Genomic DNA, 144179 nt, shown 5'->3' with positions numbered 1-144179 from the left:
TCCCAAAAAGGAGTGGTAAGTAGTGGCTAGTATTATGAAAGATGCTATAGGAACCTAGGAGGAATACCCCATGGTCAGGGTCCTGGGTGTGTGTGTGTAGGTGATGGGGAGAGGGAGACTGAGGGAAAGCTTCTTGAGCTGAAACCTGAAGCATAAAAGTTAGGCCAGTGGTTCCCTAACTTTGCGGGACATTAGAATCACCCCAGGAGCTTTTAAAAATCCTGGTGACCCAGGTCACACTCCAATTAAATCAGAATGCCTGAGAGTGAAAGCCTGGCAGCTGTATTTGTAAAAAAAGATCTGGCCCTGGCCGGTTGGCTCAGCGGTAGAGCGTCAGCCTGGCGTGCAGGAGTCCCAGGTTCGATTCCCAGCCAGGGCACACAGGAGAAGCGCCCATCTGCTTCTCCACCCCTCCCCCTCTCCTTCTTCTCTGTCTCTTTCTTCCCCTCCCGCAGCCGAGGCTCCATTGGGGCAAAGATGGCCCAGGCACTGAGGATGGCTCTGTGGCCTCTGCCTCAGGTGCTAGAATGACTCTGGTTGCAACAGAGCAACGCCCCAGATGGGCAGAGCATCGCCCCCTGGTGGGCGTGCCGGGTGGATCCTGGTCGGGCGCATGCGGGAGTCTGTCTGACTGCCTCCCCCTTTCCAGCTTCGGAAAAATAAAGAAAAAAAAAAGATCTGAGGTAATTCCAAAGTACAGCAACATTTGGGGAATTACTTAGATAAAGGGAGGGAGGCTGCAATATTTATTAGATTTCCACAGGAAAACATTTGCTGAGTAGGCATGTAGTAAGTGCTCGCAATTGTTCTTTTCTTCTTCCTTCTCCCACATGCTGCCTTGACTCTAGTCAGCATCCAGGACATGCTTATTGAAGCTGGAGCAAAAGGTAATCAAAATCTAGGTGTGTAAGAACACGAGGCCTTCCGAAAGAATGCCCTTGAACACTATCAACTAATTGGGTCTAAAACTTACAATGGCAGGTCCTCACCTAAAGAGAAGGTAAATTGCAGCATTTTGACAACTGAGGGAATAATTTCTCCTCTCTTAATTCACCTGCTCCATCTTCATATTGTGCAATAATTGTCGCAGCAGAGGCAACAGTTAAAGGACTATTGTTTCTATCGTCAAATGGCTTCCCCTTCTTTATTGAAAAAGTCCAAAGCCTGACAAAATTATGAGTAAATGAATCATGAGAGGTCAAGAACAGCCAATGCAATAAAGGAGTCTGTGCCTTGGAAACCAACCAATCAGCGCAAAGCCCTGAAAAAGAGAAGCTGACCTAAAATGAAGCCAGTCACTGGCAAAGCCTGTTGACCAGAAGGAGAGTGTTTAGTAAGAAAATAAATGAGGGCCTGACCTGTGGTGGCGCAGTGGGATAAAGCGTCGACCTGGAACACTGAGGTCGCCGGTTCGAAACCTTGGACTTGCCTGGTCAAGGCACATATGGGAGTTGATGTTTCCTGCTCCTCCCTCTTCTCTCTCTCTCTCTCTGTCTCTCTCTCTCACTCCTTTCTCTCTAAAAAATCAATAAATAAAATATTTAAAAAAAAAAGAAAATAAATGAGGATTTTGAAGTAGGCTTTTGAAAGTAGCTGAGAGCTGTTGCTGAGCCCAGAAAATAAAACAGGCTCTCTCAAATATCTTTTCTACTTGGGTACAATGAGGTAATGCCTCCTCACGTTTATATGCAGCTTAAAAATTGCCAAGTATTTTCACAGACATTACCTCATCTGAGCCTCATGGCCACCCCGTCGGGTCAGCAGGGTATGCATGATCTTTCCCCTCATATAACAGTGTGAGAAACTGAGGCTCAGAGCGAGTGAGAAAGAACTGCCCCCTGAACGCATATCTGACTACAAAGTGCTCTTCCCACTCACTGGTATTCCTTTAGATCCGGGCCAAGCACTGGCTCTATCGGAACCACCCTGGGTGCTGGTGAAAAATAGATTTCTGATCTTCCAAACATGACTCTCTGGGACAGCACAGGGGATATTATTATTATTATTAGTAGTATTTTTAGTGAGAGAGAGAGAAAGAGAGAGAGAGACAGGAAGGGAGAGAGATGAGAAGCATCAATTCTTCACTGTGGCACCTTAGTTGTTCATTGATTGCTTTCTCATATGTGCTTTGACAGGGGTGGGGTTGGGGGGGGTTGGGGGGTGGGACTCTAGAAGAGCTAGTGACCTCTTGCTCATACCAGTGACCTTGGACTCAAGCCAGCAACCGTTAGGCTTAAGTTGGTGACCTCGGGATTTCAAACCTGGGTCCTCAGCATCCCAGGCTAGCACTCTATCCACTGCGCCACTGCCTGGTCAGGTGGGACATTATTTTTAAGCTGCAGTTTGCTTTGGTGATTCTGACAAGAATCATGTTTAGTAACTAGCAGCAATTCATCTAGACAAGACCCAGTGGTGTTTTATTTTGCTATATGGTTCTTGTGAGCTCTTGAATCTAGCATGTTCTCAGTGTTGTACTGATTAGACCTGTGCGCTGCTAGTGAGATCAGATGTCTATCTACTGTCTTCTTCCTGAACATCTTCCACGCGGTTCCACAGGGACGGCTGCAATGTTCACTCTATAGGCAGTTCTTCATGTTCAAGTAGTGTGGTGGGCACATACACAGATGTCATCTGGAGGAACTAGTTAAATGAATGCTTTGCTAACTATCGACCTAGGATACCAGCTGTCCTGGGAAGGTAAATGAGGATCCTGGCATGAGAAGAGAAGCAGGTAGGCACTGCTTGGGAGACCCTTGTTCTAGTCCTGGTTATATTAGTTGGGTGGTCATGAATAAGTTGGTGAACCTCTCTTGGCCTCACTAGCCTCTTCCACAATCCAAGGGGGTATATCCAACCCAAATCCTTCTTTCTTTCTTTCTTTCTTTCTTTCTTTCTTTCTTTCTTTCTTTCTTTCTTTCTTTCTTCTTTCTGGCAGAGACAGAGAGAGTCAGAGAGAGGAACAGATAGACAGGAAGGGAGAGAGATGAGAAACATCAATTCCTCATTGCAGTTCCTTAGCTTGTTCATTGATTGATTTCTCATATGTGCCTTGACCGGGGTGGCTACAGCAGACCAAATGACCCCTTGCTCGAGCCAGCGACCTTGGGCTCAAGCTGGTGAGCCTTGCTCAAACCAGATGAACCCGCGTTCAATCTGGCAACCTCGGGGTCTCGAACCTGGGTCCTCCACATTCCAGTCCAATGCTCTATCCACTGCGCCACCACCTGGTCAGGCCCAAATCCTTATTTCTAACAAAATTTTATGCTGAATACTGCTGTGTAAAACAGGTGAAGGCTGAATGGGGGAGGAGACCTGCAAAACCTGATCTGACAGCTTTCTGGAGCCCATCAGGATTTAGCAAGTCAGAGAGTGCAGAGTACACGTGAGCCTTCTGAAATAGTTTATCTTCTTGAATTGTCTTTCTTCCCCCACATCATGGCTCACTGAGATGGAAATGCAAATAAAACAAAACCCCAAATCAGACATATCTTAAAAACTGATGTAACCTCTAAGATTGTTCCAACTCTATGAGAATCTCAAACTTGAGCTAAATTGCTTTTTAGCTAGATGAAAAAAAGAAATTTAAAAGAATTATTGCAACGGTACTACACTGGAGTATAAATTAGGAAATCCCCCATTAGATTGAGGCGACACACATTACCATGGAGGTATCTTGTAGGTAAACTGGATAGGTTGTGGAGAGGGAAAAAAAGCGAGGTGTCAGGTTGCTACTATTTGTGGTTAAAAAAAGAAAGAAGGGAAAGAGGAAACCCATATATGTATTTGATTATGCACAGAATCTCTGGGGAAATACACAGGAAACTGATGATGCTGGTGAAATCTGTGAAGGGAAATGAGTGGCAGTGGATCGTGTGGGAAAGTGATACTTTCCACTTTATACCCTTTAATAACTTTTGATTTTTCACTATGCGCATTTTACATTTTTAAACTGCACTTTGGGTTTTGCTATCACTCCCTTTGACATTTTGACCAGCTTCCCACTTCTGGGAATTAACCCAACAGATATACTCACACATTCAAAACATGTCATAACCATATAGCGGTTCACTGATGCATTTTTCTTTTTAATGATGAATGTTTGAAACATCGTCCACATTCATCAATAGGAGACTGTTAAAATAGATTGTGGCACATCCACAAAGAGGGAGTGCCATGCATCTGTAAAGAAGCTGAGGATGCTCTCGATATGCTAATGAATAGACAGTTCCACAAGCTACAATGTTGAATGAAAATAGGAAGATGCAGAACAGTGTATAACATATGAATTTAAAAGGGGAGGGGTCAAAGATATCATAAATATATACATTCCAAACTTGGCTCAAACCAGTTCTAAGAGCTTCCAGGCCCCCCACCCACCCCCACAAGTCGGTGGTGGGTCAATAAAAAAAACAGGCTGCCACTCAAGCCTAAACCAATGAACTCCAAGGGCACCACTGTATTCACTTAATACAAGTGTCCTGTCCCTGGTCATTTGGCTGGATGCTGGGAAGACAATCATGAACAAGATTGTTATGGTCACCATCTGCCTGGATCCAGCTACCCAGATAGCAAGACATTTAACAAAGGATCAAATGCTGAGAGCTTTAACAAAGCTGTCAACTCTTGGTCTGCACATTAGAATTTTCTGGCATCTTTTTTTTAAAATAATTTTTATTGATTGATTTTAGAGAGTGAGAGAAACCTCAATTCATTGTTCCACTTATTTATGCATTCATTGGTTGATTTTTGTTACTTTTTTTTTTTTTTTACAGTGACAGAGAGAGAGTCAGAGAGAGGGACAGATAGGGACAGACAGACAGGAATGGAGAGAGATGAGAAGCATCAATCATTAGTTTTTTGTTGTGACACCTTAGTTGTTCATTGATTGCTTTCTCATATGTTCCTTGACCATGGGGCTGCAGCAGACTGAGTAACCCCTTGTTTGAGCCAGTGATCTTGGGTCCAAGCTGGTGAGCTTTAGCTCAAATCAGATGAGCCCACGCTCAAACTGGCGACCTCGGGGTCTTGAACCTGGGTCCTCTGCATCCCAGTCTGACTCTCCATCCACTGCACCACCACCTGGCCAGGCTCATTGGTTGATCTTGTAAGTGCCTTGACCAAGGATTGAACCCACAACCTTGGTGTACTGGGATGACGCTAAGCAACTGAACAACCTGGTCAAGGGCTGGGATCTTTTAAGAAATACTGATATTCTAAGTTCACTCTGACCAACTGAATCAGAATTTCTGGGGTGAGGCCCAAACAGCAGTGTTTTAAAATTCTCTAGGTGATGCTAATGACAGCCAGCACTGAAACCCCTTTCTACACAATGGATTTACAGGCAACCTCTTAATAATACAATCTAAATGATTCCTGTGTGATAGTTCTTTATTGAATCATAAAATTATTTTCTATTAAGATTAAGAAGTAGGATATTGTTCTGAAAACCCACTTCATACTACAAACAATTTAATCCTGAAAATAAAAGATAAGAAGCTCAGGCTTACTCATTGACTCACCGAGAGCAACTACCTGTCCTGCAAGCTCCATTCCCGGGTAAGGACTTTGAATCATCACCATAAGTCCACCTGGAGTGGAGTGAAGAGAAAGAGATAGAGAATTAGAGGGAAGAAAGATGGTGACAGAGTAGGCGGACCTTCCAACTGCCACCTCCCAGGACCAAATTGGATTACAACTTAATTTAAGAACAATCATCTTAGCCCTGGCCGGTTGGCTCAGCGGTAGAGCGTCGGCCTAGCGTGCGGAGGACCCGGGTTCGATCCCGGCCAGGGCACATAGGAGAAGCGCCCATTTGCTTCTCCACCCCTCCGCCGCGCTTTCCTCTCTGTCTCTCTCTTCCCCTCCCGCAGCCAAGGCTCCATTGGAGCAAAGATGGCCCGGGTGCTGGGCATGGCTCTGTGGCCTCTGCCTCAGGCGCTAGAGTGGCTCTGGTCGCAATATGGCGACGCCCAGGATGGGCAGAGCATCGCCCCCTGGGGGGCAGAGCACCGCCCCTGGTGGGCGTGCCGGGTGGATCCCGGTCGGGCGCATGCGGGAGTCTGTCTGACTGTCTCTCCCTGTTTCCAGCTTAAAAAAAAAAACATTAAAAAAAAAAAAATAAAAAAAAAAATAAAAAAAATAAAAAAAAAAAAAGAACAATCATCTTGAACAATCAACTTTGGACTAAATGAAGAGGAGTTTATAACCAAAGGTCACTGAAGAAGCCACACCAAGACTGGTAGGAAGGGTGGAGATGCAGAAAGGGCTGCCCCATTCCCAGTAACAAGCAGCGGCTGAGGGTCTAGAGGGACTCTTATGGCAGGGTGGGTTGCCCTGAGAGGTGTGGGACCTCAGCCCCAGGCCCGGAGCCCCAGCCTAGAGCCCAAGCCTAGAAGAGATGCACACACAGTATTTAGCTGTGAAGAGAGCTGGTTTCTGTCCACAAGAAAGAGACACACACACAAACACACACACACACACACACACACAAAAAAAAAGAAAGAAAGAGACACACCTCTCGGATGCAGACTCTGTTTTAAAGGGCCCATGCAGAAAACCTTCCTCTCAGCCACTTACCCGGGACTCTGGCAGGAGAGAGCTGAGAGGACTGGAGTTGCAGGAGGAGAGTGTAAAGTTGGAGGCCCAAGGAGAGACACTGTGGGGGATGGTCACCAGAACCCCTGTGCTGAATCATTCTCCAGTACTGCAGTCGCCATCTTTCTTGGGCACAGCCTCCCCTTTGTGTGGCATCAGCCTGGGGAAAAGCAGCTGCTTCACCCCCAGGAAGCTCTCCTACCCCAGGGATGGGGATGGGTTATTCTGAGAGGCCAGGAAGCAGGGGGCGCCTCAGTAACTCAGTTTTCTGGTGTTGAGACCAGAGGCCCCCCACCCCCACTCTCCTGAGTCTATGACTGGTGCTTCCACCTCACAAGAGACTCAGCTGAAACTGTCTGGAAAGGGGGGCAGACCACATCTCTGCATCTCAGAGGCCACACCCACCAGACTCCTGGGGCCACACCCTACTGAGGTCTGTGAAAAAAGTCTGGACAGACTGACACCTGGGGCCAAGGGGCAGAGCCACTCCCACCACCCTTCCTAATCACAGAATTGTCGCAGGCTCTAGACTCTAGCAGAGGTTTTTTCAGCAGCTGAGCCCAACAAGCAGCCAGCAGACAGGCTGCAGGAGGCGAGACTCTGGGGTTCTGCTTGGGAGGCCCAGGGCTGGCACATCCAGGGGCCATGCTGTGCCCAAGAAAGATGGCGACTGCAGTACTGGAGAATGATTCAGCACAGGGGTTCTGGTGACCATCCCCCACAGTGTCTCTCCTTGGGCCTCCAACTTTACACTCTCCTCCTGCAACTCCAGTTCCTCTCAGCTCTCTCCTGCCAGAGTCCTGGGTAAGTGGCTGAGAAGAAGGTTTTCTGCATGGGCCCTTTAAAACAGAGTCTGTTGGCCCTGGCCGGTTGGCTCAGCGGTAGAGCGTCGGCCTGGCATGCAGGAGTCCCGGGTTCGATTCCCGACCAGGGCACACAGGAGAAGTGCCCATCTGCTTCTCCACCCCTCCCCCTCTCCTTCCTCTCTGTCTCTCTCTTCCCCTCCTGCAGCCAAGGCTCCATTGGAGCAAAGATGGCCCGGGCGCTGGGGATGGCTCCTTGGCCTCTGCCTCAGGCGCTAGAGTGGTTCTGGTCGCGACATAGCAATGCCCCGGATGGGCATAGCGTCGCCCCCTGGTGGGTGTGCCGGGTGGATCCCAGTCGGGCGCATGCGGGAGTCTGTCTGTCTCTCCCCATTTCCAGCTTCAGAAAAATGCAAAAAAAAAAAAATTATCTGTTGGAGGTATATACCGAAGTATAGATATTTACCAGTAAAACAGAGTCTGCATCCGAGAGGTGTGTCTCTTTCTTGAGCAGACTTTCCCCCAGGACCAGAGTGGGTAAAAGCCATCCTAGGAGTGCAGCTTGATATTTCCATGTACATGTGGGCCCAGCAGAGGCAGCCACAAACTCTGAATTTCTTGTAACTCCAAGAAGGTTGCTGAGGGCCAGTCATGGGCAGTGTCTGCCATTGGTCTGCTCTGGGGTCCTGCTTGGGAGGTCCAGGGCTGGCACATCCAGGGGCCAGCTGTGGAGAGCATTGGTTCAGGACCTAACAACCCTTGCTAGAGTGGTATCCTAAGGAAAAGCACCTCACACCTGACCCAGCTGAGGCGAGTTCCATTCTCTGTGATCAGCACCGGCACAGTGGCTCATGTGCATTGGATAGGGTGGAGCTTCACAGACAGCTGGCCTGGGAACTGGATATTCTGTCCTGCTAGGCTATATTCCACAGGGGGAGGGAGAGAGGCTTGGAGCATGGACATTTAAAGTGTGGGTCCCTGTGAGTCTATTGTTGGATCTGGTCAAGGGGCTTAGCCACCTTTGGGAGGGGCACAGTCAGTACCAGGAGAGGACTCTCTCAGTCTTCTTCCCTGAGACTGGGGTCTCAACATCTGAAAGAACTTCTGCAGAGAGGACTGTCAGTCACACTCAGTCTGAACCTGCTGCTCTGCTCACCATGTTGGGGAGAAATAAAATTTAAATATCCAGCAGTGGCTGAGGGATCTAACTCTGCAGTAGGGGCCACATTCCCTGTACTGAGCTCCTGACCAAGAGACCCCTGAAGTAGAGGGTCCTATAAAAGTTGTATTCACAACCTCAGCTGCCCTACCAAGCATGCAACCTGTAGAAGGGTTAGTTGGGTGAGGCCAATCTGAGCCTGTACCACAGTCTTACTACAGAAAGCTCAAGGGAAGACCAGACAGCTGCAAGAGGAGGAGGAGAAGCTGAAAAGTATAGGCAAATCTTACAGAGTTTGGGGCTTTTATGGAGCTCTTGTCATCTCTAAGCAGGAGGAAGCTAATCCTTTTTTCTTTTTCAGAGAGACAGAGAGAAAGTCAGAGAGAGGGCTAGATAGGGATAGACAGACGGGAACAAAGAGAGAAGAGAAGCATCAATCATTAGTTTTTCATTGTGACATCTTAGTTGTTCATTGATTGCTTTCTCATATGTGCCTTGACCACGTGCCTTCAGCAGACTGAGTGACCCCTTGCTTGAGCCAGCAACCTTGGGTCCAAGCTGGTGAGCCTTGCTCAATCCAGATGAGCCCGCGCTCAAGCTGGTGACCTCAGGGTCTCGAACCTGGGTCCTCTGCATCCCAGTCTGATGCTCTATCTACTGCGCCACCACCTGGCCAGGCAGGAAGCTGATCCTTATACTAAGGTTGGCCCCTCTGAGAGTACCTGGACATAGAAAACACAGACACAAATAGCAAAAGGTGCAGTAGCTACAGACTGGTAGCCCACAGCAGATTAAAAACAACAGCTGACGCCAACCCAAGAAGAACTAGAGCCAACACTACTGGTAGTGGGTGGCAGACAGCACTAACCCTAGACTCAACTACCTACACCAGCAGCACACCCAAAAGTGGAGTCTAGCAGGCACCAGACACTGTGGAGAATAAATACACCCAACAAGACAGACATTGCACAGTGTGTAATACACATAATCAAGGTTGACCATTAGAGCCAGCCAGCCTAAAGGGATAAATGTAACCCCAAAAAGATGAACTGCATCTAATACTCACATACAACAAGAGGAAAAATAGTATCCTAAAGAAGCATTCCTAGAACAAGAAGAACAAGTGGTCTGGCAGACAGTACCACTGAGCCCATCTTTTTCATAAAGACTACCAACAATTTCAAAGTCAGACAGCACTATCTAATACACAGACACAATGGGAAGACATAGAAATGTGACCCAAATGAATCAACAAGAGAAATCCCCAGAAAAAGAATTGAATGAGATGGAAGTAACCAAAATACCAGATGCAGAGTTTAAAACAATGATTGTTAGGATGCTCAAGGATCTTAGAGCAACAATGGATGGACATAATGGGCACCTAAATAAGAGAGATAGCAAGCATCAAAAAGGACATTGAAATCATAAAAAAGAATCAGTCAGAAATGACAAATACAATATCCGAAATGAAGACTGAACTAGAAGGAATTAATAGCAGGCTGGAAGAAGCAAAGGATTGAATTGGCAATTTAGAGGACAAGATAAACAAAAGCATGGATGCAGAACAGCAAAAAGAGAAGTGGCTCAAAAAGTCTGAGAAAACTCTAAGAGAGCTCTGTGACAACATGAAGAGAAACAACATCCACATCATAGGAGTTCCTGAAGGAGAAGAGAACAAACCAGGAATAGAGAACCTGTTTGAAGAAATCATAACTGAAAGTTTTCTTAAATTGATGAAGAAAAAGTCACACAAGTTCAAGAAGCACAGAGAGTTCCATTAAAGAGGAACCCAAGGTCCTGGCCATTTGGCTCAGCGGTAGAGCGTCGGCCTGTCATGAGGGGAACCCGGGTTCGATTCCCGGCCAGGGCACATAAGAGAAGCGCCCATTTGCTTCTCCATCCCCCCTCCTTCCTCTCTGTCTCTCTCTTCCCCTCCCGCAGCCAAGGCTCCATTGGAGCAAAGATGGCCCGGGTGCTGGGGATGGCTCCTTGGCCTCTGCCTCAGGCACTAGAGTGGCTCTGGTCGCGGCAGAGCGACGCCCCGGAGGGGCAGAGCATCACCCCCTGGTGGGCAGAGCTTCGCCCCTGGTGGGCGTGCCGGGTGGATCCCGGTCGGGCGCATGCAGGAGTCTGTCTGACTGTCTCTCCCGTTTCCAGCTTTAGAAAAATACAAAAAAAAAAAAAAAAAAGAGGAACCCAAGAAGGCCTACAGCAACACACATCATAATTGAAGTGTCAAAATTGCCTGACTGGGCTGTGGTGCAGTGGATAGAGCGTCGGACTGGTATTCAGAGGACCCAGGTTTGAGACCCCAGGGTCGCCAGCTTGAGTGCGGGCTCATCTGGTTTAAGCAAAGCTCACCAGTTTGGACTCAAGGTTGCTGACTTTAGCAAGGGGTTGCTCAGTGTGCTGAAGGCCTGCGGTCAGGGAATGTATGAGAAAGCAATCAATGAACAGCTAAGGTGTTGCAACGAGGAACTGATGATTGATGCCTCTCATCTCTCTCCATTCCTGTTTGTCCCTATCTATACCTCTCTCTGACTCTCTCTCTGTCTCTGGAAAAATAAATAAATAAAAATAAAGTGCCAAAATTAAGATACAAAGAAAGAATACTAAAAGCTACAAGAGAAAAGCAGTTAATTACCTATAGAGGAGCCCCCATAAGGATGACATATGATTTCTCAAGAGAAACACTTGAGGCCAGAAGGGAATGGCAAGAAATATTCAAAGTGATGCAAAGCAAGAACCTACAACCAAGATTTCTTTATCCAGCAAGGCTATTGTTTAAAATTGAAGGAGAAATAAAAAACTTTCCAGACAAAAAAAAAAAAAAAAAAAAAGAATTCATTACAACCAAACCAGTACTGCAAGAAATGTTAAGAGGCCTGCTGTAAAAAGAGCAAAAGAACAAAAATCAAGAAAAAGAGGATTGTAGATTTAAAATATAAAATGGCAATAAACAACTACATATCAATAATAATCTTAAATGTAAATAGATTAAATGCTCTAATCAAAAGACATAGGGTAGCTGCGTACATAAAAAAACAGAACCTGGGCCCTGGCCCGTTGGCTCAGCAGTAGAGCGTCGGCCTGGCGTGCGGAAATCCCGGGTTCGATTCCCGGCCAGGGCACATAGGAGAAGCGCCCATTTGCTTCTCCACCCCCCTCTCCTTCTTCTCTGTTTCTCTCTTCCCCTCCCGCAGCCAAGGCTCCATTGGAGCAAAGATGGCCCGGGCACCGGGGATGGCTCCTTGGCCTCTGCCCCAGGCACTAGAGTGGCTCTGGTTGCGGCAGAGCGACGCCCCGGAGGGGCAGCGCATCGCCCCCTGGTGGGCAGAGCGTTGCCCCTGGTGGGCGTGCCGGGTGGATCCCGGTCAGGCGCATGCGGGAGTCTGTCTGACTGTCTCTCCCCGTTTCCAGCTTCAGAAAAATACAAAAAAAAAGGACTGGAAAAAAAAAAGGCTAAAAAAATAATACAGAAGATCAATGAAATCAAGAGCTGGTTTTTTGAAAAGGTAAACAAGATTGATGAACTTTTAACCAGACTCATCAAGAAAAAACGAGAGGACTCAAATAAATAAAATTAGAAATGAAAATGGAGAAGTACCAACTGACACTACAGAAATACAGAGGATTGTAACAAAATACTATGAAGATCTGTATGCCAAAAAAATTGGACAACCTAGGTAAAATGGATAAATTCCTAGAAACATATACAGTGGTACCTTGAGACACAAACAGACCACCATACATTTTTTTTTTTTTTTTTAAGATATGAGCTGCAACTTGGTCCATATTTTTGTTCAAGATCCAAGCGAAATTCCAAGATACAAGTCGTGATTTGGGAAGCTGCCGCTAGATGGTACCAATGTTATCTTCCAACACTCAATTTGGAAGAATCAGAAAACAAACAGACTGATTACAACAAATGAAATTGAAACAGTTATCAAAAAATTCCCAGCAAACAAAAGTCCAGGACCAGATGGCTACACAGGCAAATTTTACCAAATATTCAAAGAAGGACTAACACCTATCCTTCTCAAGCTATTTGAAAAATTCAAGAGGAGGGAGGATTTCCAAGCCCCTTTTATGAGGCAAGCATAATCCTCATTCCAAAACCAGGTAAAGACACTACAAAGAAAGAAAATCATAGGCCAATATCCCTGATGAATTTAGATGCTAAAATTCTCAACAAAATACTAGCCAACTGGATCCAGCAATACATGAAAAAAATCATACATCATGATCAAGTAGGATTTATTCTGGGGAGGCAAGGCTGGTACAATATTTGCAAATCAATCAATGTGATTCATCACATAAACAAAAGGAAGGATAAAAATCACATGATAATGTCAATAGATGCAGAAAAAGCATTTGATAAAATCCAGCACCCACTTATGATCAAAACTTTTGGCAAAGTGGGAATACAGGGAACATATCTCAACATGATAAAGGCCATCTATGACAAACCCACAGCCAACATCATACTCAATGGGCAAAATTAAAACAATCCCCTTAAGATCAGGAACAAGGCAGGGGTGCCCCCTTTCACTACTTTTTTTTTTTCTGAAGCTGGAAACGGGGAGGCAGTCAGACAGACTCCCGCATGCACCCCACCGGGATCCACCCGGCACGCCCACCAGGGGGCGATGCTCTGCCCATCCGGGGCGTCGCTCTGTCGCTACCAGAGCCACTCTAGTGCCTGAAGCAGAGGCCACGGAGCCATCCCCAGCACCCGGGCCAACTTTGCTCCAATGGAGCCCTGGCTGCAGGAGGGGAAGAGAGAGACAGAGAGGAAGGAGAGGGGGAGGGGTGGAGAAGCAGATGGGCACCTCTCCTATGTGCCCTGGCCGGGAATTGAACCTGGGATTTCCGCACGCCAGGCCGACGCTCTACCACTGAGCCAACTGGCAAGGGCCATCACCACTCTTATTCAACACAGTTCTGGAAGTCCTAGCCCCACAGTAATCAGACAAGAAAAAATAAATAAAAGGCATCCAAATTGGAAAAGAAGAAGTAAAACTATCATTATTTGCTGATGACATGATACTGTACATAGAAAACCCTAAAGTGTCAGTAAAAAAACTACTGGGCCTGATAAATAAATTCGGCAAGGTGGCAGGATATAAAATTAACAAACAGAAATTAATGCCACAGAAATCTGTGGCATTTTTATACACCAACGATAGATAAACTGTCTGAAAGAGAAATTAAGGAAACAATCCCCTTCACTATTACAACCAAAAATATAAAGTACCTAGGAGTAAATTTAGCCAAGGAAGTAAGGGACTTGTACTCAGAAAATTATAAAACATTGATAAAAGAAATCAAGGAAGATACAAACGAGTGGAAGCATATACTGTGTTCATGGATAGGAAGAATAAACATCATTAAAATGTCTATATTACCCAAAGCAATCTATAAATTCAATGCAATTTCTATTGAAATATCAATGCATACTTCAAAGATATAGAATATTCCAAAAATTTATATGAAACCAAAAAAGAACAAGAATAGCCTCAGCAATCTTGAAAATGAAGAATAAAGGATAACTTTATTCTTTATTGTAGTGTAACTTCCTGATATCAAGTTATACTACAAGGCCATTGTACTCAGAACAGCTTGGTACTGGCATAAGAACAGTCATACAGCCTGACCTGTGGTGGCGCAATGGATAAAGCATCGACCTGGAAATGCTGAGGTCGCCGGTTCGAAACCCTGGGCTTGCCTGGTCAAGGCACATATGGGAGTTGATGCTTCCAGCTCCTCCCCCCTGTCTCTCTCTACTCTCTCTCTCTCTCTCTCTCTCTCTCTCTCTCTCCCCCTCTCTCTCCTCTCTAAAATGAATAAATAAAATATAAAATAAAAAATCATCAGAACAGGCATATAGATCAAGGAACAGAACAGAGAACCCAGAAATAAACCCATGCCTTTATGGTCAATTGATATTTGACAAAGAAGGCAAGAGCATACAATGGAGTAAAGACAGTTTTTTTAATATTATAAATGGTGTTGGGAAAATTGGACAGCTACCTGCAAAAAAATGAAACTATACCACCAACTTACACCATTCACAAAAATAAACTAAAAATGGATAAAAGACTTAAATGTAAATCGAGAAACCATAAACATCTTGGAAGAAAAATAGGCAGTAAACTCTCTGACATCTCTCGTAGCAATATCTTTGCTGATTTATCTCCATGGGCAGGTGAAATAAAGGACAGGATGAACACAGGGGATTATATCAAACAGAAAAGCTTTTGCACATCAAAAGACACCATGAACAAAATAAAAAGACAACCCATACAATGGGAGAACATAGTCGCCAATACGTCTTATAAGGGATTAATAACCAAAATTTATAAAGAACTTGTAAACCTCAACACCAGGAAGGTAAATAATCCAATTTAAAAATGGACAAAAGAACTGAATAGACATTTCTCCAAAGAGGCCAAATGGCCAATAGGCATATGAAACAATGTTCAACATTACTAATCATCAGAGAAATGCAAATTAAAACCACAATGAGATATTACCTCACACCAGTCAGAATGGCGCTCGTCAACAAAACAACACAGAATAAGTGCTGGCAAGGATGTGGAGAAAAGGGAACCCTCCTGCACTGCTGGTGGGAATGCAGACTGGTGCAGCCACTGTGGAAAACAGTATGGAGATTCCTCAAAAAATTAAATATGGAACTGCCTTTTGACCCAGCTATCCCACTTTTAGGAATATATCCTAAGAATATCAAATCACTGGTTCAAAAGAAGACATGCACCCCTATGTTTATGGCAGCATTGTTTATAATAGCCAAGATCTGGAAACAGCTCAAGTGTCCATTAGTGGATGAGTGGATTAAAAAGCAGTGGTACATATACACAATGGAATACTATGTGGCTGTGAAAAAGAAGGAAACCTTACCTATTGTAACAGTGTAGATGTACCTGGAGATTATTATGCTAAGTGAAATAAGCCAGGCAGAGGAAGAAAAATATCATATGATCTCACTTATATGTGGAAACTAATAAACAAAGTGAACTGAGGAACAAAATAGAGGCAGAGATGGGTTCACAGGGACAACAGTAAGAGGGAAGGCTGGTGAAGGGATGGAATCAGAGAAGGTAAAGGGATTAGTGAAACTATATATACATAACACAGAGATACAGATAACAGGACAGCAAATCTTCGAGGGAAGGGGGAGGGAATTAGGGGGAGGGGGTCAAAGGGGGTATAAAAAAGGACACAGGGGTGGGGGATGAGGGACTTATATTCAGCAGGACACTTGAATCCATGTAAACACAATAAATTAAAAATTAATAAAAATTTTAAAAAAGAGAGAAGAAGCCCGAATACATGCTTTACAAAATATGCAAGATGGGATGTGTTGCCTCATTGGTAACAGTTGTGGAGAATCACAAATGTATTTTCCAACCTTCTCGAATTATAGGGTTTGGACATCTTGGCTCTACTCCATTCCTTAGAGGGTTCCAACGGAATTTCAAACACATAAACAATGTTCTACCACTCCAGTCATCCGTTGCCTTTACACTAGGGACCCAGGTACGTGGTGATGAGATGATGCGACTCTTCAGTTCATGGGACTTAAGCACGGAGGACCACTGCTTCCTCACCCTGGTGGGCACCTCTGAAGATTTCAGAAGGCAGCTGAAAACCTGTGAACGAGGCTTTTCCTCTAAACTTTATTTGAGGGTGGGATTAATGCTTTTAAATTTTTATATGTATTGAGTCTAATCAGGCCAAATGAAAAAAAAATACACAGGAAATAGTGTCAGAACAATGAAATATATACAGCTTACAAATATCTAACCTCCCGTTTCCTCATCTATAAAATGAGCATCATTACAGATGAAACCACATAGTTTTGCTATGAAAATTAATGGTGATCATTTTGGTCAAGTCTGGTATATAACACCAAACATTAGATAATATTTGCAATTATTTCTCTTAATATAAATATCTAAAAGGGCTGAGAAATGATGTTTTATGAATTACAAGTTTACAAATTGCCCTCCAGAGAGCACCAGTTTATAGTCCTACCTGTATATAAGAGCACCCATATTTAGCACCTCTACCAGAGTATTACTTTTAAAAAACATTTTTTCCAAATTGATAGATAAAATTGGTATTAATTTTTTTTTTTTGTATTTTTCTGAAGTTGGAAACGGGGAGGCAGTCAGACAGACTCCCGCATGCGCCTGACCGGGATCCACCCGGCACGCCCACCAGGGGGCGATGCTCTGCCCATCTGGGGCATTGCTCTGTTGCAACCAGAGTCATTCTAGTGCCTGAGGCAGAGGTCATGGAGCCATCCTCAGTGCCTGGGCCAACTTTGCTCCAATGGAGCCTTGGCTGCGGGAGGGCAAGAGAGAGACAGAGAGGAAGGAGAGGGGGAGGGGTGGAGAAGCAGATGGGCGCCTCTCCTGTGTGCCCTGGCCAGGAATCGAACCCGGGACTCCTGCACACCAGGCCGACACTCTACCACTGAGCCATCCGGCCAGGGCAGTATTAAATTGTTTAAACTTTCATTTTATTAATTCTAAGGTTGAACTTCTTTTCTTGCATATCTCTATTTTATATATTTTTTGTAGTTATATATTTTTATATTGTCAAATTAAAATTTTTAAGGTATCACTATCTCAATCTTTTGATTTACAACTTCTTTTGCTTTCATGTTTCCTCATCTTGAGATCATATAAATATTGACATTTATTATCTTCTAGTTCTATTTATAAAAATAAACAATTTAATACTGCTAGTTCTATTTATAAAAATATGTGACTTCTTAATCCATTTGGTATTTTAGAATATGATGTGAAGTAAAGATTTAACTTAATTTTTCCCTAGGTAGTTAATCCCGTATATCAGTGTTGCCAGTGTTAGTGGTGTGTTGGGCAGATAAAATATATTATGCTCATTTTGTTAAAGATGGCACTGCCCACATGGAAGCTTGTCGCCCAAGTGATTGCTTGGGATGAGCGTGATTGTATTAATGTGTGTCTCTGTGGGCTGTGGGCAGGCAGGGTCCTTGTAGCCTGGGGCTTGGTTTTAGGACTAAGCCTTTCCCACCCTTTTAGATGTGGGGTGGTGCAATCCCATCATGCCTCAGATAAGTGACTTTGTATTAGAGACTTCCCTATTTTGTATATTGGGTTAAAGGTTTTGATTTTTACCCTATAAAATTGGGGCAGAATGGGAGCTTGCTCTCTTGGTTACTGAGATTAGCATTAGAGAGGAGCGCAGAGTAAGGCCACGTGGAGGAGACCAGGAGAAGCAGTCAAGATGGTGGAGTGCTGAGAGAGAGGCCAGTTTGTGCAGAGTTTGTGCAGGGAGAAGGAAGGAGATGGGGAACAGAGGTGAATAAGTCTGGTGAGCTAGGAACCTTTAATTCTAGGTGATAGATATGTGAATTCCAAACTGCCCTCTTGATGTTTCGCTTATCTGTCAGGCCTCACCCTTACTGGACTATCGCCCCTGAAGCAGAGGAATTTCAAGAAGCTGGCAAGCGCCCCAAGGAGGAGCATTCCGGACATACTAGGAGCTTTGCCTCAGTATCCCCTCAGACTCTCTCAAACACTATATAATTCGCCCCTAGTCTGTAACAGGTGCTCTTCTCTCCTGGAGAAGTGCCCGTCAGGGTTCCTTTCTTCCTTTCAATAAAGCCTGTTACTCTGGTCTTTTGGACTCCCATGGATTCCAACATTTGGTGCTGAAACCCGGGACAGGGTCCTAACTGCCTGGACAATCCCTCTTTGCCGTTCAAACTTACAACCAGGGAAGCAATGGGCAGCAGCAGCTTGTCCTGGGCTTACTCCCTGATTCTGTTTGGATGTGTAATTGTAGGTCGATTGGCCGGCAGTCTAACCCTGTCCTGAACCCCTGCTGGACCAGAGAAAGGTAAGGAGTTTCTCCCTTCTCCTTCCCCGGTTGGCCTCTAAATTTCTCTTTAAAAACACCCCTTCCTGGTCGGACGGTTTTCTCTGACACGCCTCACGTTTTGAGAGGTTTGACTTTCAGTCTCAGTGGACTGCATGGAAGACTAGGCGCCTAGCCAGACCTCTCCACTCTCTTGGCCTTCTCATCCTCGGAGCTCCCTGACAGGTGGTGACGACCTCTATCAGGGACGATTCCCCCACACGGAGATTCTCTCCTCTTGGGACAGTGACAAAAGGCGGGGATGCCCCCTCTTGCTCACCTGTCTCCACTATGGGCTCCTCAGAGTCTAAGCTTTCTGACCAGACCCCTCTAGGATGTATCATTAAAAACCTCACTAAGCCCTGGCCGGTTGGCTCAGTGGTAGAGCATCGGCCTAGCGTGCGGAGGACCCGGGTTTGATTCCCGGCCAGGGCACACAGGAGAAGCGCCCATTTGCTTCTCCACCCCTCCACCGTGCCTTCCTCTCTGTCTCTCTCTTCCCCTCCTGCAGCCAAGGCTCCATTGGAGCAAAGATGGCCCGGGCGCTGAGGATGGCTCTGTGGCCTCTGCCTCAGGCGCTAGAGTGGCTCTGGTCGCAACATGGCGACACCCAGGATGGGCAGAGCATCGCCCCCTGGTGGGCAGAGCGTTGCCCCATGGTGGGCGTGCCGGGTGGATCCCGGTCGGGCGCATGCGGGAGTCTGTCTGACTGTCTCTCCCTGTTTCCAGCTTCAGAAAAATGAAAAAAAAAAAAAAAACCAAAAACAAAAAACCCCAAAAACCTCACTAAGTTAGGCCTCTCTGACCTTAAGCCAGAAAAACTCATTTTCTTCTGTAACACGGCATGGCCTCAGTACAAATTAGACAATGTCTCCCATTGGCCTGAAAATGGGACATTCGATTACAATATACTAAGAGATCTTGACAATTTCTGCCACCAGATGGGGAGGGCATCAGAGATGCCTTATGTGCAGGCAGGCTTCCTTTTACTTTCGCTTCTGATCTATACGCAGGTCGTTTTGGCCAAAGTAACCTCACCTAAAACCTCCTCTCCTAATCTTTCCTTCTCCACAGACTCCCAACTCTCTCCTTCTCCTGCCTGACCCCCAGGACACCCCTCTCTCAGGACCCCTCTTTGGTCCCTCTGCAAATCTCTATCGCTTGAGTCTCTTCCCTCCAAGAGCCCCCTCCCTTGGCAGAAACCTGTTTCTTATTCACCTGCAAATCCAGTCTCTCTTTTTCCTCCCCTGCTGGCCAGGGGCCCCTCCCTTCTCCACTGTGTTCTTCATCCCCTCCCCTCTCCTTACAAACTGTGACTGTGCCTCTTTCCTCCTCGCCCCCTCCCCTCTCCTCAAAGCTCTAAATCTTTTTTGACTCCTCTGACCATGTGGCGCCACACCAATACTTTAACCTCTTCCTCCTGCAGATTCTGACCCTCCTTCTTTCCATCCAGCTGTTCACACTGTCCATCCGTCTGCTTTCTCTCTTCCTCCCCACTATGCTGGCAACTCCCTGCCATCTCAAAAAAACTTATAAAAGCAGAGTTGTCTATTGAGCTGTGTGAATAAGTAATCGTCTTGTCTCTTTGTTTGTCAGAAAATATCTCTAGTATAATTTGAATTGAAACAAGTAAAGCACACTCATTTAAATTCCTTAATTCATAATTTGTAAAATCTTTGTTTAATGTGTAACTGTGTCTGTTTCTAAGGCCTTAAACCAGTAATTACCCACCTCATAAACCGAGGCTTACTCATCCCCACGGACTCTCCCTGCAATACCCCCATCTTCCTGTTTGAAAAACTTCAGGGGCTTAGCACCTCATACAAGCCTTTCACTTAATCAATGAGGCAGTAATTCCCCTCCATCCAGTAGTCCCTAATCTCTACAGGTCCTAGACCTCAAGAATGCCCTCTTTACCATTCTTCTACATCCTGACTCTTACTTTCTGTTTGCCTTTACCCGGACACTAATGCAGCTCAGCAATTTACGTGAACTGTCTACCCTAGGGGATCAGAAACAGCCCACACCTGTTTGGGCAGGCACTAGCTCAGGATTTAGCAGCATGCAATCTCAAAACTAGTACTCTTTTACAATATGTAGATAACCTACTCCTTTGCAGCCCCTCAAGGAGACACACCACCACCCTTCTTAACTTCCTTGCTGTAAAGGGATATCACGTCTTCTCTGCTAAGGCTCAATTTCATTCTCAGTCTGTAGTCTATCTGGGCATCACCTTAACCCCCACCACCTGAGGTCTCACCCTAAATCAAACTCAGACCTTCCACAGTCTTCAACCACCTACCACCGCAAATCAAATCCTTTCTTTCCTTGGTTTAATAGGCTTCTTTAGACACTGGATTCCCAATTTAGTCAAGCCCCTCAGTGAGATCTTCTGAGCATGGCTTTTAAAGTCTATAATGGCCAAAGAAATAACAGAAAAGGCAAATAAGGCCCAAAAGAGGTCAGAAAATACCAGCTTTTGGCTCCAGTGCCCTAAAGGGTTTCATAGAATACCATCAGAGCCCTAGACCAGAGTGGAAAGAAAGGTCATTGAACTGGTGGGAAAACCTCTCATCCAGCAAACATTAGCAAAACAATGGCTCCTCCCAAGCAGAAAGGAAATTTGCAATTTCACAGAACACATATACCTGGTGCTGCCCAGTTTCCAATGCAAACTGTAAGCAAGCAAACATAAAAATCATATTTTACAAACTTATTTTACCAACTTATTCTACCCCTTTTGTTTGCTTTGCAATCCACACCACAGGCATTCCTGTGCAAGGAATGAGGCACATCACACAAACAAATGAGAGCAACAGCACAAGTCATACAGTTTCAACAATTACAGAGGTGCCCTTCGCAATGTCTCCCTGAGCACTTTTCCCAAAGCGCAAAATGTCCTTGGAGCTTCTCTCGAACTGGATGAAAAGCTTCCCGGGCGCAGGAGGGCCTACACCAGACCTGTCCCCCACCATCGGGGACTCTCATACTATCCAAAAGCCACATGTCCATCCAATAAGGGAGATGGTGCCCCCTCTGGATGAAGTCTAAGAGTCAGTCCATGCACATGGGGCCTCAAGCCTCCCTCCTCATCCCTGCCATCCTGGCAGCTCTTAAGACGCTGCCTCAAGGGAGAGCACGTGGCAATGGTGGCCAACACTTCCACCTTTGTTCCAGAGCCATCACCCCTTTGTCCCACAATCGCAGCAAACCTACCAGGGGCTTAGTAGGTACTCTTTGCTGCTGGTCTTCTATCTTCTGATGTAAGTGGATAGCAGTTTTAGCCCGAGTCTCCTCATCCTCCGAAGAGGCATTGGAAACACTTGCTTCTGCCAACTCAGAACCACTCTGCTGGCATGGCTCCATCTTAGGCTCCAGTGGCTGCTGGCTTTCGTGAAGCTGAACCCACGGTTGTTCCCCCAACAACTGCTTCTTCCAACGTTCAACTTCCAGGGCAAACTGCAACTCACAAACCTATGCAGCCTCCTTCTCCAGTGCTCGCTCCAGTTCAGGGATCTGCATCTCTTCTCTCGTGGCCATTCCAACTCCTTCCGTTGCTGCTGCTCGGTTTGCAGGCCTTGGGCAGCTTTTTTCATAGTGCTCTGGGTTTCCTCTCTCAGGGCTGTGAAAAACAGCCAGCCCACGGTCCCCAAAAGGATAGTAATGGGGAACCATAACAACAACCAGTCCTCTACCCCACCCCTCAAGGGTGGTGGTGGCTTCATATCAATCTTATCTGAATCCGGCTGCAAACTATGCCAGATGTCTGGCTAGTAGTTGCGGCCATCGCAGCCACGCAGGTGCAGGTTCACATTGGATTTGGGCAGACAGTGGAGCCAAAAAATGGTGGGCCATTCCTTTATTAAAGTCTCACACCTTCGGACGAGCAACACACAAGGAGAACACTTCCCTTTCACTCAGAGTTCCCAAAGCCACTGACACATTATCTGGTTCCACAACCAGGAGAATCTTCTTTGATTCCTCTTAGAATCAAAGGCCCCCCAAACTTCAGTAGGGCTCACAAAGGCCCTCTCCTCTGGTTCCCCATCTGCACACCTTCTCTTTTCTCGCCAACATGGCTTCCTCCACAGCACCCTGCATTCTCTCTGCTCTCACTCTGCAAACACGGCTTCTTTCTCCTCCTCCTTCTCTCTCCTTTTCAAAACTTTCTGGTGGGAAAACCTCTCGTCCAGCAAACATTAGCAAAACAATGGCTCTTCCCAAGCAGGAAGATAATTTGCAATTTCACAGAACACATATACCTGGTGCTGTCCAGTCACCAGTGCAAACTGTAAGCGAGCAAACATAAAAATCATATTTTACATGCTTATTTGACCAACAGGTGGCAAGGAGCGGGAAGCATCAACTCACAGTAATTGCTTCTTATGTGCCTTGACAGGGCAAGCTCACGGTTTCAAACCAGGGACCACAGCATTCCAGGTGGATGCTTTATCCACTGCGCCACCACAGGTCAGGCAGAACTAGCTTTGCTTTAAACCAGCCAATCAACTTCTTAATCTTTCATGGCTTGCATTGGTTCCTACCACTAACCAATCAGATTCTTCTTCTGACAGGTCTCTATGCCCACCCACTATCTTGGCTTTTACTGTGCATGCCTTAAAGTGAAAACACAGAAGCACCTCTCCCATAGTATGAGGATGGACCAGTTGTATCCTGGGGTGATAGTGTTAATCCCCTTACCTGGGGCAAGGCTGTCATCCCTTGGGGTGTCTGGAACTGTAAATGCTGTAGTTTTCTAGTAAATAGAATGCTGTAACTTCCTACTGAAGCAAGCTTCCCAGTTTTATTAACTTTAATATTTGATTACCTCTTCCTAGTTTATTATGCTTAATGTCTGATTACCTCTGCTTGCTTTCCTTATTAATATCCAGTTGCCTATGCTAATTTGTTCTCCATTGATTTGAAATACCATCCCGTTTTTATTTTCAATAATTTTTAGTTTCCTCTTGTAATAACAGCATATATTTGATTGAATTATTATAGTCTCATAAGTTTTAGTATCAAGCAGCACAAATTCAGGGGGATGGTCTTAATCCTGCATCTTGTTTGTATGGCCCACACTTGTTATTTTTGTCTAATGCAACTGTGAGTGCTAAAAAAAACCCCAAACCCCCAAATAATAATACCTTTCTTCCCACCTTCTAAGTTTTTCTAGCTAAGCTAATAATCAAAATAACAGACAGAGTAACAAGAAGAAAATAAAATTTTAGTTACGTATGGCCAATAGTCGCTGCCGGCACCATTCACATGCAGGTTCTCATTGGATTCGAGCAGACGGTAAAGAAACAGCGGAGCCAAAAACTGGTGGGCCATTCCTTTATTCAAGTCTGGTACCGGCCAAAAAGCAAATACACACGGGGCTCCAAAACCCTGACACAGTCTCTGATTCCACAACCAGGAGAATCTTCTCTGGTTTTTTCTAGAATGAAAGCCCCCCTGCCACACACAGCCTCAGTCACCTCTGGTTTCCCATCTGCACACCTTCTCCCTTCTCTCCGCACAAACTGGCTTCTCTTTCAGCACCCTGGTATCTTGGCTGTCTTCTTCCTTCTCTTTTCTTTTTAAAACTTTTTGGCACGAAACCCCTCCTCCAGAAAACATTAGCATAACAATGGTCCCTCCCAAGCAGGAAGGTAATCCCCAATTTGCAATCAACTGCCCTGCTCTGAGGGCAAGCACACATGTGGCTGCCCAGCGCCATTTTTAACAATAAAAGTGAGCAAACTAAAAAAATACAAATTTTTGCCTGACCTGTAGTGGCGCAGTGGATAAAGTGTCAACCTGGAAATGCTGAGGTTGCTGGTTCAAAGCCCTGGGCTCACCTGGTCTAGGCACATATGGGAGTTGATGCTTCCTGCTCCTCCTCCCTTCTCTCTCTCTCTCTCTCTCTCAAATGAATAAATAAAATCTTTAAAAAACTACAAATTTTACAAACTCATTTGTCCAACAAGTTACATGACTATGGGGAATTCACATAAACATGAAAATTCCAAAGAGAATGAGGCAACATTGGGTATATATGATATTTTGGATAAATGAAAGAAAGGGGGGTGAGTAAGGGGTATTAGATTTCAGAAGTGAGAATGAGTGATTTACAGGTAGTTGAGGAAGAGGGGAGTATACAAGGCAAATTCTTGCTAGGTGACTCAGAAACAATGGGACACAGTGGGTAATCTAGTAAACATGCTTGGACTCTTCCTAAAGGGGAAAAATGCTTAAGGTGAATTTGCCAGGGTTCCTTTCTGAAAGCAGGTTTTTCTATCTGAATCTCTTTAAGAAAAAGGGGAAGTAAAAAACCTCTTCTTGAGTTTGCTGAGCTTTAAGTGATTTCAGTTAGAAATAATCTGCATGCCAGGGGGCACAATCTAAAGACACTTGCTCCTCCTGACCTCCATACAACCTAAGTTGAGATACTTTATTTTATATGATGGAACATAATGCAGTCATTAAAAAGAACCTTTTCCAAAACAGGTATTTAGTGATGGGAAAATTCTTTGGATATATTATAATATTAAAAGATTCAGCTTACACAATATGATCTGGCTTTCTTAAAACAAAAACTATTAATTACCTGTCTGTGTGCATAGAAAACAGCTCACAAATAATTAACACCAAAACGTTAATGGTAATCTATTTCTATAATGGGTGATTTTTACGTTGCTGTACTTTTTAGCCTTTTCCAAATTTTCTATAATGCATACGCTGTGCTGTTACAATCAGTAATTAGTGTTTATTACTTAAATGAATGTTTTAGGTCCATCTCTCGCACTTGTCAGGGTGCTTGGAGTTCATCCCACCCCAGAAAAAAAGATGATCTTTCTCTCCTTGAGGGGTTGGGGACAGGTATCCAGTCCTGAAAGGAAATGCCGTTACCACTTCAGTTCAGTCCTTTTGATGGGGAGATGCTGCCATTAGATGTTAAATGCCAAATAACATCATCTGGAATCCCAGCGAGCCTTTGTGTTGTCAGCTGCGAGAAGGGTGTGTGCTGTCACCTCCTACTTGCCTGTCTCCAAACTCCGCCAGGAAGGGCTGGGAAGACACACAGCTAATGTGCTACATCAGGGCGGTATGCAAATGCCAGTTGTCTCTGACCCTCTAATCCTATCAGGAATGCTTAGGGTGTTAACTTGACCATCTTTCACAGCTCATAAATCTACTTGAGGGCAAAGCAGAACTGCCAGATGCCATCAAGCGAAACTCCTTCTGAGGCTGGCAGTTTGAGTGAAGCAGCAGGGATCATGCATCAATAGAGTCCAATAAAGAGCTTTGTATGTGGGGGACTGGAAGGCAGCTTCTCACATTTGGATACAATAGAACAAAACAGTGGGAAACGTGAATGTCTGATGAGCCAGACTGGTGGTCTCCCTGATACCCCTCCTGCCCACTGAGCCATGGATCCTCATCCATTCATAGTTCTTTGCAGGCAGATGGATCCATCTTGCTCCCAAACAATTGCCTGCATAGACTCTTGTCAGATTAGTTTATTTAATCCTTGTCTATAAATACAAATTGACTATATTCACTTCCACTGGAATCTGCTAGGTTTTGGCATTAAACTTTTTTTGGGGACAGAGAGAGAGAGACAGTCAGAGAGAGGGACAGAAAGGGACAGACAGGAAGGGAGAGATGAGATGCATCAGTTCTTTGTTGTGGCACTTTAGTTGTTTGTTGATTGCTTTCTCATATGTGCCTTGATGGGGGTCACAGCAGAGCGGGTGACCCCTTGCTCAAGCCAGCGACCTTCAGGCTCAAGCTAGTTACCATGGGGTCATGTTTATGATCCCATGCTCAAGCCTGTAACTCCATGCTCAAGCCAAAGCCAGAGGAGCCCGTGCTCAAGCCAGAGACCTTGGGGTTTCAAATCTGGGTCCTTCGCATCCCAGTCCGCTGCTCTACCCACTGCACCACTGCCTGGTCAGGCTGCATTCATTTCAACTTTTTAAAACGTCAGCCAAGTCATTTCTGCATAGATTCATCCTTCCTTTATTCATTTAGCAGTCAGAATAGAAACAGTCTCCTCTTTCTAGGACAGAACACTCCCCTAGAAGAGTTCCCACTATTCCTTCTTGACAAATATTAAAGTGACCAAATTTTTTACAATGAAAAGGGCAAAAATAAATTAAAGAAAACAATATCGTAAATAAAAGAAACATTTTTATTCATTGCAACAATACACTAATATAATAAATGCAGAATAAAAACATTTCTAATATTTTATATTGTAATTATGCTTACATGCCTATTAATTTTTAATAATAATTGTAAGAAAAAAGTACTCATTTAGATACAAATATGTCACATCACACACGATGGATTGACTCTGCACTGATCGAATACGGACATTTACAGATTAGTCTTCCAATATCAAAAAGGAGGACATGTAGGAGGACACTTTTTAAGGGAGGATGGAACTTACAAAAGAAGGACTGTCCTCCCTAAAGGAGGATGATTGGTCACCTTATAAATATGTATGATTGAAACTGTCAAGTGAAATCAATTTCAATCTCTGGATTACAACTTCATCTAGAATCCTTCTCTTCTTCCATTGGTCAGTTTTAAATCCAGCTGTTTAGAAATTCTAAGTAAAAAACATTCTTTCCAGTATCTGTTTCAAGAAGGAAGGCACTGAGTTAGGCAGTTTGATTTTCAACTTCCTCCTCAGTCCAAGCATCTTCGAAGGCAGGTTGGAGCAGTTTTCTGCCTTTAGGGACATAAAGCTCCTCTGTCCAAATCTATAGGCTGACTGAGGTGGGGAGTGCTGCTTTCAGGGCAGATACACGGTTGTCAAAACCCATGATCTGAAGCCCTGGCCGGTTGGCTCAGCGGTAGAGCGTCGGCCTGGCTTGCGGGGGACCCAGGTTCGATTCCCGGCCAGGGCACATGGGAGAAGCACCCATTTGCTTCTCCACCCCCCCCTCCTTCCTCTCTGTCTCTCTCTTCCCCTCCCGCAGCCAAGGCTCCATTGGAGCAAAGATGGCCCGGGCGCTGGGGATGGCTCCTTGGCCTCTGCCCCAGGCGCTAGAGTGGCTCTGGTCGTGGCAGAGCGACACCCCAGAGGGGCAGAGCATCGCCCCCTGGTGGGCAGAGCGTCGCCCCTGGTGGGCATGCTGGGTGGATCCCGGTCGGGCGCATGCGGGAGTCTGTCTGTCCCCGTTTCCAGCTTCAGAAAAAAAACCAAAAAACAAACAAAAAAACCCTCCATGATCTGAGACTGTAAGTACCAGAAAATTCAGAGACCTACTCATCCTGGATCTCTGTGTGATACAGGTAACAAATCAACATTCCCACAGAGCCTGGAGGATAGACTCATGGTCTCCTCAGGGTTGATGTTCCCAGAATGCAGCAGATTTAGGAGGATGGAGGAACAGAAGGGAAAGGGAATCTGAAAAGACTTATGAACCTTGGTTTTGGGAAAGTTGAACTCTTGGGCTCTAGTTGAGCTTATTATATGTAAAAAAGAGAATCATCTGTTTCTTACATCTGTTGCAAATAGTATTCATAATTTGCCATTTAACATTTTGTTTGCAGACAATTTTTTAAAATTATTTTATTTTTTATTTGTTCATTTCAGAGAGGAGAGAGAGAGAGAGAGAGTGAGAGAGAGAGAGAGAGGCAGAAGGTGAGAAGGAGCAGGAAGCATCAACTCCCATATGTGCCCTGACCAGGGAAGCCCAGGGTTTCAAACCAGCAACCTCAGCATTCCAGGTCGAGGCTTCAATCCACTATGCTACCACAGGTCAGGCCCTGCAGACAATTTTTAAAGTTGGATTTATCAGTCTTCTCATTCATAGCTTCCGGGCTTTCCTTTATAATTAAAAAGGTTGTTAGTAACATCATTCTTTTCCTTCTTGTAATTTTGTAGTTCCATTTTCTATCATTTTATATTTGACTCATCTGAAATATTTTGATGTACGGAATAAGGATTAGGTCAAACTTTATTTTTTCCAGGTGGCTCCTCAGCTGTTGGAAGACCATTATATTTCCCACAAATTCATAATAAACTGCCTTTATCACATACTGTCGGTTTGAGACCATTTCTGGACTATCTTCTACTCCATTGATTAGCTTATGTACCAATATTATTGTTTTACTAATAGTAGTTTCAAACTATTATTAATGTGATTTGGCTAACATCCCTTTGGTACTTTTCTTTCCCCGATGTTATATATAATGTTTATTGTATTGATTTTAGAGAGAGGAAGAGAGAGAGACAGGAACATCAATCTGTTCCTGTATGTGCCCTGACTGGGGATCGAACCAGCAACCTCTGCACTTTGGGACAATGCTCTAACCAACTGAACTTTCTTGCTAGGGCAGATACATGTATATACATTTTTAAATAAGAATCCTTGCATATTTATTTTTTCATAGTTTTAGAATCAGTTTGTAGGTAGAGCGCAGAGCGCATTGCTAGCAGCTGTGGCTGATGCAATGCTGTGAGAACACTCCAGAACCTGAAACCCTCCTAGGCACACCCAGGAGGGAGCTTGCCCGCTGTGGGGAGGTGGCTCAGCGCCACCCAGGCAGCTCCCTGACCTTCTCAGCCATTGGCTTTGAAGAACACGCTGTAATACCCCGTATAGGCTGAACCTGTGTATATAAGCTGGCTTGCTTCCTGAATAAAGCGGATCTGCGTCGCTGAACCTGGTCCCCGGAGTTGGGTCTCTGCGTCTCCGTCATCCTCACCCCCGGTGGGCCTTGTCCACATCAGGTTGTACAATTTTTCACTTTTGTTTGTTTGTTTTTTTAAAGATTTTATTTATTCATTTTAGAGAAGGGGGGAGGGAGGAGAGGAGCAGGAAGCATCAACTCCCATATGTGCCTTGACTGGCCAAGCCCAGGGTTTTGAACCGGTGACCTCAGCGTTCCAGGTCAACGCTATATCCACTGCGCCACCACAGGTCAGGCAATTTTCCACTTTTTCCCTCAAAAGGGTTTATATATCATTACGTTACGATAAGTTTATATGTTAAATTAGGGAGAACTGAAATCATAATACTGATTTTTTTTTGTGAAAGAATAGCATAGTCTCATTTGTCTTTAATATTATTTTATTCTTATGTATTATATATTTGTTATAATAAATGAGGTCTCTCTGATTATATCTCACAACTGCTTTTTTATGTGCAAATAGTAAGTCCATTATTTTGTTTATTAATTTTGTACTTACTCAGCTTACTGAGTTTTCTTACTGTTTGGAACAGTTTTCCAGTAGATTTTCTTAGGTTTTTCAGATAATAGCAATTACAAGTAAAAGTAACCTTCCTTTCTCCTTTAACATTTTAAACTTTCTCCCCCCTTGATTAACACCAGCTGGGCATGGGGAAAGCTAACCCAGTGGTTCTTATCCAGGGTGCTTTTGCCTCCAAAGGGACATCTGGCTGCCACAACTGGGGGGAGAGGTTCTATTTGCATTTCATGGTTACAAGTCAGAGATGCTGCTAAACATCCTACATTGCATAGGACAGTGCCCACAGCAAACAATTATCCTTCCAAAATGTCAACAATGCTAAGGTTGTCCTAAGACAGCTGGGCAGGATGGGAGCTGGAAAAATGAATGCTCAAATCTCACTCTCTTCTCACCCTTCCTCTTCCCATATCCTGCTAGGATCCCCCTTTGGCCATACCCAACAGGAATCCAGATGACAAGTGAATCTGTCTGTGTAGTCTTTTTTTTTTTTTTTTCATTTTTCTGAAGCTGGAAACAGGGAGACAGTCAGACAGACTCCCGCATGCGCCCGACCGGGATCCACCCGGCACGCCCACCAGGGGCGATGCTCTGCCCACCAGGGGGCGATGCTCTGCCCATCCTGGGCATCGCCATGTTGCGACCAGAGCCACTCTAGCTCCTGAGGCAGAGGCCACAGAGCCATCCCCAGCGCCCGGGCCATCTTTGCTCCAATGGAGCCTTGGCTGCGGGAGGAGAAGAGAGAGACAGAGAGGAAGGTGCGGCAGAGGGGTGGAGAAGCAAATGGGCGCTTCTCCTGTGTGCCCTGGCCGGGAATCGAACCCAGGTCCTCCGCACGCTAGGCCGACGCTCTACCGCTGAGCCAACCGGCCAGGGCCTGTCTGTGTAGTCTTGAAAGTATTCTAGGGCAGAAAGATGTACAGAGAAGTCATTATGTAAACATTATTGGTATCAAAGCTTTGCAGTTTTTCACATGCCTCCTGGAGTGCCTGGGCAAGGATTTCCTCTTTGCATATCCAGAAATAAGTTTTCATCTTACCACTAGTGTCAAATTGTTTTCCAAAGCACTAGGCTCCACAGCAATGTGTAAAAGATCCATACCTTCTTTTTTAAAATTTTTTGTATTTTTCTGAAGTTGGAAACAGGGAGGCAGTCAGAGTCCCGCAAGCGCCTGACCGGGATCCACCCGGCACGCCCACCAAGGGGCGATACTCTGCCCATCTGGGGCATCGCTCTGTTGCAACCAGAGCCATTCCAGCGCCTGAGGCAGAGGCCACAGAGCCATCCTCGGTGCCTGGGCCATCTTTGCTCCAATGGAGCCCTGGCTGCGGGAGGGGAAGAGAGAGACAGAGAGGAAGGAGAGGGGGAAGGGTGGAGAAGCAGATAGGCGCTTCTCCTGTGTGCCCTGGCCGGGGATCGAACCCGGGACTCCCGCACGCCAGGCCGACACTCTACCACTGAGCCAACCGGCCAGGGCCCATACCTTCTAATACTGTATTACAAAATTTTTAAATTTTGTCAATTCTAGCAGGTGTAAAATGGTATTTTTTGGTACCTAATTTGAATCCCCAATTACTAATGAGGTTGAGTGTTTTTTGGAATGCTTAGTGGTCATAGAAGTTTCCCATTTTGAGAAATACCTGCTTCTCTTTTACTTTTTTGGTTGTCTTTTTCTTATTATAGTTTTCAGTATATCCCAGATATGAATCCTTTGTCCTTTAGATGTAGTGCAAATACTTTCTCCCACTTTGTGACTTGCCACTTATTTACGGAGGTCACTAGATGAACATTCTTAATCTTAATATAGTCAAATTTATCAGTCTTCTTTTAGGGTTAGCATTCTTTGAAGCTTAGTTACAAATTCTTTCTTACCCCCAAATAATTTGTCTTCTGTATTTTCTTGTAAATGTTAGAAATATTTCACTTTTCTTATATAAGTCCTATATAAACTCAATCTGGAATTTTAATTTTGTGCATGCATCCACATATATCTTTTTTTCCAGATACATAATCAGTTGTTCCATAACAATCTATTGAATAGTTCTTCCTTTCCTCATGACCTGTAATGCTACCTCTGGTCTATATAAAAACCTCATATAGCCTGACCTGTGGTGGCGCAGTGGATAAAGCGTCGACCTGGAAATGCTGAGGTCGCCGGTTCGAAACCCTGGGCTTGCCTGGTCAAGGCACATATGGGAGTTGATGCTTCCAGCTCCTCCCCCTGTCTCTCTCTCTTCTCTCTAAAATGAATAAATAAAATAAAATAAAAAAAAATTAAAAATAAATAAAAATTAAAAAAAAAAAAACAAAAACAAAAAAACCCCTCATATATACTCTGGTTTGATTGGTCAAATGAGTCTATCCCTGCACCAGTATTACTCTTAGTTACTACAGCATTAATGCTATGTTGGTCTCTGGTCCTCCTGCCTTATTATTTCTCTTCAAAAGTTTCTAGTCTATTCTTAGCCCATTACAGATGTTTCCTATTCACTCGATTCTTTTATACCCTTTGAGGAAAAAAACTGCTTGAGTCATCTGATATTCCCAGTTCCACTGGACTGTTCATTTTGTTGCCTTTACAGTTCTATTTCTACTCTTTTAGTGATTATTCTTAAAAATTTAATATGCATAAATTCTCAAGTTCATCAATATTTTAAAGTTTCTATCTTCCAAATTACTGTAAAGTAGTACTTTACAATCCACCTTGTAATCTCTTTATTATGTCTACAGTATTTTTATAGGGAATGCTTATTTTAATTAGTGTTTAATTTAAATAGAGAAAAGTCCTGTTACAAAATTCAAGAAACAAAATATAGTGAAGTCTCTTTAGCACCTCTGTCCCCCTGACACCCATGTGTCTTCCCAATAGTTTATATGTAACCTAGAGTTATTATACACATTTAAAAAGTACACATTGTTGCGCTTGACCAGGCGGTGGCGCAGTGGATAGAGCGTCGGACTGGGATGCGGAAGACCAAGGTTTGAGACCCCGAGGTCACCAGCTTGAGCGCGGGCTCATCTGGTTTGAGCAAAAGCCCACCAGCTTGAACCCAAGGTCGCTGGCTCCAGCAAGGGGTTATTTGGTCTGCTGAAGGCCCGCGGTCAAGGCACATGAGAAAGTAATCAATGAACAACTAAGGTGTTGCAACGCGCAATGAAAAACTAATGATTGATGCTTCTCATCTCTCTCTGTTCCTGTCTATCCCTCTCTCTGACTCACTCTCTGTCTCTGTAAAAAAAAAAAAAAAAGTACACATTATATTTTTTCCTATTTTATACAAACGGTTGCAAATCATACATATAGGCCAACCTCTTATTACTTCATATCAGTTAATAAAGCATTTAGTATTTCTACACGAGTATGTTTCAAGCCTGTTTACAATTTCTGTTCACCATTGTTCTGGTATCCCACACCTTCTTCCTAAATTCAATTCTCTTCTTTCCTGAAAAATAATTCTCTTTGAGCTCTTTCAGCTAAATCTGAAAATGTTTTAAATCCTCTTTTTTGAATACCAATTTACCTATGTAGAGAATTTTTAAAAATTTTTAAATTTTTTTTTTATTTTTCCGAAGCTGGAAACGGGGAGGCAGTCAGACAGACTCCCGCATGCGCCCGACCGGGATCCACCCGGCACGCCCACCAGGGGCGACGCTCTGCCCACCAGGGGGCGATGCTCTGCCCACCAGGGAGCGATGCTCTGCCCATCCGGGGCGTCACTCTGTCGCGACCAGAGCCACTCTAGCGCCTGGGGCAGAGGCCAAGGAGCCATCCCCAGCGCCTGGGTCATCTTGCTCCAATGGAGCCTTGGCTGCGGGGAGGGGAAGAGAGAGACAGAGAAAGGAGAGGGGGAGGGGTGGAGAAGCAGATGGGCGCTTCTCCTGTGTGCCCTGGCTGGGAATCGAACCCGGGACTTCCGCACGCCAGGCCGATGCTCTACCACTGAGCCAACCAGCCAGGGCCGAGAATTTTTTTTTTTTTTTAGTGAGAGAAGGGGAGGCAGGCAGACAGACTTCTGCATGCACCTCGACCAAGATCCACCCAGCAGCCCTAGATGCTCTGCCCATCTGGGGCTGTTGCTCAGCAACCAGAGCCATTTTTTTAGGGCCTAATGTGAGGCCATGAAGTCATCCTCAATGCCTGAGGCCAACTTGCTCAAACCAATCGAGCCATGGCTGCAGCAGGCAAACAGTGTAGGGGGGAGGGATAGAGAAAGCAGATGGTTAGTTGCTTCTCCTGTGTGCTGTGACTGGGAATTGAACCCGGGACATCCACATGCCCAGCTGATGCTCTACTACTGACCTATGTAGAGAATTCAAGGCTAACATTACTTTTTTCGAAGCACTCAGAAGGTATTTTATTATCGTCTAGCCTTTACTGCTGCCAGGGAAAGGCTGCTGTGTCATTATTCCTTGTAAAGGTCTTTTCTCTTTGGTTGCTTTTAGATTTTTGTCTTTTGCAGTTCTACTACATGTCTAGAAGTAGATTAGTTATTGTTATGCTTCAACTTGAGGATTCTTACATCCTTTATAAATTGTAGAAAAATCTTCAAATCTATTCCATCCTGTTTACATTGGACCTTTTCATTCTGTTCTCCAGGTTTCTTAGCCCTTTCCTATTTCCCATCTCTTCCTCTATTACAACCCGGGAATTTTCCTCCTTTATCTCCTACTTCACCAATTCTCTCTTCTGATATGCCCAATCCATGGCCTAGTCCACCGAGTTCTCAATTTCATTAATTATGTGTGTTTTTCAAATCTACTTTGCTTTTTTCATAGTCATCTTTTCTAATGGTTTTTTGCTTTCTTCCCCCTCACAATCATTTTAAACATTATGACAGTTATTCTTGTATTAAGTTCGTGGAGGACATTAATCTTTCAAGATTGTATGAAGTGACTTGTGCTCCAAACAGATTGTTTTGGCTTTCTGATTGGGGCTTGTTTTTCCTATACTGTAACAGCATGAGACAACTTGGGATTTGGGTACACCTTCCTTCTCCAACCAGGCTGCCCTGTCAGGTGTGGAGCTTTTACCGGCAATTTCAAACTGGGATTCTCAGGCACCCACGGATTCGATTTGTCTACTTGACATTTTGAGCTTAACACATTGCGGACCAGTAGTTTTATTGCTAGCTTTACCCAGTGGCCAGATAAGTTTCTATTGAACAAGTACAAAAACATTTTAAATAAATGTTAAAGGCACGTTTTAAAATTAAATACCCATTGCATTTTGAAGTTATTTATTACATGTTCTTACAAGCTAATATCTTTTTAAAGTATGATACTTTGTTAAACACTGTGTAATATGAAGTGGAACTAAACAAAGCTGGCAAATGTAACATATTTCTCTTCTCTTCCCATTACTTTTGCATGCTTTGCAAACTTTAGTAGGATATTGGTCAGGCAAGATCAACACCTTGCACATACTTATTATACTGCACAATGGAAACTGGCTTCTTTATTTCCTCTCCAGTATGCCAATTTGTCTTTTCTGCTTCACAAGAGGAAGCATCATGGATAGTTGAAAGAATTTGAACTTCTGTTTTATCTTTCCACATCAATAATAAAACATCACCTTTCTTCGGAAGGCTCTTTCACCTCTTTTAAGCCAAGATGCTTTATCTTTCAAACATTTGGCAAGCCTCTATTTGTTCAAATTGTTCCACAAACTCTTATTTTATGTACTAATAAAGTTTCTGCAATTGAAACGCTATTGTAATAGTTACCTTGGTACATGTGATGCCCCAATTTTAGATATGGCCAAGTAGTGACACAGCAGTCATTCAACATTTTCCTTCACCTGTGTAAATTTCCATATTGCAAATATACCCAGTCTTGCTCTCACATACCATTCTTACAAGTAAACCATATTTAATCACTTTAGCTGGGTTATAAGTTCGAAATAGAAGACGTCCTCTTCAGGGAATCATGCCTTCATCTAATGATAATTCTCGTATAAGTTTATATATCGTTTGAAATTTACTAATAAAGTGGTCAAGTACAGATTGAATTTTAAATAGCCTGGATGAAGATTTAATCATGCTTGTATTGTCATTGAAATGCCAGTAAGTCCAGATTTGTTCAAAAACGATTTCGACTCATTGTCTGAGGAAATAGAGGAACAGCTAGAATTGGATTTGTAGACCAATATTCTTTCCAAGTATTCTCTGAGTATGCCCTATTAGCACTATTAAATCCTAAAAATTTGTTCATGTCTGTTAGAGTAACAGAAGATCACTTTATTGCTTTCCAAATTTTGTGCTTTCCCAAATTTTGGTTATGATATATGTTCAATTGATGACAAAATAGTTCAAACAGATCACTGTCAAAAATCAAGTTGGTGACTTCAATGATATTATTAGAATCAGATGGTATAACTGTAACCCCAGAATTACCTTCAAATTTTTCCAAGTGAGGTTGAAAGCCCTCTTTTGATCAATCATTATTTCGGCAACCAAGACACAAATTACACTCAAAATCATGTGTGGAATTTTCAAATTCTCAGGTTTGGAATCACTTGAAATTACTATTTTTTGCCTTTTTTGAAGGAATAACTATGTCACTGCCACTATCAAAGTTTTCATCAGTTTCACTTGGAATATCTGATAAATCATCAGGAAATATATCCAGAATTTTGTTTTTCATCACTATCCATGACGAAAACACTATCCATGTTTTTCGTCACTGAGCACTTCAAAAATACCAAATTAAGATAAAAGTTATTATTAACGACAACAGACCAATTACTTTTAATTCCTTTTATAATGTTTAACTTCAGCGAATGTTTTCTGTTACACTGTTTCTCTCTGAATGACAATGAAAAGCTGGTAATTGTTGTGATTGGCCACAAGCCTTAGAACAGAAAACATGAGAATTCTCATGATCTATCTACAATGTGTTAAGTTTCATTTAAATGAAGGGCTTTAAATGTGCCGCTAACCTTGCTGCTTTAAAATTCTATGTTCTATGTCTCCATGACAAGTGAGAAAACTCAACTACTAGTCCTGGAGCATTCAGGAAAATAACAATATTAATTATAATAACCACTTACCACTTACAGTCGTCCCTCACCATATTGCGGTTCACTTTCGCGTCTCACTGTATCGCGGATTTTTAAATTGTATATATATATAATTTGTATTGAGGATTTTTTGCTATATTGTGGGATTTTGCGGTATATAAGTATTTTTTATTAAAAAAATTTTTTTTTTGTATTTTTCTGAAGTGAAAAGCAGGGAGGCAGAGAGACAGACTCCCGCGTGTGCCCGACTGGGATCCACCAGCATGCCTACTAGGGATGATGCTCTGCCCATCTGGGGTGTCGCTTTGTTGCAACTGGAGCCATTGTAGTGCCTGAGGCGGAAGCCATGGAGCCATCCTCAGTGCCCAGGCCAACCTTGATCCAATAGAGCCTTGGCTGTGAGAGGGGAAGAGAAAGACAAGAGAGAAAGGAGAAGGGGAAGGGTGGAGAAGCAGATGGGTGCTTCTCCTGTGTGCCCTGGCTGGAATCAAATCCAGGACTTCTACACGCTGGGCCGATGCTCTACCACTGAGCCAACCAGCCAGGGCTATATAGGTTTTTTTTTTTAAATTTTTATTTATTTATTTTACAGGTACAGAGAGAGTCAGAGAGAAGGATAGACAGGAACGGAGAGAGATGAGAAGCATCAATCATCAGGGTTTTTTTCGTTGCAACACCTTAGTTGTTCATTGATTGCCTTCTCATATGTGCCTTGACCGTGGGCCTTCAGCAGACCAAGTAACCCCTTGCTTGAGCCAGTGACCTTGGGTCCAAGCTGGTGAGCTTTGCTCAAACCAGATGAGCCCGTGCTCAAGATGGCAACCTCAGGGTCTTGAACCTGAGTCCTCTGCATCCCAGTCCAATGCTCTATCCACTGCGCCACCACCTGGTCAGGCTATATAGGTATTTTTTATATATTTATTATTTTTGTGGTAAAAAAAAAAAAGCATTTTCTAGCATAAAAAATTGAAAATATAAAAATTTAATTAAAACATATTAAAAGAATATTAAATCATCATCTTCATTCAAGTTGTAGTATACTCACTGGTGAGTACCCATATAGAATTTTATGTCATTATAATTATGTAGGTTTAAGAGTGTATAAAGTGTTTAAAGAGCATAGGAAGTGTTTATAAGTGTGGGAAAGGTTAATAACAGTGTGGGGAAGGTTTATGAGAGTGTGGGGGCTTGACCTGTGGTGGTGCAGTGGGATAAAGCGTCGACCTGAAACACTGAGGTCGCCGGTTCGAAACCTTGGGCTTGCCCAGTCAAGGCACGTATGGGAATAGAAGCTTCCTGCTCCTCCCCCTTCTCTCTCTGTCTCTCTCTCTCACTCCCCTCTCTCTAAAAAATCAATAATAAAAAAAAAAGAGTGTGGGGAAGGTTTATAAAGCCTTAAAATATATATAAATAATAAAATATAGTCGCTACTTCACAGATTTTTTAGTGGCACATACAGAATATCATTTAGTTTTCTCCACAATCCTCTAAGTACTATAAAGCTTATCAAGGTTATGTAATTTGTTCAAGCCTGCACAGGTGAGAAGGGATAAAGTAAAATTCAAATCCAGATCCATATGATCATAGAGCCCAGTCATTTAATAACTATTTATTAGCACAACAAAAGTTTCCTGAGGAATTATTATGTGCCAGGTTGTGCTAAGTGATTGGTCTATTGGTAAACAAAACAGATGTATTTCTTATATCTTTCAAATTATCGGAGAGAAACCAGTTTTTTCCTCTTTTAATTTCTAATTTGTTGCAGAATAATATTTTCGTTAAAAACACTGCAGCAATGTATAACTGCTTTAAGTTTCCTCTACATTTTTTCCTCTCTCCATGGGTTGGTAACGTGTGCAAACCAACCCAACCGACAGGCCACTTTTGTACCACACTGCTCTTTAGTACACTGGCAGACCATCTGGCGGGGACTCTGTATCTCGTTATGTGATGGGAATGACAACTGTGGGTATGAATAATGAATTGGAGAAGACACTTCTGATAATGGTGGCTTGGATGTGGAAAACCTTCTAGGAGGGTATAACTAAGATTTTAGGTCACAGCCTGTCTAAGCTAGTAAGCATGAAAAGGGAGGTCGGGTGGTAGGATTTAGGAGATAGCAGAAAGGCCACAGTATAGTCTAAATTTACAAAAATATGACAGTTCTCCTGGTCAAGAAAGGGCAGGACAACTCGCTTCCTCTGTCACTCTAGCCTCTAACAGGACAGGACAGTAGCTATAGGGCAAGTCAGAAACACTAATGACAAAGGCTTAGGGAAATTTATTTGCATGTTTTCAGTCTTCAACTCCCTGCAAACAACTGGATCACATCATACACTGGAATGCAGGCTTAGGAACTAGCAAACACTTTAATATTATCCTAACTAAATCAGGAAGATAAAGCTGCTAAAAAATATTTAAAAGCAATGTCTTATGAGTTACTTGTACGATTATTCTCTTACTATGAAAAGCAGAGAATTGATCCCATACATGAACACTTAGCATACTGAAATCTAAAATACATTTACCATACTTTCTTTTAAGAGTAATAAATACCATTAACTTTTAAGATTTGAAAACTTATAATTTTTTATATAATATGTAAAACAAAATTATATTTCCTCTTCATGAGTTAAGAAGATAAGATTTCCCAGGAATGAGCTTTAAGGTTTGCCAAAAATTGTAATGGGAGCACTAAATGTCTAAAACATCTTATAGCTTCTTTCAGTCTTACAGCATCTGAGCAGATATGGGCACAACATTTTACATTTCAACGTTTAAAATGCATTCTTTATCACTACTCAACTCAGAAATACAATGTTTTCCTGCAATTGTGGTTTATTGTAATCTTAATCCATTTTCTCACAGTCCATTCAACACATTTATACTACTCCAAAAATTACCATGCTACCCAGGAAAAAAGTGAACAGTTTATTATGAATTAAATGAGGGTATGGAATGTGATACAGTACAAGACACTCAAGATGGATATAATAGTACTACTCACACAAAAAGTTAAATCTCACTTCAAAATAATTCACAAAATTAAAAAAAGCAATTTCATCATTATAAAGTAAGATATTTCATGCAAAAACTCCAAAAAAATCCCCTAACCCTTCCACCCCTCCAAGCTTCCAACAAACAAAAACCTATCTGAAAATATTGCCATGCTAACATATTAACTATAATATAATCATCCATAGAAAAACACACTAATTAAGCAATGGGTTAGATGAAACAACACAGGCTGCAATATTGTAAACTCATAGACCACGCTAAATTTACATGATAAGCAATTCCAGATTCACTCATAGGGTGAAGATTATGGGCTAAATGTTGAGAGATAAGGTATGTAAATATAAACTCCATTAACTCATCTCATTATCTTCTAATTATAAAACCTGGAAGCTTCTAGACCCTGAAAAATTACATAAAATTTGGCATATTCTTTTTGAGTTTCAAGAAATGACTTTAGGATCACATTTGTAATTATTAGAGAGCTGTATAAAATGACTTAAAGGTCAGGAATTGACCTTTTAAATAATAATCACAATTTACATTATAGAAACTCCAGATATTCATTACTCTAACTCTTACTCAAGATAAGAAACATGATCGTCTAGCATTTTATGTACATGTTATTATAAAGGGCCATTTAGTTAGACACTGAGTAAAATGTAAAACAAGGTCCTCAGTTACAAAAACTTAAGTGGGTAAAAATATTGTCTTGACTTATAAGGAAGCGAGAGTCAACACACTGACAAGCTGTAACTCTTCAGCATTTTTCTGGAAAACATAGTTTACATTAGAAAATAGGAATGGCATTTTAAGGGACAGCATTCTCTCCACAGTTGTCAAATAACCCTGGTCACCAGGGAGGGCACAAAGGCTTTTCCAACTGGGTTTAACATCAGGATGAAGCAACCCAGAGCAGAGAGCACCCTTCTCACTGTAGCTACCCATTCAAGAGGCCAGGAGAGAACTAGGTGGAGCTTGCCTATGGTGTATAGATTGGCTATAAATATAACAGTAAGGCCAAGAAAAGAATAGGAAAAATAATATGACAAAGACCACCCACTCTAATTTGCTATTTCTTCAAATTTACATTTAATGTGATTAGAATATATTGGAAAATTATTCAAGATTACCCTCCCACCTCTGAAATTTACCTTCCTATTTATATTCCATGAAAAGAACACCATAATTATTCATTGGCAGGACTTCACTTCTCTAAAAAAATAAAAGCACTTGCTCTAATTTTCATAAAATAACATGAAAAATGTTTCCAATGTGAAACACAGAGTTTGATGCTAGTAGAGAAGCATCTTTAATAATCAAGACTATCTTGTAGAATTGGGCACCTGAAACCTGTACAATTATGTTAACCAGTGTCACCCCAAAAAGTTCAATAAAAAAAAAGTAATCAGGACTATCATAGTTAGAGCTCTTTGGAATGTATCTCAATTGTAAAAACATAGCACAAATTAAATCCCTAGAGAAGTCATGAAACAGGCTCTTAAATGGGAAAGATTTCTAATGAGTGATTAATGCTTCCATCAGCAAATTAAATGTGATAATAAATCTTTCCCAACTGACAAAGTCTCTGAAATCAAATGTAAAGATCACTCAATCGTTATGATGCAGGATGAAGTGCAGATGAACGGCACATATGACAAAAATCTGTAAACCGCTGCAGTTCTAAAACAGTAGATTTATATTACAAAGCAATGTAAATAAATATTGGGCGAGTACAAAAGCTCTTATTTACAGTTTTACAAATGAAACTGTATTCAGTGTAAATGCTGTGTTTTAAAGAACACAGTACTGTATTAGTAAAATGAGTTCTGTTGAGGGGATTACAGTTTTTGTTTGAATCATTGTGTCACGTATAAAAGATTCAAGTTAACTCTGTTTATAATTTAGTATAGACAGACCCAGTTTTAACCTGGAATGGCATCTGTTAAAGTGCTGAAAAACAGAAAATATTTAGAAAACACTGTACATTATTAAAGCTTTATCAAGTCACAATGTTAAACTTCTTTCACATTTTTTATCCTTTTGCCACAGGCTTGTGAACAAGATGATTTTTCCCAGCAAAGGAGTAAAAACTAAGAGGCCACCAGTTGCTTAAATGATTTTCTGTTCAGTGGAGTTAGTTTCCTAAAATAATTATCCATCAACCATACCTTCAGGCCTCACAATCTGGTAAGTAATTAAATACTCAGGATAAGCCTGAAAAAGAAAGATAAATTAAAATAGTGTAAACAGATTTTTGAAAGGAGACTTACCATAAGGATCTCTAACCTTTAGGGAGAGGTTCTAACTTACTGCTGTGAATCAGAACCATGTAAGGGCATTTTTTCAACATCCTTACTTTGATTCCAATCTCTTAGATCTTGAAATAGCAGGTCTAGAAGAGTACTAAGTATGTGTTTTTTAATAACTTAGGTGATTCCAATTCAACACAATTAAACAAATGCTTTTGACTGAATCTGTGTCACTAAGAGGGAATTGCATACTTCCTTGCTACAGACAGGTTAACTATTAAATATAGGATTTTGATTAATTATATTTTAGAAAAGCTGACAAAATCCAGAATAATTTGGAAAAATCTCACTAAAGACTGTGGGTTAGATATATCAACGGTATTTTCCTGATTTTGATAATTTTAAGAGAATCTCCTTTTTATGAAATACACTTAAGTACATATTTAAGGGTAAAGAAGCATGCCTTTGTCCTAACAGTAAAGGAACTGCATTCTCAAGCAGTTCAGGGGAAGGGGAAAAAAAATTTTATATATATATATATTATACACACACAGAACTTGGGAGGGATTGATGGATAAAGAAGAGAGTATTAAAATGTTAACATTTTAAAGGAAATTCTCTTTACTGTCTCAGTAACTTTTCTGTTAGTTTGAAATTATTTCCAAAAAAATTAAAAAGAAACCCATTTCTTAAGGCAACATATGTTAAGAGATTAGCAAGAAGAGGTTAAAGTAGGGTTCTAAAGCATTGCTGAAGATGAACAAATAAAACTGAATTACCTGTTCTCCTCTGTAAATAACATATTCAGCTAAGGCGAGGCCATTTACACTGGGTCTACCAGTGACTGAATGATGTCCTGGAGGAGAATGTGCCATTTTCATTGCACTGAACTGCAGGAACGATTTCCCCAAGGTTACCCGGCAAAAGAGCAGCTGCCTGTAAAGGGAAACGGAAAGATGTCTTGAAGGCAAGATAGCATATGAGAATTTTATTTGTGCACACTGAATAAGCTTTTTAATACATTTATACATAAACACTTAAGATTATTTTTTATTTCACCCTTAAAAGAACTTGATAAGAATGCCTTCTGGTCTCATTAATGAAATAAGTTGTTACTTTAATTATATAAAACCTGAATATGTAATAATCTTATAGATATGCAGACTCAGCCATCCTGTTTGTATCCCAGCAAAAGCACAAATTAGAGCCCAAGTGGGGAGGAGGAGGTTTAAGAAGCTTCCAAGAAGTTGCTTGCAAAGAGCACATTTTTCCAATTAAGTTCACTGGATTCTACCTATAAAATATATGTATTTAAAATCCATTCTTTTCTCTTAAATTTTCACCTGGACTATAACAATGGCTGCTAAACTAGCCTTCCTGTTTCTACTGTAATTCATGTTTAAACTATTTTCCTTCTAAACAACCAGTAAGTTAGGAAACAAAAAACAGAAAAGATCAGATCACATCAATTTTCTGCTTAACCCCTTTTAGAGGCTGCTCATTGTACTTAGAAGAAAATCCAAACCCCTTAACGATGGCTCCAGACTCTCTAATCTTATCTTGTGTTAATGTTCCAGACATTTTCTTTCTTCATATAGGTCACACTTTCTTATCCCCTGGCTGTCAGACATATAATGCTATACTGTAGTGGTCCCCAACCTTTTTTGGGCCACGGACCGGTTTAATGTCAGAAAATATTTTCACTGACCGGCCTTTAGGGTGGGACGGTCACCCTATTTTGTACATATTTTTATTATGCACAAAATAAAATTATGCGACCAGCGTAAAAACTGTGGTATTTTTAAATATAATTGTCGAACTTACGATATTTATTGGGCTAAGTTAAAGGAGGAACGAGCATGTCTCATTATTCAGGCTGTATTTAAATTTGTTATTCTGACAACATTTCATGTCTGACATCAATATGTAATATGATAGGTTCAGGCTCGCTACCAATCATGAACCTATGACAATAAAAATAAACATGAATCTATTGTGTACTCATATGCAACTTTATTAGAAGCGTCCTCTTAACATCGCACCAACATAACATGAGTAACATCCTCTCTGCCATCCTCTCTGCTTTCCAGTCGCTATGGTAACGTTTAAACATGCCTTAAAAATAAGATACAACACAAAAACAAATATAAAGTGCATGAAAAATACAACTCACCATTGTTATGAATATTGTAAGTTAAGGGTTATTTATTATAATGTTTATATAGAATGAGAGATAGTAGCCTATCTCTCAACAACCATAACGCTAAATCAGTGGGAGCCCTGAGCTTGTTTCTCTGCAACGAGACGGTCCCATCTAGGGGTAATGGGAGACAATGACACCCGAAGTGTGTTGTTTATGTCCAGTCTATTCTGTAATTTTGTTTTGGTTGTTGTCACTGCAGAAAATCCTGCTTCATACAAACAGGATGTCGGAAATGGCAACAGGGTTTTTAGTGCTTTTGTGGTGATCTCGGGGTATTCTGCTATGACTTTAATCCAGAACACCGGCAGAGTTGTAGTCTCAAACATACTTTTAAGGCTGCCGTCATTTGCGATCTCCAGTAGTTGATCCTCTTCTTGCATAGACAGGCTGGATTTACCTGGTTTGTTGACAAATGGATCGCGGATCCATTCCTTGGCAATTAGTGGGTCTTTTGTGGTTGGGAAGTAGTGTTCAAACTCTTTTAAAAGCAAATACAGGTGATCATGCACCAGTTGGGACAATGAAGGCTTGAGCTCAGTCTCTTCCAAAATTCTCACGAATGTTTGAAACATGTCAAATATACTCCTGTTCATGTGTCGTCCCCACAAATCCAGTTTGGCTTTAAATGCAGCTACTTTATCTGTCAACTTGAAGACAATTGTCATTTTCCCCTGAAGTGACTGATTGAGTTCACTGAGGTTGTTAAATATGTTGCACAAGTAAGTGAGTTTTACGACCCATTCCTCATCACTGAAATGTGCTGCTAGCGGTGACTTTTTTCCTGAGAGAAATCTCTGCAGCAACTCTCGTAATTCAAACACTCTGGCCAGGGACCTCCCTTGGGATAACCATCTTATTTCTGTGTATAAGAGAAGGTGTCTGTGCTCCGCATTCATTTCCTCACAAAGCTGCTCGAACAGGCACGAGTGAAGGGTGTGTGCTTTGATGTGGTTAATAACTTTAACGACATCATTCAATATGCTGCTAATTTCCGGTGGTATATTTCGGCTAGCCAGCATTTCCCTGTGAATGACACAATGCGTAGACTCGCATTCAGGTGCAACCTCCTTAATCCAATTAGTTAAACCAGACATCCTTCCGGTCATGGCAGCAGCTCCATCTGTGCATATGCCGACACAAAAAGACCATTTCAGTTTTCCTGATATATAGTCATCCAGCGTTTTAAATAGTTCTGCGGCTGTGGTTTTGGTTGGCAATGATAGTGCATATAACATATCCTCATGCACATCCTCTTGGTAAAGATAACGCACGTAAACAAGTAGCATTGCCTTGTTGTCAATATCTGTAGATTCGTCAACCTGGAGAGCATACCACGGTGATTTATTAATCCTTTCCAGCAATTGTGATTCAGTGTCCTCTGCTATTTCCTCAATGCGCCGTGTGACAGTGGTAGCCTAAAGAGGCATCTGTGCTATCTTTTTAACCGCAGCCTCTCCTAGAAGTTCACGACAAATGTCTTTAGTGGCTGGAAGGATCAATTCTTCACCAATGGTGAATGGCTTCTTAGCCTTAGCAATAGAATTAGCCACCAGTATGATGTCTCAGTACACTCGTATTTATTGATGTAGTGGCCACCAGTAATTGTTTCTGTCCTTCTTGTTCATGCTTTTTTCTTTCAAAATACTCTGAAGGCTTGTCTTTTAAAGTAGGGTGCCTGGTCTCCAAGTGGCGAAGCAGTTTTGAAGGCTTCATTGCCTCATTACTTAGCCGGTCGCCACATATTATGCAGAGCGGCCTTGGTGTGCGAGAATCACCAGTTGTGATAAATCCATACTTCAAGTAGGACTCCTGGTATTGTCTGTTAAATGAAGCCTTCTTTTTCTTCGAGGTCATAGGTTCTTCTTCTGTCTCAATGACCCTTTCCACTTTGCAAAAAAACTCGACAGAATTTTGTTTTTCACTCATTTTGCTAGTTTATGGGTTTAATTTTAGCGGCAATGTATCACGTGACCGAGACAAGCGTCAAGAGTGAGTCTTAGATGGATGTAACAGAGAGAATCTGGTCATTTTTAAAAAATAAAACATCGTTCAGACTTGTATATAAATAAAACGTAAATAATATAAGTTATTTATTCTTTCTCTAGGACCGGTACCGGTCCGCGGCCCGGGGGTTGGGGACCACTGCTATACTGTTTCCTCTACCATCGAGAAGGGTGTATCTATTCTACCACTCTTCAGCTGGCTAACACTCATTTTGCAGGTTTCAGCTGAAATGTTACTTCCCTTACCAGAAGTTTAAGTAGGTTGCTCTCCCACTCCCCTCTGGCATATGACTGGCCTTCCTTAATTCCAATAAGCTGTCCCTCCACCCTCTTTAGTTACTTGTTTCTCTTTTCTGTTTAGAGGAGATAACAAGAGCTTTTGTGGACCAGCTGATGATTCTATTCTCCAAAGAGATGCTATCTATACTTTTTATTCTAAACATGCCCTTTGAATCCCTGGCCAGAGAGCTCAGTTAGTTGGAGCATCATCCCGATATGCCAAGGTTGCAGGTTCAATTCCCAGTCAGGGCACATATAAGAATCAACCAATGAATGCATAAGTAAGTGGAACAACATATTGATGTTCCTTCTCTTAAAAAAAAAAAAAAATCTTGGCTGAAAAAACAAAACAACCCACAAAAAATTATGACCTTTGGAACCTTGGTATTTCTAATAGATTTTCTATTATCGTCACAATCAGTCCCATGATAATCCAGAATATATGTCTTAAGTTTCCAAACAACCAAACACTCCACTTCAAAGAGTTTAGAAGAGGTACTAGAACACTGCTTATTACTAATAACCAGTACTATTTGGTTTCCAGATCAAGGAAAAACAATAGCGTTCAATTTATAGAAGCTCAAGAAATTATAAGCCTCCTAATCATCCAATTTATGATCTAAAATGTAAGTGGATGGGAGGCCCTGGCCAGTTAACTCAGCTAGTTAGAGAGTTAGAGCATCATCCTGTAACACCAAGGTTGTGGCTTGATCCCTGGTCAGGGAACATATGGGAAGCAACCAATAAATGCACAATTAAGAGGAACAATAAATAAATACTTCTCTCTCTTTCCCTCTCTGTCCTATTGTCTGTCTTTCTAAAAATCAATCGATTTTTTAAAAAGTGAATAGGAAGTCATACCCAGGAGGGGTGATTTCAGATACCTATACAAGTCTAAATCTAGGGGAAGAACAAGAACAAATCAAAAACAGACCTCTCTCTCCAGGACTGTAATTCTTGACCTTGGCAACCTTTCAAAATCAGCTGGGACACCTTTAAAAATCTTAATGCCCAACACTATACTCCAGACCAATTAAAGAGAACCTCCAAGGGTGGGACAAAGTTTTTAAAGCTTCCTGGGCGATTCCAATGTGATACCAAGACTGAGAAATACTGCTCTGGGTGTTTTTCTAGAACAGTGATCAGAAGCATCAGTATCACCTGGGAACCTGGTAGGAATTCCAGTTCTAGGGACCCACCCCAAGCATACTAAATCAGCAACTCAGAAGGCAGGGCTCAGGAACCTGCATTTTAGCCTTTAGGTGATTCTGAATCTTGCTAATATTTGGTAACTACTGCTCTAGATATATATATTTTTACATTTTGCAATTCTAGTCTAAACATTTTTATTTATTTCCAATGTTTATTGATTTTAGAGAGGATGGGGTGGGGAGAGACAGGAACATTGATCTGTTCCTGTATGTGTCCTGACTAAGGATTGAACCAGCAACTTCTGCGCTTTGGGATGAGGCTCTAACCAATCAAGCTATCTGGCCAGGTCTACTGCTATAGATGATTATAAGCAGTGCCCTAACTGTAGAATAAGTCTCAATAATTACTTACTCAGTTTTTCAAATGGCAAAAGATATTTACCTATGAGAAGTTTATCAATTAGAGCCAAGTTATTTGACTGATTTTAACAACTGAGTTAGATCAGGATAACTGAAAGTGGAGGGAAAAAGTACAAAGTAGTTATTTCCCCCTTTTTCTTTTTAATTTACTCTTCACGAACTTGGGTGTCATCCTTGCGCAGGGTGTATCATTCCAATTTTAGTACGTGCTGCTGAAATGAGTACAGTAGTTATTTGATAATAACAAGCTTTCTAAGAGCCTGAAAAAAGTTATAATAAAACACATTATAACTTTTATTATAACTTTTATTATTACTTTTTAAGTAATATCACAAATTGAGAATTAGGATATCATAATGGAAGAGATAGATACTCATGCATCACCATGAAATAATCGGGCTTGACAAGTAATACCATTTTAGCATGTGAATACTAGAACCTAATTTATTTATTTAGTATTTTTCTGAAGCTGGAAACGGGGAGGCAATCAGACAGGCTCCCACATGTGCCCGACCGGGATCCACCCAGCACGCCCACCAGGGGGCGATGCTCTGCCCATCCGGGGCATCGCTCTGTTGCGACCAGAGCCACTCTAGCACCTGAGGCAGAGGCCATGGAGCCATCCCCAGCACCCGGGCCATCTTTGCTCCAATGGAGCCTCGGCTGCAGGAGGGGAAGAGACAGAGAGGAAGGAGAGGGGGAGGGGTGGAGAAGCAGATGGCCGCTTCTCCTGTGTGCCCTGGCTGGGAATCGAACCCGGGACTTCTGCAAGCCAGGCCAACACTCTACCACTGAGCCAACCGGCCAGGGCTAGAATCTAATTTAAAGAGTCCACAGTCCTACAACATTCAAGAGCCACAAAAAAAATCTCTTTCATGCCCAATGATGTGCTCTATTCCACATTCTTTAAAGCACCAAATGTACTAATGATTAGATGGGGGTAACAGATCAAGTGCTTAGAACTGTGCCTGGCCCATAAAGGTCATTAAACAAATACTAGCTATCATAATTAGTGAGAAGGCCAAAAACAACCTGAAACACACCTACCTTGGGTTCCTAAAATTGTCCAAATAATGCCTTGCACCCCCCCATTTTCAAATATAAAACCAGTTCTTATCTGATACTCACAAAAATACATAAGAACAAGTGATCTCTTACCTGTGACAAATGTAACAAGATCTGTCTTTGTGAACTGGACACCCAGTACCTCCTCCAATTCCATATACATACTGATTGCTTTTGGAAGAGTTTTCAGCAAAATAAATCCCAGCTCCAAACATGCCACCTATGTAGGCATGCCTTTCATCAAAGCCTTTATGGATAATTGCATTGACAAAGGGAGACCCTAGAATATATACAGACGAGTAAAAATTTGAAATTATCTTAGAAGAACAAAAACTAAAGCTTCTTAGAAGTTAAATTCTTAAACATACATATAATAAAGCATACAATAAAGCAAAATAAAAAACAAGGATAACAACTGTCAGCTGGTTCACTTTAGAATAACTATTTTAGAGGAATAGTGAAAGTCAATTAATGTTCTAATAAAGTGGTGGGGTTCAGCTGCCAAAATGAAGACACATACAGATTCAACTAGAATAACAGATCACTTGAAATAACAATGCTAGAGGTATCAAATGCCAGACCCTAAATGCATACAAATCAGAACCAAGAGTCTTATAAATCACCTCATACATCAAGGCTGAATTAATTAGGTCTTACAATGATAAAAATGCCTTTGTATTTTTTTGAGATATCAAGAGTGTCCAAATGGCCCTGGCCAGTTGGCTCAGTGGATGGAGCATCGGCCCAGCATGCAGATATCCTGGGTTTGATCCCTGGTCAGAGTACACAAGAGAAGTGATCATCTGTTTCTCTCTCCCTTCCTCTCCCCCTTTTCTTTCTCTTTCTCTCTTGCTGCCAGTGGCTCAATTGGTTTTAGCATTGCCCTAGGCACTGAGGATAGATCTGTTGGTCTGAGCATTGGCCTCAGGCACTGAGAATAGCTTGGCTGATTTGAGCACTGGCCCTAGGAGGGGGCTGCAGGGTAGATCTCGGTAGTGATGCATGCAGGAGTCTATCTCCCCTCCTTTCACTTTAAAAAAAAGGAAAAGAAAAAGTGGCCAAAGTGATCTTTTCATGTTCATTCTTTTCTTTATACCTTGTCTCTCCTTCCCTTCCAATGCTCTCTTTCTGTCATCACTGGCTTTAACAGATTCCATTTGCAAATGTGGTGTGCCCTTATATCCTGCATATCGACTTCTTTCTCCTTCTTCCTTGCATTTGTGTAAAGGGGAGCTTAGCTAAAGGGAGGTACTGAGCATGGGAACCAGGCAAGAGTGGAAGCTGGGAAAAGCTGATATAACATATCTAATTGACTCATCAAAAAGTGTCCCTATTCATAAAGAAACAGGAAAATATAATGAATTCCACTTTACAGAAATATTGAAGAACAGAATCACTTATTTGACTTGGAAAAACCAAAATCATTTTTATTATCAAATAGAAAAACCACTCATTATAATCATTAAGTCAATACATAAATATTTTGCTCTGTGCCAAGAAATTATCATAATTTTTGCAGTTTTAGAATGAGGAATACCATTTAGATATTATACACCATTTCAGACTGCTATAGCCATTCTTGCAGGAAATGTGAAATTTAAATGCTGTTTTATAAAACTTTACTGGTTTCTACAATTTTTCTGCAATCAAGGCTAAATGAAGGAATAGACTGAAGCTATTATGAGTAATGTGCCTGAAGACTTGATAAAATACTACATTAATATCTGCATTGATACTTACTTGAAAGACCAATCAATACCTGCCAACTACAACATTAAAAAAAAAAGGAAATCTCAACTATGATAAGTATAAGTAATGGCGCTCTCAATTCAACAAAAGTTCTTAGAAAACAGAAGCTCTAGACAATGGCTCTTGACAATCAAGTTAATAGGATGTATACATTCTTCTAGGGTGATTTTCAGATCTTATCTTAATTTTAATTCAATGAACTAGTTAAAAAAAAACTCAGAATGATCATAACAAGCAAAATCTACTATAAAAAGAAGGAAAATATGAACAGTTAATGCTTCCAATTCTATATTTTTCCCATTATGGTTAAGTGTAAAATTTACAGAAATTTTATTTATTTTTTTAATGACATGAGGACTATACAGATATTAATCACTCAGACCTGACAAAACACTGCCCTACTGCAGAGAATGGTGGCAGGAGAGGAATCTTACCATGAAACAGCATTCTTTCATTTGCATGGTTGTGGTTTTCTTCTGAAACTTCTTTTCTCCTGTGAGTATACCTTTCCCATAGTTTCTTGTTGCAAACTTTCTGAATCTTTAAAAAGGAAACCAGAAAAATAACATCTTTAGCTCACAATAATTACTTATCTTGTTTGTCTTAACCAAAAATGGGATCTTGTTTGTCTTAACAAAAAATGGGCCAGAGAGCCAGAAGAGGCAAAACTTTTCTCTAAAATGTAAATTATGTGTTATTTTAGTCAACTAAAAATACTTTGATCCAACCATAAAGATGGAAATACAGCTACATTTTGAAAACTGAAAACTTCAAAGGGAAAAAAACTATATATGGTCATATGCCAATAATACCATTAACTGATTAAAATATATCCATTCTCATTAACTTACAATTATTACTAAGTATCTTCAAATCAGATTTGTTCCATTCTATACATATTAAAAAGAGAATATTATATTTCTCCCCCTGATTTATCTGGCTCAAAGTACTATCTTTATATGTTTTTAATTAAAAGTATTTGAAACAGCCAAACAAAAATCTTTAAAATTTTTAAAAAAAGATTTTTATTGATTTTCCAGAGGAGAGAGGAGGGTAGAGCAAGAAGTATCAACTCGTGCCTGGTTCACTTCAGTTGTTCATTGACTGCTTGTCCTATGTGCCTTGACTGGGCAAGCCCAGGGTTTCAAACCAGCGACCTCAGTGTTCCAGTCGACATTTCATCCCACTGAGTCACCACAGGTCAGGCAAAAAATATTCTTAAAATACATACATGCACACCCCCTATTTCTCTCTTTCCCTTTCCATCCAATGCCTATAATTTTTGTCTGGAGAAGAGTTAAAGTTAGATGTTGATCTCAATTAATGGGGTCAAATTTCACAATCCTTGAGTTGTTTCTTATCTGTGTTTAAAGGTGCTACAGCCCCCTGCTGGTCCGAGGGCACATGTGGGAGCTAGAGTGCTGGCTCAAAATAATTCAAAATACTGCCACAGACAAAATCAAGGAACAACTGGCACAAAGAGATCTCATTTAGGTTGAAAAGTAACAAAAATAAGTCTTATCATTGAAAACATTTTCATTAAATATACTAAGTTAAAATAACTATTATAGAGGAAGAAAAACATGGTTCTCAAATTCAACTACAGGCATACCTCAGAGATACTGTGGATTCAATTGCAGACCACCACAATAAAGCACATATTACAAAAAAGTTGTAATCTTTTTGTTGGGGGAGGGTCTTGCCTTCAATTTGTAAATAAAGGCAAAATCTGTGAAGCTCACTGACGTGAAGTGCAATAAAGCGAGGTGTGTCTGTGCTCTGTAATCAAATGTCTATTCTCTCTGCTTTCATCCTTAACAAACTGCTCGTTACTGTTTGCAGACACAAAGCAGACTTGATGGAAAATCTGCCTGAAATAGGCATAATCACCTTATTAAAAATTACTATATGTCTTCAATGAATGGAAATATTAAGATGCGATTCTTCTGTGATACTATGATATAAACTAAAAAAACCCCCACATAGACATATGATCCTTTACCCAAATGTTTAATTTTATATATTTTTTAAAGTAGACCTTTTTTTAAAAGATTTTATTTATTCATTTTTAGAGGGGGGGTAGAGAGAGAGAGAGAGAGAGAGAAGGGGGAGGAGTAGGAAGCATCAACTCTCATACGTGCCTTGAGCAGGCAAGCCTGGGGCTCTGAACCAGTGACTTCAACCTTCTAGGTCAACGCTTTATCTGAGCCACCACAGGTCAGGCCAAATGTTTGTTTTAAATCATTGTTTCTAATAGTATGAACACAGCAATCTCAATGTACAGTTTTAGTATTCACTAACTCTAAAATATGACATCTAATATTATACTCATAGTAATGTATTATTGTGAAACAGTAATACAATAGCTGAAAGATAATGCTATTCACTTTTGAGTTTAATATTTAGCTATTAGATATTTGCCACATTTTAATTCTAACCATCTTATTTTTATAATGATTAAGACTGTATCAATAGGTATTACAAAATCATCATGCATCTCAAATAGAGTATACAGTTTTGTTTGCTATAGTTTAAGAAAAATAGCAAAGTTGCAAAAGGTCCCTAGAAAAGTAACATATCAATAAGGAGACAGGACTTTCATTAGAATGATTTAAAACATTTTAAAAAGACTGTTTTTGGAAAGGATAATGGTATTAAGGGAGTACTACCAAAATTATAAAAAAGTGATTATGTATGTCAATTCACAGAAACCTGAAATAATCAGTTAGGACAAATAAGAGTTACAGAACTATAAAGATAATATCCTTTCGAGCCCACTAAAATATTCAGCTTTGTTACCATAGAGCACCTTAATAGTAGTTTACATGAAGTCCTAAACCTAAAGGACTTACCATTACCCCAACATAAAGCATAAGCCTTAAACTTGAATTATGTTCACCAAACACTGAATTACTGGTTATAAAAATAGCACAAGATTTTCAGAATCTCATCTTTCCAAGGGTATATTCTTTCCCCAAATGTCCCCTGATGCCAATGTCAAAGACGTACTGGATGGACCAATCTGCTTTCAGGCTTTGAAATCTATGGTCTCAGCAAACCTTATTTTTACTAACTTATTACCTTGAGAATATTGTATCTGTTGAAGATTCCACCTGCGTGACCTCCATCTCTGTGCTCTCGGACTGTACTCTGCATCTGATGGAAAAATATTTCAAATATTTAGCTTTTATGTCTCTTCTGATTTGAGGAACATGGTTTTTGATTTTTATGATTCTATTTTTGAGAAGATAAAATGGGTTTTTAATATCTTTTGTTATTTAAGGAGTATGAGCTCTATAAATTAATAAGTACTATTTTTTAGTGATGGCTGTTAGCTAGTATAATCAATCTGAAAAGAGTTATTTGTAGGTGAAAACTATATAATGCAAACTAAAGGAAGAATCATCCAACTGGATACATAGGTGAGCTAAACACATAAAACTACTTGACATACCAAGAAACAAAGATTTATTTGTTCCCAGTTGTTTTGACCTAATAAAACACAATTTGTATTTCATCAAGAACTGGAGTTTCTTGGCTTTTAGAATTAAATGTCATTCAATTTTGTATCTTTGTGCTCAACTCACACATATAGAGTATGTGTTCTTCAAAGTATAAAGCACTATCAAAAGATCTCAGTGAATCCACCAGTTCTGTAGAAAGAAAGCTGGAAGAAACACTTTCTGGATACATGTCATCTACTATTTTGGGTCTTGTCTGAGATACTGGGCTTTGCAATTGCCTTCACGAAGGGAGGTGACATTAGCAATTTCTTTCAAATGACAGCAATCTCTTCTCTAAAGGAATTCTATGTTAGGATTAATTGTAGTGTTGAACCAAGTTACTGGAATTAAGGTTCATTGAAGGAGTGTATTATAAATGCTGATTTTGAAAGCTTTTTTAGGTTGTAAAAAGAGTTAGGGATAATTCAAATACACTAATACATTTTCAAGTAGATCTGGAAATGTCCAGAAGACTTACCTACTGAACCAACATTTATTTAAGGTATATGAACATACCTCTTCCTCCACTGACTGAAATTCTTTATCATCAGGAGACAGATCTATGAGAATTGTTCCACTTCCAGAAGTGTTCAGAGTTAAGTATGGGTTAAGACCTAGCAAATGAAATTTAAAGAAAAAAATTCATTCCTCCCCTCAAATAACATGAAACAAAAATAATCCGACTTACTTGATGCTTACTACCAATTTTTAAAAACTTTCTAAGTTACCAATTTTTCCCACTAATGTCCTTTTTCTCTTCCAGGATCCAAACCAGAACATTATACTGCATTTAAACTAATTTTTGACCTGGTAAGTCATAAGGGTTTTGTAGAAATAGTTCAGAAAAATATTTCTATTCTTTATCTTCTATTCTTAGTAAGTTTTTCTTCTTCAAATTATCTCCTTTACTAAATGTACAGCATTTGGTCCCTTTATCTTTTACAACTATGAAGAAGAATTATGACAGAAACTTGCATGACTCAACCTTTTAAATCATCCTAGAATGAGAAATCCATAAAGTTTACTAACTACTGAATGCTTTTTCTAACCTTTAATAGATTCTTTAATTAAATGCAATAAATTTGTCATATTTCCTGAGTATCAATGGTCAAGATAACCACATATATCTTTCTTTTACTCTCATAAAGCTCAACCCCCCCCCATCCGAGAGAGAGAGAGAGAGAGAGAGAAGCATCAACTCATTGTTACACCCAGTTGCTCCATTTAAGTTGTGCTCTCACTGGTTGCTTCTTGTAAGTGCCCTGACCAGGGATTGAACCTGCAACCTCAGCGTGCCAGGGCAATGCTCCATTCACTGAGCCACCTAGCCAGGCCCTCTCACAAATTTTTTTTTTTTTTCTTCTTCTTTTCTTTTTTTATTATTATTTTTTTATTCATTTTTAGAGAGGAGAGAGAGAGAGAGACAGAGAGAGAAGGGGGGGGAGGAGCAGGAAGCATCAACTCCCATATGTGCCTTGACCAGGCAAGCCCAGGGTTTTGAACCGGCGACCTCAGCATTTCCAGGTCGACCCTTTATCCACTGCGCCACCACAGGTCAGGCCTCACAAAGTTTTTTAAATGGAATCTTAAACAGAATCTTCCCATTTTTTTTGTTATATCTGTAACAGTTCTTTAGTTCTCTACAACAATATCTCCAAAACTCTGCTGTTTTCTCAGGTAGGGATCAAATCCTTTACTGTTGGGTCAGTGCACGGCAGCTGGCCTCTAGAGGTTAAGAGCAATATTCTAATTCTGAGTTCTGGTCTGAGTAACCTGACTGTCCTCAGCATCCGAACTCTGATAAAGACTTATAGGGAGTACAATGTCTATGAGGAAATATGGAGACTATATAGAAGTGAGTATTCTACAGGATAAAGACTGTGACAAATGTTTGACTAAGGCCTCTTGGACCGCCCTGAAGAAAGACATTTATCAGTGTTGAAATAATAAGGACAAGTAAACTACTGACCTGATGCACCAAATGGCTAAGGCTTTTAAGTCAGAAACACAGGTGGCATGGAAGTACACATACGTGTACATATACACCTGCTGCTTGGAGGCAACGTCTGTTTCCATCACTGTTTTCCGAGCTTTTCAATGCAGTCTTAATAACAGTGTGCCAGATACGATGATGTGTTTAGTGTACAAACACGGCCTGCTCTCTTTTTTTTCTTGAGAGAGGCAGGGAGGCAGAGACAGACTCCTACATGCGCCCTGACCGGGATCCACCCGGCAAGCCCCCTACTAGGTAATGCTCTGTCCATGTGAGGCCGCTTCTCTGTTGCTCGGCAACCGAGCCACTTCAGCACCTGAGCCAAGACTACTAAGCCATCCTCAGTGCCTGGGGTCAACTTGCTCAAACAGTGTGAGCCATTGCTGCAGGAGGGGGAGAGAGGGAAGGGGAAAGAGGGAGAGGGAGAGAGACATGGGAGAGGTAGGGAAGCAGACAGTCGCTTCTCCTGTGTGCCTTGACTGGGATTGGGACCTGGGACCTCCACGTGCCGAGCCAACCAGCCCGGGCTGCCTGCTCTCCTTTTTAACCTGCCTCTTTCCTAAATGACCCTTGTTCCAAGGATTCCATCACACCTGCTATCCTGCCAGATGATGTTACTGTAGTAAAAGTCATGGTGGCACTCCATAACTGAGGGTTCGAGTTCCTCTTCATTTTTGATGTTATTTATATTGTATACTAACATTCTAGGGAGCCTTGGGCTTTCCCCTCTTAATATTATAGAAAGTTTTGTTAACTATACTATAACTATCCAAGACTATCTCACATTTTAAACATTCTGCCCTAGAGCCTACCAGACAAGGAGAATGCACCTACTTTTAACTGATCCTACTCCAGACTCCCAGGTTACAGCATTTCTTAGCTTGAATCACCTACTTTTTAGAGGTACTCTTTTTTCATTCTTCAAGAGGTAAACCCTATCCTGGAAGGTATTCATTTTTTCCTGAAAACTCCTCTAATTTTGCTAGTGGAGGTTTGTCTTCAATTCTGGTTATACAGCCAGGACTTCAATTATAGGGTGCTTCAGACCCCAGGGTAAATTATTTCCTCAGTTTAACAATGAAGTTAAATGTAATTTTTGACACTTAGAATTTAGCTATTTACAACAAAAGAGAGATTATAAAGTATTTTATAGACAGGCCTAAATAACCTAGCCATTACCTATTTCCCTAAGATACAAGATATCCAAGTTTAAAACCTTTTAAAGTAAGAATTTTAGAGCTAGAGTAACTTCCAATAACAGACATATCTCTGGGGCTAAAGCAGTTCCCAAATTTCTGAATGGCCCAGAAATTTTACTTAGGTTCACACAGTAAACAGCAGTAGCTCAGAAAGCGTAACAGTAGCAGAGTAAAGACTTGATTTCAGATTTCCTGAAGTTCCTCCTATTAAATGTACTCTTATAGATTTTAAAATGATCAATCAGTTAGTTGAGGACTATCTTTATGGAAATTGTTAAGCTGACAATAGCAATGGTTTAAAATGAAATACCTTGTTGTCCAGAGATAAGTCTCTCAACTCCTTTAATTAATTTGTGTCTATGTCCATAAGCATTGATTCCAATCTCCTTCAGCTCCTTGTGCCCCATCTCAATTAATACATCCAAAGTGATCTTACAAAAAAGGACAACTGTTTAGAAGACTTATTCATTTGGTGGACATTCATATATTGTCACAATGTATTTGATTCATATATTTACTTAATTAATTTTTAAACAGCTTAGGAATGAAAGTAGTAAACCAGTTATTAAACAAACTGAAAAGTTTTAGCTAATTAGCTAATTTAATTAAAATTGGGTCATGAACTACTACAAGTATCATTTATCATAAACTGCAAAACAAAAATGTACTATACTTTCAAATTAAGCACATTCAGGTAATTCCATCTTTTCTACCATAGCCTCTCCATCCACCCCGATGTCTTCAGGGGTTCCTCCGGGTTCTAGACTATGCTAACTGGTAGTTCTGTACCACTGCTCAAACTAGTACTTTATCTCGGATACACTATTTCTACTTTGTAAAACTAAGGACATTTAAAAAAATTCCTCTTCTATTTACATATGTTCCATGAAGCTCTCCCGGAGGAGTCCAGCTCACAGTAACCTTTTCTTTGAATTTCTAAATTCAATGCCAGAAATCTAACACTTTACATGTTCTTGGTACAGGTCCCCATAACTAGATTGAAAATTCCTTAGGGTTCAAGTCTACAGTAACTATATATTCTGAACAACAACAACAACAAATCTGTAATTGTATTCTGACAGAGTACTACAACCAGGTACCATTCTAGAAAAGCCCAGATATATAAATGGCATATTTACATAGTGGTTAGTGAAGTGTCAGGTTTAGAGTGGGTAGTGACTGACCCAACAGAACTAAACAAACAGGGCTCAAGGTTAATTTCCTTTCAGGGTTGAATAAGCTAAACTTTGCATTAAAGAAAGTTATTCTATTACTACATGAGAGTCCATTTTTATGTGCTAATAAACTGAACAGAAATTCCAAGATCAAGCCAAATCAAAAGAGTAACTGATTTTCAGTTTCTTAAAATCAGCCCCCAAACAAGTTGAACATTTCAAGTTCTGTCCTACTTTTTCCTTGAGGTTCCATAAAACACCAAACCAAGCGAAACAATTCATTACTCACCTGTTCTCTCTCAAATATATCCATTAGGTGCTCAAGTCCAAGATTTCTTACAAATTGAGTTATGCTAAAATCTACCCCTGGAACTGAGGGAAAAAATTTCACATCAGAATAATAGATATCAACATTATAACAGTTTTGTAACACTGCTATATACATAAAGAAAGTAAAAGTGAAGTAAAATATTAATAGCCATTGAACAAAACATCAAATAATACAAAGAGAACACTGTAAGAGTTCATCATTAGAACAAACAGTTAACCAATAGGATATTCTCAGGTTCAAAAGAAAATCTTTTCATTAACTATGTTTAAAATTAAGTCTCTATAGAGTTGAAACTACTAGTGTGTCTATTTTGTCTCCATTAAGAAAGTTCCCTATCTTTGAGGATGTAAGTTACTTCACACACAAAAAAATTTATGAAAAACATTTCACAGTGTCACATAGGGTGAGATAAATCCTGACAGGTAAAGGATAAAGAGAACAGCTTAGAGACTGCAGGTCTCTTTTAAAACAGGATCTTCAATATTTGGTTTTTGACATGGGATAAAAAAGTATTTCATAACTCTAGTAACACACTGGAAGAGGTAGATAAAAGGCATAACAACTCAACCAAAAGAATTTCTAAACCTTTCAAAAAGCGTATTTACATTTAAAGAGTAAGTTAGCAGCATCAAGTCTCAACTCGGAAGGAAAAGGTCTTATCAGAAATTATAATAACGTAAGGAAAACAATAAAAGATTAAAACTTTTAATTAGATTACTGTTAACCTGACACTAATGTTTATATTTAAAGTTTAAAAAATGACTTTTTAGCATTCCAACTGCCCAATATGTGACTCCAATATAAGTCAGAAAGTTATTTTTGTAGCATCTCACCCTCTTTCCTCTCCAAACTGGAAGCACCCTCTGTTCCACTTGAAGTAACCACAGTTAGTTCTGAAAAACTCCCAGATAAGTTATCAAGACTGCTGGCCGCGGAAAGACTCGATGGGCTGGAAGGACCTGAAGACAGAGCATCTGAAGTGGCTCCCGGGCTTCTTATGCCATTGAGCACTTGAGGTTTATAACACGAGGGCAGAGCAGAAGGGGGCATGGCCGCTGTCAGCAGAGCACTGACGTCATCTGCCTAGGGTACATGTCAGAGAGATGACATTTTTAATAAGCAAGTTTTAAAATTCTGCTATCCCCAACAAAATAAATTTTAAAATATGACAAACCCCAGCAGATTTGCACTAGAATTGCTTTTAACAAATCATTATTTTAGAAAGTGAAGCAAATACGTGATATTCAACTATATTAACTATAAAACATTAATTCAGAACATCTCTTCAAAGACATAGTATAAAAACTGTTAAATGTGGCAAGTATAAAATAATTACTTTTGATACAATTGAAAATATCAACCTAAAAAGGTAAGAACTTTTAACATATGCATTTATTCTGAAAGAAGTAATTCAACTTACATGAAACTTTAGCAAACATTATGACTGCTTCTTTGAATATATTCAATAATATATTTGTTCCTCAAAACTGAACATTTTTGGAAGATAACAAAGGTAATCATTTTAATGAAATTTGATAGAATTGAAAAAATCCCCAAATTTACTGGTACATTAATTTGTTTAGTTAGTGACAGATACCATTCTTTCACAATGCTCAATTAAGACACTAAATAGTTAACATTCAGCAAGAAGTAAATCAGTACTTGTTTTCTTTTTTAAAATTTATTGATTTTAGAGAGAAGGGGAGAGAAAGGGAGAGAAAGGGAGAGAGAGAGAGAGGGAGAGTCAGAAAGAAGGACAGAGTGAGAGAGGGGGATGGGGGAGAGAAGGACAGGGGGAGAGATGGAGGAGAAGGAGAGGGGAGGAAGGGAGAGGGGAGTGGGAGAGAGAGAGAGATCTTTTTCTGTATGTGCTCTGACTGGGGATCGAACAGGACCCTCTGTGCTTCAGGACGATGCCCTGATCAACTGAGCTGTCTGGTCAGGGCAGTACTTGTTTTCATGGTCAGTCATTTATAATGCCTATTCTGACCCTCATCTTTTTGTTCCCTTGAGTCTGAGGACTCTCATGAAACTCAGTTTGTAAATAACATTTAAAAATAATATTAGCACCATTTATTGGGTGCTTTTTATGTATCTGGTACATGCCAATAACTTTAAGTGTATTACCTTGTTCAATTCTTGTACTACCCAGATACGTTTTATCCCCATTTATTGATGAGGTACCTGAGGCTTAGAGGTTAGGCAACTTGCAAGACTGTACAAGTCTAAGTGGTACAGCTGGAATTCCAAGGCAGTTTGTTTGACTCTAAAGCCCACACATGTTCTCTATAGCACTTTGCTTCATTATCAATGATATCTGGTGGACCAATAAATGGGTGGTTTGAAGGAGAAAAGTTCATTTTGAAGTTAGTTTGGAATGAGAAAGGTATTTCCCTGAAAAAAAAAATGTTGCTAATACGGTCTGTCAACCTGAGAAAAGTCTATTTAACCACCAATGCAGCTGAACTAAATAGCTTCTCAATGTAACTTGGAACAATGAAATCTCTCTCAGTAAAAAGCAGTCTGCAGAAGAGACTTCTGTTCCTACCTCAAGAATTCTCCTCCCTTTTCCTCCACTGCTTTGGTCAATTTCTTCAAGGGTAAAGGCAAGAGAGGCACCCGTGTTACAGTGGCCAAAGCAGAGTATAAGCCAGAATGGAGACTTCTACATGAGTTCCCTTAGGAGAGGAAGGCAAAACGACTTCCATAGAAAACTGGAATAAAACTGTTTTGTGAACAGTTGTGGTGGGGTAAGAAACAGGAACTTTGGGATGAAGTGGTGTGGGAGGTAATCTAGCAGAAGCAGGCTTTGTGGCCGCACCTTGAGGGCAATATTCCTAGCTGGGGAGATTCGTCAGGGTCCTGTCCTATACTATCTTACACCATATGCACTGGAACAGCATTGAATGGGGCCTGGGCCTGTTTTGTTTCCCAACGAATGTAAGTAGCTATACCTTATGCTTCCATTTTTCCAAGTATTTAAAACACAGGAACTGATAATCCTATTATTTAGTTATTATATTTTGATACTAAAAAATTCGTGCATTTAAATTGGGCTAAAAACCAGATTTTACACATTCACCATGAAGACATTTTATATATACCAAGTGAATTTTAAAAAGTGAGAAAAGCACTGAGATTTTCCAAAGAGCCCATCACTTACTGAAACTAAATCTAAAGGTGTTTGTCCTTCCTGATTTTTAAGAGTAGGATCAGCTCCGTGGGCCAATAACAAAGCACAAAGCTGTGTTCGTCCCTTTTGGGCGGCTTCATGCAAAGGTGTGAACGCCCATTTGTCCGTGGCATTGACACATGCATTATACTTTATTAGTAAAGCTGCTACATCTACATGCTGTAAAAGAAAATATTCCTGTTACAGTCTGAAATTTTATCACACTTTAGTTTCTAAAAAAACCTAGCCATATACCTAGTTTTCCATGTTTTCATACTTAGTCTGGAAATGAAAAACTGCTTCTCCTCAACATCATAATTTCTGGGTAGTTAATAAAAAATTATCGTAGACATTTAAATTACTTGAGAAACTATCTAGAAAATATGAAAGATTCTGCAAAGGAGGGAACTAAACTAAACTAATATAATTAAACAATTTATCATTTATTTAAGGTGTTAACTGCTGAACATCAATTTATAAATCAGCAGCCTTCCTCAATGATTCAAATTATACTATTGAGGATAGTCAATACTGTTTGTGACATTTAGGGCTTTTAGTCAGGAACAATGCATCTGAACCTACAGATTCCTATGAATCCTAATGAGCTTCCTGGGCACCAAATACACAACACTTGACAGCTCAATGAAAATAAGAGATAGGTGGTAAGGTATGAAATGAATGACAAGTGTGCTGCACATCATGCACAAGCTTACAACACATTCAGAATTGAAACTTGGAAGTTATTTAACCTCTTTAGCTCTCATATTCACTTCTCTTTAAAAGGAAATCAAATTAAATTCTCATTGAACTGCAATACTGATTTTCACTTTGAAAATTTCAGAGACTTTTAAAGGTGACATGAAGAACTTACCCCATAAGATGCTGCATTATGTAAAGGAATAAGTCCTCCTTTGTCTTGGGCATTTACATCAGCTCCATGTTGTAACAAATACTCTGCAACTTCTAAATTATTATAACCAGCTGATTTAGAAAAGAAGTAAAATTGTTTTAATTGTTAATATAGAAATAGTTAAACATATTTATAGAAATCTGAAATTCCCCATTGGAGTCTATTAACAATTTATCTTATGAAAAAAATCTGCCCACTGGCCTTAAGTTGTAAAGCTCTGAGTGACAATATTCATTTATTTCTGAGAATCTGAATGACTCGCTTATATCTTTTAAAACCTTCTTATCGAAGTCCCTGCCTTCATGATTGTTATATACAACTTCCAGAACTCAGATACATGGTCTCAAGGGCTGCAAGTAAAAGGTACTCAAACATATGAAAGTTAATTTAAGAACACAAGTGGCTGGCAAAGCAGGAGACAACACCCTGCAGGGGCCTCAGGATACCAATTCCCCGGAAGGCCACAAGGACATGCTTTTTGCTAGAGAGAACTTAGGGGTACACATCTCTATAAGTCTGGCAGCAGAACCTATGTGTTGACAAACGTGTGAAGTAAAAATTAGTATTTTATAAATATGCATAATCTCTCAGCTGTCATCTTGGGAACTGTCAGCTATCTCACTACATATTCTTATGGTGAAGTACATTTTGACACACATTTATAGAAAGCAAATCTGGAAATTAACTTTGCCAAAATAAAACTATATATGACCCAAAACTTTAAAACCCTTTAAAATATTTTATTCACATTTATTTATTTGTGACAGAGGGGGAGAGAGGGGGAGGGGGAGGGGGAGAGGAAGAGACAAACAGGGACAGACAGGAAGGGAGAGAGATGAGAAGCATCAATTCTTCACTGTGGCACCGTAGTTGTTCATTGATTGCTTTCTCACATGTGCCTTGACCAGGGGGCTACAGCAGATCGAGTGACCCCTTGCTTGAGCCAGTGACCTTGGGCTCAAGCTGTTGAGCCTTGCTCAAACCAGATGAACCTGCGCTCAAGCTGGTGACCTTGGGGTTTCGAACCTGGGTCCTCTGCATCCCAATTTGATGCTCTATCTACTGTACCACCGCCTGACCAGAACACATTTATTTTTTATTGTAGTTTTTATCCTTTTTATGGAGGATCTAACGCAAAAAAAAAAAAATTAGTAAAATGAAGAAAACAAAAAACTACAAAACTGTCATAAGCTAAGTTACACTAAATCCAAAAGTCCCTCTAGATCTCAAGGGATAACACTGCCCAGGTGGGCAGAAATATTTTGTGTATATAACATATTTGCCACTTACAAAGACAACATAGACTCAAATGACAATATTAAATGTTCTAGATAAGGTACCATAAAAATATTAAAAGCTAACACAAGTAAATATACACAGCACAGTTCAAATCAGAGGTCAGATCACATCCTGTTTTGCACGAACTAGAAACTCTTGATTGGCAGTGAAAGTAGAAAAACTTTTTCTCACCATGTTAGCATTTGTGGCTTATCACTTCCAAAATTCTCTAAAAGACCTATAAATAGAGTAATTCTTTTCCTTGGGTAGTGGGGACCCAACTTACATGGGGTGAGAATTGGAAGGTAAAAATCACATATAACCAAAATTATCCCTTAAATACTCGGAACAGTTACTATACTGAGATTGAAATGAACTGGGAGAAGAGATTTTCATCTCCCGTATTACAAAGGATGGCAGAAACACCAGCATTACTTTTTTCTCCTTTTAAAACATGTGTGTTTAGATAAAGCTGTATGAGTCAAACATACTTATGACACAAATCCACGGAAATATTAGCTATATAGCTCAATGGTTTTAATGACCCATTATCTAGCACAGGCATGGCCAACATACAGCCTGCGGGCCGAATTCGACCTGCGTAATGAGTTTATGCGGCTCGCGATTAAATTTTTAATATTCTCCACTACTTTAAAATCTCAGCTACTCAGAAGCGGAAGCGTCTTTGATTATTGGAAATCGAGATATTTAAGAAGATTGTGATATGTGGAAAAGAATTCCGCATGTGACTAATCTAGGGTTAACTTCCAATAATTGGTCGAATGGATTCATAATACTTCATTTTTTAAAAAAATTCCATTATAAAGATTTACAACTTTTGTACTTGTCTGTACTCGATATGAACTGTTTGACGTTTAGCGGCTATGTGAAACCCACATTTTGTTAGGCGGAGTTTGCCAGTGCGCACCCAAGGTCAAACAATTCGTTATTTTTGTGGTCAAGTGTGCTGAATCAAGTGGCATTGTAGCATAGAAAATGGCTGCAGTTGATAACTGAAAACGTGTCCAGGCTGTTTGTAAAAGGAAATAATTGTTTTATTTGCGATATAACGCCTTCAAGCTCATTCTATTATTTAAATATTGATTGTGATACAGTTTGGATATTTATACGGTATGTAATTATATTTTTATTAAAATATTGTATATTAAATTTTTTTCACTCACATTTATTCATAAACAAATTACATAATAAAATTTTGTTTATTTAAACAAATCGTTTTTGTATTTAACATTTTCTAATTTTAATATTTCGTCCAGCCCGTGAAAAAAGTTTTCTTTCTAATCTGACCCGGGGGCAAAAACTGTTGGCCACGCCTGATCTAGCATCTTCAATGCAGCTGAAAATGCTGTACTGAAATTATAAGATTGTATATTTGCACTAAAAACAAAGGTGCAGTGAAAACTTATAACAAATATTATGTCCTCAAGTGTGTCCTCCAAAATTCCTATGTTGAAGCTCAAACCACCCAGTACCTTAGAATTTGTCAAGTAGATAGGGCCTCTAAAGAGGTAATTAAGTTAAAATGAAGCCATTCAGGATAGGTCCTCATCCAATCTGACTGGGTTTTTAATGAGAAATTAGGAAAGAGAGGGAGGGGGAGGCAGAGGGAGAGGAAAAGGGTGAAGGGGAGGGAGAGGGAAAGGGGAGGGAGAGGGAAGGGAAAGGGGAAAGGGGGAGGGGCAGGGAAAAAAGAAGGGTAAAGGGGGGGAAAGGGGAGATGGAAGGGGGAAAAGGAGAGGTGGAGGGGGAAAAGGGGAAGGGGAGGGAGAGGGAGGGAGAGGGCAAAGGGGGAATGTGTGTACAACAGAGAAAAGGCCATCTGAGATTGCAAGGTGGCTATATGCCAGCCAAGGAGAGGGGCCTCGGCAGAAACCAATCCTTAACATATTTATCTTCAGAACTGTGAGAAAATAAATTTCCGTTGTTTAAGCCACTAGTCTGTGGCATTTTGTAACTAATACAAACAACTTGGCAAGAGGTTTATGTAACTTCTGAAAGTCTTTTAAGATTCTTTTCCTGCTTGTGCTTAACAGCTATATCATCAGGAGAATGGAAGGCTGGCTCATGCAGGGATATTTTTCAAGTTTCTACACCCAAAACTCACCAAAGATGATTCAAATAATGTGACCTGAAATAAAAGTTCCAAGTTACATGGTGACTGGCAGAGCCTTTCAATTGTTCTTACAGAATGTAACACACTAGACTAAAGTGAGCACGAAGTACAGCTGCCCCGTACAGACATACTTGAGCACAAGAGTGGTATCAGAAAATGTTTGATTTGAATCCTTTACGTTTACTTGTAGAAAATACTTTACTCTGGTAAAATGAATCTTAGCTGTCATCAGCCTAAATCTGCAAAACATCCTTCCCTTACCTGCCAAATGTAAAGGAGTTGAATGTCGGCCTTGGGTATCACGGCAATTTACATTATCAGGAGAAGACAATTTCTTAACTCTGGCTAAACAACCTTTCTTGGCAGCATCTAACAAAGCTGAATCTCCCCTAAGCAGATCTTGGATATCAGTATCTCCATCTTTAACAAGATCCAAAGGAGTATTGCCATCCCTGTTTTTCTTTGTAGGATCTGCACCATGCTGGGCATGCAAAAAAGATAGAAAGAGGAATTAAGTTTGCCCTTGGTCAATGAGAAAACAGTCAATATAACTCTACTAAAAGAAACTTTTTCTACTGAGACTCTACCTTAAAGATTAACATAATTGTTATTAATGTTTAATACACATAAAAATTATAATAAAAAGAATATAGAGGCAGTTAATTATTGGGTTTTTATAATGCAATACATGTCAAAAGTTTAAACTACATTTAAAAAAAGTATTCCACTATAAATTAACTTTCATGTGTGCCATTTTTAGTTTTCAAAAATATTGAAATAAAGTATAAATTTAACTTTATTCTTGTTTTTACTGTAAAATAGCTACACTAGTAACTATATTGAACCTCTACTATCAATTTTATTAGTGTTGAATAAATCTGGCTTATAAATTACATAACCCATCAACTATTTAGTAAAGTACTAAATAAGAAAACTTACCACAGAGAAATATTATGATCATAGTTGACTTTATACAATAATAAATCAATGTGTGGCAAACATACTCACAGATTAAATACGGTTCCTGATATTTTTTCTGAAATCCAGGTAGAGAATTAGGTAACTGTTTCCTACCCCCTTACTAGTTTAAGTTTATATTAGTTATTAGAAACATCAAACATAGTCTATGTGATACACCATGTCAATAGTAAGTGCTTAAATATACCTGCAGCAGGAGTTTGCATATTTCATATTTTCCCTTAGCTGCAGCTTCATGTAAAGGTGTAAATTTCCATAAATCAGCTACATTAACCACTGCTCCATGCTTAACAAGAAGTTCTGCAACTTCATAATGTCCGTAAGAACACGCATTGTGCAAAGGCACAAGTCCTCTGAAAAGAAATGCAACACAAAGATACGTTTTAAGTAATTACATATAGCTAATAAATTTCTTGAACTGTACAAAGGATTATACTGATTCTATTTTACAGACCCTAATATTTATTGAAAGTATAAATGGAATTATTTTGGGAAGGGCAGGAAGGAAATACTTAAAATTGAAGAGAATGTAACAAAATACATACTCATCTAGAATCAAAACTATATATTTAAAAAAAATAATTTTAAGATGAACTGGAAGAATTTAAATATCCTCAAAGCAAAACGAAGACATTTAAATCAAAATCACACTAAAACTGTAATATCATTGGCCATTATAAAATCATAGGCATTATGCAAATAAGTCTGTATATGACTGCTATCCATCATAAAATCTTCACTAAAATGAAGCTATGTTTAAGCTAATGTTATGAGACAGACTTTCCTGAAAATAAAAGAGCTACCAACCGTCATAAAAATATTTTCAGATTTTCCTCAAAAGGTCTGGTAGAGGAAGGAGAGGCCACGGTAATTGTTGATACTTGCCCTTTGTCTTTGGCATGCACATCAGCTCCGTGTTGCAGCAGATACTCCACCACAGACACCCTGTTATAGCCAGCTGCAAAATGCAGTGGTGTGGACTGACGCCCTTCGATGTCTCTGCAGTTCACACTCTGAACAGTACACAATTTCTATAGGAGGGAACACAGCATACATATAGTGCTGTTATATATTCTGGTTTCTTATTTTCATTCATTTAGTAGAAATTTCAAATCTGAGTTATTTTCTGGTCTCATCAAATCATCCTCAGAAACTATTTGCTATCTATTCCTTTTTCTTTTCTTTTTTTTAGAGAGATGGAGAAAGAGGGACAGACAAGAAGGGAGCTCCAGCTGAGCCGGTGACTCCTTGCTCAAGCCAGTGACCTTGGGCTTCAAGTTGGCAACCATGGGGTCGTGTCTATGATCCCACGCTTAAGCTGGCGACCTTGTGGTTTCAGACCTGGGTCCTCAGCGTCCCAGGTCGATGCTCTATCCATGCGCCACCACCCGGTCAGGCGCATTCGTATTTCATCTCGTTACTTAGTGGGAATCCCCCTATCCCTCTGGTCCTCTCATCTATGCCTATACAATCTTTTGCCAAAACCAGTAGGGAAATTTTATCATCACCAGTACTACTATTTACATAAACGTAATCTAAGTATCAATTATCAGCAATTGTTAAATTGCATTTTTGGCAAATATATAAAGGCATCACCATTATATGGGGCTTGTTAAAAACTCAGAATCTAAGACCCTCATCTACTGAGTCAGAGTCAGCACTTTCTCAAGATTCCCAGCTGACTGTAAGCACATCAAAGTTTAGAAGTACTGCTCCAGACCAGTGCTTCTCAGGTTTTCATGGGCACCAGGTCCCACATCCAGATTTTCTAACTCAGTATGACTGGGCTGGGGTCTGAGAATTTGCATATCTAACAAGTTACTTAGATAGTGTTGATGCTGATAGTCAAAGAACTACATTTAGAGAATTAAATTGCATTATAGGGAATAAATTAACAGAATGTTATTGTTTATATACCGTCCTTGGGAGAATTAAAAAAATAGTCAAGCAATTTTTTGTGCTATTTGGTTTAGATAAGAAAAACCTACCTGAGAAAGATTTAAGAGTAACATTTAAAATACTTAAGAGTATTCTGCATGAAAAGCATAAACATCTGAGGAATAAAAGCAACACTGGTAATAAATCATGGTGCTCAAAAAAAGTCAAAAGAATATCAGTATTAGTAAAAACCCTTACTCTCTTTTTTGGTTTTTTTTTTTTTTCATTTTTCTGAAGCTGGAAACAGGGAGAGACAGTCAGACAGACTCCCGCACGCGCCCGACCGGGATCCACCCGGCACGCCCACCAGGGGCGATGCTCTGCCCATCCTGGGTGTCGTCATGTTGCGACCAGAGCCACTCTAGCGCCTGAGGCAGAGGCCAAGGAGCCATCCCCAGCGCCCGGGCCATCTTTGCTCCAATGGAGCCTTGGCTGCGGGAGGGGAAGAGAGAGACAGAGAGGAAAGCGCGGCGGAGGGGTGGAGAAGCAAATGGGCGCTTCTCCTGTGTGCCCTGGCCGAGAATCGAACCCGGGTCCTCCGCACGCTAGGCCGACGCTCTACCGCTGAGCCAACCGGCCAGGGCTATTCTTTTTTGTTTAAATTCTCATCGAAGTTACTGGAGTGACACTGGTTTATACAATTATATGGCTTCAGGCGTCCAACTCTACAACACATCTCTGTACACTGTATTGTGTGTTTACTCCACTAAGTCTTTGTGCATCACCATTTATCCCCCCATATCCTCCTTTAATTTCCCCTCTGCTCTTTACTATCCTACCCTAAAAGCCTAGAGCTGAATAAACCAAAAAATCAACTATCAGGAGTTTCATCTCAGGACTGAAAAAACTCTTCAATGCTACCCAAACAAGAGGTCGTCATCAGATATATAGTTTCAGGGTCCCATTTGAAAGATGACATTCCATGGGTCTGAAGTTAGGCTCTAGGAATGAGTATTTTTTTATTTTATTTTTTTTTTGTATTTTTCCGAAGCTGGAAACGGGGAGGCAGTCAAACAAACTCCCACATGAGCCGGACCGGGATCCACCCGGCATGCCCACGAGGGGGCGATGCTCTGCCCATCTTGGGGTGTCGCTCTGTCGCAATCAGAACCATTCTAGTGCCTGAGGCAGAGGCCATGGAGCCATCCTCAGCGCCCGGGCAAACTTTGCTCCAGTGGAGCCTTGGCTGCGGGAGGGGAAGAGAGAGACAGAGAGGAAGGAGAAGGGGAGGGCTGGAGAAGCAGATGGGCGCTTCTCCTGTGTGCCCTGGCCGGGAATCGAACCTGGGACTACCACACGCCAGGCTGATACTCTACCACTGAGCCAACCGTCCAGGGCCGGAATGAGTCTTTTTAACACGTGCCAGCGCTAGGTTTGGTAGTTATCATCAGCCACTCTACTGCCTACTTGTCAGTTTAGTTTTGTCTGCACTGACAGGTTTTCTAACAGGAAGTATCTAGTCTACAGATCACCACTAAACAAACACAATTGAGCACTTAAGTTTAAGTATTCATTGGGTAATATACATGTTACTGTCCCCGTGATTCACCTGCCTAGAGCTAGATAAAGAATAGAAAAGTGGATGAAAATAAAATTCTACCAAGTGATTTTAAAAGGACAGGCAAGGGAAGACAACCCGATGCCCATTCACAGAGAGTAAGGGAGAAGAAAGTCTTTCTCAATCCAATCACATTATTTTGTTCTCTAAGACCAATTCCTGCTCCCAATTTCATCTCTTTATCTATTTCTTCCTGTAGACCAGTGGTTTTCAACCGCCAGACTGCAGACAGGTGGCTAGTCTGTGAATATTAATCACCCTTATGTCTAAAGATATTGCAGTCTTGTCTTTACTATTATGTGCAATGAATATTGTTTTATGATCATTTAACCAGACAAGCATTTAAAAATTTTTGATCACCCCTCACAAAAAAAATCAACTAGTTTCCCTTTAATTTATTTAGGGGGAAACAACAACTCAGCTCACTACCTTTAACAGAAGTGATTTGTTTTTCCACAAGCCAACACAGTCAGTAAGAGAAACAAAATCCCCCTTTCAATATCCTATAAGCTACCTACTTAAGGAAACGAGAATGTAAATATAAAACACATCAAACAATAAGACCGCATTATAATACAATTTTTTCTTTGCAAAATAAAATTTAAAAAACAAACAAAAAAGGCCCTGGCCGGTTGGCTCAGCGGTAGAGCGTCGGCCTAGCGTGCGGAGGACCCGGGTTCGATTCCTGGCCAGGGCACACAGGAGAAGCGCCCATTTGCTTCTCCACCCCTCCGCCGCGCCTTCCTCTCTGTCTCTCTCTTCCCCTCCCGCAGCCAAGGCTCCATTGGAGCAAAGATGGCCCGGGCGCTGGGGATGGCTCCTTGGCCTCTGCCTCAGGCGCTAGAGTGGCTCTGGTCGCAATATGGCAACGCCCAGGATGGGCAGAGCGTCGCCCCCTGGTGGGCGTGCCGGGTGGATCCCGGTCCGGCGCATGCGGGAGTCTGTCTCTCCCCGTTTCCAGCTTCAGAAAAATGCAAAAAAAAAAAATTTTAAAAAAACCAAAAACAAAAAAACCCTCTGCAGTATTTGGGGATAGCTGTACTACTTACACAGATAAAGCAGTAGGAAAGAATCCCATGGACTTTTAAATCAACTTTTATAGACCTCTTATTTAAAAAGACAGCGAATAAATTTTCTCAGCGTTCAAGTTCAGATGAGACCAACAAGTTCAGATGAGACCAACATTCATATTCTATTCTCAGAAAATCTAATATTGACTTTTATGGGGTGGGTCTGTTTAGGACTGAGAACACCATATAGAAATATAGTAATAATGCTTTAAATAGCTACCTCTGTCATAAATCAAATCAATACAGTTAAGATTTTTATAAAACTTATTACCTATTAATAACCCCTAAAATAGGACATTCACTGTTTTGGAAAAGACTGGGGCAGAGACAAGGGCAAAACAAAACTCCCTACTATTCGCTTAATTGCCAAAAAAAGGAAATTATTACATTATTGAAACTCATAAAATATGCTGAATTAACTTTAATTTATACTAGCTGAATTAAAAAGTAGTCTTATTCTTTCAAAATATTAGCCTTTTGAGTTACATATTTACCTGGATAATCAGTTTCTGTAGGTAACAGAAGTATTTGGTATAGGCATTAAAATATGCTTCTATAGTAAAAAGTCAAGCAAAATCTAAGGAAGTACACAGTTACTCGGGGGAAGACTATTATAGTAGATGGGCCATGTAAGAGCTGACGTTTGCTCCTCCGAGAGAGGAAAAAAATTCAGTGTAGATGAACTGAAGATTATAAGGAGACAATGGCTCTGAAAAGTAACAACACAGTATCATCACTATATTTAAACACTGGGTCCTCACCATGGTATGGGGGAGCTGGCGGCAAAGAAATGAAACCAGAAGAAATATAGACAGAATGAAACACTGTTTAGTTTTTTCCCTCCTCCTGGGTTTTATATATTAAATGTAAACAATAATAGACAGTCATTTGATATATGCTCTTTTAAAGTGACAAATGCCTAGGTTCTTTAAACAAAACTCATTTCCATAAACATACAGTTTATTTAAATTTATGACCATGATGCATGTGAAACTAAAAAGTTTCTTCTATTACTTAATGATTATTTTCAGAGGACTAGATTAGTATTATTTACCTTTTAAAACAAGGCACATATAAACAACTAGGTTCTTCATTGTAACAGTACAGATTCATTAAACATTGTCAAAATAAAAACCCAAAGTTAAAAACATAAGATCATCTTACTTTTACAGTTTCTACATCTCCGGCCTTTGCAGCTTCCAGTAATTGTCTGTCTGCTTCTGAATTACCTAGTGGAATACCCTCTAAAGAGAGAGAAGGAAAGAGTAATTAACTCCTACTCAGAATGTGGGACCACGCTTTAAGGGAGGCATCTTATCTCAAAGAAATTTTTTATAGTTTGGCAGATTATATAGCAAATACCAATGATAGTAGAGAAAAAATAGTAAGACTTTTAAAACTTTTATTTGGAAACACATATAAGCGAAATTGTAAATGTGAATGATAATAATAAAATCTGATTTAAGCAATGTAAAGAAACATAAAACAGATGATGAAAGATGGCCAGCTCTGTGAGCAAGCCTGCTGAATGGTGGAAAAACACAGAAGAGCAATGGCCAGAGCTCTATCTAACCATGGTTCTGACGTTAGCTATCTGACTGGGGCAAGTCACTTGAACTTTCTGGGCCTCAGATTTTCTCAGTTCTAAAATTCTGTTTTACAGTTTATATAAATCCTGTTGGAAAAGAAGAAAACATGCACCTTGTATCTCAGAACAAATAAACTCCAAATGAATTAAAGTATAAAAAGTAAACCTTAAATATAACAGAAGATACTATAAGTGATTATTTTTTATATTATAGCAGTAAAAAGCATCTTAGAGTAGATTAAAAGCAGAATCAAAATTGATTTGGAAAAATATCTGCCAGGCTTTAAAGTATTAAAGTTATGTACAAACAAAGGCAAGTATAAAAATGGAAAAATACTGCAAAATGTATCTTAAGACTGAAATAATGATACTTTTTTTCCATGTATTAGTGGGCTAAGAGGGAAAAGGGGAGCTACATGGCAGTATTTCTATAATTTGCATTAAAAAAGCATCTATTTCTTCTGAATAATTTTTGTGTAACTTTTGTTATTCTTCTGTATTACTTTTGTATAATTTTCCATACAAAAACTCACACAAGCAGATTAAGAATCATAATATCTACTGCTGAAAAGAAAAACAGGTCCCGTCATACATTGTTAGTAGAGTGTAAAATGGTACATAACAACCTTTCTGGAAGATGACTTAACAATTACGTTATCCCTTGACCCAGGAATTTGGATCGTGGTCATTTAGTCTAAGAAACCAGCTGGAAAAGTAAGTAATAGCATTTTGCATAAAACTACTAAGACTATAAGTATCCATCACTAGGCAACTGAATAGGACTAGTGTTATATCCGCAGAACTGACACCGAAACGAACATGTAGTACATGGGAAAGTACAGCAGTCTTACGGTTAGTTCACAGTTTGGCAGCTTCCGGGAGGTTTTATCAACTTGCCTTCATTTAACACTTCTATTCAAGCAGTGTTTTTCTCAAAATGTGGTTTCTAGACCACACATAGAAGGATCCTCAAGGGCAACTACTGAAGATACAAAAGGCTTGATCTGTTACATTTCTTCTCATTAGAGCTTTGAGATGTCAGAGATTCTATTAAAATTCTAGTAAAATGTGGAGATGTAGGCAAAGACACTTGAAAATTATGGGACCAGATTTCTAGGCTAAAAATTTTAACCTATGTGTAGATATTTATAGATTGTGTGTAAATATTTAAATATTTTTAAATGCAATAAATGAGGGAATTCAATAGTTAAATACTATATATTCTTGTAAGTCAAATAGTTGGCTACCTTGTACAAAATCTACACGCCTTCCTTGTATTATAAAAAATTAAAAAAAAAAGAATGAATAGGGCCAATCTTAAAGTATTATTTATCACTACAGTTGCTCTACTATGAGATACCTACCTTTCCAAGTTTTCCCTTCTTTTATTAATTTTTTAGAGAGGAGAGAGAGTGAGAGAGAGAAGGGGGAGGGAGGAGCAGGAAGCATCAACTCCCATATGTGCCTTGACCAGGTAAGCCCAGGTTTTGAACCAGCGACCTCAGCATTCCAGGTCGACGCTTTATCCACTGCGCCACCACAGGTCAGGTTTTCCCTTCTTTAAAAGGAAATAGCTACTATTGTATCATACTTTTAAGATGTTTCTAGACAAAAACTTAAGAGTCAGCTATTTATTCAGAGAAATTGGGTAGAAAAATGCTACTGGAACAAAGTCATAATTAAGATTTAATGACACTTGGGCACTAAGTAGAATGAGTTAGGAAGAAATAACAGCCAAAAATTCTTTAAAATTTTTCCTTTAACCACCAACCATTACATGATAGATTTTAAAGGTTAATTAAAAAAAATAATTTAATGGAAGTATTTAATACCTTGAAGAAGCTGCTGCACGTTTTCATTTCCCATCTGTAAAGCAGTAAAGCCCTGAAGAGAGATGATGTTAGGATCACACCCGTAGCTCAGGAGTAGGCGGCAGGTCTGTAGATGACCACAGTGTGCAGCTCTGTGCAGAGAAGTCTGACCAAGATTATCCAGAGCATTAACCTTAATGCAGAAAAAGCTGAAATTAGCTTTCAATGCAAAATTTAAATTATCCAATCATGTATTTTACATCTGCTACTAATTTTAAATTCTCAATTATTCTCTTAAGAAGGCTACTCAAAGCAATTATTTATGTTCAAATCTAGAACAATTCATGAAAGTTGACATCAGAATGAAGACTCAATTTTGGGATAAAAGTATGAGATGTTGAGTAACAGTTATTTTTTATGGATCTCTGAGGTTCAGAAATGTGGAGAATAACCAGAAGAGAGACAATAGTCAGTAACAAAGCCAGAGATTAGATTAGTTTTAAAATACTTATTTCTGGCCCTGGTCGGTTGGCTCGGTGGTAGAGCATCAGGCCGGTGTATGGACATTCTGGGTTCGATTCCCAGTCAGGGCACATAGGAGAAGAGACCATCTGCTTCTCTGCCCCTCCCCCTCTCCCTTTTTTTTTTTCTCTCTCTCTCTCTTTTCTACTCCTGTAGCCCTGGCTCGGTTGAAGCAAATTGGCCCTGGGCACTGAGGATAGCTCCATGGCCTTGCCTCTGGTGCTAAAATTGATCGGTTGCCAAGCAACGAAGCAACAGCCCCAGATGGGCAGAGCATCACTGGCTTGTCAAGTGGATCTTGGTCAGGGCACATGCAGGAGTCTGACTCTCTGCCTCCCTGCTTCCCACTTACAAAAACAAACAGACAGACAAAAAGACACATTTCTATTTGCTTAATCTTTTACCATTTTTATCATGTAAAATAGCCTAAACAAATAAATACACTATGGTATATTCACAGAATAGGGAACTTCTGAGCAATAAAAAGGAACATACTGTTAAGTGGATGAATCTCCAAAACAGTATATTGAGGAAAAAGCCTTTCACAAGAGCACAAGTTGTATGATTGCATAAACATGAAGGCCTTGAATAGGTACATCTAATCTACGTAGGCAAAAATGAAGTTATTGTCTCTAGGGAAGGAAACTGCTTTGGACGGATCCCTGTCTCCTCCATGAGGTAATGTTCTATATCTTGGTGAGTTCTGATAAGGTGTATGTATCAGTCAAAATTCAGTAAATGTATATTTAATATCTGTGCATTTCAAGGCATGTAAATTTACATAAAAAACACACCACAACCAAAAACAAAAAAAATCTTAAATGAATATAGACCTCTAAATAATGCCTATTTGGAAATATTTAAGAAGTGCACAGTAATTTGCATACTACTTTGAAATGTATAAAAAGGTAAGATAAATTGAAAGAGAAGATGATACATAATAAAATATAGTAAAATGTTATAACAGAATCTAGGTGGTGGATAGGTTCATAGTTATTCTCTACAAAGTTCTTTCAACTTGGTTGTAATTTTTAAAATGCTGATTAAAACAATCACCTATAACACCTCCCCTATCACATCCCCACTTCACCCCTCCCGGCAAGGAAAATAACTCTTCAAAATATAACTGAGAAATTAAATTGCTCAGGAATCAATCCTGTAACCACTGTGTGTTTTGAGACACTGTCCAATTCACATTTATGGAATTGGGGAATATTTAAACAGAACTATAGTAAGAGTTTCTCAATGAATCCAATTTCAGACTATACAGCATAAATGGCTAATCTCTAGGTTTACGGAACTTAAAAAGCAATTTAAAATGCTGAAGGCAATTAACCTATTTATTCATACAACCAAAACTCACTGAAATATCAAATACATCCACTTAAAAATTTATATGGGGGCCTGGCCGGTTAGCTCAGTGGTAGAGCGTTGGCCTGGAGTGTGGACGTCCTGGGTTTGATCCCTGGTCAGGGCACACAGGAGAGGTGACCATAAGCTTCTCCATACCCCCCTTCCCCAGCACTGAGAATGGCTCCATGGAGCCTCTACCTCAGGTGCCAAAAATAGATCCATTGAGAGCATGGCCCCAAATGGGAAGAGCACTGGCCCCAGATGGGGGTTGCTGGGTAGATCCCAGTCGGGGCGCATGGTGGAGTCTATCCCCCCTCTTCTCACTTGGAAAAGAAAAAAAAAAAGAAAACTATATGGGTACCCCTCTATTTTAAGATTAGGGTGACCAACATATCCTGGTTTACTTGAGACTTCTCGAGTTTTAGCACTGAAAGTCCTCTGTTTCTGGAAATCCCTCAGGTCTCGACAAACCTGGATGGCTGGCCGCCCCAGCCAAGACTATTTTACTGAATTTTACAACTCAAATTTAATGTGAATAATTTCTTTTAGTAATGTATCACATGCACAAAAAACCAATCAGTGAAAGTTATAGAACAGATAGACAAATGAGATATGCCAAACAGTCAAGCAGAAATAACTTTATTTCATTCAATAATTTACAGTAGAAAGATGGAGAGTATACATTATCAAGAATTTCCCCAAATCAAAGGGAAATTAAGACACTTGAGAGGCAACAGAAAAAGAAATTGTAGAATTCTAAGTAGTTCCTTGACTGGGAAACTCAAAGAAGGACAGATCAGAAAACTCTCCTGCAATGCACATTTAGAGAAGAGCCTCAGGGCCACGTAAGGGGAAAGGGATCTCTTTTCATTCTTCTCCCTTCATTAAGAGCAGCTCATTCTTTCTGTTACATAATGAATTTCTACCAAAGATTTTGTTTAAAGGCAAGGATCTGTGGCTAAATACGGTAAAAACTGCTGAATTAGGTGACTGTCATCCCAATCTGGGATTCTTTGTATATCTTTTACTGAGTATTATTTTTTAAAGTTCTTGGGTAGGAAATGATGATTTATAGCCTGGATGAAAACAGTTATTCCATGAATAAAATGCTTTGTGTACAAATGCAAACTAAAAACCAGTAACTTCCCAATATGGGAAGGAGTAGTATTCACTTCCCAATATGGGGAGCTATGTTTTGAGTCAAGCCATTTAAATAACTTATTTCTTTTTGTTCCAAGTTCCTTGGCTTAGTCACAGAGAAAACAGAGAGTAAGAAAGACTCTGGTTGGGGTAAATAACAGGAGCTATTGTGGTAACCAAGGAACAGAAGATATGAGAAAAGAATACTGGAAAAGATGACAGGTCAGAATCAATATTTTCACTAGCTGGGGATATTTTCTTCAAGAAAAAATGTGAGAAAAACACCTTAAGGGTAATTTGACCAGTGGGGTATGGTTAAAGGGGATAGAGAATGAAAGATATAAATGCATAATGTACTTCTGAATAAATCCACAGGATTTCTAGAAAAACTTTTGATAAAGAAAAAGTATCTGCAGGACTATTTTTAAGTAAGATTAAGAGGAAAAAGGTAATACATAAGAGAAAGTAAATAGTTTAGGAAGTCGGACATTTCATTTGCTAAATAGAAAATAACTCACTGGATCATCACCAAAGATTACCAAAAAGGTAATACCTTTGCTTCATGTTTCACCACAACTTCAACAACATCGTTATGAGCTTTCTCAGATGCCACGTGTAGAGGAGTCAAGAATCTTAAAAGAGAAAAAGACAGCCAGACAATAAGCATATTTTTCAAAAATAAAATGTCAATAATTTTTAATTATTAAAAATATACTTACTCTTTAGTCTTTTCATTGATGTTTGCTCCTTTTCTTAGCAACAGTTCACATATTTGCTTTCTTTTGGGGTATGGAGATGCGGCAGCACAATGCTAGATAATTTAAATTGCAGCATTAATCAAGGACTATACAGGACTGATTTTTATCTAAGAATATTTGTGTTTCCAATCAAGAAGTTATTTCACTTTTTTTCCATAATTTTTTACCTTAACTTGTTATTAACTTTGCCACTCAAAGACTTTCTATTGGATAGAATGTACAATGATTAGCAAATTCTGGCAGGACCTGAAAATCTTATCAGATAACTTATTACTTACCAGATAACTTATTTATTACTAAATATTCTGATCAAGCTTTATAGTTGTCCTACATCTTTCAAAAGCCACTAGTGATGTGATGAAAAATAGAATTTAATGTGATCAATACTCTTTTCAAAACTGTTCCCGTTTAGAATGGTGTTTGTTATTTTTTAAAGGTTAATAAAACACCCCAAAAGTTAGGGTTTCTTCACATGGAGAAATAACAGCAGTCATCAGCTCTGGATTCTGTTTGGTAATAGCACTGATGGAATAGCTGACCAGATGAGAAGTATATGTTTCTCTTTCAACCAAGCAGAATAAGGAGCTTGGATAACATGTTTGGCAAAAATCAGTGGTGGAAAATGATACACTTCAGGGTGGATGTGGCAGACTTTATGTATATGATATATCAAGGAGGAAGGGAGACAGGAGATAGGGGTTTGCTAGTTATAATCCTAATAAGTATCTCATGGTCATGTCCCAAATCTTTGCATCCCCAACATACATGATGATACTCATACACAACAGGTGTTCAATAAATGACTAAACGAGCGAATGACTAAATAAATGTATGTATATACATTATAAAATTAAAACTTGAAAATTCATGGAATAAAAAGTTCTAGATCATTGTTAAGCTAAGTTGTTTTATACACTTAAATACATAGTACACATGAAATTTGTTTGACCTGTTGTCAATTATAAAGCTTATCTGATCCTCACGACTTTTGTTTCAGATTCATTCTTTGATGTTGTTGCCATCACAAAAATCATCTTTGCTCTCAAGAAAACCATTTTTTTTTTTTTTCCATTTTTCTGAAGCTGGAAACAGGGAGAGACAGTCAGACAGACTCCCGCATGCGCCCGACCGGGATCCACCCGGCACGCCCACCAGGGGCGATGCTCTGCCCACCAGGGGGTGATGCTCTGCCCATCCTGGGCGTCGCCATATTGCGACCAGAGCCACTCTAGCGCCTGAGGCAGAGGCCACAGAGCCATCCCCAGCGCCCGGGCCATCTTTGCTCCAATGGAGCCTTGGCTGCGGGAGGGGAAGAGAGAGACAGAGAGGAAAGCGCGGTGGAGGGGTGGAGAAGCAAATGGGCGCTTCTCCTGTGTGCCCTGGCCGGGAATCGAACCCGGGTCCTCCGCACGCTAGGCTGATGCTCTACCGCTGAGCCAACCGGCCAGGGCTCAAGAAAACCATTTTTAATTGGTGAATATATCTCCTTTGATATGAGTAATCATCCCAAACCATCTATCAGGATAGCACACAGAATGAAACTAATTTATTTCCAAGAATTTTGATCACATCCATTTCAAATTGCCCCCCTACTTGTCTGCCCCATCCTGGGAGAGGGCCAGTAAACTCTGGAAGCCTGGAAGACACTGCCCCTGGACCACAACCATCCAATATTTAGCTCTAGTATGTTTTACAATTAGTAACAAAACAAGGTGTTTTATAGAATATTTAGGGAAAACAACATGTAGTATTAGCTCTTTAGACCAGAAAATATTCCATTAGTCTTTCCAAATTTCTTTGTACCATCTCAATACTGCTATGATTTTAATTTTACACTACATTTATTAACCTAAAGCTTTGCTACTGTTTTTATGTGGATATATTTTTTTAAGTAGCCAAAAGGTCTACAATGTTTTGTAGGTAGGTTTCTACATTAGCTACGTACAACAGTTTACATCACAGCATAAGGAAGAAAATCAACCATGGAAGATATTAAGTAAGTAAGGCTATTTACTATGAATTACATTTGCCCCTAAATACATCAATTTCTTTAGGGCCGTCTTCCCCCACCCAAAGTATATTCTGCAGTTCATATAGCAGGACTTGGTTCCTTTTACATTTCTACTTCTAAGGCAGCCTCTGATATACAATTTCTTTTCCTGTCCTTCTATTTTCCTTACTAGCTCCCATCTTTTCCTAAGGCTCTTTTTCCCACACACTGCCTGGTTCTCATTTACTCTGTTACAGAGTGGTTGTTACCTCTATTAGAGAAGTAGCCTCTATTCATACACTTCATTCACACAGTATAGACGAAAGATATACAGACTTTAGATCTAATTTTGAAAAATATTACAAGACTAGAGGAGAGAACAAGTGTTTTTTTTTAATTATTTACTTATTTATTCATTTTAGAGAGGAGGTGGGGGGAGGAGCAGGAAGCATCAACTCCCATATGTGTCTTGACCAGGCAAGCCCAGGGTTTCGAACTGGCAACCTCAGTGTATCCAGGTCGATGCTTTATCCACTGCGCCACCACAGGTCAGGCCAAGTGGTTTTTATCTTGGTAGTAAAATGATTTTTTCATTTTCAGTGGGTTCCAAATTTTCAATTATAAACAAAATTTTTATAATAAAAAGCAAATTATATGTACCATCCACGATAAAAAAAAATTACACATAACATATTCCAGTATAAAAATAAAACGTTTTTCTGGAAGGATACTCATATGAATAGTAGCACTACCTTTGGGGGTGTGAGGTAGTCTATTTTTCTGTATTGTTTGAAGTTTTTTCTTTAAAATTTTTTTTATTTGAGAGAGAGGATGAGAGAGAGAAGAGGGGAAGATCAGGAAGCATCAACTCCCATATGTGCCTTGACCAGCAAGCCCAGGGTTTCGAACCAGTGACATCAGCGTTCCAGGTCAACATTTTATCTACTATACCACCACAGGTCAGGCTGAAATTATTTCTTTATTATTTATTTATTTACTTATTTATTTATGACAGAGATAGATAGAGTCAGAGAGAGGGACAGACAGGAAGGGAGAGAGATGAGAAGCATCAATTCTTTGCTGCGGCTCCTTTAGTTATTCACTGACTGCTTTCTCATATGTGCCTTGATGGGGGAGGGCTACAGCAGAGCGAGAGACCCCTTGCTCAAGCCAGTGATCTTTGGGCTCAAGCCAGTTACCGTGGGTCATGTCTATGATCCCATGCTCAAGCCAGCAACCCCGCACTCAAGCTGGTGAGCCCACACTAAAAAATGGCGACCTCAGGGTTTCAAACCTCGGTCCTCCAAGTCCCAGTATGATGCTCTATCTACTTTGCCACCACCTGGTCAGGCTGAAATTTTTTCTTTATGTATATACAAGTATAAAGTTTTAAAAAGCATGGATTTTAAAACGATGATCCTTCTAAGAGCAGGAGGACATTATGGTATTTTCCCTACCCCTACATCATCATCATAAGACACAGGACATTATAATTAGTTTTGCATGTTTTTGGTTATTGTATTATAAAAATTTAAATCTCAAACATTACCAATGCTGTTTCATGTGTTTGAGGATGCTTAAAATTCACCATTTCCAGAGAGAGATGTTTTTTGATTCGTGTAACATCAGCTTCCCTTGCAGCCTGCAGCAAAGAGTGGCCTTTAAATTCATCTAGATGAAGAAAAAGATAAATAAATCTGCATGAGAATTATCAAATTGATAGGACTTCCCTAGCAAAAGACACTGTATTTTTCTTGAAATTATTTTCAAAATATCTACCAAAATAGCCAAATGGAGAGTCTAAAGATAATCTCCAAATATAACCCCTTTATTCCAGTTCCCCTCAGTTATGATCCAATTCATTCCCAACTGCATACACGAATTTAGTACACGGCCAACTCAAGGTCTATTTTGGTCTGGAGGTATCTGGAGTTCTGCAATATATTCCCATGCCAGGGAGCTGAGAATTTTCCAAAGCACAGTACTAAAGAAAATAGAGGGTGACCACAGTCCTTACACTGAAATTATAGCAGTAATATATGGCTTTGCTCGCATATCAGCAAACAAGGTACTAGACAAGTTGGATATTCCTAAGAGGCACCTACTGATAAACAAATAAAAGATAGTATTTTTTCAAGATTCCTCTCTTTTATTCCATCTATTATCTTTTATTATTCCAAAATAGTTTTCTATTTATGTATTACAAACTGTATCTGTACTGCAAACCAGGTGGCTACTTCTCGCTACATCTCCTTCAGCTATACAAAACCGCCCAGATACCAAAGAATATTATATGGTAAAACCGGGGACTATGTTCAAAGACGGCAATCCTACAAATAACACTTGAACTTCATGGCAGTTTCCCAGGAAAGGAATAAAACCCAAATGTTTTTCAAAAGCATACCATTTTAAGACTAATACATATATATATAAGCATTTAACTTGACTTAAAAAAAACTAATACAAATATATTTTCTTTTCATAGTATCTTAAGAACAGAATGAGTAGAAACTCCCAAATGATGAAAGTCTGAACAACACAGCAAAGGAAAATATTCTATTACTTAAAAATTTCTAGAAGCAAACAAGAAATAAATTTTAGTTTTTTTGATATCGTAATATTTTAGATAAATATTCATCATTTTATACTCACATGCTAATCTTTCTTTTAATTGTGGTGTGGGAGCCAAGTCTATAGCACTTTTATTGTGACAATTCAGCAGTGTTGGGTCTGCACCATAACTCAGGAGGAGAGAGCACACTTCCACCCTGTTCTTGGAAGCTGCCTCATGAAGAGGAGTGAACTGCCACAAGTCCATTGCATTGACACAGGCACCATGCTGGGGGAGGAAAGCACACATTTAGTGCTCAATTTTTAAGAGACCTTAGAATTATTAGCAGTTTGTGATTTAACATCATGTAAGCTCAAACAAGTTATGATCCCAAAGTTTACTTTTGAAACCAATTATTTCAGAAAAAAAATACCTTTTTTTCCTTCACAGAAGAAATAGTAGCTGGTTGCTACGCCTACCCAAAGGCCTATTTAATTTTTTATTGTTAAAAACAGTTAAGAATGAAGCTTTAGATTTAACATGCATCTTTTCCAAAAACTAATTTTTTCTTTTGAGATCTGATTTACGTATGGCAAAACGCCGAGTTCTTCAGTCCATACAGTACAGCAGTTCCTCCTTATCCACGGGGGTTATGTTCCAGTACCCCCACGGATGCCCAAAACTATGAACAACACCAAGCCCTACATACACTACGCTGTTTCCTATACATACACCTACGACAGAGTTTAGTTTACAAATTAGGTATAGTAAGGGATTAACAACAATAAAATAGAACCATTATAACAATACACTGTAATAAAAGTTTATGTGAATGTGCCCCTCCTCCACTGTACTGTACTTACCTTTCACTTACAGGAAACACTTAAAGGCTTCTCTTTGGCATAATGGAATTGCCAGTATCACTACTCTCGCATGTTGGGGCCATTATAAGTAAAACAAGGGTTACTTGAATAGAAGTAGTGCAATTCAGGACAGGTGATCTGGTAACAGAGACAGCTACTAAATGACTAACGGGCAGCTGTATATACAGTGGGGATACGCTGGATTCACGTCTCAAATAGGACAATGTGAGATTTGATCACACTACTCAGAATGGCATGTGATTTAAAACTTATAAATTGTTTATCATTGGAATTTTCCATTTAAAATATTTTCAGACTACAGTTGATTACACGTAACTGAAACTGCAGAAAATAAAATCGTGGAAGGGGGCCAACTGTAGTTTGATGTGTTTCGAGGAATATACATATTCAAGATACCCAAAATTCAAGATATAGGGCACTTTCATTATCCCAGAATGTTTGTTCATACTCCTTTTATAGACAATTCCTGCCCTCATTCTGTTAGCACCATGTATTAGATTTAACTGTTCTTGAGTTTCATAAAAATGAAACAAGTATATACTCTGTGTCTAGCTTTTCTCACTGAGATTCATTCATGTTGTAGCAGTAATTCATTTTTACTTCTGAGTAGTAGCATTCCATTGTATATATATCATAATATACTTAACCATCACCCTGTCAATGGACTATTTGGCATTTGAACTATTTCTAGTTTTTGACTAGTATTAATAAGCTTTTATGAACATCCATGTACAAGTCTCTTTGTGCACACATACTGTCATTCCTTTTGCACATACCCCTAGGAATAAAACTACTAGGTCATATGGCAGATGTGTTCTATTAGACTTTTCTAAAAGTGGCTATATTGTTTCTGCAATGCCACCAGCAATGTTTGAGTTTCAGTGTCCCAGTGCCTTGCTAATACTTAGTACTGTCAGTCTTTCTAATTTAACCATTTCCAAGTATTGGAGTTGGATGGACCACAGAAGTCGTTCTAGTTCAGGGGTCGGGAACCTATGGCTCACGAGCCAGACGTGGCTCTTTTGATGGCTGCATCTGGCTCACAGACAAATCTTTAATAAAAAAAATAATAACGTTAAAAATATAAAACATTTTCATGTATTACATTCATTTCCTACCGCTCATATTCATGGTTGCGGGTGGCTGGAGCCAATCACAGCTGTCCTCCGGGACAACACCAAATCTTTATTGGATAATGCCTAACGTACACGGGTCGTTGTATGGCTCTCACAGAATTACATTTTAAAATATGTGGCATTCATGGCTCCCTCAGCCAAAAAGGTTCCCGACCTCTGTTCTAGTTTAACCTCTCATCAGGCGCAAAATTCCTTCTATAGCATACCTGTAGAAGGTGAACCAGCTACTCACTCTGAGGACTTTCAATGAACAGAAACTAATTCTCAACATAACTTCTTATACTTACTAGATAAATCCCGCTGTTAGAATATTCTCTTTTACATTAATTTAAATATATACTTTAAACTTTGATTTACTGGTCTTCTTTGGAGCAAAGAAGATCAATATTCTTCTTTGCAATATTTGAAGGCAACTATTACATTTTTCTTTTCCTGTCCAAACACCTTCTTTTTAAATGGTTTTGAGACATCCTATCATCCCAGTGGCCCTAAAATAAATATATTTCAGTTTAAAAAATTCATTTAAAGAGTCTATAACAATATTCTCAGTATGGTTTTACTGTGCAAGTGCAATGCATCTGTTATTAAATTTGTTCCTGACACTATACTTCTACTAGTGGCATACAATTATGTTAGCTTTTCAAGCAGTCAAATCACAATCTGTATGTTTCCTGGTCATGAAAAGCAGGCACAGCATGTTTACTGTTAAATGCTAGTGTTTGCTAGCCAGACTCTTTAGCAAGGGCTGCCTACTGACTCAGTGTTGTTCAAGACTTCTGCCTGTATCCCCTGTCTCTATTTACAGGTATTTGCTTTCTCCTGACTCTCCTGAATTTCATTACTCTGATAACTGTTTGCACTCTCACCTCTTCTAACCTCCTCGATATGTATAACCTCTAGTCAGCCTCCCACTCTTAGTAAACACTAAGTCTTAGAAAAACACCATTTGGTTGTCTATAAAAGTCCCATTGCAATTTGTATGATGTTTTACTGTTATCCATAATATTTCAAATATTCTACTGAATTCAAGATTCAGTTTTACAATAAGCAAAAGCACTACTGCTACAAATGCATGATAATGCAGCTACATTATAAATTTAAAAAGGCTTATGGGCTACTCAGAGTGTCTAATCATAATAAAGTTGTTTCTGTGGGAAATGTACTCTATGGTAGCACATACCCCAAAGGAAAGTACAGAGGCATTGGTAATAAATGTCTTCTTTCCCTTATAACAGCTGCTGATAGACTGAGGAAAGTATTCAAGGGGCATAATGAATGCAGAGTGAGAAAAGTCTGAAGAGTGTGGTCAACTGCATATACTGCTCATAAAAATTAGGGGATCAGGGAATGTGCAGATACTCCGGTACTTTCAGCCTTTTGTATAGTGCATTTTCACCAATGAAATAAAAGTTGGTTTTGCCCTGGCTGGTTGGCTCAGCGGTAGAGCGTCGGCCTAGCGTGCGGAGGACCCGGGTTCGATTCCCGGCCAGGGCACATAGGAGAAGCGCCCATTTGCTTCTCCACCCCTCCGCTGCGCCTTCCTCTCTGTCTCTCTCTTCCCCTCCCGCAGCCAAGGCTCCATTGGAGCAAAAGATGGCCCGGGCGCTGGGGATGGCTCTGTGGCCTCTGCCCCAGGCGCTAGAGTGGCTCTGGTCGCAATATGGCGACACCCAGGAGGGTCGCAACATGGCGACGCCCAGGATGGGCAGAGCATCGCCCCCTGGTGGGCAGAGCGTCGCCCCCTGGTGGGCGTGCCGGGTGGATCCCGGTCGGGCGCATGCGGGAGTCTGTCTGACTGTCTCTCCCTGTTTCCAGCTTCAGAAAATATGAAAAAAAAAAAAAAAAAAAAAGTTGGTTTTGCATCTCATTTGCATAATCAAACAACTTTCTTTGACTTGTTTGCTTTTCTGATGTTTTTGTTTAATAAAAAAAATCAAATGCTTCTTTTTTTATTGCTTCATATTCATTTTGAAATATCCCCTAATTTTTGTGAGCAGTGTATATATAGAGGCTGGGGGACAAAAAGATTTGGGGGTGTGGGTAACATCTTTGGATTCATTCTAAAGAGGACATATATTTTCTATTCTCATCCAACAGGGAGCAAAATAAGTAATTTCTTGCCAGTCCTGAGATCCTGATTGTTAAAAAATAGCTACCCAATATACAGGAAGAAATAAAGCTTACCAAATGAGCCTGTTTCAACTCAAAGTATAGCTGGGCAAGTCTTGCAAATGTAATGGTTGGTTTTAATAATACACAATTCACTAAAAATTGCTCTCTGATATTTCAAGAGTTTTGAAAGTTCACTTTAGTCACAAATTATAGAATCCTGTAATCTGCTACTTATAAAATGATAGTGCTACTTTATACTTAAAATCTTATGGTATCCCCAAAATCTCAAGCAGTCAGATGCTGCCCTAGCGATCATCTACATTTTGTAGTAATTAAATACTCTTATCTCCACCAAGTGCTGAAAACACATAGAAAACACATCACTATGTATTTAAAATAACATAAATTATAAGAAAATTACAAGAAAACTAACCTTGACCAGAAGTTCAGTAACTTCATAATGACCGTAAGAACAGGCATTGTGTAAGGGCACCAGATCACTATAATATGAGGAGAGAAAAGCCTGTTATTACAGATTCCATAGACTTATTTTAATTTTAATTAATTTAAACTTAGATTTAAATAGCAAATGGCTTATGTGACCTGCTAATAAAAATGTTAATACTATCCATTTGAACCATAAGTCCTAAAAATTATTTTTTTTTAAAATTTTTTTGTCGACCTGGAACACTGAAGTCGCTGGTTCAAAACAGTGGGCTTGCCCGGTCAAGGCACATATGGGAGTTGATACTTCCTGCTCCTCTCCCTTTCTCTCTTATACTCACTCTCTTTTCTCTCTAAAATGAATAAATAAAATCTAAAACAAAACAACTTTCCCCTTGGCTTGAGAGGAGATAGGGAAAGAGGAGGAGGGGGGAAGAGGGGGAAAAATGGAGGGGGATGGGAGAGGGAATGGAGGAGGGAGAGATGGAGGGGGGAGAGGGGAATGGAGGGGGAGAGAGGGAGAGCAAAAGGGAGAGATGGAATGACTATTTCTCCCTGTATTACTGAAATAACCCTCATTTCAATTTGTCCTTCAAGCTATAGCGAGACTTTTAAAAAAAATATATCAGATGTGGTTACTCCTTGTTTTAACATCTTTCACTGGTTTTTCCTTGCTTTCAAATGATGGGTCCAACTGCTTAGCCTGTCACACAATGATATGACCCTATCTAGTCTTACCTGTCAATAACAGTATACCAAACCACTTGAGGTTCACTTCATGCCTCTCTGCGGAACTATTCCCTGGGTGTAGCATCGAGTTCCCTCCCTCCTGCTTACTTCTATACATCTTTTTCCATCTCAGACAGCTCAAACACTGACTCTTCTTTGAAACATTTTTTTTTGAGATACTGTAGGGTAAATTGCTATATTTCTTAATAAAACTAAGACCCAATGCCTTCATTATGGCAATGGAAGAAAAACTTTTTATATAGGAAGGTACAGTGAAACCTTAAAATCTTAACCTATCTTTAAGCTGCTTCTCCACGGGGATTACTCACAATTAATTACCACAGACACCTTCATTGCCTTTCAAAACTCTTGAAATACCTGTGCTGAGTGATGCCTTAGGCTTTATTTCTATCTATCTTCTCTTTAAAGGCTCACGACTTTCCTTAGCAATTTTTATAATTTCTTACTTACCTGAGCAATAATTTCATTTCCAACTATCTACTAACCACCTCCACTTGAGTTTCATAAAACCAAGAGTTCTAAAAGTGAACTCAATGTTTTCCCCTAAAATAATTTTCCATCCTGGATTTTAGTATGTACATCGTTGGGTCTCACTCATTCAGCTTCAAACTGTGAAATGTAGTTATCTTTTTATTCCTTTCTTTCTCATCACTTCCAGACAGTCAAGGGATCTTGTCCATTTTTACACTGCAATATCTTTTGCATTGTGTCTTCTTTTCATTTCCATTTCTTCTGCCACCACTACTATAGATCTTCATTATGCCGAATTCTCTAATTGCTCCTTTCACTTCTTGTCTCCCTCTCTAATCTACTTGTATACATTGCTGCCAGAATGCACCTCTTTAAAACTCCTCTTAGAATAATCATTCCCCTTTGCTTAAGATCTTTCAATTGCTAATGAGACTCATAGAATGAAGTTTGAATTTCTTAGGCTAAAATGCCAAGTAATATAAATCCTGATTCTTACCTATTTCTTCAACCCTAGCCAAGGTGGTCTAGTCACTGTTTCCCAAATATGCTATAATACCTGCTTGAGCACCTCTTCTCACACCAGTTCTCTTGCAGAGTGCTGGTTCCTAAACTCTCTGCTTTCTTGAACTGAGTACAGGTCGAGTACCGTCCAGTCCTGAAGGACTTCCCAATCACTATAGCTATCACTGAGAGTTCCCTTCTGGGCACATCTACAGCAATGTCCCTCCCTATCACCTCACACTTAGGAGAGAACTTGTATTGGTAGGTATCTTCTCGTGCCCCCGTAAAGTGTAGCGTAAGCCTTAAGAGTAGTTACCCTAACGTTTGATAATTCCCTATAACCTCAGAACAGTATGCATATTATAAAAACTCACTGAATGTTAATGCTGTTTAGTAAAAAAGAAAAAAAAGATTTTTGTAAAGTTATAGAAATTATTATAAGGATAGTAACATTTAAGAAATCCTCATTTTTGCTGGGGTTGTGAACACATAATACAATATACAGATGCTGTATTACAGAATTGTACACTTGAAATCAGTATAATTTTATTAACCAATGTTACCGCAATAAATTCAACAAAAATTTTTTAACCCTAATTTTTGTTCAAGTTCTTACCCTTTATCTTTAGCATGGACATCAGCTCCATGTTGCAATAACAGCTGTACGATCTTTACTCTATTATATCCTGCTGCCAAATGCAATGGAGTTGACTGAAATGTTAAATCAGAAAAATTAACAAAATTGTATAAAAAGCTAAGAATCCAAATACAAAACCAGAAATCCTCCCAAAAGCTTCAAAACTTTATTGTTTAAGTAGTCATCAATTTGGTCTGAAAAAATCCAACACCGACTTAAAAGCATTGTGTAAAAGTTTATAAGTTCATTATTGCAAATAGTAAGCAAACAGTTAAATGTTTACTATCAATACTGTTTTACTAAGTTCAAGAATTAATCCAAATTACTGCTTAAAAGAATCTATCAGTCTTTGCATCAAATGTTTTAATTTATAAAAGAGAAATGCAGTTTTACATTACCAGGAGAGAACACAAATGTAACTATAAGAGGAAGTACCTTTCTACCGTCACTTGCATGGCAGTTGACATTTAAGGGTGTAAGCAGAGCCATCATTTTCTCCTCATTGCCACTCCTAATACAAACACACACAAAAATTCATTAGCAATTCTATTCTTTATCAGATCCTGTTTGAAAACATTTATGTGAACATTTAAAAAATTCATTCTTTTGCTTATTGCAAAAAATATTTAAATGGTGAAGGTTTCATGGTATACATTTATAACACACCTGGCACTTTCCAAGAGTTCATCTTTCTTATATTCACCTGTGAATTAGGAAAAAACACGGAAATTAAAAAAAATTCAACTACAAAACTAACGACAGTTTTATGCATAAAAATGCTCATTGGATTATATTTAAAGCATTTAAATCTGGAAGTAAATTTCCAACAAATGGAAAATGGTTAATCGACAGAATATTCTACAGTTTAAAATATTTATATGAAGAACATGGAATACCTGTTATAAAAGGGGAAAAAAAATTTAAGGCTCCATAATGAAGTGTAACTGCAATTATATAAAAACAACATGCACAGAAAAAGGAAAGCCAGGAAGGAAATAAACCAAAATTTTAACAAAGTTTTTCACAGTTAAAGGTTACAGGTGAACCTTTCCCTTTCTTTTTACTCCTTAGCCTGAGCTGTGGTGGTACAGTGGATTAAGCGTAGACATGGAATGCTGAGGTTGCCAGTTCTTACTCCTTAAATTATTCTAAAACCAATATACTATTTGCTTAACACACAAAATGCACCCACAACTTCATTCAAAAGACAAACAAAACAAACAAAACCAATCCAATATACCAACATTTAGAAATGATAAGAGGTAATCTATGGCATCACCAATTGACATCATCTTAACATTCTTGTGAATCTAAAAGATTGTTAAACACTAAATTGTTTTTATAATGTTATTTTAAATAGTCAGACTTCCATATCTGCAGGTATGGATTCAACCAACCTCAGACTAAAAACAATGTTTTCAATCCACGGTGGAAATCTATGAATTCAGAGAGCTGACTACATGCACTACGCCACCTTAAAAGAACTTGAGCATCTAGATTTTTGTATCTGTGGGGGGAGTAGGGAGGATCCTGGAACCAATCCCCCGTGAACACCAAGGAATATCTGTATATACAATAAAAATAGGATTAAAAAAACCCGATTAAATATAAACTTTTTATGCCTACAGCTTTTATATTTATAATGAATATAAAGCCTTTAAAATTAATACTTTTTAAATAAAACATAATTTAACAAAACAGACAGAGCTTACTGATTTGCAGAAACAAAATCCAAACTGTTGCCCACAGTATGAATTGCATACAGGTTAATAGTGCAAGGCTTCATCTGAGCCCCTAGAATTCTTTTAAAAGATTAAAGGAGGGAATAGCATGAAACAGTGAAGAAGGAACACCATTTTTGAAAAGAAGCTGTACTGTTCTTAGACAAGAATCAAATTCCAACTGTCCATAAGAAAAATAACTGACTGATACTATTTTAAAAATATAGTTGAGGTGATTAAATGTAGGAAGCTGACTGTCTACCTAGTAAGCTCATTAAAAGAAAAAATTATTTATTGAGCCTGGCCTGCAGTAACACAATTGATAAAGTGCCATCATGGAATGCTGAGGTTGCTGGTTTGAAACTCTGGGCTTGTCCAGTCAAGGCACATAACATGGAGCAATCAATGAACAACTAAAGGGAAGCAACTATGAGTTAATACTCCTCACTCCTCCCCACCTCTCTTTGTAAAATCAAATAATTTTATTATTTATTTATTTGTTTGTTACAGAGACAGAGAGAGGGACAGATAGGGACAGATAGAAACAGAGTTGAGAAGCATCAATTCTTTGTTGCAGCACCTTAGTTATTCACTAATAATCCAGGATTGATTGCTTTCTCATATGTGCCTTGACGGGAGGTGGGGGTGTGTGCTACAGCAGACCAAGTGACCCCTTGCTCAAGTCAGTGACCTTGGGCTCAAGCTGGTGAGCCTTGCAAAAACCAGATGAGCCCATGATCAAGCCGGCGACCTCGGGGTTTCGAACCTGGGTCCTCCACATCCCAGTCTGATGCTCTATTCACTGTGCCACCACCTCATCAGGCTATTTTTTTTAAAGTGAGAAAGAGACAAAGACAGAGGCAGACAGGAAGAAAGAGAGACGAGAAGCATCAACTTGTAGTTGCAGCACTTCAGCTGTTGATTGTTTTCTCATGTGTGTCTTGAGGGGGGATGAGAGGGCTCCCGCCATGCCAGTGACCCTTTGCTCAAATCAGCGACCTTGGGCTTCCAGCCAGCGACCTTTGAGTTCAAGCTGGTGAGCCAGCGCTTAAGCCAGCAACCTTGGGGTTTTGAACCTGGGTCCTTAGCATCCCAGGTCGAAGTTCTATCCACTGAGCCACCATCTGATCAGGCTATATAACATGGGTCGGGAACTCATGGCTCGCAAGCCAGATGTGGCTCTTTTGATGGCTGCATCTGGCTTGCGGACAAATCTTTAATAAAAAAATGTTAAAAATATAAAACATTCTCATGTATTACAATCCATTCATTTCCTACCGCTCATGTTCATGGTTGTGGGTGGCTGGAGCCAATCACAGCTGTCCTCTGGGACAACACCAAATTTTTAATGGATAATGCATAATGTACACGGGTCCTTATATAGCTCTCATGGAATTACATTTTAAAATCTGTGGCTCTCTCAGCCAAAAAGGTTCCCGACCCCTACTATATAAATAAAACCTTTAAAAAATTTATTGATTGATTTAAGAGAGAGAGAAAACATCAATCTGTTCCTGTATGTGCTCTGACCAGGGATCAAACACGCAACCTTTGCCTATTGGAACGACAGTCTAACCAACCAAGCTATGTGCCAGGGGCAAACTCATACTTCTTATTTTTCCTGGAATACCCAAAGAGACTACACAGACTTACCAGTCAGCACTGCTTTGGCAGACGGGTCTGCTAAATCCAACGCTGTTCTTCCATCTGTATTCCGGATGGTTGGTTCAGCTCCATGCTGTAAAAGCACTGCAGAATAGCAAGACTACTTTTTCAAGATGGTAGGTAATCATGACAATTTTAGTAAATCGTTTTCTCAAAAATTCTGGTCAAGGTCTCAAGGTTATTTAAAAATCTATCACAACAGTATAAATGCTATACTTTAAAAATAAAAATATATCTTTATTATTTAAAGTATTACTTACATTAAATTAGTGTTCCCTAAACTTAAAGTCAGATTTTCCTTTGCTAGACAAGTGACTAAGGACATATTAAGAATGTATAAAGAAATAAAAGGCAAGTCTAACTGAAAGTTTGTTTTCTCATTCCAAATGAATACTGCCAATATTAGAAAGACTGTTCCTGTCATAACAGATATTCCTATTCCTATGCGTATCAGTACTATAAAACAGAAGTAAAATTTGAGACCACATAAGTAATTTTCTAGGAGCCACATTTAAAAATAGGATTATATTAACATATTTAACCCAAAATATTGTCATTTTAATACGTATTTACATTTATATTGCAAGCAATATAAAATTGAGATATTGTGCATTCCTTTTTTGATATTAAGTCTACCTCAATTTTTTTATTTTTTTTATTTTTCTGAAGTTGGAAACGGGGAGGCAGTCAGACAGACCCCCACATGTGCCCCACCGGGATCCACCCAGCACGCCCACCAGGGGGCGATGCTCTGCCCATCTGGGGCGTTGCTCTGTCGCAACCAGAGCCATTCTAGCGCCTGAGGCAGAGGCCACAGAGCCATCCTCAGTGCCCGGGCCATCCTTGCTCCAATGGAGCCTTGGCTCCAGGAGGGGAAGAGAGACACAGAGAGGCAAGTGGGAGGGGTGGAGAAGCAGATGGGCGCTTCTCCTGTGTGCCCTGGCCGGGAATCGAACCCGGGACTCCTGCACACCAGGCCGACGCTCTACCACTGAGCCAACCAGTCAGGACTACCTCAATTTTGACTAGCCATATTGTATACCTCAGCTACCTAATACTGGATACTGCAGACTGATATCTATATTTGGAAAACCTTACATCACTAAAACTAATTATTTACATGTCTGAGACTCAGGAACTAGGAAAGAATTATAAGCAGAAGGCAGTAGCAATAATAGAAGATAACACACAGGAAAGGAGCATTGTGCAGAGGTTACTAAATCTATTCTGTATCTTTATAAATTACCTAATTTAAACTAAGCAGTGACTTTGGTATAAATAGTGGTTTGGGGTTTGGAGGGCAGGGGAGAACAAATAAAGTCCAGTACAGAGCCCCAGACTTTTCCTAGTACACAGAACTGGCTTTCTAGCTGCCTCAAGGATTTCATCTGTCCCTGTTTTGCATTAGGAAATAGAACTAAAGTAGCAGAGTCCAAAATCCCTGATTATGTCAGGCTCAGAAAAGTCAATACCAGGTTAATAAAAACTCTCAAAGAACCAGCCTTCTTACATAAAATTTTCTGTTAATCATCAATCTGTTGAGCCAATCCTATCTTGTTTGCTCAGGTATTCTAAACGACCGATGATTTTTCCTTCAAATACTTCTTTACTTATCCTGCCATTTCTATTTTCCTATTATAACCCTACAAACCCTTATCATTTCTCATCTGGATTATTTTACAGTTTCCTAGCTAATCTCCCTGATGCCATCCATTCTATCCAGCCCCTAGTTGATCATTTTTTCTAAAATATACTACTACTCCCATATAGCACTGCTGTTCCCCTCCTTAAAAGTCTTCTATGACTCTACACAATCTACTAACAGTATCAAGCTCCTTAAGCTGGTATTCAAAGTTCTTTATAAAGACTTGGGAAGGAGGCCTGGACACCAGCCAACTCACTGCACTCATTACCCTCTAACACTTCTGTTCACTTTTGCCATGACTTTATCTGGTTCTTTGTGTGTGCTAGCTCCCAAGATGATCCAAATTTCTAGAAAACAGGAATCTTGTCTTTATTCTCTAAAGAATTTAAGCCCAGTACCATACACAAAAAGATACTTAAAGTGTTCTTATTTAAATTCAGCCTGGACAGTTTGATCTTATTAACAAAGTCAATTCAGATTCAAAATAGTTACAAACTATTTCAGAAAAATTCTGGAAAGTGAATAGTCTTACCGATGCAAACATCAATCTTTCCTTTAATTGCAGCTTCGTGGAGAGGAGTGTAATTCCAATTATCACGAGCATTTGGGTCTGCACCATGTCGCAAAAGGAGATTGACTACTTCAGCATGACCAAAAGAGCATGCATTATGAAGAGGAATAAGGCCCCCATCATCACGTGCTTGGACATTTGCACCATTCTGAAGCAGATATTCAACTACATCTTTCCGCCCAAAACCTAAAAGAAAACAAATTACTCATATTTAATTCCTCCAAAGAAAATACATCAAATTAGAATTAACAAGTAGAAGCCATGCAAAAATGTTTCTGGATGGGAAATAAGAGAGAGATTCAACAATTCAAGAATTCATTGATGAAAAGGTGGTCTGAACTGTATCACTAACTTAATGAGAAAGCGAAAGCGTTTCTCCAATGCCTCGGGTGGTACTAGTAACTTCAGAAAAAGGTTATGAAATAAGTGACTGAAGCCTAAGGTTCAAACGTTTCCCACTCCACCTATAATAGGATTTCAAACTGCAAACAGAATTTGTACATTCAGTGTGAATACATTTTCAGATGCTCAAAGCACATAACTCTTGCTACAATTTCTTCCCACATCTACCTCATAAGAAGTTTCTACTAAACTGGGGGACTTGAGGGATAGCAAGAGGAAATAATCTGTTTACAGTTTATCTTTGTCTATGTCTATGCCATCAAGATTGAAAGAGGTGATCCTAGGCAAAAGTATGAATCAGGTATCTTTAACCCTTTGAGTATTGAGGTTTTTAAAAAAAAGATAAAATCAGTACCAGTTACAGTTTTATTAACTTAAAATCATGTTTGTTTGATAACCAATTTATGGGAATAAGAACAAGAATATGTTGTTTTACACATTTTAAAAATAAAAATTTTTGTATGATCGTACTCGATGGTCAGGAGGCACGAGGACGTACACGAACATTCGTACTGCTCAAAGGGTTAAAGGAGAACCCACTTTGCTGTTTGCACAACACAAACAACTTCTTTCTAGGTAGGAGACCTCCTTTAGAAACCCAGGTCCCACAGTTCTGCTGCAATCACCCACATATCTAACGAAGAAGCCTGACAACTAATTTATACTGGTTTATAGATTTAATACCAATGAGTTTCAATCTCTTACCATTCCCACATAACAGGACTTAACATTTTTTTAAAGCTAATTGTGAAATAAAAAAATCAGGCATATGTTAAAGCAGATGAGGAGGTATATGTGTGTTTTGGGAAAGAAAGGACTTTCTCATGCACCTGCAATTTTACCAGAATATTCTTAAAACTACCAAGCCTGAAAGTAGTCCTTCCCAAAAGACCAGAGTGATAAATGAATGAGAAAGAATGGCACGATCATTCCAAGTGTATGTCTCTAGGTGTATGTCTGGTTCTAGGTCTGGTTGGTTGCAGCTTATGAAAGAGTTTGATGGTTGAAGAGAGTAACTGGATTTAATACTGCTAGTTTCTGTCACAAAGGCATAGTATCTTTGTTTCTCCCTATTCTCAAATAGCTCTCAATTTAAAATGGGAAGAAACTCTAAGAAATAACAATTTCAACACAATATAACTGCCATTAATAGAGGTACAGTGGTACCTTAACACATGAGCACTTTAAATCACGAGCAGATATTTGAATCACGAGCTTCCACCACCCTCCACTAGATAGACTGCTGAACTTTCTGAAAGGGAGGAAGAAACAAACTTCCATGGAAAGGTTTTTGTGAAATGGCGTCTAAGTGAAAGAGGAAAGTGTGGCAAAAAAGCCAAAAGTCAGTGAAGAAAATGATTGTTGGGCAAATGAGTTTGTAAAATTTGTATTTTCTGAGTTTGCTCATCTTCTTTGTCAAAAATGGCACTGGGCAGCTGTCTGTGAAATTGCTAATTACTTTCCTGCTTGGGAAGGGCCAGTGTTATGCTAATGACTCCCTCCCACCCACCAGCATCTTCACCCTACCTTGAGGGTAAATACACTTCATAAACCAGTTTATTTCTTTACATTTTCTTATTTTACATATATATTTATTTATTTATTATTTATAAAGTACATTTTCTTATTTAAAAGCATACAAAACAAAAAATTTGTGTGGTTTTTGGGAACCAGAACAGATTAATTGCATTCCCTTTAAATGGGGAAATTAGATTTGACATATGAGCAAATTGAGTTACGAGCTCTGCCATAAAATGAAATAAAACTCATTTGTCAAGGTCCCACTGTATATATAAAGTGCTACTGGAGCTCAAAGAAGGGAATATCTAAATTGTAGAAAGAGAACAGAAAGGGCTGCCCCAGAGGATATTCCAGCACTGATATCTGAACTGAAACAAAATGTACACGGGCATGGAAGCATGAAAGCAAATCATTCACGAGAGCCAGGACACAGAATGCTCAAAAAGGCAGATGCCAGATGTTCTCTGTATCTATGAGTTCGTTTTTTCTGTTTATTTTTTTCAGATTCCACATACAAGCGAGATGGTAAGTACTTGTCTTTGTCTGTTTGTTTCACTTAAAATGTCCTCAAGGTCCATCCGTGTTGTTGTAAATGGCATGATTTTACTATTTTTTTTTTTACAAAGACAGAGAGAGACAGAGAAAGGGACAGATAGGGACAGACGGACAGGAAGGGAGAGAGATGAGAAGCATCAATTCTTCATTACAGCTCCTTAGTTGTTCATTGATTGCATTCCCACATGTGCCTTGACCATGGGGGGGGGGCAGCGGCAGCACTACAGCAGAGCGAGCAACCCCTTGCTCAAGCCAGTGACCAGTGACCTTTGGGCTCAAGCCAGCAAACTTACACTCAAGCTGGTGAGCCCACGCTCAAGCTGGATGAGCCTGTGCTCAAGCTGGTGACCTCGGGGTATCGAACCTGGGTCCTCTGCATCCCAGTGTCACACTCTATCCACTGTGCCAATGCCTGGTCAGGGTAGATTTTACTTTTATTTTTTTTTACAGTTAAATAATATTTCCATGTGTATATATACCACACTTTCTTCATCTATTCTTCTATCAGTGGACACTTAGGTTGCTCCTGTATGTCGGCTCTGTAAATAATGGTGCAATAAACATGGGGGTGCACTTATCTCTTCTAGTTAGCATTTCCTCATGAAATCATATATAAAATTTTAATATATGTCATGTTCACTGCAAAAATACCTAATGCCTGGTACATGGTTGGCACTCATAATGTTGTAAATTAACTGAATCCTCCTTCTTCTCCCAAAGACCCAAAGGAAATTATCCCTATAGTTCCCAAGGCACCACTTTGAACAGTATGGAAACTACTGCTACAACACATCAGTGGTCACTATAGGACAAGCAAATACCTATATATACAGTGCGTCTGTAAAGTCATGGTGCACTTTTGACCGGTCACAGGAAAGCAACAAAAGACGACAGAAATGTGAAATCTGCACCAAATAAAAGGAAAACTCTGCCAGTTTCATACCTATTCAGTGCAGTTTGATGTGGGCTCACACACAGATTTTTTAGGGCTCCTTAGGTAGCTATCCCATATAGCCTCTACAGCAGGCGTCCCCAAACTACGGCCCGTGGGCCGCAATGCGGCCCCCTGAGGCCATTTATCCGGCCCCCACTGCACTTCTGGAAGGGGCACCTCTTTCATTGGTGGTCAGTGAGAGGACCACTGTATTTGGCAGCCCTCCAATGGTCTGAGGGACAGTGAACTGGCCCCGTGTAAAAAGTGTGGAGACCCCTGCTACAGACTCGTCACTGACTGATGGCTTACCAGAACGGGGTTTCTCCACCAAACTGCTGGTTTCCTTCAACTGCTTATCCCACTGAGTAATGTTATTCCTATGTGGTGGCGCTTCGTTATAAACGTGCCGATATTCACGTTGCACTTTGGTCACGGATTCGAATTTAGCGAGCCACAGAACACACTGAACTTTCCTCTGTACCGTCCACATCTCGACTGGCACGGCCGTGGGCTGCTCTGCTGTATACATGGTGTTATGTCATCACCTGTGCATGCGCACATGCTGCCACATCATCCTACAGAAACTGGGAGGGTTTTCCTTTTATTTGGTGCAGATTTCACATTTCTATTGTCTTTTGTTGCTTTCCTGTGACTGGTCAAAAGTGCACCATGACTTTACAGACACACTGTATTTCTTTAAAAAACACTGTTCTGTTATCCTTAAAAAAAAAAATCTAACAGTATCCTCCTACAAATCAACTTCTATCAGTAGGTTTTATTGGTTGGGAAGTAGCATAATTTAACTAGGTAGCTCCTTTCTTCTGGATTGTGAGGTTGTTTTTAATCTTTTGCATACAATGTTGCCAGAGGTAACTAAAGGAAGAAAAGTGACAGCATCTGGTGATTCTTTAATTTGCCCAAAGGAGAAAAGACATGGAAGTGACTATCGGATCTCTGATATACAAAATAAAGCAGGAAGTTTAGCGGGATAAGATGATTTGTTTTCTAAAATGCTTACTATGAGGTGTTTGTGGAATGACTGCCCACTAAATAGAAGGTTCTGTGGATCCTGAACTCAGGAAATGAGTGTGAACTAGAGCTGACTTTTTGGCATTGTGAACGTAAAGATATTTGAAGCCATGTGTGAAAATGAATGAAACTGACAAGAGAGCACTAGTTGTCTACCTGTTTTGTTGAAGTAAGTGTACTTTCTATCAGAGCAATCCCTTCCACCTCACACTGGAGTTCTTTCTCACATTCAGTCTTTATCTTCTCCCCACCCCCATCAATCTCTCCTCTCTCTAGATTGTTCCTAACAGTATGTAACCATGTTCTCTGTCTTCCATTTCATTAAAAAAAAAAAAAAACTCCCTGAATTTACCTTTTCCTTTCTCTGCTCCCCCGCATAATCAAACCTCTAAGAGTTGTCCCAAATGAAATCTGGTGCCTGCTTCTTCCTTAAAATTGCTTTCAACAGGGTCACTTACAATCTCCATGTTGCCAGATCCAAAGGACACGTCTGTCCTTATTTGACATGACCTTCCAGCAACATTCAACAACTGACTATTCCCTCTCTCTTGAAACATCCTCTCCAAAGTTTCGATGACATCACACACACCTGGTTTTCCTCCCGTGACATCCATTCATTTAACAAATGATCAGGGAATGTCTATTGCATGACAGACACTTTTCTGGGTACCTGGAACATACTAGTGAACAAAACAGACCAAACCCCTGTCTTTGAGGCGCTTCTATGGAGATGGGGGAAAATAGCAATATATGCAAAAAATACCTTACAAGGTAACTTGAAAAAGAGCAGACTAAGGAGTGATCAGAGTGTGTGTATGTGGGTATGTCCTCTCTCTCTGCAGGCTGCCTGCTTCCTCTATCCAATTTCTAAATGCCAGGATTCCTCAAGATTCAGTTCTCCACACTCTTTTACTATCTTAAACAAAGTCATCTAATTCTATGGCTTTAAGTGTCCCCAATTTAAATCTCCGGTCTAGACTTTTTACCTGAATTCCAGACTGTTTACTTGACATATCTCCACCTGGGTATTTGAAAGGCACCTCAAACGTAACATGGTCCCCAACTTCTCTACATTTCCACTGAAACTTCCCTAACCCAACCACCATTGTCTCCAGCCTGAACTACTGCAAGTCACCAAAGTGGGCCTCTCATTTCCATTTGTCCCCAGTGACTTTTAAAAAAACAATCATATCATCCCGTTTAAAAAAATTCCCGCTGATGCTCTTAGAAGACAATTCAATCATTCTACTGTGGCCTACAAGGCCCGATGTATGAAGTGGTCCTTACCAACTTCTCAAACTTCATTTCTTACAACTCTTCCCTTTCTAAACTATGAGCCAGCTTTATTTCAGTTTGTCAAGTATACGACCCTTACTTTAGGGACTTGGTGCATGCTGCCCTTCTGCTTGAATTGGTCCTCTCTTGATTCTCCTACACATTGTCTAACCTGTTTAAATGTCACCTGGTCACCTAATTCCTGATCATCTATCTAAAGCAATCCATTCTGCTCAGCCACATTATTTCTTAACATTCTATTTATTTTTCCCCTCTCTCTTCCACTAGAATGCAAACTCCAAAAAAACCAGGGATATTGTCGTTGTTCATAGCACATCCTTTGGCATGTACTAAAATTTGTAATTACTGTTTACTCATCTCCTGGACTCTTAACTTCCATAAGACATGGGCAGGAGCCATGTCTATCTTAGCTTATCATTACTTCTCCAGTGCCCTTCACACTGTGCTGGCACACAGCAATACATTGATATTTGCTGAATAGATACATCAGGACAGGAGGAAAAGGAGACTGAGAAATACAACTAAAGAAGAACAGCACAGGAGCCAAATAAAAATTCAAGAAGGAAAAGGCCAAATCTGTTGCCACTATGCTCTGACTTGAGGCTCTCTTATTGCCTGGGCATCACTGATCATACTGTCCTCTCCAAGAAGCCATCGGAGTTGCCTCAATCAATGATTCTGTTCTTTCAGCCATTCAGCACCCACCTGGAGGAAGTGCTTTTAGAAGACTTCTTAAATTTGAATGAAGAGCAAAGGAAGCCGAATGAAGAAAAACTGGTACAAGTACTGTATTTCCCCATGTATAAGACACACACTTTTTAGAAAAATTTGGGGTCTAAAAACTGGGTGCGTCTTATACAGTGGTTGCAGGTGTTTTGTTTTTTTTTGTTACTTGTTTTCACGTTCATTGTTGAAGATGCTGATTTGTCATCAGACAGATAAGGACAAGCTAATGGATGGGAGTTTTTTTTGGGTTTTTTTTTTTGGTTGGGAGTTTTGACAGTGATTAGGAGTTGTATGAATTTTATGATGAATAAAACTTGAGTTCAATAAATTTATGGCCTGACCAGGCAGTGGCACTGTGGTTAGAATGTTGAACAAAGATATGGAGGACCTAGGTTCAAAACCCCGAGGTCACTGGCTTGAGCGTGGGCTCCCCAGCGTGAGCACGGGGTCGCTGGCTTGAGTGTGGGATCATAGACATGACCCAAGTCACTGGCTTGAATCCCAAGGTTGCTGGCTTGAGAAAGGGGTCACTGGTCTACTATGGCCCCCAGGTCCAGGCATATATGAGGAAGTGGTCAATGAACAACTAAGGTGCCTCAACAAAGAATTAATGCTTCTCATCTCTCTCTCTCTCTTCCTGTCTGTCCCTCTCTCTGTCACAAAAATAATAACTTTATGTAATACATTTTTTCCCCAAAATTTTGGGCCCCAAAATTAAGGTGTTTCTTATACATGGGAGCATCTTATACATGGGGAAATATGCTACCTCTTCCTTTGGAAAGTTACCTGATGTACTCAATACTTTTAGAGGGCCACTATATTTTCAGAGGTAACATATCTAAAGTAATCAAAATGGTGACTCACAGGCTAATTTCCCAAACAAAGTAGAGTGAGGTGGGCACAGAAATAGTTGTAGCAGAATATCTAGATGTTATAAGAGGTAGTGTCAATTAGGAAGATATCTGTACCAAAGGATTGGCAATCTAGCTGAAGAAAGGTCAAGCAGTAGTCTTTTGTCAAAATATAATTGGGAAGAGAGCTGTTTAAAACCAGAGACAGACTCAATAAATACTGAAATTGAAGTTTAAGCTGGGTAGGAAGGGTTAAGTGATTTTATCTATATAGTTACCAACAGTCCAGGACACATATACCTTCTACTTCTATAACTTTGTGTCAATACGATTCCTCAGCCACTAAGATGTCTGAAACCTTACTGGAAACTGACAGCAGAGATCAGCATGTTTTCAAAGGCACATAAGGACTATAAAACATGTGAGCAGAGGTTATGTTGCTACCCTGGGAGTTGATGAGAGTCCGATACTTTGAATGTTTGAAGCCATTTCTTGGCATAAAATTAGGAAACTATTTAGAGAGGATCAGTAAGTAGCTATTTAAAACTTAAATCTTCCACTGCTAGGAGTTTGGTGAAATCTTTAGATTTAAGATGCTTCCTAAACTCTCAGGCTAATTCCTGATGAAATCCCCATTCTTATGGTCTCAATAGTTCAAAGCATCTGTTAAGTACTCATTTTTTGAAGGAAAAATAGCTTTGCAGGGTATATTCTGATCGTGTTCTCACTAGCCAGGTAGAACATGAACAGTCATATCCTTGGAGTCAGTGCCAATTCCTACATCCTAAGGATCTCTTTACAAAGGAATCAGAAGCTTAAATAAGTAGTAGTCATGGCTACTCAGGATATATTGTGGTTTATCTTAGAATAATGGAAGAGCACTCATCATCATCATCTCTTTTTTTTTTTTAAGTGAGAGGAGGGGAGACTCCCACATGAGCTCTCCAACCAAGATTCATCTGGCAACCTGTCTGGGGTTGATGGTTTAATCAACAGAGCTATCCTCAGCACCTGAGGCTGATAGTCGAAGCAACTGAATCATTGGCTACGAGAGGGGAAGAGGCAGAGAAAGGGGAGAGGGAGGGGAAGAGAAGCAGATGGTTGCTTCTTATGTATGCCCTGACTGGGAATCGAATCTGGGATGTCTGGATGCCGGGCCAATACTCTCTCCACTGAGGCAACCAGCCAGGGCCAAGAGCACTCATCTTCAAACACTGCTCCAAGTGTGAAAATTTTGATGAAATCATACACTGAGTCTGAATCTACTATAAAGCACTAACGGTGAAACAAAAAGCAGGTATATTTGGAAAGTAAGTCTGCTGATCAATACACTGTGTCACTTAGTAGCAGATATTGTGATCTGTTCGTTTCTGTTCACTGGCCAAGATATAGCATATAGGACTTAATAAGTATTTGCTTAGTGCATGTCTAATACTTTGTTAAAACAGTAAGCAAATGACCCTCACAGAGAATATGGAGCTGATGATTTGTGACCACTAAGAAAAGCAGTCTATTTAATTTCTCTCCTGTTAAGTTTCATTACTATCTAGGGGCCATCAGTTTCAGCAGTTCCAGGAACTGTCTTGCTAAGCATGACTATTGTTATCAGTATCAGATCTGGCTGCTATACTAGAACCATCCTTTTGTCTGAATGGCTTTCAAAAAGCTATAAAGCAGTGGAAAGCACTATAGAGAAACCAATTTATTCTCAGAGCAGTTTTACTAAGAGCTGCACCTCCCTCCAAAATGGGATGGGCCATTGATAATACAACTGGTCTAATATGAAACGACAGTGATGTCTTGACAATCTGAAGGTAAGTTGGTGTCATGTGCAGCTTTGTCAGAAGAAAACATTCAGAAACAGAATGTCAATAAATGCCATGAAAACAGAAGGCTGTTGCAGTCTGAGATGGGATATATAATTAAGCCATCTTAGGCTTTGACTTATATAGCAGGATTCTTGTCAGATTTTTCTGAGGGATATTACTTTAAACTTATTAGTAACTTTAGTTAGCAAAAACCGAAGAAAGGTATTTCCCACATATATAGAATGAGGAGTACAAGACAAAAGGTTTGCCCAGCTCAACTTAGGGCAGATACACTATCTGTCTGGTCCAGGAGAAACTTGGAAAAGGGTGCCACCATATCTGGGGGGATGAAATTCTGACACACTAAATGTGGAAGTACTGAAACAAGTACTCCAAACTAGTTGTTAATCAAGTCAATTGCCTACATCTAAGTCCAGCAAGAGTTAAGGAAAAAAGTGAAGCTCAAGTCTTAATAATATACGGGGAGGTCTGCTAAGACAAGAAAGATTCTGAATTCTTAAATACACTGATGTTTATTTGCTATATGGGTTTTCTACTGATGTGGGATTTAATCACCCCCCCTCCCCACACACACACAGCAAAAAACAATCTTGGAAACAATCTCTAATTCTAGTCTTAGGTATGGAATGTGGGTACATGCTGGGACTGCAAGCTGACAAGGTCTTTGCAGTTTAGATTTTTGGAGGACAGAGATGTGGGAAACTGGCAGTAAGCTGACATTCTGCCCAAACCCCCCACCTCACTTGCTTAGTAAAGTTGCTAAAGACCATTTTCTCCACGCTTCCATGTTAGCTGTGGTACTGGATTGTTTGTACTCGGCCTATGCTCCATGTCCCTCGGAAAGACTGGAGGCAGTTACCCTTGTATCTTTTGTTTAATGAAGTTAGATGTTATATATGGTGGGGGTTTTCTGCACTTCGGAGAATTCTTGGGTTGCCTTAGAAATGTGACTTTGCTTTAATGATCTCTTTGATTTGCTAATGACCTCACTTTGCCCTATAAATAAAGCAGGGTTAGGGGTGGAGAGCGCTCTGTTTTTGCCATCAGCTTGCAGAGGCCTCCCGATCCCATCCTATTTCTCTTTATTTTCTTTATTCCACCTCGTTCTCTCTCAGGACCTGGAATTACTGGTAGTGCTGGTTTGCGGCAGGTATGCTTAGTGCATCTCCCATAATTATGGTGTTGGCCTACAGGCAAAAGAAGGAAATATTACTGGATGTCTTTAATATTACCATTTTGGGAAAACATACAACAAATGGGAAGCACAAAAGCTATTTATTATTCCTTTGGGAGCTGAGCTGTTAAGACCTTCAACTGGGGGGGAATTGTTCCACTTTCTTATACCCTGTTGGTCCAAATACCCAACCTATGCAGAAATTCTTCCTACAACATCTCTGAAAAATGCCAATCCAGATACTGCTTGGGCATTTCCAGCCAATTCCACAGTTGAACAGGTTGTTAACAGCAATCTGACTCCTTGCAACCTTCCATCTACTGGCACTTGTTTTGACCGCTGAAGCTGTGTAAATCATATTCACTTACTTTTCTACTGGACTGTCTGCCACACATCTGAAGACAGTAACATTGTCTAACCTTAGTATTCTTTCATCTCTAGAATAAGTACCTCTAGTTTTCACCTGTTGCTTGTGTAATAAATTCCAGATGCTCTCATTCTACTTCCCTCCTCTGAATAATAATAAAAAATCTTTCTCATATGCAATTCATTCAATTGAATACAGTAATCGAGGTTCAGTCAGACCAGTCCAAAGAACATGGCTGAGTAGCATACTACAAATACAGAATAGTAACTGTTGGGCAGATAAAATGTATTATGCTCACTTTGTAAAAGATAACGCTGCCCACGTGGAGGGTGGAGGCCGTTGCCCAGGTGATATTAATGTGTGTCTCTGTAGGCAGGTAGAATCCTTGTAGCCTGGGGCTTGGTTTTGGGATTAAGCCTTTCCTACCCTTTTTGATGTGGGGCGGTACAATCCAATCATGCCTCAGAGAAGTGACTTTGTATTAGAGACTTCCCTATTTTGTATATTGAATTAAAGGTTTGGATTTCTACACTATAGAATAGGGGCAGAACAGGAGCTTGCTCTCTTGGTTCCTGGGATGATTAGCATGAGAGAGCAGAGAGCAGAAAGAGGCCATGTGGCCAGGAGAAGCAGCCAAGATGGCAGAGTACTGAGTGAGATGCCAGTTTGTGTCGAGTTTGTACAGGGATAAGGAAGGAGATGGGGAACTGAGGAGAATAAGGCTGGTGAGCTAGAAACCTTTGATTCTAGGAAACTCAGATAAGTCAGTAGCTTTGTGAGCACTGAATGTGAGGTGGGTTTTGGAGCCCAGTGTGTGTTTTTACTTGCCCGCCGGGTGCAAGCTAGAATTAAAGACTATGGCCTATCAGTTTTTGGCTCCGTTGTTTCTTTACCGACTGTCCAAATCCAATGCGAACCTGCATGGGCCAGGCTGCTCTGATGGTAGCCGTGGCTTCTGGCTTTACATTTGGCGTAGTCGGCAGGATTCGATACAGATTGGCAAGGAGCCTTTGAATGGTGGAGTAGAGGACTGGCTAGTGTTAGGGTTCCCCATGGCTGTCCTTTTGGGGATTGTAGGCTGGCTGACTTTTACTGCCATGTGTGAGGAAACTGAGAGCTCTGTGAAAGAGGCTGCCCTGGACCTGCAAACCGAGCAGTGGAAGGAGCTGGAGCAAACGCGGTAGAAACTGATGCTGACCCTGCAGCTGGAGGAAGCGCTGGAGGAGGAGGCCGACCAGGTTTGCGAGATTCTCCTGGAAATGGAGCAGCTGCTGGAGGAGGATTCACAGGTTTGTGAGTTGCAGATTGCCCTGGATGTTGTGGAGAGCCAGCAGCGGCAGGAGGCCGGGGCAGAGGCTGAGGCTGAAGCTGAGGCCAGGTCCGGAGCTGCAAGGTCTGCGGAGCAGAAGGCGGCAGTGGCCCGGGGCTCGAGCCCAGCAGTGGGAGCTGGTGTTTCCAGTTCCTCTTTGGAGGATGAGAATTGGGCTGGAGTTGTGATTTGCAGTCTCCAGAAGATGGAAGCCCAGCTGGAAGGAGCACCTACTGCGGCCCTGGTAGGTCTGCGATTTTGGGGACATAGGATGGACACTACCATGCTCTCCAGAGCCAAGATGGAAATGCTGACTGCCATTGCCATGTTCCCCTCTTTGGGACAGTGTAAGACCTGCCAGGACGGCAGGAATGAGGGGGGTGGCTGACGCCCCATGTGCGTGGACTGATTTCCTGGACTACGACAGGAGTGGGCATTGGCTCCTTTGTTAGATGGACTTACGGATTATGGATTTTGGACAATGTGAAATACCCTGATGGGGGTGGGGGGGTGGCTTTGCTGGAAGCACTCCCCTGCCCTGGGAAGCTTTTCCCATGGCTAGAAAGAAGGCCGAGGACATTTTGCACTTTTGGCAAAGTGCTCAGAGACTGGTGAAGTGTACCTTTGTGATTGTTGAAACTGTATGATTTGTCATGTTGTAATTTGTATAATGTGTCTAATTTCCTTGTACAGGGATGCCGGTGATGTAGATTGTGGGTAGTAAAGTGAGCATAGGGGTGGATTGTTGGGCAGATAAAATGAATTATGCTCACTTTGTAAAAGATAACGCTGCCCACGTGGAGGGTGGAGGCCGTTGCCCAGGTGATATTAATGTGTGTCTCTGTAGGCAGGTAGAATCCTTGTAGCCTGGGGCTTGGTTTTGGGATTAAGCCTTTCCTACCCTTTTTGATGTGGGGCGGTACAATCCAATCATGCCTCAGAGAAGTGACTTTGTATTAGAGACTTCCCTATTTTGTATATTGAATTAAAGGTTTGGATTTCTACACTATAGAATAGGGGCAGAACAGGAGCTTGCTCTCTTGATTCCTGGGATGATTAGCATGAGAGCAGAGCAGAAAGAGGCCATGTGGCCAGGAGAAGCAGCCAAGATGGCAGAGTACTGAGTGAGATGCCAGTTTGTGTAGAGTTTGTATCTGGGATAAGGAAGGAGATGGGGAACTGAGGAGAATAAGGCTGGTGAGCTAGAAACCTTTGATTCTAGGAAACTCGGATAAGTCAGTAGCTTTGTGAGCACTGAATGTGAGGTGGGTTTTGGAGCCCAGTGTGTGTTTTTACTTGCCCGCCGGGTGCAAGCTAGAATTAAAGACTATGGCCTATCAGTTTTTGGCTCTGTTGTTTCTTTACCGACTGTCCAAATCCAATGCGAACCTGCATGGGCCAGGCTGCTCTGATGGTAGCCGTGGCTTCTGGCTTTACAGTAACATAACACACTATAAACACAAACAAGTGTTACTTTGTGTAGCTAGAATTCTACAATGCAAGCTCTTTTCCAACTTGCAGTTCTCATATATATCATAATTGCCCATCTCTTTCCACCATCTCTATATTTTAATTCCTTGAACTTGATAAATGATTTGACAAATTTCTCTACTAAATGTTACTTCTCTACTAAATGTTACTTCTCTCCACAGCCCCATATTTAAAATTCTCAAGCCATGGAATTCTAACCCCCCCCCCCCCACACACACACACTGCCCCAGTTCTAAGATTCTAGAGACTGCTATGTATTTCCTTGGCTATGATTGACAATAAGATGATTTTCTCTGAAAGTTTCTGCCCTTCTTTATTTTTCAGAAACAAGTTCAGAGAAGCAATTCCCTTTACTGAAATCTGCTCTTTTCTAGGGGATTACATTGTCAAGATTTTCAGAGCTCTTGCTTTTAGCAAAATTAAAGCTGCAGCCTCCCTACTCCAACTTGCCTCTACAAATTTTGTGACATGTCACAGAAAATTCATTTATATCTTCTGTGTGTGTGTGTGTGTGTGGGGGGACAGTAGAGAAGGGAAAGAAGCTGTCAGTGGTGGATTGAAGAGGAAACAATTTTTTCTCATAAAAATGGTTTCTTAAAGCATACTTATCTAGAAGAAATGTAATCTAGTTCAATAATAAAAACACCAAACAGAAGAAAAGTTCCAGTTTATGTTGATTACTTTTCTCATTAACAAAACTCCTTTGGGAATGGCAACTGATTATTTTTTTAACTAAGTATTTTAGATAAAAAGACACAAATTTGCCTGACCAGGCAGTAGCGCAGTGGATAGAGCAAGTCCCCAAACTGCGGTCCCCTGAGGCCATTTATCCGCCCCCACCACACTTCAGGAAAGGGCACCTCTTTCATTGGTGGTCAGTGAGAGGAACATAGTTCCCATTGAAATACTGATCAGTTTGTTGATTTAAATTTACTTGTTATTTTAAATATTGTATTTGTTCCCGTTTTGTTTTTTTACTTTAAAATAAGATATGTGCAGTGTGCATAGGGATTTGTTCCTAGTTTTTTTATAGTCCGGCCCTCCAACGGTCTGAGGGACAGTGGACTGGCCCCTTGTGTAAAAAGTTTGGGGACCCCTGGTATAGAGCATTGACCTGGGACTCTGAGTACCCAGGTTCATAACCCTGGGGTTGCTGGCTTGAGCCAAAGGTCATAGGGGTGAAGCCCAAGGTTACTGACTTGAGCAAGGGGTCACTGGTTCCACTGGAGCCCCTCCCTGTCCATCAAGGCACATATGAGAAGCAATCAGTGAACAACTAAAGTGCCACAAGTACGAGTTGATGCTTCTCATCTCTCTCCCTTCCTGTCTCTAAAAAAACAAAAACCAAACAAAAAACCCATTTTTAAATTTTTTCTTTTATTGTGATCCATTTTTCTTGGTCTGCACAGATCTCTCATTTCTGTTTCTTGGACATCAAAACAGGATCAAATACCGTATTTCTCCATGTATAAGACACCTCTTTTTCAAAAAATCTGGGGTCTAAAAATTGGGTGGATCTTATACAGTGGCTGCAGTTTTGTTTTGTTTTTTTACTTGTATTTCCTGCTTTTTCACGCCTGTTTTCTTGGCACGCATTATTTTGTACTTGTTATCAGTATATTCTGGTGGGTTGTTTTTCAAATCTCAGGTGTGTACTTTTTTTTTTTCTGTATTTTTCTGAACCCGGAAACTAGGAGAGACAGTCAGACAGACTCCCGCATGTGCCCGACCGGGATCCACCCGGCACGTCCACCAGGGGGCGACGCTCTGTTGCGACCAGAGTCACTCTAGCGCCTGGGGCAGAGGCCGAGGAGCCATCTCCAGCGCCTGGGCCATCTTTGCTCCAGTGGAGCCTCGGCTGCGGGAGGGGAAGAGCGAGACAGAGAGGAAGGAGAGGGGGAGGGGTGGAGAAGCAGATGGGTGCTTCTCCTCTGTGCCCTGGCCAGGAATCGAACCAGGGACTTCTGCACGCCAGGCCGACGCTCTACCACTGAGCCAACCGGCCAGGGCCTCAGGTGCGTCTTATAATGCTAGTGTCTTATACATGGGGAAATACGGTACATGCTCTCCCCAAGTAAAACCTACATACTTCAATTAGCTTAAAAGAAAGTTTTCCTCCATAGATTACTCTATAATGTACAAACCCAAGAAACTGGTCATAGTCTCACCACCGACAGTGAGCTTCCAATGACATGTTTAGATGCACATTAATATGGCTGATTATCTATCTACCAAAGATATAAAATGTAGTCTCCACATACATAAGAGAAAAATGCAGCTGGATACATTCATTTAAAAATAAAGTTCTCTCTCATTAATCAAGTAATTTAGATTGAATTTACAAAACTAATTAGAAAATAAGTTTCTTTTTTGTGATTTGGCATCCATGACTGAAAAAAATTTTTATTTTTCAATTACAGTTGACATACAATATTATATTAAGTTTTAGGTTTTATAACACAGTAATTAGATGCTTATATAACTTATGAAGTTATATGCCTAGCTTTAAATGTAGGGTTTTAAAGCCCTGATTGAATGTAGACCATTAGCAATTTTTACTTTATACTCTTTTTATACCTTAAATTCTTAATCTTATAAGCTGTACCTAATAATATGGGTAAATTGTGAGGGGTGGGTTTACTCCTAAAATAAGTTTTCCATTTTGGTCTAAACAAACCACTATGAAATCTATGCAGAAAGTACTTTGAAATGCTGGGACAGAACTGAGGGTGAGATAGTGGGAGGAACGAATTCAGTAAAAAGCTAATCCCACAGTCTTAAACCTCTCTAAATATTACTATATTCAGATATGAACTCATTAATACACCAAATTCTTGAAAGGCAGCAACTAAGATCTTCCTTGGTTATTTTTATCCCACAGATCAAGTGAATAGAGAATTACATATCAGCTAGTTATGACAGTTTGCCAAATCAGTTGTTCAAATGCTGACTACATGGTCAAACAGGACAATCCAAATTGGTTGAGGAAAGGCACCACTGAACACCAAAATTTTAGGCAACAGCTGAACAGGTGAGATTTGACTTTAGTATTCTTCCTTTTCTGCTGTCCAAAGGCCGTCTCTAGTTCTTTCACCAACAGTCCCTCAAACCTTCTCTTTTTAAAAAGGCTCCCCAATGGGAACTCAACAAAGTTATAATTGATCAAGAAAGCATACCTCCCAATAATATTTACAATTTAAAACGGACAGGTTAAAACAAGTAAATCTCAGCTGGTAGAAAGTGTAAAGTAATGTCTGTGAACAGGAAATCTTTCTTATGTTCCTTTTCTGCTCACCATACCTACTCCAAAAGAACAGAGTACTTAAAGCATATCCTTCTGTTTTTTCAAAAAATTATTTTAAACAATCATGTAATATACAAAATAAAACATCAGGATCATCAGAAGTATGAGAACTTACTCCCATTTTCAATCATGAGGACAGTTATCACGGTCTTCCTCGAAGTGAAAAGTATAAATGCTGAATGGGGGGATGAATGTGATGGAGGGAGACTTGATTTGGGGCAGTGAACACAAGGCAATCAATAGATAGATGATGTGCTGTAGAAATGTGCACTTGAAACCTGTATAATTTTTTTTTTTTTTTGTATTTTTCTGAAGTTGGAAACGGGGAGGCAGTCAGACAGACTCCTGCAAGCGCCCGACCGGGATACACCCGGCATGCCCACCAGGGGGCGATGCTCTGTCCATCTGGGGCGTTGCTCTGCTGCAACCAGAGCTATTCTAGTGCCTGAGGCAGAGGCGCGGGAGTGGGGCCAACTTTGCTCCAATGGAGCCTCGGCTGTGGGAGGGGAAGAGAGAGACAGAGAGGAAGGAGAGGGGGAGGGGTGGAGAAGCAGATGGGCGCTTCTCCTGTGTGTCCTGGCCGGAATTGAACCCGGGACCCCAGCACGCCAGGCCGACGCTCTACCACTGAGCCAACCGGCCAGGGCAAACCTATATAATTTTATCACACCAATGTCACCCCAATAAATTCCATTTTAAAAAATCTGTGTTTAATTTCTAGTTCTTTTAAATTCTTCAATTAAAAAAATTTTTTTTATAAGAGAAGGGAAGTTAAGACTCCCACATACAGCCCAACTGGAATCCACCTGGCAACCACCACGAGCAACCCGGGACTGGGACCCGTGCTCAACCTAGCTATCCTCAGAGCCTGGGCCTAGGCTTGAAACAATGGAGCCACTAGCTGCGGGAGGGGAAAAGGCAGCGGATGGTCGTTCCTCATGGGTTCCCTGAATCCCCTGGGGCATCCATACTCAGGGCTGAAGCTCTATCCACTGGACCAACCGGCCAGGGCCTTCAATAAAATTAAATGTTTATATCATAGTCAACCTAAACAATATTGTCATTAAAATGATCTAAATCTTAGAATGAAGAGAGGTTAGTTTCAATTTAACTCTACATCTACGCTAAAGGACCCACACCATCCATCTTTCTTCTCATCCTACTACTTTTCACCCCAATTTGAGTGCGTGCGCACACGTGTGTGTGTGTGTGTGTGTGTGTGTGTGTGTCAGAGACCACCTTCCCAGACCCAATGTAAATTAGACCACAGTTCGCCCGAATTTGACAATTTCCAGTTCTAGTTGCTCCAGAAACTGGCTAATGACTGACTACCTAAATATTCCCATTACTGCAAATGTGTCAATGCCCAATTAAGCTAGTCCTAAATTATATCTTTTCATTTTACAAAGGCCTTTAATACCTTGGACTAATAGGAACTATAGTGGATTTTGAAAGAAAGATTGTGGAGATAACTGGCCTTTGAGATTACAAGGTCCAGTGTCTGCCTCCCCTTTCTTGTGTGCAGAGGCCTTCTAGGGTAGCAAGACCGGAAGCTGACACAGGTATTGTTGATACAAAACAAAGCCCCCTCCCCAAATTATACAGAGTGCCGCACGCTCCCCCCTACCCCGATCTCAAACCCCACTTGACGAGTATGAGAACACCAAGATCAGAGTCACAGGGTGGAAAGGCCGGGGCAGAGGAGCACTAGGTCTGATTTGGAGCCTGCGAAACCCGGCTGTGCGGCTGGGGTCTGGCGCGAGTCGGGGCGGCGCTGTGCGTGTTACCTGCGGCGAAGTGGAGCGGGGTGGATTTCCTGCCCGCCGTGTCGCGGCTGTTCACCTTCTCGGGCGTCACCAACCTCTTGACTCGCTCCACGTCCCCGTTGCGGCAAGCCTCGAACAGCTCGCGGGCGGCCGGCTCCACCGCCTCCGCGGTCGCGACCGCGCAGGCCGCGCCCCCGCCGGCGCAGCGGCGGCCCGACATGATCCTGGCCGCCGCCGCCGCCGCCAGCAGCAGCGCCAGCAACGGCAGTAGGAGCCCCGGCCCCGCGAGCAGGAGGGCGAGGGCCCCCGGTGGAGACGCGCTCAGGGCCCGGGCCGCTCGGCTCCCTCCTGTCCCCGGGCTAGGCACAGTCCCATGGCCGCGTCGCTGCGCGCCCCTCGCTGGGCCTAGCGACCCCCGACTGCTCCGCGGCGGCGGAGGCAGCGCGAACTCGACTTTCGAGACCCGAAGCGACGCGACGGCGGAAGCTAAGAAAACCCCTCCTGCCAGCTCCGCGGAGTCCTGGGAGCGCACGTGACGATGTGCTGCGCTTGCGCAGTGGTCGAAGCCCGGCCAGGCGGGTTTCGGAGAGCGGGGCTGCGCGGAAGGGTTTGTGGGAAATGTGAGGAGAGAGCCCTCGGACGCGGGAGGAGAGGGGTTTTGTCCCATCGCCATCTTTGTGATGGGGTGCTGAAGTCGGACGGCTCTTTTTGTTCTTTTTTAAAGCGTGAATTTCCTTAACTTAATTTCCTTACTGCTGTTACACCGAAAAGAGCCATCGAAAGTTACCCCCCACCCCGATCTTTCATATTATTTTGGCATGCTTAGTGTGGGAATTTTCCTTTTTTGTCAGCTTCCACAATGCCTTTATCCGGGGATTTCTTTTCTGTTTTCTTGACTGTCTCTTCCCTTACTCCACAAGCACTATTTTGTTGTTTCTTGTAGACTGTTTTTCAGAAATAAAGGGATTGCTTTCCACTTGATGGAATTTTGGGTGAGCTGTCCCAAGATCATTTTAAAGGAAACTAGGAAAGCAATGAAAGTTTGTTCTTATTATAAATAATTGAGAGATAGGGCTCTGGCTAACTACTCTTCCCATAGTTATTAGCTAAGGACTAAATGGCCCATACATAGATTAATATAAGGTCTACCGGAAAGTTCTGTCCGTTTCTATCACAACAAGTTTCGACAGATAAGCACGTTTATTTGGCGTGTGTGTGCCTCTTTATTTTTATCACCTAATGTATACATACTGACGTAGCAAATTAACAAACAAAGTTGATTCACGTTAGTCTTATGTGTGAAGCGATAGTGTACCCATGGCTACTGATAAAGTTCGTTTACGCCACTGTAATTTTTACGAATTGCAACAAGGAAGAAATGCTACAGAAGCATGTCTGTCGCATCCACCATATTCCCCGGACTTAGCACCCTCCGCCTATCACTGGTTTTTGTCCTTACAAAATTTTTTGAAGGGCAAAAAATTCAAAAATGAAGAAGATATCAAACAAGCACTGGTTCAATTTTTTACATCAAAAGATAAAACATTTTTCAAAAATGGGATATACAAATTGTCCTCACGCTGGCAAGAAATCATTAATAATAATGGCAATTATATTATTTAGTAAAGTTTATTGATGGTAAGAAAAATTTGTATTTTGTGTTATTCCAAAAACGGACAGAACTTTCTGGTAGACCTTATACTGACTTGGCTGAGGTATGGACACATGGGACAATAAGTTGCAATTTTTATTTATTTATTTATTTTACTTTCTAAGCAAGAAAAACACAAAATTTTCACGTTAAAGATAGTGATGTACATCGGATCATTTACAGCAATATGGTGGGATCTTGATAACATACGAAGTGAAATAAGTAAATCAGAAAAAACCGGCCTGCGGTCAAGGCACATATGAGAAAGCAATCAATGAACAATTAAGATGTTGCAACGCTTAACGAAAAACTAATAATTGATGCTTCTCATCTCTCCGTTCCTGTCTGTCTGTCCCTGTCTATCCCTCTCTCTGACTCTCTCTCTGTCTCTGGAAAAAAGAAAAAAAAAAAAAAGAAAAAACCAGGAACTGCATTATTCCATACGTAGGTGGGACGTAGGTGGGACGTAAAAGTGAGACTAAGAGACATTGATAAGAGTGTGGTGGTTACAGGGGGAGGGGGGAGAGGGAGAAGGAAAGGGGGAGGGGGAGGGGCACAAAGAAAACTAGATAGAAGGTGACAGAGGACAATCTGACTTTGGGTGATGGGTATGCAACATAATTGAACGACAAGATAACCTGGACATGTTATCTTTGAATATATGTATCCTGATTTATTGATGTCACCCCATTAAAAAAATAAAATTATTTAAAAAAAAAAAGATAGTGATGTACAGTAGATGTTTATTGTTGTCCCTACTCCATGCCCTGGCCTCAAGAAACTATTTAGAAGAAAGGTTTGCTTACGTGAAATGGTACGTGTTGACCTTTGACAAAGCTGACAAGCATTTCCTCCCTTTTGCCTTCTTAACCTGTTTTTCAGGAAATTCAGTTTTTGTTTGAAGTGTTGACTCAACTGTGATAAAAGGTAGAGGGTGCACGCTTTGGGGAGCATTTTTATAAATATGTAAATTATGACAATATACATGTACATAATATATTTAGTATAAATTTAAATTGTGGCGTATTAATAAAAATATCCTTGAAGTCACCTAAGAACTAGAATATAAGCAATACTATGGCATCTGTCTTTTTCTTCCCCATTTCTTGCACTTGCCAAATAGATTCCGAATATATATATTATTGGAATTTATTATTCTGTTTACTTATTTATTTGTACTTTTAATCTCTTTCCATGTGTGTATCCCTCAACAACATATTGTTTAGTTTTGTTTATTTTTGAGATTTATAAAAATATCGGTCTTTGTGATCTTTTATCACTTAAGATGTAAGAATTCATTTTTATTCTTTTATAAAGAGTTTTCTTATGTGAATATACCACAATTCTATTGGCCATTTGCTTCTTCATTTTCGGTTGCTGTGAACACTAATGCTATAAACATTCTTTTTTTAAAAAATTGTGATTATATATATAAAGGAATGCTATATTAAGGATAGTATTGAGTCCTCCCATCCTTGAACATGGCATATCTCTGTTTATTTAGGTCTTCTTTAATGACTTTCTTTTTTTAATAAGTGAGAGGAGGGGAGATAGACTCCCACATGCACCAGGACCGGATCCAGCTAGCAATCCCCATGGGGCTGATGCTCAAATCAACTGAGCTGTCCTCAGCGCCTGAGGCTCATACTTGGACCAACTGATCTATACTCAGTGCCTGGGGCCAATGCTTGAACCAGTCTAGCCACTGGCTCCAGTAGGAGAAAAGGGAGAGAATGGGGAGAGGAAAGGGGAGAGAAACAGGTCTTTACTCCTCTGTGTGCCCTGACTGGGAATTGAACCCAGGAAGTCTGCACACTGTGCTGATGCTCTATCCATTGAGCAAACTGGCCAGGGCCACTATGAATATTTTATTGTCTTTTCAAGTGAGAGGAGGGGAGATAAAGAGACAGACTTCTACTTTGCCCAGACAAGGATCCACCTGGCAATCCCTGTCTGGAGCTGATGCTCAAATCACTGAGCTATCCTCAGTGCCTGAGGCTGACGCTCAAATCAAGCCACTGGCTGTGAGAGGGAAAGAGACAGAGAAGGGGCACAGGGAGGGGAAGAGAAGCAAATGATCACTTCTCATGTGTGCCCTGACTGGGGATGAAACCCGGGATGTCTGCCATGCAGGCCGATGTGCTATCCACTGAGCAAACTGGCCAGACCCTATGAACACCCTTATATGTTCTCCTGGTGTGAACCAATGGTTGATAGCACCAATTCAATGCCAACAGGATCCCCCCCCCCATTTGAAGTGTAGTGAAGAAGGAAACTTGACTGCAAACAATTGTGACACAGCATGGCTGTGAGAATAGCATAGTAGTGTTACAGCTCAATTATGAAGAGCATGGCTAAACAATGCCGCTATGGGAAGAGAATTTTGTCTGTTTCACCTGTGTGGGGTCCACCCTGGGCCAGGCGGATCTTTGGTGTTTCAGCTCCAGCCTTCAGTTTTCTGGGGGAAGAGAAAGTGTGTTCTCTGAGTCAGAGGGGAGCTGACTTAAATAGAGAGAGTATCCCTGTTCCATGTTTGGTTCATCTTTATGCAAATAAGAACTCCAAATTGGTACAGTTTAATTGGTCTAAAAAGCACAGTCCTGATTGGTTCTTTATTATTTAAAAATTTTATTTAGAAAATTAAATTTAACAAGGTGACATTGATCAATAAGAGTACATAGGTTTCTGCCTGACCAGGCGGTGGCACAGTGAAAAGAGCATCGGACTGGGATGCAGAGGACCCAGGTTCGAGACCCTGAGGTCACCAGCTTGAGCGTGGGTTCATCTAGTTTCAGCAAAAGCCCACCAGCTTGAACCCAAGGTCGCTGGCTTCAACAGGGGGCTACTTGGTCTGCTGAAGGCCCGTGGTCAAGGCACATATGAGAAAGCAATCAATGAACAACTAAGGTGTAGCAATGCACAATGAAAAACTAATGATTGATGCTTCTCATCTCTCTGTTCCTGTCTGTCTGTCCCTGTCTATCCTTCTCTCTGACTCACTCTCTGCTTTGGGTAATATGGCCATTTTGATTGTATTTATTCTTCCTATCCAAGAACAAGGAATATTTTTCCATCTCATTGTATCTTTTTCGATTTCCTTTAACAGTGCTTTGTAGTTTTTGTTATATAGGTCCTTTACATTCTTTGTTATGTTTATTCCTAGGTATTTTATTTTTTTTTGTTGCAAACGGGAAGGGCATTATTTTTCTGAGTTCGTTTTCTAATATTTCATTGTTGGCATATAGAAAGGCTATGGACTTTTGTATTTTAATTTTGTATCCTGTGACCTTACTGTATGGGTTTATTGTTTCTAGTAATCTTTTTGTGGAGTCTTTGGGGTTTTCGATGTATAGGATCATATCATCTGCAAAGAGTGATACCTTTACTTCTTCTTTTCCGATATGGATGCCTTTTATTTCTTTGTCTTGTCTGATTGCTCTGGCTAGAACTTCTAGCACCACGTTAAATAAGAGTGGAGAGAGTGGACAACCCTGTCTTGTTCCTGATTTAAGGGGGAAAGTCCTCAGTTTTATGCCATTTAATACCATGTTGGCTGACGGTTTATCATATATGCCTTTATCATGTTGAGATACTTTCCTTCTATACCCATTTTGTTGAGTGTCTTAAACATAAAGTTGTGTTGCATTTTATTGAATGCCTTTTCTGCATCTATTGATAAGATCATATGGTTTTTGTTCTTTGTTTTATTGATATGGTGTATTATGTTAACCGTTTTACATATGTTGAACCATCCTTGAGATTCTGGGATGAATCCCACTTGATCATGATGTATTATTTTTTTAATATGTTGTTGTATTCAATTTGCCAGTATTTTGCTTAGTATTCTAGCATCTGTATTCATTAGAGATATTGGTCTGTAGTTTTCTTTTTTTGTGCTGTCCTTGCCAGGTTTCGGTATGAGGGTTATGTTGGCCTCATAAAATGTGTTTGGAAGTATTGCTTCTTCTTCAATTTTTTGGAAGACTTTGAGTAGACTAGGAACCAAGTCTTCTTTGAATGTTTGATAGAATTCACTAGTATAACCGTCTGGGCCTGGACTTTTTTGGGGAGGTTTTTAGTAGTTTTTTCTATTTCCTCCCTGCTAATTGGTCTGTTTAGGCTTTCTGCTTCTTCATGACTCAGTCTAGGAAGGTTGTATTGTTCTAGGAATTTATCCATTTCTTCTAGATTGTTGAATTTGGTGGCATATAGTTTTTCATAGTATTCTACAATAATTCTTTGTATATCTATGATGTGTGTGGTGATTTCTCCTCTTTTATTTTGGATTTTGTTTATATGAGTCCTTTCTCTTTTTTCCTTGGTGAGTCTTGCCAAGGGTTTGTCAATTTTGTTGATCTTTTCAAAGAACCAGCTCCTTGTTCTATTAATTTTTTCTATAGTTTTTCTGTTCTCTATTTCATTTATTTCTGCTCTGATTTTTATTATCTTCTTTCTTCGGCTGGTTTTGGGTTGTCTTTGTTCTTCTTTTTCTAGTTCCTTAAGGTGTGAAGTTAAGTGGTTCACTTGGGCTCTCTTGTTTGTTCATATATGCCTGAAGTGATATGAACTTCCCTCTTATCACTGCTTTTGCTGCATCCCATAGATTCTGATATGTCGTATTGTCATTTTCATTTGTCTGTATATATCTTTTGATTTCAGCACTTACTTCTTCTTTGACCCATTCATTTTCTAAAAGTATGTTGTTTAGATTCCACATTTTTGTGGGATTTTTCCCCTCTTTTTTGCAATTGAATTCTAGTTTCAAGGCTTTATGATCAGAAAATATGCTTGGTACAACTTTGATTTTTCTGAATTTGCTGATGTTATTTTTGTGGCCCAACATATGGTCAATTCTTGAGAATGAGCCATGTATACTGGAGAAAAAATGTATACTCAGTCACTTTGGGATGAAATGTCCTGTAGATTTCTATCATATCCAGGTGCTCTAGTGTTTTGTTTAAGGTCACTATATCTTTGTTGATTCTCTGTTTGAATGACCGATCTAGAGCCGTCAGCGGTGTATTGAGGTCTCCAAGTATGATTGTATTTTTGTCAGTTTTTGTTTTTAGGTCAATAAGTAGCTGTCTTATATATTTTGGTGCTCCTTGGTTTGGTACATATATATTAAGAATTGTTATGTCTTCTTGATTAACTATCCCCTTAGCCATTATGAAATGGCCGTTTTTGTCTCTGAGTACTTTTGCTGTCTTGTAATCAGCATTATCAGATATGAGTATATCTGCTTCGCCTGCTTTTTTTTGAATGTTATTTGCTTGGAGTATTGTTTTCCATCCTTTCACTTTGAATTTGGTTTTATCCTTGTTACTTAGATGAGTTTCTTGTAGGCAGCATACAGTTGGATTTTCTTTTTTAATCCCTTCTGCTACTCTGTGCCTTTTTATTGGTGAGTTCAATCTGTTTACATTTAGTGTAATTATTGACACTTGTGAGTTCCCTATTGCCATTTTGTAGATTGCTTTCTGTTAGTTTTGTGTCTTGTTTGATCCTTCTCTTTTATTTTTCTATCTTTTGTTTTTATTTGGTTGTATTCTGTACATCTTTCCTCTGTTGCTGTCTTTTTTAAATCATGTGCTTCTGTGCTGGTTTTTTCAATGGTGGTTACCTTTAAGTAATGAAAAGGGTTCCTACCCTGTTCATTGTAGTGTACTATTTTATGAGTACTTTTGCACTCCATCGTCCTTTGCTATTGTTAATCTCCATCCTCTCCCCCCCTTTCTTTTTGTTGTTGTCACAGTTTAAATTTGGTTTTATTGTGTTCTTCTTGGAGCTTTTACTTGTGGCTTTGTTTTTTTTTGTTCTTTGTATCTGATTGGAAAACCCCCTCTAGTTATTCCTGGAGTGGGGGTTTTCTGATGATAAATTCCCTCATCTTTTCTTTATCTGTGAACATTTTTATTTCTCCATACTTGAAGGATAGCTTTGATGGGTATAGTATTCGTGGCTGAAAGTTCCTCTCTTAATGGAGTTTAAATATTGGGATCCACTCTTCTCTAGCTTGTAGAGTTTCTGTTGAGAAATTGAATGAAAATCTAATGGGCCTTCATTTATATGTTGTATTCTTTTTTCCCTGGCTGCCTTGAGAATTTTTTCTTTGCCGTTGGTTTGTGCCAATTTTATTATGATGTGCCTTGTAGTAGGTTTGTTGGGGTTAAGAAAACTCGGAGTTCTGTTTGCTTCTTGAATTTCAGGCTTTAGTTCTTTCCACAGACTTGGGACATTCTCATCTATTATTTGTTTGAATATATTCTCCATTCCATTTTCTCTCTCTTCTCCCTCTGATATACCTATTATTTTTATGTTATTTTTTTTTTGATGGAGTCAGATAATTCCTGTAGAGCTATCTCAATTTTTTTAAATTTTTGATTCTTTTTCTTTTTCTCTCTGTTGTGCATGAAGTTGCTTGTCTTCTATGTCACTAATCCTACCTTCTATCTGGCCTGTTCTATTAGTCAAGCTTGTTACTTCATTTTTCAGTTCATGAATCAAATTTTTCATCTCTGTTTGATTTGTTTTTATAGTTTCAATTTCCTTGGCAATATATTCTTTGTGTTCATTGAGTTATTTTCTGAGCTCCCTAAATTGCCTTTCTATGTTTTCTTGTATATTTCTGAGTATTTTTAGGATTTCTATTTTAAATTCTCTGTCGTTTAACTCCAAGGTTTCCAATATATTAAATTTTTTCTCCATAGATTTTTCCACATCTATCTGTGCTACTTCTCTAACTTTTGTATCCATGATATTCGATTGCCTTTTTCTTAATGGCATCTGAGGGTGGTCTTGTTGATAGCACTAATGAGAATTAATAAAGAATAAAAAGTAAAAAAAAAAAGTAAAAAAATGGAAAAAAATTTGGGAAAAAAACCCCAACAATTATTTATTATTTCCCCCCCCTTTTTTTCCTCTCTTCCCCTCCTCTTCCCTCCTCCTTAGAAAAATATCGTGATGAACTGTGAATTATATTATGCTAAATGGAACAAAAACTGCCTATAATGGAGGTCCTGAGTTGGGGGGAAGTGTTCAAGGGTCAAAAAAGGAATTAGGGACCCACAAAATGCAAAAAAGGAAAAAATTTGGGTCAAGTATAAAATGATTTGCTTGTAAGTGATGGTCGACTAAGAGATATAATGAGAGGGATAAGAGGGAAACAGGAAAAAGGAAAAAAAATCCTATTGTATTAAGTGGAGCAAAAACTAAATAGAATGGAGATCTTGGGTTGGGAGGAATGCTAATGAGTTAAAAAGCAAAGTAAAAAGCACCCAAAATGCCACACAAAAAATCTTGAGTCCCAAATTAAATAATTTGTTCGTGATTGAGGATTGAATGAGAGGAAAAGTAAAAGGAGAAAAGAAGAAACTAATAGAGAGGGAGAAATAAGAAAAAGGGGACAAGGAAAAGAAGAAAAAAGAAAAAAAACAAAAGGAGTGAGTTAAGGGTTTTGGAGTGCAACCCTCATGGAGAGTAAGAAAAAAGAAAAGAAATAAAATGTAACACTTATGAGTAGTGTAGTTCAAGAAGAGGAAAGAATAAGATGGGCAGAGAATAAAAGAACCAAAATGGAGGAAATAGAAATAATAATAATAATAAAGGCAAGAAGATGAAAGAAACAAAAAAATAGTGGAACAAGTTATAAAGTCTGTGGATTTTTCTTGATTTTGAGAGAGAACTTCTTTTTTTTTCTTTCCTCTCCCTCTTCCTGGTTGGTGACTCTGTACCCCAGGCTCTGCCCCTGTGGCACACTTAGGTAGAGATTTGCAGTTGATGAGACTCTAGCAGGGGTCCCCAAACTTTTTACACAGGGGGCCAGTTCACTGTCCCTCAGACCGTTGGAGGGCCACCACATACAGTGCTCCTCTCACTGACCACCAATGAAAGAGGTTCCCCTTTCGGAAGTGCGGCAGGGGGCCAGATAAATGGCCTCAGGGGGCTGTATGTGGCCCACGGGCTGTAGTTTGGGGACGCCTGCTCTACAGCGATGTCATATATTAGGATTTAGTCTCATTGGTAGTCAAGGCTTGTTAGCGTTTGCAGGCTCTGACAATGAGAGAGTCCATTTTCCTGGAGCCTCTCTCCTAGTCTGTCCTTCCTGAATTAGCAGCCTGATGATCCAGCTATGAGGCTGCCACTGCCTAGGGAGTAAGAGGCTCAAAGAGCTGGCAAATCCCCAATCTATCCCCACTCAATGCAGGGCTCTGGGTAAGGCTCTGGCAGTCAGAGCTGCCAGTGTAATCAGGCGGGGCTGGGAGCCAATTGCTCTCAAAGTGACTTTCTATGAGCCTCCAGGCCTGTTCAGCATGCCTAGCACTCTGTGGGACCACTCTCCCCAGGCTTTCTGCACTTTGTAGCCTGTTTTGGCTGGGAAGAAGATGCCCTAGTCGCTGCCTGGAATACAGGAGGTCTTAACATCTGCCAAGTCCCTCTTTTTAGCATATATCCCTGAGTATGAAAGCTCTGCCAATCAGAAGTTGCCTCCACCCCTTTAGCAAGAGGCACTAAAAAATATCACGCCTCTTGTCTTAGATCGCTGAACTGAGAGAGATCTTGTCAATTAGAGCCGTGTAGGTCAGTTAGGAGGTGAGCAGACTGTGGGTTAAGCTAATTTCAGCAATTGGACCTGCCGATCTGCTTCAGAAAGGACTGAAAATTGCCAGCGCGCCCCTCCCCCGACACTTGATTGTTAGCTTGAATGGCTGGGTGAGGTGCCCCACCCGCCTAGAGAAGCTCGGGTGTAGGGAAGTTTGCTCTGGTGCACTCCCTGTGTGCCACTGGCAGCTATTTGCTCGCGGCGCGTGGGTGTTTGCTCGCGGCGCGCGGGCATTTGCTCACGTGGGCTGATTCACCACAGGCTCACTCTTTCCTCGGCTTGAATGAACGTCCGTGCTGCAGCCTAGCTTCCTCCACGCCCTTAGCCCCCCCCCTCAGTTCCAAGTGAAAGCAGCCTTTGCTCAGGTTAGTGAGGAAGGCAGAGTGTTCCTTTGTCCGACTTATTTCCTTTGGGGTTGATTATATATCTAGTCAATTTTTCACTGGACCCTACCTTCGCCTTCAGTGTGTGGAACTCCCAGATGCTCCAAGGATAGATTTTTCTGTCTCTGGTTGATGAACTTGTTGAAAATTTGGGGAGATTTGTCGGCCGCGCTTCTCACAGCGCCATTTCTCTGATGTCACTGCAGTGTGACTTTTTAAAGATACTGAGTGGTTAAAGAAATGCAAATCAGGCCCTGGCTGGTTGGCTCAGTGGTAGAGCGTCGACCTGGCGTGCAGAAGTCCGAGGTTCGATTCGCGGCCAGGGCACACAGGAGAGGCGCCCATCTGCTTCTCCACCCCTCCCCCTCTCCTTCCTCTCTGTCTCTCTCTTTCCCACCTGCAGCCGAGGCTCCATTGGAGCAAAAGATGGCCCTGGGCACTGGGGATGGCTCCTTGGCCTCTGCCTCAGGCGCTAGAGTGGCTCTGGTCGCGGCAGAGCGATGACCCAGATGGGCAGAGCATCGCCCCCTGGTGGGCATGCCGGGTAGTTCCGTGTCGGGCGCATGCGGGAGTCTGTCTGACTGCCTCCCCGTTTCCAGCTTCGGAAAAATGCAAAAAAGGAAAAAAGAAATGCAAATCAAAACCTCAATAAGATTAGAATGATTATTAAAATGCATGTAATATTTAGTGTTGGTGAGAATGTGGAGAAATTGGAACCCATGCTGGTGGGACTCTAAAATGGTCAATGGCTATGGGAAACAGTATGGCATTTACTAAAAAATTTAAAATAGAACTACTATATGGTCCACTAATCCCACTACTGGACATACAGACAAAGGAACTGAAAGCAAGGTCTTATACAGATATTTGCACACCCATGTTCATAGCAGCAGCATTTACAATAGCCAAGAGGTGGAAGCAACCCAAATGTTCATCAGCAGGTGACTGGATAAACAAAATGTGATATATACATACAACAGAATATTATTCAGCTTTAAAAATAAGAAAGTCCTGCCTGACCAGGCAGTGGCACAGTGGATAGAACATCAGACTGGGATGCAGGGGACCCAGGTTCAAAACCCCAAGGTCGCCAGCTTGAGTGCAAGCTCATTTGGCTTGAGTGCGGGCTCACCAGCTTGAGCGCAGGGTTGCTGGCTCGAGCATGAGATCATAGACATGACCCCATGGTCACTGGCTTGAGTCCAAAGGTCACTGACTTGAAGCCCAAGGTTGCTGGCTTGAGCCCAAGGTCACTGGCTTGAACAAAGTATTACTCGGTCCGCTGAAGCCCCCCGGTCAAGGCACATATGAGAAAGCAATCAGTGAACAACTAAGGAGCCGCATGAAGAATCGATGCTTCTCATCTCTCTCCCTTCCTGTCTGTCTATACCTCTCTGACTTTCTCTGTCTCTGTCAAAAAAAAAAAAAAAAAAGAAAAGAAAAGAAAAAAGAAGTCCTGTCATGTTAAAACATGGTTGAAACCTGAAGACAGTAAGGTAAGTGAAGTAAGTCAGTCCACTTATGTGATTCACTTACATTTGACTAGTTTGTTAGGGTTACTATAAGAAAATAACACAGATTGGGTGGCTTAAACAACAGAAATCATTTTTCTACAGTTCTTGAGACTAGAAGTTCAATATCATGGTATTGGCAAGTTTTATTTTTTGTGAGGCCTCTCTCATTGACTTGTTCATATTTCCTCTGTTTATTTGCATCCCTAGTGTCTGTGTCTCTAAATTTTCTCTTATAAAAGGACACAAGTCAGATTGACTTAGGACCCACTTATATAACCCTTATTTAATCTTAATTTTCCTTTTAAATGCCTAATCTCCAAATATAGTCACATTCAGAGGTACTAAGTGTTAGGACTTAAATATGAATTTTGGAGGAGGATACTATTCAGTTCTTGATATAAGGCAGGGGTCGGAAACCTTTTGGCTGAGAGAGCAATGAATGCCACATATTTTAAAATGCAATTCCGTGAGAGCCATACAATATGTTTAACACTAAGTAAATGTGTGCATTTTATGTAAGAACAACACTTTTAAAGTACAATAAGTCTCTGAATTCTTTTTAATAAACATTGTTATGCTGTTTCTAACCAATGATGAATAAAATACTTCTTACCATTAATGATGGCTTTGTAGTCTGGTTGATAATGTGGTGAGGTTAAGCTTCATGCAGGCATTGAGACTTCTATCCGTTAACGTGATCGTAGGTTGGTCTTAATGTTCTTTAGATGTGAGGAAGACTGCTCACATGCATACGTAGAGCCAAACATTGTCAGTACAGTAATACTCACACACTGCAGTGTGTGGTATGTGACGGGAAGTGCATTACAAGTTTTGACAATTAGCTGGTCCGCGGGTTAAAGTTTTTTCATTTCTCTCCACTTGTGTTTGCTCGCCAACTGTGCTTGCTGTCGTGCAAGTCTTTCCAAATCTTCATTCAGTGACTTGAACTTATTCACCCACATGTCTGAGGTCTTCAGGTCAGCAGCTTGTAGCTCAAAATCTCTGACGGAGACACCGGGGATGTAACCCAGGTCAGCGCTGTCCACTGCACACTCATGTGGATAGGTGATGAACTTAAAAAGACGAGTACACTCACAAAATTCTCCAAAGCGCGCTTTGAATGACTGCAGGAGAGCAGATGTGAAGCCCGCTAGCTGCTGGAGATCAAGATGTTGAGCAGGGTCACTTGCTGTGCATGCATCTTTAAACTCTCCCAGTTTTTCAAAGTGTAGTAAACGACCTGTTTCAATGTCTGCGATGAAGAGTTCCAGCTTGTTTCCAAATGCAAACACTGCTTGTTGAAGGGATAAGACTGTATTTCCAATGCCCTGCATTTTCACATTGAGCTGGTTCAGATGTTCAGTTATGTCCACGAGATAGTAGAACTTTAGGAGCCACTCAGTGTTAGCTAACTTAGAATGCTCGACGTTTTTCATTTCAAGAAAAGTCCAGATTTCGCTCAGACAAGCTGCGAAATGGCTGAGCTCCTTCCCTCTTGACAACCAACACACATTGCTGTGCAGAAGCAGACCAGGATAATTATTCCCAATTTTATCCAGCAGTGTTTTAAACCAGCAATCATTTAAAGCTCGGCAAAAATAAACTTGACCACCCGGATGACCAGCAACATCACCTCACCAAGCTGCTCACCACACATCTGAGCACAAAGCGCCTCCTGATGTAGGATGCAGTGAAAACTTATGATGGGTGTCTTTTCTTGTTCACAAAGAAGGGCAACAACTCCTCTGTTTTTCCCCACCATGCATAGAGCACCATCAGTACACACTGAAATAAGTTTATCCATCAGTAGATTTTTTTCTTTAGCAAACTCAGTGAAAGACTTGAATAAATCCTCCCCTCTTGTTGTCTCTTTCATAGGCAAAACAGCAAGACTTTCCATACATAGTGTGTCACCGAAAGCATACCTTGTAATCACGCTGAACTGGGATAAAGGGCTTACGTCTGTTGACTCATCCAAAGCGAGAGAAAAGAATGATGCTGCATTTATGTCCTTCACTTGTGTTGCCTCAATTAGATTTGCCATCATGATGGTATGATCATGAACAGTTCTTGCCGACAGAGGCATGTCTTTTATTCATTTGATTATCTTGTCTTTATCCGAAAAGTAGTCAAAAAGTTCACTGGCAACATTAAGCATGAATGTTTTGGCATACTCCCCATCTGTGAATGGCTTTCCGTTTCTCACAATTGCTAAAGCACCAGCAAAGCTAGCTGAATTCCAGTCACCTTGTTGGGTCCAAACATGGAGTTGCTGCTGACTAGCTTGCACTCTGCACAGTAACTCTTGACATGCTTTCTTCCTGCTGTCCCTCACTGGATATTTCCATACAAATGTAGTATGGCATGTGTCGAAGTGCCACTTTATATTTGACCGTTTCATCAATGCAATTTTTTTTTTTTTTTTTTTTTTAGAGAGACAGAGAGGGAGTCAGCGAGAAGGATAGACAGGGACAGACAGGCAGGAATGGAGAGATGAGAAGCATCAATCATCAGTTTTTCATTGCGACACCTTAGTTGTTCATTGATTGCTTTCTTTTTTTTTTTTTAATTTATTTATTTATTCATTTTAGAGAGGAGAGGGAGAGACACAGAGAGAGAGAGAGAGAGAGAGAGAAGGGGGGAGGAGCTGGAAACATCAACTCCCATATGTGCCTTGACCAGGCAAGCCCAGGGTTTCGAACCGGCGACCTCAGCATTTCCAGGTCGACGCTTTATTCATCAAGGCAATTTTATCATTGCATATTAGACACACTGCAGAACCTGCTCTCTCCACAAAGGCGAATGCCTCTGTCCATTCCTGCTGAAAAGTACGATACTCCTCTTTTTTTCTTTTAGCCATCTTCTTCGTCAAAACGGTTTCTGCAATTAGCTAGCTGACTACTTGATTAAAAGGATGGAAATTTACTTCCTGACCTCACAATGACCCATGTACATTACGCATTATCTAGTAAAAATTTGGTGTTGTCCTGGAGGACAGCTGTGATTGGCTCCAGCCACCCACAACCATGAACATGAGTGGTAGGAAATGAATGGATTGTAATACATGAGAATGTTATATATATATATATTTTTTTTTTTTGCATTTTTCTGACGCTGGAAACAGGGAAAGACAGTCAGACAGACTCCCGCATGCGCCCGACCAGGATCCACCCGGCACGCCCACCAGGGGCGATGCTCTGCCCACCAGGGGGCGATGCTCTGCCCATCCTGGGCATCGCCATGTTGCGACCAGAGCCACTCTAGCGCCTGAGGCAGAGGCCACAGAGCCATCCCCAGCGCCCGGGCCATCTTTGCTCCAATGGAGCCTTGGCTGCGGGAGTGGAAGAGAGAGACAGAGAGGAAGGCGCAGCGGAGGGGTGGAGAAGCAAATGGGCGCTTCTCCTATGTGCCCTGGCCGGGAATCGAACCCGGGTCCTCCGCATGCTAGGCTGGAGAATGTTTTATATTTTTAATGTTATTATTTTTTTATTAAAGATTTGTTTGCGAGCCAGATGTAGCCATCAAAAGAGCCGCATCTGGCTCGCGAGCCATTGGTTCCCAACCCCTGATATAAGGCATCTAATGTAGATAAATAGAAACAGAAAGTTAAGTGATTGTTACCAGAGGCTTGGGAGAAGAGGAAATGGAGTTTGTTGTTGAATGGGTATAGAGGTTGTTTTGCAACATAAAAAACTCTGGAGATCTGTTACACAACAATGTGTACATACCACTGAACTATACATTTAAAAATAGTTAAGATAGTATTAAAAATGCAAATAAAGTTGAGTATCTTTTTATTGTTTATGGTCTACTTGTATTTCCTCTTCAGTAAAATGCCTCTTTATATCTTTTTCCCATTTTTCTAGTGGGTTGTTTGCCTTTGCTTTTGAGTGTGGGCATTTTTATACAGGGGGTCCTCGGGTTACAATAGTCTCAATATACAATGTTTCATGTTTACTATGCTCACTCCCATAAAAACATAAAAAGATTGAGACATGTCATTTTTTTCTGTAACTACAGTACAGTGTACAGTACAGTATATTTATGTCCTTTTCCTTTTTCTGTGGCTTAGTTATATTTTTATGTTCTAGATTATGATTTTACAACTCTTAGGATAGGTAAGTGACAGGCTAGGGTGTGTTTCGATTTACACCAAAATTCGAGTTACATCACTGTCATAGGAACGGAACTGTGTCATAACCTGAGGATGCCTTATATATTCCACTCACTAATCCTTTGTCAGTTATATGTGTTGAAAATATCTTCTCTGAGATTATAGGTTTGCTTTTTTTATAGTGAAAAGATGTCTCAAGTTTAATATACTTGAATTTATAAGTATTTTCAACTAGAGATTATGTCTGTATGTGTTTAAGAAATTCTCCTTTACCCTAAGGTGGTAAAGATAACCTTATTTTCTTCTAATGGTCACAATTTTTGCCTTTTAATTGTGATATATATATATATATTGTGATTATATATATATATAAATAAAGAAATGCTATATTAAGGATATTGAGTCCTCCCATCCTTGAACATGGCATATCTCTGTTTATTTAGATCTTCTTTAATGAATTTCTTTGTTTTCTTTCAAGGGAGAGGAGAGAAGATAGACAGACTCCCCCATACACCCCAAACAGGATTCAACCAGCAACCCCCTTCTGGGGCAGATGCTCGAATCAACCAAACTATCTATCCTCAGCACCTGAGGCTAACATTTGTACCAACTGAGCTTCCTCAGTGCCTGGAGTCAACAGTTGAACCAACTGAGCCACTGGCTGCCAGAGGGGAAGAGAAAGAGAAGAGAGAGAAGGAGGGGAAGCAGATGATCATTTCTTATGTGTGCCCTGACCAGGTATTGAACCTGGGACATCTGCATGGTGGACTGATGCTCTATCCACTGAGCCAACCTACCAGGACCTTGTTAATGAATTTCAATAAAGTTTTATAGTTTCCTTCATATAGGTCTTGCAAATCTCAGTTTTATTGCTATAATTTAATTTTATATTTTTAATTACAATTTTTGTTTTAATTTATTGATTTTAGCAAGTGAGTGGGGAGAGAGAGAGAGCTAGACAGGAACATTGATCTGTTCCTGTATGTGCCCTGACTGGGGTCGAACCAGCAATCTCTTCAGTCCAGGACAACGTTCTAACCAACTGAGCAATCTTGCCAGAGAGTTTTATTGCTATCATAGTCATGTCATATCAATCTTGACAGAAGATTGACAAGGTTTTTTGAGAATCTTATATCTGCAGAAACACAGCTGGCCAAGGCTGACGGAGACAGAGAGAGAGTAAAATGAAAAGAAGAATAACTCAAAGGGCAGAGCCAAGGATGCAGAGTCCAGACAGGGTGGAGCTGCCATCTCAGAGGGCTGACAGGACAGAATATCAAACCGCAAAGGATTACTCTTCAGCCTTGAAATCTGCAATTTGCCTAGCTCAGGGGTCCCCAAACTTTTTTCACAGGGGGCCAGTTCACTGTGCCTCAGACCGTTGGAGGGCCGGACTATAAATAAAACTGTGAACAAATCCCTATGCACACTGCACATATCTTATTTTAAAGTAAAAAGACAAAACTGAAATAAATACAATATTTAAAATAAAGAACAAGTAAATTTAAATCAACACACTGACCAGTATTTCAATGGGAACTATGCTCCTCTCACTGACCACCAATGAAAGAGGTGCCCCTTCCAGAAGTGCGGCGGGGGCCGGATAAATGGCCTCAGGGGGCCGCATGCGGCCCGCGGGCTGTAGTTTGGGGACCCCTGGCCTAGCTGGTTTGTGAACTTGCTTTACAAAGATAATCCCTTTATTCCTTCCATTTTTTTTTCCAGTTTAGGAATGGGAATGTCTATCCTATGCCTGTCCCATCATTGTATTTTGAAAGCAGATAGTTCATTTTCTAGTTTTATAGGTCTGTGGTTAGAAAGGAGTTTTGCCCCACAATGGACCATTCCCAGAGTTTCACCAGTAAGTGATTTAGATGATGAGATTTGGAACGTTTTTTGAGTTGATGATATTTTAGATTTAGATTTAATACTAGAATGGGTTAAATTTTTGATGGATTTGGCAGTGGGGATGAATGTATTTTGTGCCTAGGATGTACATGAGTTTTGGGAAACTAGAAGGCAGAATATACTGAGTTGAATAGTGTCCCCTCTAAAATCACATCCAGCCCTGGCTGGTTGGCTCAGTGGTAGAGTGTTGGCCTGGTGTGTGGATGTCCTGGGTTTGATTCCTGGTCAAGGCACACAGGAGAAGTGACTATCTGCTTCTCCACCTTTCCCCTCTCTCTTCTTTCTATCTCTCTCTTGCCCTCCTGCAGCCAAGGCTCCACTGGAGCAAAGTTATCCCAGGCACTGAGGATGGCTCCATGGCCTCACCTCAGGTGCTAAAATGGCCCTTGTTGCAAGGGAGCAACGGTCCCAGATGGACAGAACATCAGCCCCTAATAGACATGCCGAGTGGATCCCGGTCGGGTGCATGCTGGAGTCTGTCTCTCTGCCTCCCCACTTCTCACTTAAGAAAAATACAAAATAAATAAATAAAATCACATTTAACTTGAACCTCAGAATGTGATCTTATTTGGAAAGAGGGTCTTTGCTAATGTAATTACATTGAGGTCTGTAATGCTGGTGGCCGAGGCCAGGTGGTAGAGGAACTGCGGAGCCAGAAAGTATTGGGCCATTCCTGTTTAATAGATTCTTGCAACAGTGGACCAACAAACAGGCAAGGGAAAACTACTTCTCACAGCAGCGGGTGAACAAACACAAAACGGCCCCTTGTAGTGGTGGGCAAGCAATACGTCCTGAAGGCAAGCACCTGTAGCCTTACATAGGCTATACACACGTGGCTCTGCCATGTGCTCATGCACTAATCATGCAAAGTGCAAGCGAAGAACCCCAACACAGCTGTTTTCCCTACAAGGTCATATTGGATTAGGATGGGCCCTAAATATAATCACTATAGTCCTCACAAGAAAAGATAAGGACACACAGACACAGACATAGGAAGAAAGGTCATGTAAAGATTGCTGGCAACCATCAGTAGCTAGAAGAGGCAAGGAAGGATGCAGGGGTCGTCAAACTTTTTATAAAAACCGCCCACTTTTGCAGTGCTGGTCAACTTGGTCCCTACCGTGCAACCAAACAGCGCCGCGATTGGCCCATCATGAAAGCTGAAACGCCCACTAGTGGGCGGTAGGGACCAGGTCTACAGACCCTTTGATTTCAGACTTGTAGCTTCCAGAATTGAGAGAATAAATTTCTGTTAGCATAAGCCACTTAGTTTGTATTACTTAGTTACAGCAGCCCTAGGAAATTAATGCACAGAGCCGCTATTAGTTGTGAGAAATGCTTGTCGATCACAGGTTTGTGTAGGATTGAAAGCTCACAAGAACATGGCGGCCTGGGCAAGTGAATTAAATGAACAAGTTTTAAAAAGTTACCAAGTGAACTCTGCTCAAGTGTGATGGTTGCAGGAGTCTGAGAATGAGACACAACTGTGAAATGATTTAGTGAGGAAGCTTCGGCTTGGTATTTAATTTGCTACCTAATTGGGAATTGATTATATGTCTATTTACTTTTCATCCTTTGTATTCCTTTAATTTTATCTACATAAATAGAAATGGTATTTTGGCTTTTCGATTTCTATGGTACTTTCAGCTATTTTATGTTCAAGACAGAAATTTTGGCATGCTTTGTTATTGCTAAAGCAGATAGAAACGTATTCTTATCTTATTTTGTAAAAAAAGAACTTTCATAATTTTTACCCCCAAGAAATGTTATTTCCTCTCTGGAGGTTTTACCCCAGATAAGCTCTTGCATAAATGCACAAGGAGACATGTACAGGATGTTTATTGCGGTTGCTTATGGTAACCAAAAGTTGGGGACAAGTTACATGTCCTTCATCAAAGAATAGATAAGAATAATATATAGGCATATGAATGAATATGATGCAGTACTGAGAAGAAATGAGCTGAATTTTCATAGAGCAGTGTGAATAGACCTCATAAAAGGGTTGTACAAAAATGTTAAAAGAATGCAATTGATAGCTCAGTTTCATGTATGTAAATTAAGAAATACACAAAAATACTCTCACATTTTCAAAGACAAATACCTGTTTGAAAGGTAGATTGAAAAACATACATTAAATATATAAAAGATAGATCTTATAATGAATGGGATGCAAGCTCTTATCTTGGGAGAGAAAATTCTCCAAGATGAAAAGAAAATGCAGAAAAAAGTAAATGGCAATGAAAAAGTTAAAAATGAAGTTGGGGATCAGGAATAGAGAAAAAGAAAAGAGACAGTAAATTAATTAAAAAAATTTTTTTTACATAAGGCTTAATCTGGATGTATAATATACTAACTCTCCATGAAATTAATAATGTTATTTCAGCCTGGCCGATTGGCTCAGTGGTAGAGCGCTGGCCTGGCATGTGGAAGTCCTGGGTTTGATCCTGGTCAGGGCACACAGGAGAAGCACCCATCTGCTTCTCCAGCCCTCTCCTTCTTGCTTCTCTCTCTCTCTCTCTCTCTTTCCCTCCTGCAGCCATGGCTCAATTAGAGCTCATTGGCCCTGGGTTCTGAGGATGGCTCCATGGCCTACGCCTCAGGGGGCTAAGAAGAGCTCGGTTGCTGAGCAACAGAGCAATGCCCCAGATGGGCAGAACACCACCCCCTAGTGGGCTTGCTTAGTGGATCCTGGTTGGGATGCATATGAGGAATCCGTCTCTGCCTCCCCTGCTCTCACTGAATAAAAAAAATTGTTAATTCAATTCTATACATCTGAGTAAGGAAAAGAAGAAGAAGAAGCCTCTGCTAATAATTCATTAAGGTGTAACACTTGAAAAAAAATTATTTTATAAATATTTTAGTTTGGTTATACCAATATGAAGCAAATTTAACATTTTGCCCCAATCTTTATTTAAATGAAATTATTTTATTAGGTTAATGCAGCATCCATTTAATAATAAGAGCATTTGTATTTCTATGAAAAACTCACCTGCCCTGGCCAGATAACTCAATTGGTTAGAGCATTGTTTCTATACCCTGGGCAGGATGCATACAGGAATTAACCAATGAATGCATAAATAAGTGGAACAACAAATTGATGTATCTCTCTCCATTTCTCTCATTCTAAAATCAATCAATCAATAAAAATTAAGAAAACACAATGTTTTTTTCTCCAATCTTGAATAAAATGTATTTTTAATGTGCTTTATTAATTATATATTTGTTTTAAAATTTTGTATATTTATTTTTCTTATTTGTTTCTTGACAGAATAGCTTAATGACAAGTTCTCACAATTTATTTAAATTTATATTTTTCTATAGGGCACACTAATTTCTATACTGTTGGAATTTAGAGACCATCATATACCTGATTTTTTTAAGAATGAGAAACTCTCTTATTCAGCAATTCAACTTCCCAAAGCATAAGCAATAGCTTCACTGAAGGGGAAGCCTAAAGTTCTGTGGTTAGGTCTTCTACATTTAGCGCGACAGGGTAACTTATGGCAGAAAAATGCACTCTTTAAGAATAACTAGAAAACTTGGGTTTTAAAAAAGTTCTTTTTATGTATATTGGAAAGCTGCTAAGGCAACTTAGAATTTTAGAAGTCAGGATTCTGGAGATGGGAAAACCATAAAGAGCTGAATGAGCATTCCATAGCCATGTTTTTCCAGGGAGAATTTCACAATTCTGTGCTCAAAGAATGCAGCTGAAAATCCAATAAAAGTCTTGGGCAAAGGGCTGCTGCCGGAAGGCAGAGAAAGCCCCAGAGCATTTGGCAATCCTTTGGGTGTAAGGAGACATAAATTTAAAGGTGGAGGGGAAGAAAACTGAGCCCAGTTGGTCAGGTTTTCTTGAGCCATTTTGCTGAATTCTGAAGCGGTGATGGGCAGGAAGGAGGCTAAGAAGCTAAGCAGAAAGTTTCTGAAAAGTGGAGTGGAGTTTTTGTTTGTCACATGTACTGAGGAGTCAAAGATTAGAGTTCAAGACAGGTCATGGAGGAGAACTACCCAAACCTTTTTTTTTTTTTGTATTTTTCTGAGGTTGGAAACGTGGAGGCAGTCAGACAGACTTCCGCATACGCCCCACAGGGATCCACCCGGCATGCCCACCAGGGGGCGATGCTCTGCCCATCCAGGGCTTCGCTCTGTTGCAACCAGAGACATTCTAGCGCCTGAGGCAGAGGCCACAGAGCCATCCTCAGCGTGTCCGGGCAAACTTTGCTCTAGTGGAGCCTTGGCTGAGGGAAGGGAAGAGAGAGACAGAGAGGAAAGAGAGGGGGAGGGATGGAGAAGCAGATGGGCGCTTCTCCTGTGTGCCCTGGCTGGGAATCGAACCTGGGACTCTTGCACGCCAGGCCGACGCTCTGCCACTGAGCCAACCAGCCAGGGCCTCAAATATATTTCAAATAAAAAATTGTAATCTGAAACAAATAGAATTTCTATTTTTTAGAAGCACATTACTAAATGTACACTTAATGTAATGATCAATATATAATACGAAAATGTCTACTATCTTATTATGTGTTTTGTATCTCAATCAGGTGGTTTTTACCTTTCATTTCTTATCTTCTTTTGGGTTGATTAAATAATACTGTATTATTCTTTTTTCTTATCTATTAGTTATACTTTTTAGCTGTTCTTTTAGTGGTTAGCCTAAATATCATAATTTATTATAGTCTTTATTAGTTTCCTAGGGCTGCCATAAAAATTACTACCAACTGGATGGTTTAAAAACAGAAAAGTATTCCGTCATAGTTCTGGAGGCTAGAAGCCCAAATATGAAGGTGTCAGCAGAATTGGTTCTCTCTGAGGGCTCTGAGGAAGAACTACGCCTCTCTCATAGTTTCTGGTGATAGCCAGCAATTGGCATCCCTTGGCTTATAGACGTATCATTCATTCTCTTATAATGAATATTGGATTATGATCCCATTCTACCCTAGTACCTCATCTCTGCTTCACTAACTACATCTGCAATGACCATATTTCCAAATAAGGTCACATTCTGAGTATTGGGACTTAGGATTTCAACATATCTTTTTTGGAGGAACACAATTTCACCCTCGATACAGCTTTAAATTAATGATTACTTTTATTACTTCTCTGACAATGCTGGGATTTTAGAGCACTGTAACTCAATTTACCGTTTCCTGGCATTTGTGATATTGTTATCATGCATTAAATTCTACATATTTTAAATCATAAAGAACATTACTATTCTTTCATATAGTCAAAGTCCATTCATTTTTTACCCATATTTTAGCTTTTCCATTGCCCTTCACTTTTTCTGCATTTTCTTTTTCCATCTGGGACATTTATTCTCCCCTTTTTACCTAATTTTCTGAATATTTCATTACATGTATGTTAGACCTGTTATGCCCCGTTTGTCTCTGGTGAAATCCTCTTTTTCTTAATCTATTTTCTCCTTTCTTTCTGTTTTCTTAAATATAGTCATCACAGTTATATTTAAAATTTGACTGATATTTATAATTCTAAATCACTTGTTTTTATATTATGTTTCTGGTCATTTTGTCCTATAATATATTTCATGGGATGCCTGATACTCTTTGATTGGCATTTAGATATTTTGTAGAAGTTCTGAATGATAAGGAAATCTCCAGAGTGAGTGCGTCATTTCCTCTGCCAGGGAGATAGAGTTTGAGCTGATCACCTTAACCCAATCCAGGACTGAACTGATTCAAGGTTAGGCTGCAGTTTTCCTGAAGCTCCTGCTGCCTCTTCATCACTCCCAGAGTAGAGGGTAGCCTGCAGAGTTCAAACTGAAAGCTTGAGGCCCTGGCCGGTTGGCTCAGTGGTAGAGTGTCGGCCTGGCATGCAGGAGTCCCAGGTTCGATTCCCGGCCAGGGCACACAGGAGAAGCGCCCATCTGCTTCTCCACCCCTCCCCCTCTCTTTCCTCTCTGTCTCTCTCTTCCCCTCCCTCAGCCAAGGCTCCACTGGAGCAAAGTTTGCCCAGGCAGGCTGAGGATGGCTCTGTGGCCTCTGCCTCAGGCGCTAGAATGTCTCTGGTTGCAACAGAGCGAAGCCCCGGATGGGCAGAGCATCGCCCCCTGGTGGGCATGCCGGGTGGATCCCGGTGGGGCATATGCGGAAGTCTGTCTGACTGCCTCCCCATTTCCAACCTCAGAAAAATACAAAAAAAAAAAAAAAAAAAAGCTTGGGTAGTTCTCCTCCATGACCTGTCTTGAACTCTAATCTTTGACTCCTCAGTACATGAGACAAACAAAAACTCCACTCTGCTTTTCAGAATATATAAAAAAAAAACCCTACTTACATGCTGCTTACAAGAAACATACCTTGATATAAGGACATAGAAAATTTGAAAGTAAAAGAATTCAAAAGGATATCATAAATGCTAATCAAAAAAAACCTGATGCAGCTATACCAATATCAGATAAGAACACTTTCAGGCAAGAAACACTATTGGAAATAAAGAGAAACATTTAATAGTTTAAAATAGGTGAGTCTTCAGGAAGATACAACAATTTCATACCTATCTACAACCAATTAGATAGCTTCAAAGTATATGAAACAAAAAATTTGACAAAACTAAAGGAGAAATAGAGAAATCCACAGTCGTAGTGGATTTCTAGTTGCAGTGGGACACTAACACGGTTCAATAGCTGTTAGAACAAGTAGACAAAATATTAGTAAAAGGAGAGCTGAATAACATAATTAACAAAACCTCCTAACTGACATACACAAATCATTACACACACCAACAACAGAATGCACATTCACTATAAGTGCATAGGGAATATTTATCAAAATTGGCCACATGCTAGGTCATAAAGCATGCCTCATCAAAATTTCAAAGGCTTGAAATCATAGAGAAAGTGTTCTCTGACAGTAATAAATCCAGTTAGAAATCAAAAACTGTTCACAAGACTTGACTTGTGGGAAGTGGGGGGTGAACACAGAACATGGTATACGTACAGACATGTGTTATAGAACTGGGCACCTGAAACCTGTATAATTATGTTAACCAGTGTCACCTCAATAAATTCAATTAAAAAACTGTTCAGTAGAAAATCCTCAAATTAAGAAATATAATTCTTTTTTTTTTTTTTTAGATCTCTGTTCAGTGTAACTCTTTTTCTTTTTCTTTTTTTAAGTCAGAGTAAGGGAGACAGTGAGACAGACTTCCGCATGGGCCCTGACTAGGATCCACCAGGCAACCCCTGTCTGGAGGCTGATGCTTGAGTACTGAGGCTGATGTGCTTCAACGGAGCTATACTTAGTGCCTGGGCCACACTCGAACCAATGGAGCCACTGGCTGAGGGAGGGGAAGAGGAAGAAAAGGGGGAGGGGAGGTGGGGGAGAAGCAGATGGTTGCTTCTCCTGTGTGCCCTGACCAGGCATCAAACTCAGGATGTCTATATGCCAGGTTGATGCTCTATTACACTGAGTCACCAGCCAGGGCCATGTTGCACATCTTAAATTTACACAATGCTATAAGTCAAATATATATATATATATATATATATATATATATATATATATATATATATATATATTTTTTTTTTTTTTTTTTGGTATTTTTCTGAAGCCGGAAACGGGGAGGCAGTAAGACAGACTCCCGTATGCGCCCAACCAGGATCCACCCGGCACGCCCACCAGGGGGCAATGCTCTGCCCATCCAGGGCGCCGCTCTGTCGCAACCAGAGCCACTCTAGCGCCTGGGGCAGAGGCCAAGGAGCCATCCCCAGCACCCAGGCGCCATCTTTTGCTCCAATGGAGCCTCGGCTGCGGGAGGGGAAGAGAGAGACAGAGAGGAAGGAGAGGGGGAGGGGTGGAGAAGCAGATGGGCGCTTCTCCTGTGTGCCCTGGCTGGGAATCGAACCCGGGACTCCCGCACGCCAGGCCAACGCTCTACCACTGAGCCAACCAGCCAGGGCCTCAAATATATTTCAAATAAAAAATTGCAATCTGAAACAAATAGAATTTCTATTTTTTAGAAGCACATTATATTTTTAACATTTACTGACTTTTTCCAAAGTGGGGTCTAAAACATGGAATTATAAAAGCTTTGCATGAGTATATTTAATAATGCCTGCATCTGTACTTACCTCTGTAAAAGGTAAGTTTTTAAAACTTGCCAATTGCCGCAAGCCAGCATCACTCACAGTTCTTGGTAAAGACAGCCATCTAGTGGAAATAGTTTAACTAAGTTTTTAAAGACTGGCAGATAAAATGAATGGGAACCTTCAGTTCAACTACATATTTTTAAAAAGTATCTGGTATTCAGATACTTTCTTATGTCCAAGTCTGAAAGTGAAATTAGAGGTCAGATTGCGAGGTAGGAAGATAAATTGGTGCTTTGTGCAAGGTCCAGGGAATAGAGTGCCATTAAAATAGAGAGAGCTCTGGACTCTAATAGGCATTGCTTTGAGCTGCATTGAATGCTCTCTTTAGGCGGCAGGAAGGAGATAATTTTGTGAATAGGACGGAGTTCACAATGAAAGCTGAACAACTAGCATCTAGGGTTTTGGTGTAGGAAGTTCAGCTGGTTAGTAACCATCAATCAAATTAGAGTTCCAGGATAAGTAGTCCTTTAAGTTGTTGGTTTAAATAACTAAAGCATTGTGTTATACCAAACACACCCAAAAGTCTCTAATTTTGAGAGGGAGGGCTTGTAAAGCGGAGTTGTGCTTATAAAAATAGTATGGTATAGTAATAACAGCCATTCCCATGTCCTTTTAGAAACTACCTAAAACTTTGGATGCTAGTTGTGGATCTGTATTATCCAGAGGCACAGACCAAAATACTTTGTCATCATACTTACCAAAATCTTTGTTTCTCTAACTTTTGACATTCATGGATCTCTTATTAGATTTTTAGAAAATATGCATATCACCAATTTTAGGCTTAAAATCCACTAGCATTAAAAATAAAGCAGATGAGCCTGACCAGGCAGTGGCGCAGTGGATAGAGTGTTGGACTGGGATGCGGAGGACCCAGGTTCGAGACCCCGAGGTCGCCAGCTTGAGCGCAGGCTCATCTGGTTTGAGCAAAGCTCACCAGCTTGGACCCAAGGTCACTGGCTCGAGCAAGGAGTTACTCAATCTGCTGAAGGCCCACGGTCAAGGCACATATAAGAAAGCAATCAATGAACTAAGGTGTCATAACGAAACACTGATGATAGATGCTTCTCATCTCTCTCCATTCCTGTCTGTCTGTCCCTATCTATTCCTCTTTCTGACTCTCTCTCTGTCTCTGAAAAAAAAATTATTAATAATAATCTTTGATAGGTTTGATTATGATTCACCTGAACTGTAGGTCAGATTTTATGCAAATGTTTTCTTTCTTTTTTTTTTTTTTTTTGTATTTTTCTGAAGTTTGAAATGGGAAGGCAGTCAGACAGACTCCCGCATGTGCCCGATCCGGATCTCCTCGGCATGTCCACCAGGGATCGATGCTCTGCCCATCTGGGGCGTTCTTCTGTTGCAACCAGGGCCATTCTAGTGCCTGAGGCAGAGGCCATGGAGCCATCCTCAGTGCCCGGGCCAACTCTGCTCCAATGGAGCCTTGGCTGTGGGAGGGGAAGAGAGAGACAGAGAGGAAGGAGAGGGGTAGGGGTGGAGAAGTAGATGGGCGCTTCTCCTGTGTGCCCTGGCTGGGAATTGAACCCGGGACTCCCGCATGCCAGGCCGACGCTCTACCACTGAGCCAACTGGCCAGGGCCGCAGATGTTTTCTTACCCTTTATTTTCTTCAAATGGAAAATGCTAATTCACAATTATATGTCATCAGAAGTGGGAATGAATGTTTGCAGACTTTTTCAGATAGTTTTGGATTTTTTGATTGAATACAGATCCAAAAGTGTTGGAGAGATTTTTCTCTGACTAGCACATTTGGTTCTCTTCTCAGTCAGATGCTAATGTTTCAATTGTTTCAAACATTTGGATGTCTAATAACACACTCTTTGGTTATATGTGGCTCTAAAATACATTACTTGATATTCTGTTGAAGCATCTGGTTGTAATATTAAAATAAGTCTATATACCATAGATTTCTTTCTTTGAAGAGTAAAGAGAATCAAGCGTCGGCAGAATAAAATTCTTGACTATTGAGTCATTTTTTTCACTACAGTTCAGTTTTCTTATGAAATCTCAGTACTTTAACCTCAGCATTATAAACGTCATGATATTTTTACCTTAAAACAAGAGGTTCTGGCTAGTCAAGATACCAGGTATATTCCTGAGATATACAGATTAAGGAAGCCATTTGAATTTTTAAAAATGGTTTTTACAGCATGATCTGAACAAATCATTCTGTTCAGGATAGGACAATATTTTATTTTCAGGCGCCACTTTAAACACTAGTGTGATAAGCTGGCATACTTCAGCATAAAAAGTTTTATTCTTTAAAAAATGTTTCCTCATCAAAAACTTGAAGTATTTAACTTTGATTATTGTCAAATTGTCACTATTTCTTTCACACTGAGTGAAGATTGGGAAGTATATGTGAACAGCCAGCTGTGCTCTGTAACTCACAACAGCAGCCTGTGGATTAGCATGTAGGCGTCACCTTCATTTGCTCAGCAGCACATCCCTTGCTCTAATATATAGATGGTAATTCATCACTACTAAATCTGCCACACATTTTCCATTTCATATCATATACTCACAAAATAATTGTTAACTGTAATCTCTTTGTCTACCGCATGCAGTTCCAAGGCTAAACATGTAAAGCCATCAGGTGCATCTTATCATCTAAAAAGCTGTATATAATTATGCATAAAATTATCTAATATAACATTAAGAGCTGATTCATAATTTCAGTGGTTTTGAGCAACATTAGAGTGAAGTGTATTCTAGCATGAATATGTGATAGTAATTGCTTTCCACAGCTATATTCCAGATATTCAGAATTCAATGGTGTTATTTGATTAAAGAAATTTTGCTAGTAGTTTATGTTTTCTAAGAGAAAAATATCAATTTTATTGATTATGGCCCTTATTAAACTTTTTTAAAATTTATTTATTCATTTTAGAGAGGAAGGGGAGAGACAGAGAGAGAGAGAGAGGAGAGACAGAGAGAGAGAAGGGGGGAGGAGCTGGAAGCATCAACTCCCATATGTGCCTTGACCA

At 40.4% G+C, this 144179-nt stretch overlaps 1 protein-coding gene across 3 annotated transcripts; it reads right to left on the bottom strand.

Annotated features, from left to right (window-relative positions):
* Window positions 1-38984: 38984 nt before the first annotated feature.
* TNKS2 (tankyrase 2) lies at window positions 38985-115416 on the bottom strand. 3 transcript variants are annotated; one of them, XM_066238333.1, is made up of 27 exons: window positions 114921-115416; window positions 96307-96531; window positions 94118-94213; window positions 91410-91446; window positions 91179-91254; window positions 90723-90817; window positions 88374-88440; window positions 83910-84096; window positions 82807-82928; window positions 79229-79320; window positions 79063-79141; window positions 75516-75687; window positions 73260-73339; window positions 68415-68560; window positions 67717-67882; window positions 66813-67032; window positions 63101-63210; window positions 62221-62409; window positions 59891-60140; window positions 59016-59098; window positions 57862-57982; window positions 54876-54973; window positions 53938-54012; window positions 51291-51396; window positions 49201-49387; window positions 42766-42922; window positions 38985-41951 (listed from the first exon to the last, which is right to left on the bottom strand). In XM_066238333.1, the coding sequence occupies exons 1-27, from the start codon at window positions 115117-115119 to the stop codon at window positions 41889-41891; spliced, it is 3498 nt and encodes a 1165-aa protein (XP_066094430.1). In that variant the 5' UTR covers window positions 115120-115416; the 3' UTR covers window positions 38985-41888. The 3 variants fall into 3 exon arrangements, with proteins under 3 accessions (XP_066094430.1, XP_066094432.1, XP_066094431.1); XM_066238335.1 differs by lacking the exon at window positions 62221-62409; XM_066238334.1 differs by lacking the exons at window positions 79063-79141; window positions 79229-79320.
* Between the last annotated feature and the right edge of the window lie 28763 nt (window positions 115417-144179).

This window comes from Saccopteryx bilineata, chromosome 7 (genome assembly GCF_036850765.1).
Source record: "Saccopteryx bilineata isolate mSacBil1 chromosome 7, mSacBil1_pri_phased_curated, whole genome shotgun sequence".
Classification (NCBI taxonomy): Eukaryota; Metazoa; Chordata; class Mammalia; order Chiroptera; family Emballonuridae; genus Saccopteryx; species Saccopteryx bilineata.
Note: the sequence above shows the minus strand (reverse complement) of the source record. Positions and strands in the feature narration are given on the sequence as shown.

Coding starts and splice junctions, on each gene's coding strand:
- TNKS2 (XM_066238333.1), bottom strand. CDS start 115,119: ATGTCGGGCCGCCGCTGCGCCGGCGGGGGCGCGGCCTGCGCGGTCGCG. Junction 94,214..96,306: donor AAAGATTGATGTTTGCATCG/GTAAGACTATTC, acceptor GCTATTCTGCAG/TGCTTTTACAGCATGGAGCT. Junction 54,974..57,861: donor ACTTATCTCTGGACAACAAG/GTATTTCATTTT, acceptor TTCATTTGCTAG/GTCTTAACCCATACTTAACT.